The sequence below is a fragment of the Ornithorhynchus anatinus genome, chromosome 19 (assembly GCF_004115215.2).
Source record: "Ornithorhynchus anatinus isolate Pmale09 chromosome 19, mOrnAna1.pri.v4, whole genome shotgun sequence".
In the NCBI taxonomy this organism is placed as follows: Eukaryota; Metazoa; Chordata; class Mammalia; order Monotremata; family Ornithorhynchidae; genus Ornithorhynchus; species Ornithorhynchus anatinus.
Window position 1 is genome coordinate 24,246,351 of NC_041746.1, and position 121,896 is coordinate 24,368,246.

The 121,896-nt window shown below is 50.6% G+C and overlaps 2 protein-coding genes across 3 annotated transcripts; one reads left to right on the plus strand and one right to left on the minus strand.

Annotated features, from left to right (window-relative positions):
* Positions 1 to 41,172: 41,172 nt before the first annotated feature.
* ELOVL4 (ELOVL fatty acid elongase 4) lies at positions 41,173 to 79,425 on the minus strand. Its single transcript, XM_029047102.2, has 6 exons — positions 79,270 to 79,425; positions 56,654 to 56,841; positions 54,132 to 54,212; positions 48,597 to 48,768; positions 46,800 to 46,927; positions 41,173 to 43,690 (listed from the first exon to the last, which is right to left on the minus strand). The coding sequence occupies exons 1-6, from the start codon at positions 79,385 to 79,387 to the stop codon at positions 43,412 to 43,414; spliced, it is 966 nt and encodes a 321-aa protein (XP_028902935.1). The 5' UTR covers positions 79,388 to 79,425; the 3' UTR covers positions 41,173 to 43,411.
* A 15,033-nt stretch (positions 79,426 to 94,458) lies between these two features.
* On the plus strand, positions 94,459 to 121,555 carry TTK (TTK protein kinase). Of its 2 annotated transcripts, none has more exons than XM_029047099.2 (22): positions 94,459 to 94,477; positions 96,735 to 96,875; positions 97,577 to 97,799; positions 98,797 to 98,903; positions 99,581 to 99,724; positions 101,738 to 101,855; positions 101,971 to 102,049; positions 102,157 to 102,251; positions 105,180 to 105,267; positions 106,644 to 106,734; positions 107,685 to 107,881; positions 109,291 to 109,430; positions 109,711 to 109,828; positions 111,437 to 111,529; positions 112,596 to 112,753; positions 113,147 to 113,298; positions 114,859 to 114,983; positions 115,827 to 115,907; positions 118,266 to 118,442; positions 118,659 to 118,749; positions 119,551 to 119,648; positions 121,164 to 121,555. In XM_029047099.2, exons 2-22 carry the CDS (start codon positions 96,737 to 96,739, stop codon positions 121,248 to 121,250), a joined length of 2,601 nt encoding a protein of 866 aa, XP_028902932.1. In that variant the 5' UTR covers positions 94,459 to 94,477; positions 96,735 to 96,736; the 3' UTR covers positions 121,251 to 121,555. The 2 variants fall into 2 exon arrangements, with proteins under 2 accessions (XP_028902932.1, XP_007668913.1); XM_007670723.4 differs by lacking the exon at positions 94,459 to 94,477 and adding an exon at positions 96,262 to 96,344.
* The last annotated feature ends 341 nt before the right edge of the window (positions 121,556 to 121,896 follow it).

A 121,896-nucleotide genomic window follows, 5' to 3' on the forward strand; every position in this document is an offset into this window, starting at 1 on the left:
TCCCAAGCATTTAGTGCTTTGCGCACAGTAAGCGCTCCATAAATAAGATTTACTACATGAATGTTGCTTCCCAGAGCCAATGATTAACGAGGTTTTTTATGGTATTTGCAAAGTGCTTACTGTGTGCTAGGCACTATTCATTCATTCATTCATTCAATAGTATTTATCGAGCGCTTACTTTGTGCAGAGCACTGTACTAAGCGCTTGGGATGAACAAGTCGGCAACAGATAGAGACGGTCCCTGCCGTTTGACGGGCTTACGGTCTGATCGGGGGAGACGGACAGACGAGAACGATGGCGATAAACAGAGTCGAGGGGAAGAACATCTCGTAAGAACAATGGCAACTAAATAGAATCGAGGCGATGTACAATTCATTAACAAAATAAATAGGGTAACGAAGGTATATACAGTTGAGCGGACGAGTACAGTGCCGTGGGGATGGGAAGGGAGAGGTGGAGGAGCAGAGGGAAAAGGGGAAAATGAGGCTTTAGCTGCGGAGAGGTAAAGGGGGGATGGTAGAGGGAGTAGAGGGAGAAGAGGAGCTCAGTCTGGGAACGCCTCTATCACTACTATACATTCATAATAATAAATAATGATGACATTTCTTAAGCGCCTACTATGTGTAAAGCACTGTTCTATTCATTCAGAATTATTGCTCACTTACAGCATGTGGAGCACCGAACTAAGCGCTTGAGAGAGGACGATACAACAATAAACAGACACAATCCCTGCCCGCAGTGAGCTTACCATCTAGAGGGAGAGACAGACATGAATATGAATAAATAAATGACAGATATGTACATATATGCTATAGGGCTGGGAAGGATGAATAATGAAACTACTACTACTATTATTATTTATTCATTCAATTGTATTTCATTCATTCGAATTTATTAAGTGCTCACGGTGTACAGAGCAATATATTAAGTACTAGGGAAAGTACAATACAACAACAAAGAGTTACAGTCCCTGCCCACAGTGAGCCCCCAAGTAGATTGGCCCAACGGAAAGAGCGCGGGCCTGAGAGTCAGAGGACTTGGGTTCTAATCCCAGCTCTACCACCTACCTGCTGCGTGACCTTGGACAAGTCACTTAGCTTCTCTGTGTCTCTGTTTCCTTTTCTGTTCTCCTTTGTATTTAGTCTCTGAGCCCCAGGTGGGTCCTGACTATCTTGTACCTACTCAAGTGCTTAGTAGTAATAATGTTGGTATTTGTTAAGCGCTTACTATGTGCAGAGCACTGTTCTAAGCGCTGGGGTAGACACAAGGGAATCAAGTTGTCCCACGTGGGGCTCACAGTCTTAGTCCCCATTTCACAGATGAGGTAACTGAGGCACAGAGAAGTTAAGAGACTTGCCCACAGTCACACAGCTGACAAGTGGCAGAGCAGGGATTCGAGCCCATGACCTCTGACTCCCAAGCCCGTGCTGTTTCCACTGAGCCACGCTGTTTCTCTAATTATAGTTATTATCTAATTATAATTATATTTAATTATCTATTTATTATATCTAATCATCTAGTATAATTGACACTTAGTGAGCCCTTAGTCAATTGTATCTATTGAAGGCTTTCAGCGTGCAGAGCACTGTACTAAGTGCTTGGGAGAGCACCATATAACAGCGTTGGTAGACACATTTGCTACCCTCAACAAGTTTGCAGTCTAGAAGGGGAGACGGGCATCGATATAAATAAAACAATGATGTATACGTTCATAAGTGCTGAGGGAGGGCTGAACAATAATAATAATAATGATATTTGTTAAGCACTTACTGTGTGCCAAGCACTGTTCTAAGTGCTGGAGTAAAGACAAGGTAATCAGATTATCTCAAGTGGGGCTTACACTCTTAATCCTCATTTTACAGATGAGGTAACTGAGGCAAAGAGAAGCTAAGTGACTTGCTCAAAGACACACAGTTGATAAGTGGCAGAGCCAGGATTAGAACCCACGACCTCTGACTCCCAAGCCCGGGCTCTTTCCACTAAGCCAGGCTGCTTTTTGAAGGGAGCACATACAAGGAAGACCCAGAAGAGAGTGGAAGAAGAGGAAATGAGGGTTTAGCTGGGGAAGGCCTTCTGGAGATGTGTTTTTCATAATGCTTCGAAATTTCAGAGGGTGTTGATTCAGTTGTGTTTATCGAGTGCTTACTGTGTGCAGACCACTGTGCTAAGCTCTTGGAAAGTACAATTTGTCAGCAGAGCCAATCCCTACCCAACAACGGGCTCACAGTCTAGAAGGGGGAGACAGACAAGAAAACAAATAGGCAGGAACAGCAGACGGTTCATCTGTCAGTTATGAAGGAAGAGGGAGTTCCAGGCCACTGGAACTAATATTACTCTTACTACTACTACCAAAGAGGCAATTTGGCACAGGGCAACAAGCTCTGAAATATAACTAGATGTACTCCGATATTTGATGTGGATCTGGCTCAGTCGCTTGAATTTAGAAAATCGAGATGTGTTTGGAGAAATCTTTAAGTCAGTGAAAATGGTGCGTATGTCAACTGTAAGTTTCCTAAGAACATCGTTGTTGTTTTTAAAGGCTCTGAGGTTTCGCAAATTTATTCCGCTCTCCTAGACCCGCAAGTGATTTCTTGTCAAAACTGAAATTAAAATCAGTTTCAGGTTCAGAGGAAAAACTTAGCAATTTTCCATCCTTCTGTTTTTCAAAAGCTTCATTTCCTCTTGGAGATATTAAGTATGATTTGGGTTTTGCAAGGATTTGGCATGACGGAAGCCTAGTGGAATTAAGAGTAAATGAAAATACGATACTATACGCAGAGCATTTCGGCAGCAAACTCTTGGAATAAACAGGAGTCTGGAGAGCGGAGATGCCCTCTTCCTCCGTTATGGCTTAACTCCATTTTTTTTTTTTAGTATGCCATCCACTTACACTGCGTTTACACCCAGAACTCTTCTGCCTAGCTCACTGTGCCAACTTCCTGAGTCAACAGGGACAGCGCGAGCTCGTTACGGGCTGGAAACTCGTCTGCAACTCGTATGGTAGCCGGTCAGTCAATCCTATTTATTCAGCACTTACTGCGTGCGGGGCACTGTACTAAGCGATTGGGAAAATACAGTGCAACAGTAAACAGATGCAATCCCTGCCCATAATGAGCTTACACTCTAGAGATGAGCTGTACTTTCCCAAGTGTTTAGTACAGTGCTCGTCACGTAGTAAATGCTCAATAAATACCATTGATTGATTGACTGATTGATTGGGAAAGGGGTGATGTAGGGGCAGAAGACCTTAGTAGCTTCTGATGTTGTTTGCTTGCTTGTCTTTGGAGATTTGGAAGTAGGAGGGAGAACAGGTATTGAATCCCCATTTTACAGTTGAGGAAACTGAGGTGCAGAGAAGTTAAGTAACTCGCCCAAGGCTATGCAGCCAGTAATTGGCAGAGCCAGGATTAGAACCCAGGTCCTCTGACTTCCAGGCCCCTGCTCTTTCCACTAGGCCATGCTGCTTCCCATTATATAGGGCAAGAATGAGGCCGTGGAAATCAGTGGATCAATCGATCGTATTTACTGAGCGCTTACCGTGTGCAGAGCACTGAACTAAGCATCTGGGAGAGTACCATACAACAGAATTAGCAGACGCATTCTCTGCCCATAATGAGGTAACAGTCTGGAGGGGGTAATAAGTCCTAAATATCAGTCGATCAATCAATGGTATTTATTTTTTAAATGGTATTTGTTAATCACTTACTATGTGCCAGGGATTACATTAAGCACTGAGTAGATACAAGTCAATCCAGTCCACGTCCCACATGGAGCTCACAATCTTATTTCCTCTTTTACACTGCTGAGCACTTCAGCGTGCAGAATACTGACCTAAACACTTGGGAGAGTACAATACAAGAGTTGGTAGACACGTTCCCCGCCCGCAAGGAGCTCACAGCTACCTGTGGTATCAAACTACAATATCTAGTTTAATACCAAACAGAACACAGGCAATAACTTTCTCAAGCTAAAACCCCCAAGGATAGTCATCTGAATTGAAACATTACTTGGATAGAAATGTGTTTTTGGTGACCCGTTTCACAAAAGATCCAATTTCAGGAATGTTTTTTGGCTATTTTGCATGAAGAAACAACAACCTGACTCTCAGCTTCAGTTGGGAATATCTGAGCCTGCTACTAGTTGGAGTTCCTCACTGGAAGACTTCAAATTTAAAATGTATTTCCATGCTCTACTATTTCAGCGACCGCTTTTCCAAAAAGCATTCTTTCCTTCTTCCTCCTGTCTTCTCCATTAGGTTGTAGCTCCTTCAGGGTAGGGATCATTTCTATCAACTTCAATATATAGGACTCTTCCAAGCGCTTAGTACAGTAGTCTGCAAATAACAAGCAGTCAAAAAATACCACTTATGGATCGGTTGGTAGGGACCAAGTTTTTTTTTTTTTTTTGATGTACTTTCCCAAGTTTTCACTGCAGTGCTCTGTACACCGTAAGTACTTATAAAATGCTATTAACCGAAGTTTGCCACTTTGGATGCGCATTAATCTGGTTATGGTTCCCATTTCCTTTACTTAATCTTTCCTCGTGAGTGCTAAGGGCTTCAGGGTTTTGACCTCAAATTTATTTCCTTTGTTTACGTGCTTCGATTCTAATTCCTTTGATCAGTTTCTCCCCAAACCTCAGTATAAACACATGGCAATGGAATTTCACTTCCCTCAGCTTGGGAAAGTCAGGCGTCATCGTTATTCTATTATCATCCCATCGACAACGGTATTTACTGAGTGCTCTCCATCTGCAGATCACTGAATTGGAGAAACCCGGGAGCACACGATAGATTAAAAACCACAATTCCTGCCCTTGAGGGGCTTAGAATTGAATAGAGGAGGTAAACAGATAGAGCAAGAACAAAGATTCAGATGAGAAAGACTATGATTTTTAAAAAATAAATCTATAAATGAATGGAAACATCTATATGCACGTTAATTAGTCATTCAATAGTATTTATCAAGTGCTCACTTTGTGCAGAAGACTGTCCTAGGACTTTGGAGAGTACAACAGAGAAAGTAAAGATAATCCCTGGCATCAAAGAGTTCGCGTTATAAATTAGAGGGAGGGGAAGCAACCGAGGATAAAAATTTGTTCCTCCAGACAGTAAATTCATTGTAGGTAGGGAACGTTGTACTCTCTCAGGCGCTTAGTACAGTGCTCTCTGCATGCAGTAAGTGCTCAACAAATATGATTGAGGGATTGAAAAGTGTTGGGATGGATGGGAGTGGTGGGGTTTGATGAGTAGCTAAGCGCTTAGTGGATGAGGATTCAAATGCATAGATGATGCGGCAGGAAGGGAAAATAGGGTGGTGAAATGAGAGATTAGTTAGGGAAGGCTTCCTGGAGGAGATGCGACTTTAACAGGGCTTTGAAGATAGCACGAGTGGTGGAGGGAGAGATATAAAGCGGGAGGGAGTTCCAGACAGGAGGGAGGATGTGAACATTAGGTCGACGGGGAGAGGACCAAGAGAGCTACATAAATAACTATATAATTAAATAATAAAGAAATAAACAACTAGATTCTCAAGTGTTAAAGTTACTGGTCAAGTTGTTTGGAGGACGTGACTCCCATAATTACTTAGTAAACAATAGCACAGAGAAACACAGCACAGAAAAAGAAATAGCCTACAAAGCAGTGGGCTTAAATGGACACTAAGGACAGTTGAATTTATGAGAGCCCAGTTTTACAGAGGCATTTATTGATTTGTAGGAGACAGCTCTGACAGAGCGAAAGATATTTAGCCCAACATGGTTTCCTCTCGAAGCCCTTCAATTTTCTGTTCACTCCCCCCCACCCCTTCTCCACACTTAACCCTCCCCTGATTCTGTGTTTACACAAGCCTCTAGAAATCAGCACGGCAAGAAAACTGGCCTCTGTGACAGGAGGAAAATGAACTCGAAATTAATACAAAATGAAGCCACGCGAGGTTTGTCTCGATTCCAGTGTGATATTTCACATTCCATACTTGGTAGCATAAGAGAAAACAGATGATATAGTCTAGAATACAGGGATAATAGTAAAATGAAATTGCTCAGACTTACAGGAAACCCCATAGAGAGAGGCATATGTGGATTTTATTTGATCCAGCCTTGCTATTTCTCTACTTTCTTAGGCTGGGATTGTATTACTCCAGTCAGTTTTTCTTTATTCAATTTAGACCGTAGCAAGAAAAAAGGCCTGTGTTGTAATAATAGTATGCATCAATCATCCTTGCTGGGTTCCAGACACTGGCGAAAATGAAAAATCCTTCGCTTGGTGAGGCAGAACTGGGAATATAAAGTCTCGCTGGGTCAGAGACCCCAGCTCATAAACGGTTGGGAAAGGCCAGTTTGAGGAGGGTGGAAGGATGGAGGAAGACAGGTAGCAACAGGTGAGGAGTGAAGTGTAAGGTAGGGAGAAGAGCGAGGCGGAGAATCGTGGGTGGAGCTGGAAGCCGACAGGAAAGGTCAGGCTGATGGAATCCAAGGCCCAGAGCAGAGCCATAAAGAGTAGAGCCATCTCACATCCCCAGCCCCGAGCCCCGATTCTCCCCCTGGGGCAGATGGATGCTTCGGCCTGATTCCAGGGGAGAATCCCGGCTCTGACAGGAAAGCTGCACACTGCTCCTGCCCTCCACGGTCAGTCAACTGGCCTGAGGCTTTGGACTTGTGCAGAGAAGGCGCGGAGGGGAAGCAAAGCCACGGTGGCCGCCCTCACATGAGGAAATTAGACCGGTCGCAGGCTGCTACACGAGTCTCCTCAGAGACAGGATGGGGCTCCTCCCTCCTCCCCACCCGCACATCCCCACCGGCCTTCTTCCTCCACCAGGATTTTGTTTTTATGAGGAGTGTAATGTACTCTGAAGCTGTTCCTTCTCGAGGCCAGGAAAGCCTTCAGCTTCTTGTCGGATTGGGAGGGCTACTAGAGAAGGAAAACAGACCGCACGAAGAGAGTCGGGCTACCGTGGGCTCGCGGGCCAGGGGCGAAGGGTCTGGCTCCCAAACTCCTCCTGATGAAAGATGCTTTGTGCCAAATGGCTGAATTGGGCCTGATAGACGGTGAGGATCGGCATCACCATAGCTGTGCATGATCCGGGGGGAGAGGGAGTGCTCTGCTGGGGGAGGTGAGATGAGAGCCAAAGTCTCCCACAATCTGAGATCAGACCGAGAAACATCCACACCCTCAGCTGGGCTTGAATCCAGCAAGCAACTCTGTTTTTATTATTAATGGTATCTGTTAAGCGCTTACTATATGTCAGGCAGTGTACTAAGCACAAGCTGATAAGGTTAGGCACAATTCCTGTCCCACATGGGGCTCACAGTCTTAATCCCCAGTTTATAGATGAGGGAACTGAGACCCAGAGAGGTGAAGTGACTTACCCAAGGTCACACAATAAGTGGCCTAGCCGGGATTAGAACCCAGCTCTTCGTGGAGGAGTCTCATGAGCCTTTGCTCCTGGGTGTCCTGACTAAGGGCCGGCAGGTAGACCAGTCTGCCCCGCAGTGCACTGTAGGTATCCTGAGCCTAGATCCTCTGCTTTAAAACCTCAGTGCCATCACCTGCCTTCAAAAGCAGCTGGTCTGGGTGCGAGCATACCCCAGGACACCCAGAACCCTACCCTTTACACTCAATCATCTTTTTTATTGAGTGTTTGCTATGTGCAGAGCTCTGTACTGAGCGCTTGGGAGTGCGCTACAACAGAATTAGCAGACGTGGTCTCTGCCCACAACAAGCTCACAGTCCAAAGGGAGAGACAGATATTAATATGAATAATCTATCGAGTTGGTTGATTAGCCCTTTCCCTACACACCTTTGAAGGGAAAGGAATACACAAACGCACACACACGCACAGTATCCGAGACCCCGTCCTTACCCCCTCACTCCCCTTACAAAATTCCCAAACACCAATTCAATCCTCAGATGGGCATGTTTTCAAATCTATCTTGCTGCAAATGTGAAACACGGTCTAGTGGGAAATAGCCCAGCCCTTGGGGTCTCGGGACCTGGGTTCTAATCCCAGCTCCACTGATTGTCTGCTGGGTGACCTTGGTCAAGTCGAGTAATTTCTCTGTGCTCAGTTTCTTCATGTGCATAATGGGGATTAAATCCCTGTTCTTCCCTCCCTCTTAGACTGGAATGCCATGTGGGACAGAGACTCGGTCCAATCTGACTGGATTGTATCTACTACAGTGCTTGGCATGGAGTAAATGCTTAAATCTTACTTAACTTCTCTGTGCCTCAGTTCCCTATCTGCAAAATGGGGATTAAGACTGCGAGCCCCATGTGGGACAGGGACTGTGTTCAAACTGATTAGTGTGTATTTCCATCAGCACTTAGTACAGTGGCTGGCACGCAGTAGGTGCTTAACAACTACCTTACCAAAAAAAATTATTAGAACTTCAGATTACTTGTTCTCCCTCCCTCACCCTGGGAGAGAAGGGATCGATTCTGATCTGATTATCTTGTTTCTACTCCAGTTGTTGGCCCATATTCAGCACTTAATGAACTCCATTGTTATTACTAACCCCCAGTGCTCCCCATCTCCCCCCTCCCAGTGGCTGGGTAACTTATTGGGCCTGATTGAGTAAGCACTCAATAAATATCTTCGGTTGATCGACTGATATCACCTTTATGGAGTAAAGCCTTCCAAATCCGGGTCACTAAATAAAGGATAAAGGATAGAGGTATATTGAAGACACCATTGTGTTGCTTTCGGATTGAATCAAAATCTGTCAAAAGGCCGCAGAAATGCTACCGAGAGTTTTTCCAAGGGAACGTGGTGATCTTAATGCACATTATTCTGAGTCAGAAGCAAAGAGAGATGTACGGTGTCTCATTCATAAGAAGGCCCACTCGATACTACACTCTACCGCTAGCCCGCCGGTCAAATTTAACTCTGACTCATAATTATTTCTTCAAGATGCCCCCTTCTATTCATCCTTGAGCACTGAAAGGCACTGGGTGTTTTAGCTCTGGCTAAAGGCTACATTACTCAACTTCTTCTATTTATAGCTCTGGAGAAATGACTTGGTTTTCTAGTCAAAATGGTATAGGATGTATGGATTCGGTTTAGGCAGACAGCATGGCCTAGCGGATAAATCATGGGCCCGGGAGCCAGAGAACCCGGAGTTTAATCCCAGATCTGCCATTTGTTTCCTGTGTGACCTCGGGCAAGACATTTAACTTCTCTGTGCCTCAGTTTCCTCAACTGCAAAATGGGAATTCGATACCTGTTCTCCCGCCTACTTAGGCAGAGAGCCTCATATGGGACAGGGACTGTGTCTGACCTGATTAACTTGTATTTACCCCAGCGAATAGTGCTCGATAGTAAGTGCTTAACGAACGCCTTAAAAAATAGAAAGAGAAGTTGTTGCCCATCGGAAAACCCCGTCATAAACTAAAGGGTTTGTCTAACATTAAGGCTTGGCCACATAGCGTTAGAAATTCACGATACAGAGCGTGGTGCTCCGTGCAAAGTGAGCGTTAAATAAACGCGGGTGATTTCTCGATCGAAGTTATGTGCTAGTTGCCACAGATTTCCATTCCGTAGAGGCCATCGTAAAATACGTCACCTAAGTTATTGTGCTATCTGTTAAACACTATGTACCAAGCCCTGAGGCAGCACGGTCTAGTGGATAGAGCACGGGCCTGGGAATCAGAAGGACCTGGGTTCTATTCCCAGCACCGCCACTCGTTGCTGTGTGGCCTTGGGGAAATCACATCACTTCTCTGGACCTCAATTCCCTCATCTGTAAGACAGGGATTAAGATTGTAAGCCCCATGTGGGACATGGACCCTGTCCATCCTGATTAGCTTGTATCCACCCCAGCGCTTAGTACAGTTAGAACAGTGCTTTGTAAGTGATCACCAAATACCATTAAAAAAAACCAAACATGGCCATGAATTTAACATGTTCAATATGCCAACAGATCATTCAATCAAGAGTATCTATTGAGTGTTTACTATGTGCAGAACACTGTACTAAGTGCTTGAGAAAGCGCAATAGAACGGAGTCGACGGATGTAATCTCTGTCTACGAGGATCTAGCCTCTTTTTGGCTAGAACTCCGCAGTTTGCCAAGGGCGAGGAAGGTATCTCATTCATCAGTTTCTCGGTTCTCAGCCATCGCCTGATGGGTGTGGAAGTCAACTGAAGAGGTTCTGAGAACAGGCTGGGAAAAGAATACCGAGAGTAGAGTTGACTGCAGGCTGGAGTCATCAGGGTCTGTTTCCTCTGAGAGGTCGAGGAGCATTCTGATGATCGATTGAACCCACAGTTGAAATGCTGGATTTGGAATACTTCACGTTTTAAGCAGTTCGGTCCAGTTTTGCTGAATTGTGGTCCATCTGGGAGCTGATAAGTCGTGGAGAGAATGACATTTCATTTTATGATCCAGAGTGGCCTAGTCGATAGAGCACGGGTCTGGAAGTCAGAGGACTTGGCTTCTGACTCCACCACCTGTCTGATATGTGCCCTTGGGCAGATCTCTTCACTTTTCTGTGCTTCAGTTGCCTCATCTGTGAAATGGGGATGAAGACCCCGAGCCCCATGTGGAACAAGCATTGTGTCCATCCCGATTTGCTTGTATCTACCTCAACATTACGGTGTCTGACACGTAGTAAGCGCTTAACAGATGGAACAGTTATCACACGAAGGGAGATGGTCAGAGGTCCAAACGTGAAACGTCCATCAGTCAAATCAACTGAAGAACGTCTAGCCACCCAGTAGCCACACTCCTCTTCGAATTTCCTTTTCGTTCCCTTTCTCCCCTCTTCTTTCTTTCCTCTCTTTTAGTCTCAGAGCTACCTCTGGGCCTCCCAAGCCTCAGTTGCTTCTGAATTTGCTTTGAAGGGCACTGGGCGGGGGGAGGCAGGGGGTTCTATGAAGCCCTCAATCAGCTGCCGGGAAGGGCTACCTCTCTTCTAACTATTTAGAGCTATATTTTATTTATCGTATTGATATCCGTCTCCCCTTCTAGACTGTAAGCTCATTATGGGCAGGGAACGTTAGCTGCTCATTCTGTTGCATCGCTTTCTCCCGAGCACCCAGTTCTCCGCACGTAGTAAGTAGTCAATAAATGCCACTGATTGATCGATCGATCGTCTGGTCCCGGGAATTTAAAGCCAGCAGGCGAATGCTTGGAGAGGTAACATTTTTAGCAGCTCCTGAAGAGCTGGACAGCTCCTGACTCTTCCACATTTTTTGAAACTTTGGGTGGGTTTTGATGCCCAGTTGCTTGGCATTTGCTTCTAGCCCCGAAATGGTCTTCCCACAGATCTTCTAGGGCATCTACGGGCAGCCCCAGACCCAAAGGAAGCGCAGAAGCAGCCACACTGGGGAGTAGTATTAAGACTCAGAGGGGGAGGGGAGGCACGGCGTTGGATCAGACATTCAGGGGTATTTATTGCGCTCTGAATATTTGCGGAGTACTGTACGAAGAACTCGAGCACTGTACTGGGCGCTTGGGTGAGAGGAAATACCACAGGGCCACTGAACTCGGTGAGGAGGAAGATGGCTCTTCAGAATGCTACAGGGGAAGCGTGGGTCTCGAAGGAACCCAACAAACAGGGTGGTCTAGTGGATAGAGCATGGGCCTAGGAATCAGAAGAACCTGGGTTCTAATCCCCGGTTCTGCCTCTCGTCTGCTGTGTGTCCTTGGGCAAGTCAGTTCACTTCTCTGTGCCTCAGTTCCCTGGAAGATGGAGATCAGTGGCTGGATTGGGATTGAAACCCAGGTCCTCCGACTCCTAGGCCTGTGCTCTTTCCACTTGTCCGCACTGCTTCTCATGTTTTAATGATGTCTCTCCCGAAGAATCTCTCACAAATGGGGCTGTGTGACGGGAGGTCTGATGGGTGACAATTTCTCCTAATCCTTCTGCTTCGAAGCTCAGAAACTGTTCTCCCTCCTATTAGACCGTGAGCCCCACGTGGGACAGGGACCGTGTCCCCCCTGATTAACCTGTGTCTGTCCCAGAGCTTGGAACAGCGTTTGACACATAACGAACTTATGCACTTAACAAACACAATGGTAATAATAATGAAACATAGTAAGCACTCGACATAATAATAATCATCATCTACCGCTTATCAATCAATCACTGGAACTTACTGAGCACTTACTGTGTGTAGAGCACTGTACTAAGTGATTTAGGAGAGTACAATACAACGGAGTACAATATAATCCAATCGTATCTGTTGAGCGCTTACTTTGTGCAGAGCACCGTACTGAGTGCTTACATGTTCCCTGCCCCCAGGGACCTCACAGATTAGAAGACTAAAGATGGATCGATCAGACAGTCCGTCGTATTTACTGAATGCTTACTGTGCGCAGAGCGCTAAAGTACTGAAGGCTTGTACTGAAGGCTCGAGAGGGTAATATAATAATAATAATGTTGGTATTTGTTAAGCGCTTACTACGTGCAGAGCACTGTTCTAAGCGCTGGGGTAGATACAGGGTAATCAGCTTGTCCCACGTGAGGCTCACAGTTAATCCCCGTTTTACAGATGAGGTCACTGAGGCCCGGAGAAGTGAAGTGACTCGCCCACGGTCACACAGCCGACGAGGGGCAGAGCGGGGAGTCGAACTCATGACCTCTGACTCCGAAGCCCAGGCTCTTTCCACTGAGCCACGCTGCTTCCCAATATACAATACGATATACAATATATACAATATACAGTACAATATAACAGAGGCGGTAGACACGATCCCTGCCCGCAGGGAGCTTACAGTCTAGTGGGAGGCTAGGGAAGCTGCATTCAATTGCACAGGGGAAGAAGTAGGGAGTGAGACAGGGTAGGGAGATGGAAGACTCTTCGGGGAAAAAAACCATCATTTATATGCACCGGCCAGCTCTGTCGTATTGCAGTCTCCCAAGCGCTTAGTACAGTGCTCTGCACACGGTAAGCAACGTGGCCTCGGGGATAGAGTACATGCCTGGGAGTCAGAAAGATTTGGGTTCTATTCTCTGCACCGTCACTTGTCGCTGAGTGATCTTGGGCATGTCACTTCATTTCTCTGGGCCTCAGTTATCTCATCAGTCAAGTGGGGACAGGGATTATGTCCTATCTGATTAACTTGTATCTACTTTAGCACTTGGTAGAGTGCCTAGAAAATAGTAAGCACTTAACAAATACCGTTAAAAAAGTAAGTGCTCAGTAAATACCACTGACGATGATAATGTCAAAATGATTCACTGGGGACATAAAAAGACATGCATGATTTGCATTGTGTGTCCTATTCTGCTGTTCATATTTGCATCGGAGGGACAGCAACAATTCCTTACTCCCCTTCTAGCATTAATAAAATCTGCAGAAAGAATGAGCGAGCTAAACTACCATTTTCTCTAGAAATGCTAAGCTCTGACAGACATAATAAAATGAAGAATCGGACATTTCGCAACAGCCGTAAATGTTAGAAGAACAGAGGCATTTTGCAAGGTATTTCTAAACCCGGTTCTGGGGGAGAGACCTTTATGCTCCCTACACTCCAAATCGATGGCTCCCGTGGCATTTCCGGAACAAGAGGGATAAATGTTTCAATTTCCATCTGGACCCAATTCTGAGATATGTCACTGACAACACAGACCAGACCTTGATGCCGATGGGATTAGCAAAGAGGAATGCCTATAATCACACACACAAGCCTCTGAAGCAACCGGGGATGTATAATTATGCTGACGGTATTGATTTTGTTGAAAACTGGAAGCACTCTCCACCTTCCCCTAACCTCTCGGTGGCCTTGAGGATCGGGGGTGGGAGGGAAATGAAGTGTGGATTTAAATTCAGTACTTCTGACTTGTGGAACGTCTGCGCTAAGAGCCCCTGTATGCCATGGGGCATTCGGTGCGGAATAAGCGCGGAGCACTGCATTAAGCACTTGGGAGAATACAGTCCAACAAAATCAGCAGCCACAGTCCTGGCCCATGACGAGGTTACGGTCTAGAGGGGGAGACAGACATCTATATGAATAAGTAATTTGGAATATATAATTTAAAGGTCTGTACATAAGCGCCGAGGGGTCAGTGTAGGGTCGGGGGAATATCAAATGCCCAAAGGCCACAGATTGAGGACACAGATTGAGGTGCATAGATGACACAGAAGAGAGAGGAGTCAGGAAAAAAAGAGGCTTCATCAAGTGAAAGCCACTGATCTACCCGACCAGGCAAACCAGCTGCTGAGTTCAGTTTGGAACCAAGAAAAAGCCCTCATGTGAGGGGATGATGATGTTGATCCTTTCCTCAGGGATCACTCCTAATCAGTAGCTGCCACAGAGAAGTGAACCAAATTTATAGTCATCACAATGTAATTTCCCTGGTGGTAGGGAATATGTAATATGCTTCCATTGCACTTTCTCAAGCGCTTTAGTGTAGAACATTACACTCAGTGGGGAAAGAGCAATTTCCTTTATTACTATTACTGCTACCAGTAGCCAATGACCACAGCTTTCTCCGCACTTCGGAGCGAAATAGGAAGCATTCCTATCAGAGCCCAAGGCATCCCCTCGCACACCCCAAACCTATTTAAAGATGTGACATTAGAAGCCCCGGTAAAAGCTGGCCAGATCCCAAGAGGAACTTAGGTCAACCAGAAACAAGCAACCCTTGAAGAAAATATCAGTCTTCCTCCCTAATCTGTAACCCTGAGAGTAGGAATCGTATTTCAATTCAATTGTACTGTACTGTCCCAAATGCTTAGTACAGTGCTCTGCACACGGTAGGTGCTCAATGAATACCATTCGTTGACTGATTGATTTTTGAATATGCTAACCGTGGAAATTTGGCTAGGGAATGAATGGACCATTTGATGACTGAGGGATAAAAATTTCGGTTCAAGGTTGATAAGGAGATGACAGGATTCGATGAATTTATTTTGTTCCATCTTTATTGAGAAAGAGAATAAGAAAGTGTGACCATCTTTTTCTAATTAGACTACTCTCACCCCTAGAGATGGGGGGGGGGGGCGGGAATTAGAATAATGATGATGATGATATAATGATCGTGATGACTGTGGTATTTGTCAAACACTAAGCATTGGATTAAAGATAATCTAATCAAACAGACTGCCTCACGGTCTAAGGGAGAAAGAGAACAAAAGTTTTCATTCAGTCGTATTTATTGATCCCTTTCTGGGTTCAAGGCACTGAACTAAGTGCTTAGGAGAGTGCAATATAACAACAAATTTTTGATCTTCTTTTTGGACAGCTGTGGTAGCTGAGACATAACGAAGTGAAGTGACTTGTCCGAGGTCACCTGTGGGTGAATGGTAGAGCAGGGATTAGAACCCAGATCTCCTGTCTCCCAGTCCCATGATCTTTCTACTTGGGGGAGCAGGAAGTCACTCGCTCCTGAGGACGCTCTCCCAAAGGGGAAAGTCATCGACCGTAAGGTGTCACTCCTTTATCTGATGGTACCATCTGGAATGTAGCAATTCCAAGAAGAGATAAGGGTAATAATAATAATGTGGGTATTTGTTAAGCGCTTACCAGGTGCAGAGCACTGTTCTAAGCGCTGGGGTAGATACAGGGTAATCGGGTTGTCCCACATGAGGTTCCAGTCTTAATCCCCATTTTACAGATGAGGGAACGGAGGCCCAGAGAAGTGAAGTGACTCGCCCACAGTCACACAGCTGACAAGCGGCAGAGCTGGGATTCGAACCCATGACCTCTGACTCCCAAGCCCGGGCTCGTTCCACTGAGCCATGCTGCTTCTCCTAAAGGCTAAAGAGGAGAGGGCTAGATAGTTGGAGAAAGAAGCCCCTGGCCACCAAAGATTAGCTGGGACTGAGGGCTCCTTGTGACAAGATGCAGACAAAGGCATCTGCCACTCGTGACCTTGGGCAAGTCATTTAACTTCTTATTGCCTCAGTTCCCTCAGTGTCAAAATGGGGATTAAATACCTGTCCTCCCTCCTATTTAGACTGTGAATCCAGTAAGGCACGAGGGCTATATCAAACCTAATTGCCTTGTACCTGCCGCAGCGCTTAGTACAATGCTTGGCATAAAGTAAGTGCTAAACAGATACTTTTAATAAAATGTGTCTGATCTGATTATCTCCTATTCATTGTCACATTTACTGAGCATTTACTGTGTGCGGAGCACTGTACGAAGCACTTGGAAAGTACAGTTCAGCAACAAATAGAGACGATCTCTAACCAACAATGGGCTCAGTCTAGAAGACGGGCTAGTCTCATATCTACTCCCATTGCTTACTACAGTGCTTGGCACAGAGTAAGTAAGTGCTTAACAAACAGTAGCAATAATAATAATAATATTCTCCATTTTGGGTCCCGAGAGTTGGGACACCAGGGAGCAAGTGTTCTTTAGCGGAGTTGGGGTTTTTTTAACCGGGAAAGGAAAGAGCGTATATGCGACATCTGATTTTAAAAAACGGCATGACTTGAAATCTACTGCCTGTGGGGGACAAATGAGAGAGAGGAGGCGAAGATGACGCTGCAGCAGTCTCTTTTCCACGTCTGCCTTTTTCCAAGCTCATTTTCTCATTTCCAGGAATTCCGTTCCCTCTAGTCAGCCGCTGCCACAAATGTCCGTGGGCTTTTTCCAGCTTCCACAAAAGGTCCTCACTTACACCTATTAAGGGTCCATAGCATTCCGCAGCACGCGTACCTCGGAAGCTCACAAATATTACTGACTGGATCGAATCCTAAAACAATTAGGAATTCTCCTCACCGGGAACCAGGACTACTGGGCAGGAAAAAAATCTCTCGTCAAATACGAATAGGCTCTCTGCTCACCGTTCCTTGTTTCTCATCTTTCTTCTACCCCTGGCTGTTTCCTTTAAGCCACGAGGTTCTGATGAAGGTTCACTTTTTCTTCAACATGTCTGCAACTGACAGACTTTGTGCTCATAGTAAGGGCTCAATGGATACGATTGATTGATTGAATCCCAGTTCCGTTCCTCATTCCCCCACCGCTGCTTCGGTCATGGGTTCTTCACGGTTTCTGCGTCACTCTAAATGTTACGCCACCCTTTAGCAGCTCCGGTTGGTGTGCGATGGGGGAAGAGAGAAGGTTCTAGGCCTGACTGTTAGCACTTGTCCCTTGTGACCCTCTTCTCCCGGTGGATAGGATCTGTGACTCAGAGTTCTCTGGGGAGTCTGTGAGATTCACTAATGCATTTTTGACAGGAGATTAGGCTAGTAGGGGTCATCCTGACTGTTGTTTGGGTTAGTAGGAGTTGGGAGACTTGGCTTCAGCCTGTCTGCTGCTCAGATGGGAGGGTGGGAGTAGATTGGCTTCAGTCCGTCTGCTGCTCATGTAGTAATAGCAGTCATCATAATAATCATAACAGTGTTCGTATTTGTTAGGCACTCACTATGGGCCGAGCACCGTTCTGACTGCTGGGGTAGATACAAGGTAATCGGGGTGGACGCAGTCCATGTCCCACGTGGGGTTCGCAGCCTTCGTCCCCACTTGACGGATGAGGTAACTGCGGCCCAGAGAAGTGAAGTGACTTTCCAAAGGTCGCACAGCAGGGGGACGAGTTGCCTTCAGCCTGTCTGCTGCTCAAGTGGGCGTGTGTTTGGGTCTATTGGTGGGGGGGGCGGTTAGCTTCAGCCTGTCCGCTGCTCGGGTTGTTTTGGGTGGGGGAGGTAGGGAGAGGGCAGGGGGCGGTTAGCTTCAGCCCGTCTGCTGCTCGAGTTGGAATTGGGGGCAGGGGGAGTAGAGGAAGCGCTTCTCTCGGCTCCTCGGGAGACTCTGGGCTCCGTGACCCCAGGCAACTTGGCTGGACTTCATTTGAAGCCCAATCCTTTATCGCTGGCAAAATGGTGAAACCTTTAATCGAACCGGTTTTATTACATGAACCCATAACAACGGGGGCACATCCAGTTCTCCAGTTACCCGGGAGTCTCTTTCTCACAGAACCCCGCATCCTGGAAAACTCACGCCAGCCTACCCACCTCACATCCGATACACGCTCCGGGCCCCCATCTCTGCACCTCTGCCTCCAGACGCTCAGACGGATGGTCCCTAATTCCACCAACGTATTCTAGCCAACGGAACTTATCTCGGTCCAGGCTCCGGCTTTCTCAGTCCTCGACGTTTCTGTAATAGGCTCTCTCGGCCGAAACGCTGAAAATCTGAAAGATGTCGTCGTCCAAGTGGCCCCGAATGATCGTTCGCTGGATAAGGGACGGAACCAATCAGGTCAAAGCCAACCGCCACCGTGTGGCATCGGAAGCGTTCCTAGCGAGATGCGTGGAAGAGAGTTGGTACCTTTTTTACTGAAGGTTTTTCCATGTGAAAACCACGAGTCCCCTCCACCTGGATCCTGGAATTAAGTCCCGAGAAACTCGGCCGTGAACTTCTCTCCCTTTCCCGGTCCTCCAAAAAAAAACAACAAAAAACCCCCAGGGGATGATGAGAGGAACGAACAAACTGCAGTAGCCCCAGGCTCTTGATAGCAAAGCTAAGAAATGACATTCCCACCCGCTTTTCATTTTCCAAACACACAGTCATCCAAGAAAATCTGATGTGATAATCCCAGCAGATTCAGTCTCCAAAAGGGAAGAGAAAGAAATTTTAAAAAAACTTTCCAGACCAGAAGACAGAAGCCACCCTAAACATGGGGATTCTTTGACTACACATCATCCTTTTGTAATGTTCTTAATTAGTTCTGAGGAAAAGGAAGAAAGCAAAAATGACTTGAGCAAATTGCATGTCCACTAAAAATGAATGAAATCTCCGAGAGGTTAACCATTAGATTTTAATGAATGTAAACTCCTTGCGGTCAGGAATCTGGTCTACCAGCCGAATTGTGCTCCCCCAGCGTGCGGTTCAGTGCTCTGCACACAATAAGTGTTCAGTAAGTACCATTGATTGGTTGATTGATTAATGATGTATATCCACATTCAACTACACAATGGAGCAGAAAACTGAGTTACGCTTGTGGTAAATATGACCTGGGTGTCACTGGCAATCGAAGAGCGAATCTACTGAGCTCTTACTGTGTGTAGAGCACTGTGCTAAGCACCTGGGATAGTATAATATAACAATAAACAGACACATACCCTGCTCACAGCAAGCTGACAGTCTGGAGGGGAGCATACAGTCTAGAGGAGAGCTTATAATGAATTGTAAGAGTAGCGAACAGAATTAACACTGAGTGGAGGATGTTACACAATAATAACTATGGTATTTGTTAAGCATTTTCTATGTGCCAAGCCCTAGAATAGATTCAAGTTAGACTGGACACAGTCCCTGTCCCACATGGGGATCCCAGTTTAAGTAGGAGGGAGAACGAGCATCAAAGTCCCATTCTACAGGTGAAGAAACTGAAACACAGGGAAGTGAAGTGACTTGCCCAAGGTCACACAGAGCCAGGATTAGAACACAGGTCCTCAGACTCACAAGCCCGTGCTCTTTAGCCACACTGCTTGCTGCCTATCTTCCTAAATTCTTTTTGTAGAACATTACAATGCCTTCTGCTATTTCCTGTCTGTGGACATGCCGTGAACTTTTGCTTCGCCGGGTCTGAGCCGATTATCTTGTGTTTACCCCAGTGCTCAGCGCAGCGTTTGGCATATAGTAAGCAACCATCTGCGAGGTTGAGCCACCGAGATTTTGTAATTGATGATCTTATCCAAGTTCTTTCTCAAGAATAATCTCTGTTGCATAAGCCAGGCATGAAGTCATCAGTCACCCAAGACACTTCAGAAGTCACATTATTATCCAGTCCATCAGGGAGTCCATCGTATTTATTAATAATAATGATGGTATTTTTTAAGCGTTTACTGTGTGCCAAGCACTGTTCTAAGCACTGGACTAGATACAGGGTAATCAAGTTGTCTCACCTGGGGCTCACAGCCCTAATCCCCATTTTACAGATGAGGTAACTGAGGCCCAGAGAAGTTAAGTGACTTGCCCACTTTCTGTGTGCGGAGCACCATACTGAACTCTTGGGAGAATACAACAATAAACAGACGCATTCCCTGCCCGCAACGAATCTGTAAACACTCACAGCAGGAGTGTAATAAACCGTGTCAAATACGGATTTTTTGAAAAAAAGATGACCCATTCCTCTTTGCTCCTTCGGATGGAGTAACAGAGACATCCAGTGGATAAGCGTATAAATCTGTGGAAAGATTCACGAACAAGAACCCCAGAACTCCAAGAGTCAATAATAATGATAATGATAGTATTTTTTAAGTGCCTACTAGGTGCCAAGCACTGCTCTAAGCGCTGGGGTAGATACAAAGTCATCAGGTCGTCCCGCATGGGGCTCACATTCTTAATCCCCATTTTACAGATGCGGTAACTGAGGCACAGAGAAGTTAAGTGACTTGCCCAAAGTCACACAGCTAGGCGGCGGTGCCGGGATTAGAACCCACGCCCTCTGACTCCCAAGCCTGGGCTCTTTCCATTAAGCCACGCTGCTTCTCTAGAAAGAAAGAAAAGAAAAAAAAACTGGGGCCAGAGTTTTACAGGGTTAGCGATCCTGCCCCGGACCCTCAGTTTCCTAGGGATGGAGGATCAAGAAGGAAAGATAAGAGAGGAGGGGGGCTGGGTGGGTGGGGGGAAGAGGGAAGAGTCCACAAGCAGATGGCTAGCCATGTGGAAGGGGCCTATGCCTTGATAATCCTCGGTGCCTAGATGGGTAGCTTTTGTTTTATTTTTATTTTTTATGGTACGTGTTATGCGTTTACTATGTACCGGGCACTGTACTAAGCTGGGATAGATACAAGATAATCAGGTCGGACACGGCCCCCGTCCCACATGGGTGCTCACAGTCTAAGTGGGAGGAGATAGGATTCGATCCCCGTTTTAGAGACGACATAACTGAGGCGGAGAAGTGACTTGCCCGAGGGCACACAGCAGGCAAGTAGCAAAGCCGGGATTAGAATCCAGGACCTCTTGGTCCAAGGCTCGTGCCCTTTCCACTAGTCCACACTGCTCCCGGTTCTGATGCTCCCCAGTGGAGTTAGGAAACGGGGCTACGCTCCCGAAGACCTTGAGGACTGGTATTGTGTTGACAAGCTTCCTTCAAAAATATCCCTCCGCACTTCCATGCGGATGGGTCATTCGGATCAGTCAGTCCATCGCTCGATCAATCAATCAGTCGTATTTATCGAGTATCTACCGTACTTTAGACTAGAAGCTCGTTGTGGGCAGAGAATGTGTCTGATTATTATGTTGTACTCTCTCAAGGGCTTAGTACAGTGCTCTGCACATGGTCAGCACTCAATAAATACGACTGACTGACTGCTTAGCGTGGCTCAGTGGAAAGAGCCCGGGCTTGGGAGTCAGAGGTCATGGGTTCGAATCCCGGCTCTGCCGCTTGTCAGCCGGGTGACCGTAGGCAAGTCACCTAACTTCTCTGTGCCTCAGTGACCTCATCTGTAAAATGGGGATGAAGACTGTGAGCCTCACGTGGGACAACCTGATTACTCTGTATCTCCCCCAGCGCTTAGAACGGTGCTGTGCACAGAGTAAGCACTTAACAAATACCAACATTGTGATTATTACTATCACACTGAGCTTAGGCTGCATGGTCTATAAGATGGGGATTAAGACCATCTTTTCTTGCCCCGTGCGGGACAGAGATTGGGTCCGATATGATTATTTTTTTGGTATTTGTTAAGCATTTACTGTGTGTCCAACACTGTTCTAAGCACTGGGGTAGATAAAAATCAATTAGGTCGCCGTCCCTGTCCTTCACGGGGATCACAGACTAAGTAGGAGGGAGAACAGGTATTGAATTCCCATTTTACAGTTGAGGAGACCAAGGCACAGAGAAGACTTGCCCAGGGTCACAGAGCAAGCAATTGGCGGAGCTGGGAATAGAACCCAGGTCCTCTGACTCCGAGGCCCGTGTTCTATCTACTAGTCCACGGTGCTTCTGGACCCCTCCAAAGCACTTCTGAACAGATCTTTCCCTCTTTTATGATTTCTTTGAGGGTGTCCCCCGCTAGATTGGAAGGCCCTTCCGCTAGAGACCACGTCTTCAACCTCTATTGCACTCCGACAGATTTATTACCATGTTCTGCACGGAGTAGGAGCTTACTATGGGCCAAGCCCTGCACTAGACGCACCCGATGATCTTGTCTTATGCCGTGGAGTCGTTTCCGACCCACAGAGACACCACGTACACATCTCTCCCAGAACGCCCCGCTCTCCAACTGCAGTCGTTCTGGTAGTGGATCCATAGTTTTCTTGGTCCAAATCCGGAAGTTGTTTACCACTGCCGCCTTCCACGCAGTAAACTCGAGTCTCCGCCCTCGACTCTGTCCCGTGTCGCTGCTGCCCAGCACGGGGGGGGGGGGGGGGTTTGACTTGTAGCAGATATTGCCTTCCACTCGCCAGCCGCCGCCCAAGCCGGGAATGGAACGGGCGGGCCTCCGCTCGACTCTCCCTCCCGTAGCCGAGACCGGTGGAGGACTGGAAACTCTCCAGGTGCGACCCTGAGAGGCGGACCCGATTATCGGGTCCGACATAATCCCCGTCCCATATGGGACTCACAGTCTAAGGGAGAGAGAGAGAACGGGTATCGAATCCCCATTTTACAGATGAGGAAATTGAGGCGAAAAGAAACGAAGCGATCTGTCCAAGCGGGCAGGTGAAACTCGGGACCTCTGACTTGCGAGCCCGTGCTCGATCCATCGGGCCAAGCTGTTTCTCACTTGGATTTATCTGAGAGAGGCCTCTGTCTTAATATTTTACGTGAGGAAGAAACGGGAGAATAAGTGCAGGGAGGAAGTTACGTGATGAGGTGGAATGAAGGAATGCTGTGGTTTTGCCCATGGCTCTAAAGAAGCAACCCAAGGTTTATTCCACATAGCTTTGTGGTCAGGGCCATTTTTAAAGGCCTGGGTTAAAACAATCATCCTTTGATTCAATCATCTAATGAGCACATGCAGATAAACCAGGCCGTTTCTAAATAAGAACCTCCAGCACCCACACGTGCGAAAGACAGGGGAGCGGGAGAGACCGACAAGGGGTAAGAAGCGATGGTCTCCTCGGCCCGGGAGACCGTGAAAGACACCACCGACGGGTGAAATTATCAGTTCAATCCGGGCCGGGATTTTGTCTCCGCTTAAAATCACCAAGGGGAGACCTCCGCTTAGGTTCCTCTCATCCACTGCCTATGCAAAGGAAGAACGAGACTGAATTTTGAGAAACGACGGGGACTAGTGACTAGAACCCAGGGCTAGGAGTCAGAAGGACCTGAGTTCTAATGTGGATCCGCCACTTGACTGCTGGGTGACCTTTGGCAAGTCACTTCGCTTCTCTGCGCCTCAGTTCCCTCATCTCTAAAATGGGGTTTAAGACTGTGGGCTCCGTGTAGGACAGGGACTTTGTCTAACCTGATTATACTGTACCTACCCCAGTGTTTAGTACAGTACCTGGCACACTCTAAGTACTTAATAAATGCCATTACCAAAAAAAAAAAGTCTTCAGGGCCCAACTCCTGGTGGACAGGGATTATGTCTACCATCTCCGTTGTATCGTGCTCTCCCATGTGTTCTGCTCACAGTAAGTGCTCAGTAAATATCACTGTTTGACCGATTGACCCTGAAGGTCACCCCCTCCCTGACAACATCAGCCGATCAATCGTATCGATTGAGCACCTACTATCTCTTGCCGAATCGTGCATTCCGAGCGCTTAGTACAGTACTCTGCACAGAGTAAGCGCTCAATAAATGCGATCGAATGAATGAATGAATGAACTGAGCACTTGGGAGAGTACAGTAGAACAATAAACAGACACGTTCCCTGCCCACAACGAGCACCAGAGCAGAGCCCGAGTCAGTCACTGAGTTCTTAGTGCAGTGTCTGGCACCCAGTAAGCACTTACCAAATACCACGTATTAAAAGAAACCCTAAAAAAGACTCTATTTTTGGTCGGCAGAGTCAGCAGAGTGGTGATACGTTGGCTTCCGGGTGAAACCCTAGAAACATGAGTGGGTTGGTGTGGGCTGGGGTAGGAGGCACACTTAGTGTTCTACAAATAGCCAGGCATTTTCCACCGCCCCAAGCTTAGAGTGGCTTGGCCCTCGTGGCGGTGACGGACTTGAACGGGCATTTCATAAAGGAGAAAAACCAAGACTTCCGGCGAGACGGCGTCAGCCCTCTGAGACCAGCCCTCCTTTCTCCTTCTCCCACTCCCTTCTGCACCGCCTTGACTCGCTCCCTTCATTCATCCTCCCCTCCCAGCCCCACACCACTTACGTCCAGATCTGTCATTTATTTATTCCCATTCACGTCTGTCTCCCCCTCTAGTCTGTAAGCTTGCTGTGGTCAGGGAACGTGTCCGTTATATCGTCGCGTTGTGCTCTCCCAAGCGCTTAGTACAGTGTCCCGCACGCGGCAAGAGCTCAGTAAATAGAACTGACTGACTCACTGATGGACTAGCCTTCACCAGGAAGCCTCCCACTCTTGTCAGACGTTCCGTCAGCCGACCCATCGGTCATATTATCTGGCTCTGAGGGGAATGGATAGTACGCTTTTTTGAATCTGTTAAGCGCTTACAATGTGGCATACGTTGTTCTAAGTGCTGGGGTCTTACGGTGTTTGTTAAGTGCTTACTATGTTTCCAAAACTGTTCTGAGCCCCGGGGTAGGAAGTTATTTAGGTCAGGCACAGTCCCTGTCCCGCTCACAGAATAAATAGGAGGGACTACCGATATTCAAACCCCATCTTACAGTTGCGGAAACCGAGGCACAGAGAAATGAAGTGACCCTTAAGGTCAGCCAGCAAGCAGTCGGCAGAGCAGGGATTAGAACCCAAGTCTCTCGACTCCCAGACCTGTACTCTTTCCACTAGGCCACACCGCTAGCCTGTCAGCTCTTTGAGGGCGGGGAACGTGCCTGCTAAATCTGTTGTACTCTCCCAGGTGCTCAGTACAGTGCTCTGCCCAGAGTAAATGTTCAGTGAATGCCCCTGATTAATTGACTGAGTGTCTACTGCATGCAGAGCACTCTTGTAAATGCTTGGGAGACTGCAGTAGAACTAGGAGACTCAATCCTTGCACTCAAGGACCAAAAGACCTAGCAGAGGAGAGAGACGTTAAAATAGGGAGCAGGTAGGCCGAAGCTATAGGGTGCGCGGCTACGTACGTAAGTGCTTCGGGGGTGGGAGCTGTGAATACATCAATTCTTTCGTGAGGCAGAAGTGCTGAAATAGCGTTTAGCAGGGATCTGAGGAGGGAGATGAGACATTAATCGGGGAAGACCTCCCTTGAGTCATTGGTATTTACTGAGCACTTACCACGTGTAGAGAACTAAACTGTTTGGGAGAGTACAATACAACAGAGTCTAGAGGGGGAGACACATTAATCTAAACGAATAATTTATAGATACGTACATAAGAGCTGTGGGGCTGAGGGTGGGGCGAATACAAAATGCCCAGAGGTCACAGATCCAAGTATAGATGATGCAGAAGGGAGAGGGAGCCGGGGAAAAGAGAGATTAATCACAGAAGCCTTCTTGGAGGAGATGTGACCTTAATGAGGTTTCGAAGGGACGGGGGGTGGGAGGTCTGGCATATATGGAGTGGGAGGGGGGTCCCGGGCCAGAATGAAGATGATGAGGATGGAGTCTGTCGCGTATGAAGGAGAAGGAAGTTCCAGACATAAGGGAGGGTGTGAGTAAGAGGTCAGCCGCGTGAGAGATTAAAACAAGACACAGCGAACAGGTTAATTTAAACGTGTATCATAATAATAGTATCTGTTAAGCGCTTACTATGTGCCAAGAACTCTACTAAGCACTGAGGGAGATATAAAATAATCAGTTCAGACGTAATACCCGCCTTTCCCCCCGCGCCCCCAAAACCAGGGGCCTCACAGTCCAAGTAGGAGGAAGAACAGGTATCGAATCAGCGTTCTACAGATGAGGACACAGAGGCACAGAGAAGTGAAACGACTTGCCCAAGGTCACTCAGCAGGCGAGTGGCGGAACTGGAATCAGAACCCAGATCTCCTGCCCCTCGGGTCCGTGCTTTCCCCACCGGGCCACGGTGGTCTGAGGAGAATTCCCTGGGCCGTTCCGGCCCGGAGAGGAAAGCGCCATTCGGAGGGAAGTGGAAGAAAGCAGTGGCGGCTCTCGTTGGGACTTGGCAGGAGGACGAGGCTGACGGAGAGGGAGTTATAAGCACATTACTTTCCCTCTCCGGACAGGGATGGGATAAGTAGGTCGTAGACCCCGCAGGTTCCAGTTTGGGAAGTTTCAAATGACGTGGTCTGAATATTTTTAAGAGTGAGTAACCGTGCAGGGTTTTATGGTGATAAATGACAAGGCGACTGAGCTGGTGGCAGTGAGTTGTTTGGGACCGGATACGTTCTTTACCGCTCGGGATGGCGAAGGGCCAGGAGAACATTTCTCCGGTGATGGGTCAGACGCTCTCCGTTTCCTATTTCTGATGGGTCAGACCCTTTTAAGGATTTTTTTTTAATGGCATCGGTTAATCCCGTACTATATTCCAGGCACCATTCTAAGTGCTTCAGTAGACACAAGCTGATCGGGTAGGAAACGATCCACGTACCACATGGGGATCACGGTCTTAATCGCCATTTTACAGATGAGGTAACTGAGGCACAGAAAAGTTAAGGGGCTTGCCCAAGGCCACACAGCAGACAAGTGGCGGAGCTGGGGTTAGAACCCGGGGCCTTGGGATTCCCAGGCTCGTGCTCTTTGCGCTAGGCCACGCTCCAATCAAGGAAAGAGAGAAAGGCTATTGTGTTCGGTGGGGTTGTTAAAGCTGGACGGTTGGAGGGGGACGGGGAAGGGGAGAGTGTTTTTTGACCTTGGGAGTTGGGGGAGGAGAGCTTTCTGGGGCAGTGTGGGGGAAAGGCAGGGAGTATGGAGGAGGAATCATAGGAGTCCCCTCTCTTTTTCTCTCATTCTCTCTTCCTCCTTGCCTCCTCTCCTTTCTCCCTCTTTCTCTCTCTTTCTCTCATTCTCTCTCTCTCTTGTTCTCTCTCATTTCCTCTTTCACTCCTCTCTCATTTCCTCTCTCATATTCTCTCTCTCTCATTCTCTCTCTCATTTCCTCTCTCATTTTCTCTCATTCTCTCTCATCTCCTCTCTCACTTTCATTCTCTCTCATTTCCTTTCTCTCATTCCTCTCATTCTCTCTCTCTCTCTCACTTTCCCGTCCCCTGACTCCCCAGAAAAGGCCTAGTAAAAGTATCACATAGTAAGCAGCGTGGCTCGGTGGAAAGAGCACGGGCTTTGAAGTCGGAGGTCATGGGTTCGAATCCCGGCCCTGCCGCTTGTCAGCTGTGTGACCGTGGGCGAGTCACTTCACTTCTCTGGGCCTCGGTTACCTCATCTGGAAAATGGGGATTAAGACTGTGAGCCCCACGTGGGACAACCTGATTCCCCTGTGTCTACCCCAGCGCTTGGAACAGCGCTCTGCACGTAGTAAGCGCTTAACAAATACCAACATTATTATTATTATTATTATTATTATTAATAACAAAGCTGGCCCCTGCCTCCTATGTATCTTTCCTATCCGCTACACCTACCAGTAGATCAATGGTATCTGTTGAGTGCTTATTAGGTGCAGAGCACTGTTCTAAGTGCTTGGCAGAGCACAGTTTTATTTAATAGGATGAATGTCTGTCTCCCCCTCTCCACTCTAAGCTCATTGTGGGCAGGGAATTTGTCTGTTTTACACTGTTATTCTGTAATCTCCCAAGTGCTTAGTACAGTGCTCTGCACACAGTAAGTTCTCGATAAATATCATCGATGGATCGGTTACAATACAACAGAGTTGGGTCGATCTGTCCCCTGCCCACAAGGAGTTTACAGTCTTCACAGACTGTAAGCACTTAACAAGAACTATTATTAGTACAGTATTAATATTACCCGTTGTGGACAGGGATCGAGCCTCCCGACTCTGTTGTATTGTTATTTTGCCCTCCTATTTAAACCGTGAGCCCCGTGTGGAACCTGATTATCCTCTATCTACCCCAGTACTCGGAGTGCTTGGTACACAGTAAGCACTTAACAAAACACACTATTGATACGATTATCACTAGAGTCAGACAGTCGTACTTATTAACCACTTGCCGTGTACAGAATACCGTACTAAGTGCTTGGGAGAGTACAATAAAACAATACAACAGACAAATTACCTGCACATGATGAACTTACTATTATTATTATTATTGTTATTACTCACTGTGGGCAAGGAACATACCTACCGACTTTGTTATACTGTCCTATTATACTCTCCCAAGTCCTTAGAGTGCTCTGCACACAGTAAGCTCCCAATGCAGATGACGGATCGATCGGTTATTATTAAGACTCCAAACAGCTGCAAGGGAGACCATGGAGGTAGATCCTAATTCCAGGGGTCTTCTGCCACTTTCACACTCACCTCCACCGTCCTGGACCCCCTCTCATTCATTCATTCATTCAGTCGTATTCATGGAGCATTTGTGCGGAGCACTGTACCGAATGCTTAGAGTACAACAATGAACAAGCGTGTCTCCTGCCTACAACGAGCTCGCGGTCTAGAGGGGCTTACAGTCTAAATCCACCCCTCCCCCCTTATTGTTCGGGGCCTTTTGCATTCATGTCACCCACGGGCTGTGGAGGATTTCATTTTCTTCATTCCTTCCTTGGTATTTTTTGAGCGCTTACTGTGTGCAGAGCACCGTACCAAACACTAGCGCCCGCTACCCTGATGGATCCTTTCCCTCCTCACTGAGCCCTCCTTTCCCCCTCTCCCATTCCCTTCTGCATCACTCTGACTTGCTCCCCTTATTCAGCCCCTGTTACCGATTTGTCCATTCCGAGCGCCTAGTACAGTGCTCTGCACATAGTAAGCGCTCAATAAATACTGCTGAATGAATGAATGAGTGAATGAATCCCCCATTAGGCCCACAGCACTTACGTCCCTATCTGTCATTTATTTTTTATTAAGGTCTGTCTCCCCCTTCCCCTCCTAGACGGGAAGCGCGTTGTGGACAGGAATTGTGACTGTCCTATTGTTCTCTCGTACTCTCCCAAGTGCTCAGTACAGTGCTCTGCCCACACACAGTAAGCGCTCAGTAAATACATTTGACTGTAACCTTCTCCTTAGTGTTCCAGGTCGATTAAGTTCGGCCTCTGGGCCCCCTCTAGTGATTGCTCGGGGATATGCCTCGCTCCTCACAGCAAAATGTGGGGAAAAAATGTTCTTTTTTCATGACTTCTGTTGATCGATCAGTAGTATTTACTGAGCGCTTACTGTGGGCAGAGTATTGCTCTGCAGGGAGGCCTAGCGGAAAGGGCGCGGGCCCGGATAGTCGAGAGATCTGGGTTCTAATCCCTGCCCTGCCCCTTGCCCGCTCTGGAAAGTCGGGTGAATCCTTCCTTTGAATCCTCTGAGCCGCCCATTCCTCTTCGGTAAAATGAGGATAAAATATCCCAGCTCTGCCACTCGTCAGCTGTGTGACTGTGGGCAAGTCACTTAGACTTCTCGGTGCCTCAGTGCCCTCATCTGTAAAATGGGGATTCACTGTGAGCCTCACGTGGGACGACCTGATTACCTTGTATCTACCCCGGCGCTTAGAACAGTGCTCGGCACATAGTAAGCGCTTAACAGATACCCACGTTATTATATCCGCTCTCCCTCCTCTTAGGCCGTGAGGAAACTTGAGGGACAGAGGCTGTGGCCAATGTGCTCGTCCCAGTGCTTTCCCAAGCACTTAGTACAGTGCTCTGCACCTAGTAAGCGCTTAAAAAAAAGGAATGAATGGCGAGTGCTTAACACGTGCCAGTCGGTCGTATTTACTGAGCACTTACTGTGTGCAGAGCACTGATCTAAGCACTTGGGAGAGTCCAGTAGAACAACGGAACAGTCCCGTTTCCTGCCCGCGATGAGCTCGCAGTCCAGAGGAGGAGACGGACATTGTTACGAATAAATAAATCCCAGGTATGTACACATTTGCCTTGGGGTTGGGAGGGGACGGTGAATAAGGGAGCGAGTCAGGGTGGCGCAGAAGGGAGCCGGAGAAAAAGAAGAGAGGGCTTAGTCAGAGAAGGCCTCTTGGAGGAGATGGGGCTTCACTGAAGCTCGGAAGAGGGAGAGAGTAATCGTCTGTTGAATAAGAGGAGGGAGGATGCTCCAGGCCAGAGGCAGGAGGTGGGTGAGAGGTCGGTGGTGAAAGAGATGAGATCAAGATAGAGTGAGTAGGTTGGCATTAGAGGAGTGAAGTGCGCGGGCTGGTTTGTAGCAGGAGACTAGCCAGGCGACGTAGGAGGGGACAGGCCGAGTGACTGCTCCAAGGCCGATGGTGAGGAGTTTCTGTTTGACGCAGAGGTGGATGGGCAACCCCTGGAGTTTCTTCAGGAGCGGGGAAACACGGACTCGGTGTTTTCGGAGAAAAATGATGCGGGCGGCAGAGTAAAGTATGGCCTGGAGCCGGGAGAGACAGAAGGCTAGGTAGGAGGTCAGCGAGGAGGCTGATCCAGTAATCAAGGCGGGGACAGTCGAGTCTCTCCAGGGAGGAGTGCGTTTTCTCTAGTGTATCTGGGAGCCCGACGTGGCTACAGAAGGTGGTGCTGCGCACACAGTAAGCGCTCCATCAGTTTGATTGATTGAGCGGTGGGGCGTCCACCAGTCATGCCCCAAAAGTAGACCCAGCACTGCCAGGCAGGAGGGTGTCCGGTCGGGGCTTCTTTCCTTCCTTCAGTCGTATTTATTGAGTGCTTACTGTGCGCAGAGCACTCTACTAAGCACTTGGGAGAGCAGAATAGAACAGCAAACGGACGTAATGCTGCCCACCATGAGCTCACAGTCTAGAGGGGGGAAGACCTGTGTTTGCGAGTGTGTGTGTGGGTGTGGGGGTGCGTGTGGTGCGGGTATCCTCACAATTCCAGCAGGGACCGGACTTCGGCGTGGCCACACCGTAGCTTCCGCCCGCCCAGGGCCCACGGGACCTTCAGGCTGGCCGGCCCTGGCCGCCGCCCAGGTTTTTCTGACCTCTCTTCCACCGACGACAGCCCCTCTCCCCCCAGGCCCGGTCCGCTGCTGCTCGGAGGCCTGAGCTCTCTCCCTGTGGCACGATCCCCAAGGAGCTTGAAGGACTCCCCTTTGAGACAGCGGCTGGATGCCACATTCCTTTCCCTCCATTCGGGGAGGAGCGGGAAAACAACCCGCGCCCTTCTCGGGTTGGCGGGGCCCGGTGGAAAAAGCTCTGGGAAGATCCCCTCCTGCGCGGAACGCGGCCGAGATGGGAAGAGAGGCGGGGAGCGGGATGGCCGAGTGGCCGGGGAGTCAGAAGGATCTGGGTTCGCTGGGTTTTGTATTGCACTATACAAAGTCACACTGATTACGAGTCCGTTTGAAAAGCACCAGATAATATGGCAACACGTGAAAATACTAGCAAACATCATCAGCGGAACCACTGGGATCGTTTTTATTTTATTTTTAAAAATCAACGTCAAATCGTCCTCCAAGTAATAGTGCATTTGGAAAATTAGAATTCCTGTTATTCAGTGAACAGGTGGACTCCGGTGAAGTAGAATCTTGCGGTGATGGTAGAGTTGGTTGTACTTTATGATTGCTAATCTTTCTGGAGGAAGGTAGGCTTTCAAAGCTGCGGATGCTTTGACGGTGTGAAATATGTCCTTTACGATCATCATCGTGGCATTTGTTAAGCACTTACTATTTGCCAAGCACTGTCCTAAGCGCCGGGATAGATACAGGATGATCGAGTCCCATGTGGGGCTTACAGTCTAAGTAGGAGGGAGAACAGGTGTAGAATCCCTCAGATGAGGGAACTGAGGCACAGAGAAGTGAAATGACTTACCCAAAGTCACACAGTGGAACCTGGGTCCTCTGACTCTCTGGCCCCGGCCATTTTCACTAGGCCACATTTAATCATAATAATAATAGCGAAACTTATGAAGTTCCTACCCTGTGCTAAATCCTGGGGTAGATACAAGGGCAGTCAGATCGGAAACGGTCCCTATTCCACTTGAGCTAACTATCCATTTGATTCCCATTCCCCCAAAATCATGACCGATACCTCGGATTTTCTAGTTTCACATCGCACTTTTATCGAGGGGAAGTCTAAAGGTAAAACACATGTTTTGAGATGAATTCAAGTTAAGCGGTGTACAAAATATTCCATCTTTTATATACAGTATGACCCAGCTTTTGTCTGAAGCAGTCAAAATCCATGCTTCCAGAGCATCGGATACAGCAGCACGAAGGAGAACAGTTGCATGAATGGGCTGTGGAAGGAACTGACGGTCACCCAGCCTCTTCGACCTCACGCACAATCGCAGCAAAAACTCCAGTCCTGAGAAGCGGTGACTCTCAATTATCAAAAAACCCCACAGAGCCAGCAGTCTGGGTTACAGGTTTCCCAAGACCTGTATCTCTCCAGGTCTTATAAAAAGGCCTCGGCAAAGCCAAAAGACAAACACTGAGTCCAAATCGCCCTTGCCTAAAGTGATTTCTTAGTCGTCTTTGGCTCTGAAAAGGGCTATTGGAGGCATTGAATTCCCCTTCTAGACTGGATGCTCATTCTGGGCAGGGACCATATCTGCCAGCTCTATTACACTGTATCCTCCCAAGCGCTCAGAACAGTGCTCAGCACATAATAAGCGCTCGATAGATACCGTTGATGACGACGATGACGACGCTCAAGTGTACAACGTAGGCTCCCTGGGGGATTGGGAATTAACAATCCTCCCAAAGTGTCTATCAGGGAGTAATTCCAGCCACGGAAAACCATCGATCCCTTCAGATCTCCCAGTTCCCGTAATGAGGCTACGTGACACCGTTCTCTTCAGCAGCTCAATTTCATTTTGACTGTTCGTTATTACACTCGCTTTGGAGGAAATACCCTTTGGAAGTGTTCTTTGGGGTATTTTTGCTCTCTTATTCAGACGTTAACTTTTATATACAGAAGCCCAAATAAGGTCCCTCCTGAATCAAATCTATTTTTCCCTAAAAGCATTAGATTACAGCGACGCCATAGATGAATGTCGTTAAAAGCACAGAGTACACTGATATTCTTTGAATTCTCCCTTCTAGTTGCAATGAGTCAGGTGTGATTACTGCAAAAGCAAGCATTATAACAACTTCCTTAAAAGAGATGGTTAGCGGATGCTCCGTTTTTGTATTTAAGCAGAATCAAAACCAAAATGACCTTAATTTGGCCCATAACGGTAATAATAAATAATGAAAACGGTGGTAATATCAACAATGATTATATTTGTTATGCGCTTACTACATTACAGAGACTGAACTAAGCACTCATTCATTCATTCGATCGTAGTTATTGAGTGCTTACTGTGGGCAGAGCACTGTACTAAGCACTGGGGTAGATACGAGATAATCAAGTTGGTCACGGCCCCTGTCCCGTATGAGGCTCACATTCTAAGTAGGAGGTTGGAAGATTTAATCTCCATTTTACAGATGAGGTAACTGAGGCACAGAGAAGTGAAGCGACTTGCCCGAGGTCACACAGCAGGCACGCGGCAGAGCCGGGATTAGAACCCAGATCCCGATTCTTTTCACGAGGCCGTGCTACTTCCCTTGTTTTCGGCAAGAAGCTGAGAAGAAATTTCCCCTCCTTTAGAAACTAAAAAAAGCAAACCAGATACAGCAACAGAGACACTGTGTACTAAGTGGGAACTCAACAGTTATCAGTAGTCAGAGCAATATTTAAAGGTTGCTTATACAACAAACTCCCATTTTAAAAATCCCTGGAAATCTAGAATTGCGTTTGGTAATTGAAAATGCCTGTTTAGGATCCTAGATAGACAACTATTTTTACGTCCTTTAACACATCACCGTTTGGCTTCCTAAGGTCTGTTTAAACAAGAGTATAAGGCAGAACCATCTCTAAATACATTTCCAAAGCTAAGGGATTTTGTAAAAATCAAGTTTGTTTTCTCCCTTTGATTTTGTTTTGATTTTGGACGTGAGCAGTGGAACTAAAATTGCTCCGTTTGTTTTCGTGCCTTAGTGCAAAGAATAGGGCTGGGAATTGTAATTCCCCTGAAGGAGAGTGGGTTTAGTAAAAAATATCACCATCCATGGAAAAACCCAGAAAGCACCATTCCATAGTGGATGATTTCATGGAATTCCACTCTAACAGACAAGTTTGCATAAAGCTATCCACATACCTCAGGTTTACCTGGGTGGGATTTTGAACCAGCAGGAAGAGTTTCTCCCAGAAAGAGGGAAGAGGGGAATTGGGGTATTTATGAAGTGTTTACTATTTATCAAGCACTGTACAAAGAGCAGGGGTAGATTCAAGATAATCAGGTCCCATTGGGGCTCGCAGTCTAAAGAAGAGGGAGAACAGGTATTGAACCCCTATTTTGCAGGTGAGGGAACTGAGGGACAGAGAAGCGAAGTGACTTTCCCAAGGTCCCCCAACAGAGTCGGGATTAGAACCCAGGTCCTGTGACTCCCAGGTCTGTGCTCTGTCCACCAGGCCAGGCTGCTTCTCAGGCAGGAATGATCAAGGTGGGCTTCCAAACCCCTCCAAAACCCCTTGCCCAGCCCCCTGCAGCCCCCACAAGGAGAGACCGCTTTTTAGGGGCGCCCAGGAGAGGAAGGGTAGGAGAGGTGAGATTTGTTTTTATGGTATTTGTCAAGCGATTATAATGTGCCAGGTACTGTACTAAAGCACTGGGGTAGATGCGACAGACTCGTACACTGGACTTGTTAGACACACACAATCCCTGCCCCCAAGGAGCTTGCGATCCTACTGGAGCTTACCAACTCGTGGGGTGTTATTGAGCGCTTACTGTGTGCAGAGCACTGTACTAGGTGCTTGGGATAGATACTTTGGTTCAATTCAGAGCTGGATTCAAAGTGGACAAGCAGCTCCTTTAACGTGCCATAGGATAGAATTAGCTAGAGATCGTTGCAGTGACCTAACAACACCCTAAATCCTGAAAGACAACACATTTTCTAAATTTTTTTTGGGGGGGGGGGTTCATATTTTTATGGTATTGGTTAAATGCTTACTATGTGCCAGGCACATTACTAAGTTCTGGGGTACATACAAGCTAATAGGGTGGAACACAGCCCCTGTCCCACAATGGGCTCACAATCTTAATCCCCATTTTACAGATGAGATAACTGAGGCACAGAGAAGTTAAGTGATTTGCCCCAAGTCACACAGCAGACAAAGTTGCTGAATATCACCACGAAGAAGTCAACACACCGGAACCACCTGATTCAGTGAATGCCAAAATCAGTTCAAAATTGGCATTTAAACAACACTCAGATAAGATCAACGGTACAGATTGCACATTCAGGAAAATGATGCTCAGAAAAGGCAAATTAAACTCAGAATATACCTAACAACTCAGATATCGGAGGAATAGGACTGGTGGTTTTTCAGTCTTTAAAAATCACCAGTGGGCTTGCATTTGAACCCCCGAGAATGCGTCACCGGGAACCAGCTTGGAATTAATATTAGCATTCCTTATCCCGGCGGGGATATCAATGACTGGCCTCTCTGGATTTTGGAGTCATTAAAATCTATTATTGTCTCAGTGCCTATTTATGAGCTCTTAATCTGCTGATTATCTTGCTTTATCGTAGCTACCCCCTGTTACTTGACTACATCTCATGTCATTGAAAATTATTTTCTAATGTCGAGGAGGGGATGCGAATCATTTAATCCGGTTATACTAAAAGTCTTGCTGGACTTTTATTCTGATCGTAATTCATGCTCTAAAAGCTCTAAATCCACACGATCGCCGCAGGGCTCTCAGAAAATTTCAGTGGGTTCTAGAGCCGTTAAAAAGTACCGCAAGTGGTGATCCACACCCAAGTGAGACGGCGGAAAAAGTAAACTAAAAACAACGACATGAAGACTGTCGTTCTCCGGACTGCAGGCTCATTGTGGAAAGTGAATGGGTCTGCCAATTCTGCTGTATTGTACGCTCCCAAACATGACTATGTGCCAGGCACTGTCCTAAACACTGGGGTGGACACAAGCTAATCAGGTTGACGCAGTCCGTGTCCCAGATGGGACTCATAGTCTTGACCTCCATTTTACAGATGAGGTAACAGGTACAAAGAAGAGAAGTGACTTGCCCAAGGTAACGCAATAGACGAGTGGAGGAGTCAGGATTCATTATGATGGTATTTGTTAAGCGCTCACTATGTGCCAAGCACTCTTCTACCGCTGGGGTAGATACAAGCTAATCAGGTTGTCCGACGTGGGCCTCACAGTCCTGATCCCCATTTTAATAATAATAATAATCATGTTGGTATTTGTTAAGCGCTTACTACGTGCAGAGCACTGTTCTAAGCGCTGAAAGAGATACAGGGTCATCAGGTTGTCCCACGTGAGGCTCACAGTCTTCATCCCCATTTTACAGATGAGGTAACTGAGGCCTAGAGAAGTAAAGTGACTTGCCCGCAGTCACCAGCTGACAAATGGCAGAGCCGGAAATCAAACCCATGACCTCTGACCCCCAAGCCCGTGTTCTTTCCACCCGAGCCTACAGATGAGAGGACTGAGGCACAGAGAAGTTAAGTGACTTGCCCAAAGTCACACAGCCGATAAGTGGCGGAGCTGGGAGTAGAACCCATGACTTCTGACTCCCAAGCCTGCGTCCTTTCTATTAAGCCGCGCTGCTTCCGCCTCCCAAGCCACGCTCCGTCCACTAGGCCCTGATGCCCCCTTCACCCTTTAGACTGTGAACTCACTGTGGGGAGGGAATTGTATCTGTTCTACTGTTGTAGTAGTAGTCGTATTTAGTATTTATTGAGCACTTACTATGTGCAGAGCACTGTAGTAAGCGCTTGGAATGTACAAATCGGTAACAGATCGAGACGGTCCCGGCCCTTTGACGGGCTCACGGTCTAATCGGGGGAGACGGACAAGAACAATAGCAATAACCAAGCACTCAGTTCAGTGCTCTGCACACAGTAAGTGCTCAATAAATACGATTGACTGACTGATCGACATCCAGTAGATCACCGCTCTCCCCTCTCTCTTCAAAGCCCTTCTGAGATCACATCTCTTCCCTGAGGCCTTCCCTGATTAACCTCTCATCTCTCCACTTTATCCCATCCCGCCCCTGACCCACTGCCACGCCGCCATTTCTGCAACATCTGAGTACTTGGGTAATCACCTCCCAACTCTGCCAGCTGCTTGCTGTATGACCCGGGGCAAGTCACTTAACTTATCTGTTCCTCAGTTTCCTCATGAGTAAAATGGGGATTCAGTGACTGTTCTCCCTCCTACTTACACAGTGAGCCCCGTGCGGGACAGGGACTGTGTATCCAACCATTGACTTGGTATCTACCCGAGTGCTTAGAACGGCGTTTGGTACATAGTAACTGCTTCACAAATATGAAAATAATAATAGTAATAAACACCTATTCTCAGCTGAGTTTCCACTCATTCATTCCCTCCTCCTCCCACCATTCCCCACTCCTGCCATTTTTCCATGAACAGTCCCATAAGAGAACCAGAGGAAGAGCTTTTCCAAAAACTCCAATCAATCAAGCGAGCAATGCTTTCTATCGAGAGCTTATTGTGCGCGGAAAACCACAATGTTCCCTGCCCACAATAAGCTGACAATCGAGAGAAACTATTCTAAGCAATCCTCCTAGCCACCGTTGGGCACAAGCAGCAGCTGTCGACTTTCTGAGGCAACACTGAAGTTTTGTTTTCCCTTTGTGATGAGAGCCAACATCCGAAAATTGTCTGCGCGGTCCAACGGGAGAGCGACAGATGGTTCCTCGCCACCCGATTCCATTTACGTGTAAGTTTTGTGTTTGTCTCTCTTAGAAACTGTTTTCCTCAATCTCCGTCTCACTCCCGGAGAGAGGCTCCTCCGAAGAGTCTGAGAACCTGTTTCGGTCTAAGGCACGGAGGTTCATCCCGACAGAAGGGTGCCTCCCTTCTCATTCCCGAAGGGCTTAGGTCATCGTTTCTCTGGACGGACTGGTTCACGTTACACCTCACCTCCATAGGGAGGGGAAAGGCAGCTTAAACAAAAAAGTCGGCATCCCAGCTGACGGAGCGGTATGGAATTCTAAGTGGATTGTTTTCCCCTTTCCCTAGGGGAAATTGCCAAAACGATTTTCCGATTGAACCGAGTGACAGAGTAGCAGGCTTCTCTGAAACTTGAGACCCTTTCGGAGCAGACAGAAGGATGCCGCAACCCCTGAGCTAGTACCCGAGGATCAGGCCGAAGGAACCATTCCGTGAATGAGTTTTCAGGGGACGCGGGGAACCCAAGCGTGCCTTTTCTCTCTAGTTACACCGCCTTCGTCGCTAACGCTTGACTACCTAGATTAATGAAGAGGAGTGGCGCAGATAAAAGAAAACAAGGAAGACAGGATTGGCAGGATTTGGGCAAGGGGAAGGGTCATGGAGAGAGAGGAGCTTTTGGCTCAGTGGAGACTGTGGGAGTCATTGTGAGGAAGAAGCAAGGCTCCTGGGTGTGGAAAGCACAGAAATCTACTCTAGAGAATCCACGGAGTGGACATTCTATTTATGGATGATCTAAAATTGACTCTGCGTGGCGTTTCTGATAACTCGGGAGGGGGACTAAGCTGAGAAAAGCCCTACTGGGGAGTCTGTGCCAAGTTTTGGTTCCTTTTTTCGTGTAGCTCTTCAAATAGGATGTGACTTGTTACTTAGCACCCAGGTGCAGCTATTAAATCACCCTCGAGGACCAGACCCTAAGCTCATTGTGAGTAGGGAATATGTCTGATGCAGAGATGCAAAATGAATGGGGAAAATCAACTGAAATTCTGGTGGTTTGTAAAATGAGAAGGAAATATATTTGTTCAGAGTCTCCCCGAGAAACGCAGCACCTATGTCCATATCTTTAAATACAAATGATAAATTATTTATTTATTCCTATTAATCCTGTCTCCCCCTCTAGACCGTAAGCTCATTATGGGTAGGGGATGTGTCTGTTCTATTGTACTCTCCCAAGCGCTTAGTACAGTGCTCTGCACGTAGGAAGAGCTCAATAAATACAACTGATTGATTGATAGCTGAAAGTGACTTAGATCCATCATCCACACTACTCCTCTCACTCCAGGGAGATGTTGCTTTAAAATCTCAGAAAATTTTCCACCAGATCTTTTGGAAATGAATCCCAGTGCCTAATAATTCGTGCTGTCCGAAAAACTTCCTTAAGTATCCCAATTCCCTCGTGCTGCAATTGAAATCAGTTTCCTTTCCATCTGTCTTGGGAAAGAGAAGAGCACTTATGTACATATCTTTAAATTAAGCATTGCAAATTGTTTATTCATATTGATGACTGTCTCCCCCTCTAGGCTGTCAGCTCCTTGAAGGCAGGGAGCCTGTCTTCGAACTCTGTTGTAGTGTACTCTCCCAAGCGCTCAGTACAGTGCTCTTCACATAGTAAAGCACTTAACAAATACCAATAGAAAAAAATCAGTTTAGAAAAACCACTAAAAATTGGCATCCTATAGTACAGAATGGCTTAGCCTGTGAACTCCTTGTGGAGCAGGACCTGGGTCTGAATTTGATCACCTTGTATTTGACCCTCTAGGGTTTAGCGGAGTGCCTCTCCCTAAATTACCTTCTTACTAAAATTGACCTTTAACAGCAGTTTCCCAGAAACCTGCAGGAAGAAATTTTGGCTCAGTTCACTGACACATTCTCGGTTCTTCATGGCTCCCGATGCCATTTAAGCTTTAATTAAATTGCTTGGTTTGAAAGGTGTGCAAACCTGATGAGCTGGTTAAAGGGAGTGTAGGAGAGTTCATTTACTAAGGGAGGATAGAAAACAAGTCTTGCGATATGTAGCAGTCAGACTACCCAACTCACTGTAGATGAACCAACGGGTGGAGAGGAGACGATTCAAACTGAGTAGTGAAAGGGACTTTGAAGCTGGGTGGTGGAAACTTTGCTCCCCAAAATTCAATGCATTCAGCTGATACTGCTAACTAAAAAAAAATGGAACATCAAACCCCCTTTTAAAGCGGGACATTATGGTAAAGGAAACGAATCAGATTTGCGGTGAGATGTTTTTAAGTACATCCTTTGGGAAAGAACATGTGTCAAATTCAAACTAGAAATCGCCCTTCCATTCAAGGACAGGGAAATTCCTCAAAACATAACCTAAAGACTTATGTACGTATCTATAAATTATATATTGTAAATTAGTTCTACTAACACCTGTCTCCACCCTAGACTTTAAGCTCCCTTTGGGAAGGGGAAGTGCCAGCCAACTCTTGTAGTGTACTCTTCTGAGTGCTTAGGACAGTGCTTTGCACAAAGAAAGTGCTCAATAAATACCACTCTTGATGATGATGCAGAGGTGTGGCTTCTGGCCACGAAACAGGAGTACTGAATGTCACAGAAGATGTTCCCTGATCTCCTAAAGTAGAGAGGAGTTGTAACCTACTTAGCCAGGAAAGAATGCTTGGTAAAACAAATATCTTCAGTCATTCAGGAATTGCTAAATAATGGAAAATGTTTTTCTACTTACAGTTAACAAATACCTTTTTTTTTTTAAAAAAAAAAAAAAAAGAGGCATATGCTGGTATTTGTAAGTGAGCATTTTGAGCAGAATAATTGCTTCCTAAAGAAATTCCACAAAAATTCACCAAGGAGAGAGTATCCTTCCCTCTTAGGGTTGACAATGGATCGATCGATCACTCAATGAATGGGTGTTCTTGAGCGATAACTGTGTGGTGCAGAATATCATACTGAGCGCTTGGGAGAGTAAAATACAATAGACTTGGTAGACGTGATCCCAGCCCACGAGAAGCTCGCCGTCTAGAGGGGAACCACACTCCTCAGTCCCTAGTCTGGGATAAGAGATGCAGCCAGAAAAAGAAGAATTTCAGCTCAGGCCCCATCAAGAGGCTTCTTGGCAGCACAGGGGTTTCCAACGTGGAGGTTTCCAATTAGGTGGCCATCCTATCCTACACATTAAACTCCAATGAGGTACCAAAAAGCAGCATTTATTTGAGAGTGACGCTGCCAAGTGTAAGGACAATTCCACATAAATTGTGCGTGATTGGACCCTTAACACTGCCTCTCTTATTTCCAAAAACTAAAAAAATCAGGGTTGCGAAATATATGCAACCAGACAAGGCATGCTTTGGACCACAAAATCAGCTGTGGCTTCTTCTTCACCTTTCCGTCAGAAATCTGAAACCAGTCCCACAAAAGGATTACCATTCCCAATCAATCTGCATTACAGTAAACTGATTAGCCCCCCCCAAAAAAAATGTTTATATCCACTGCCGCAGAGTAGGGACATACTGTGTTTATTGTGCATAATTCAAAAGGCAAGGAATGAAGGGCAGGGAACCGATACAGAATGTTTACAGAGATTACAGGTCCATGGTCGTCACAGAACAAAGAAGCGAAACCAAAATAAAGTGAATCGTTTGAGACTATATAACCTGATACGGTCATCAGCGCAAAATAAGGGGATAGTCTTTCAGTGTCCTTGTGCGATCAAGACTGTCAATCTCCCATCAGCCTTTTCAGTCACCTCCTTGGGTAAATTGCACTATCATTAGCATCCTCATAGACTAGGAAGGACAACTACAGACAGATTGCTATAACCTGATGAACCCCGGTAGCAAATTCCTTACAAACCCATCAGCTGAAGAGCTGTGTGGGGAAAAAAAAACACCAAAAAACCAGACGCCTCATTTTGACACACAATAATTTACTGTTTACGAAACACTGATGAAATCTGCTTACCCGCCACAGTCACGGAGAGTACATCCCTCATGTAGTTTTTATAAGTGAATAGGGTTTTTAGGATATTATTCATGCTTGAATGTGTCAAGTGGGGTGCATTTCCACTTGGATGGTACTAATTAATCATCTCTGACCCGAAACCTCCAAATGGAATCATTTCTCTAGCAACCAGCGATATACATAAGAAAGCAGCTAGAGCTTAAACTCTCTTCCCCTGTGAATTTTTGGCTTCCCACTCGTTAGGCTACACTATCACCGCCTTAGCAGGAGCCAAACTTAGTTTTACCATTCTCACTACCCTCACCTTAACTTTATTAAGTGTACGGAGTGTCATAACAGTAATACCTTACAGCAGGTATTGTGAGTTTAACGCAATCCAGCACCGAGGAGTCACAATATTGCACCAGAAGAGGCTTGGACTTCACATCACATTAATAAATACGATTTCTCTACTTTGTCACAGTAAAAACATGCCCAAATTAAATTTCTTTTGAGGGGAGAAAAGGGTCATTTAAAAAAAAATACATGTAATGGGTACTATTCATAAAAACAAAGTGGGTGATTGATTTTTAATTCATAGAAATTGACATTTTATATTGGAGGCTTCCTTGCTTTGTAAATTATCATTTAATGTTAAATGTTCTTGTCAATAGAAGAGGTAGGTAGATGTCCACATAAAATCCGTAACAGAGACTTAAATCAAAACAAGGCAAGCCTGATTAAAAAAAAAAAAATCAGCCTACTCTGTTAAATAGCAAATAAACGTAACTGTAGCTCACGATGCAGGTAATACAACCAAGGGAATTTTATTGTAAACGGAACTCCATCTCACGATGTAACTAGTGAAGACAAGAGACGGTTCCTGTTCTGATTGGACAATTGTAATTTTTCATAACCTACTTCTGACCAAAAAAGGATTCAAGGCTACTTTTTCCCCTCATAAAGATGTTTTTAACCAAACAATCATTTGCGCCACTGGCTATACAAACCTCCAGACTGCTAAAACGTGATATTCTCTTGTAATCTTCTCGGACCCTCGCCGACGCCCGCTGTCCAAGCGTTTGGAGAGATCACTAAATTGTTCATTCCTAATTAAATGAGAAAGGGGAGTGTTCGGTCTAGCTAAGGGAAACCTCAACCAGGTAGGTAGATCTGCACACGAACAGCTCTCTGGTCCGTTTTCACAGCTTCAACCGGAAAGTTGCAAGTGAATTGGCCAGAACAAATAAGTGGTAATTTGCCGGAATAAAGAGTGGTTCATGAGGATGACAATCCAGCCAAAATGTCAGATTAACACACACACACAGACACACACACACACACACTCACACAAAACAACACCTCTGAAAGGAATTTCACATGCGCAAATGAGCACTGGTGAAAATTCTCTGAAAATCGCCACTGTTCCAGTATGAACAGTCTTGGGTCTGAGCTAATCTTCCAAATAATAGGACAACTGCCTTAAGTGCTTCGTACAGTTCCCTGCACATAGCCAGCGCTCAATAAATACCATCGACCGATTATTTAACCCAGACAAAGCCAAAGTTAATTGGACGTTTTCTTGTTCAAAATGATTTTCATAAATAAGTGAAAGCATCTGGGTGGCCTAAGTAATACTTCAGTTAATCTACAGGTTAACTGTTGCAGAGAAAATATTTGTCTTTTCTCCCCCCCCAAAACCATATTTCTTTATTTGTTTCCCTGATTTTTTTTTTTTTTTTTTTTTTACCAAATGGGAGTTTCCTCACTGCCACCAACAGTTAAGGCCCGGATTGAGTTACTCTCCTTTTGCTTTGCCGTTTTTCTTCTTTTTTCCATTCTCCACCACTGACTGACTCTCCGACTTGCTTACGCCATTAGTGGTAATGCCGTTCACTGCGGTTTTCCCAGTCTTTGCTGATCTTTTGGGCTGATTGTAGGTCTGATAGTAGAAGTTGAGGAAGAGGAAAATGAAGCTGATGGCATAGACGATGAGTGCCCAGTGCATCCATCTTGGGAAGGGACAATTAGTATAGAGGGACATGGCGGTGTGTCCAATGGTTACGTGGAACTGAACCTGAAAGAGAAAATAAGAGCGTGACTCGAACGAAATAAGACAGGCAACTGATCAACACCAGATTTGCAGATGGATTTAGAAAAAAAAAAGCCTGTAAAAACTGGCTCCGATGTGAATTTTTAACCATATTAAAGTCTGCATCAGCGGCACAGTGAAAATTGTTTTCAGAGTCTAAGAAGATATTTGCTTTTGATTTTTACTGAAATCAGAGACCCAGGACCTCTGTCACTCGACAGAGATGGTAAATAGACGTGGGATATATAGAGTTACGGGTTTTTCTAATCAATGACCCACAGCTGACACAAAATAAAATGAAGATCTTTCACTATCCTTTTATTGGACAATAAACATATACAGCTCAAGATCTTATTTCCCGAAAACTGCAGCAGCATACTGCAGGAACTGAGAGGGGAAAAAAGCAATAATTAAGTTATAATGCCACCGAGACAGGACGTTTTGTACTCAGAGAATTCTCTCTCTGAAAATGAAACGGTAAAAATATACTGGGCATATTCAATAGGAGAATAAAGAGTGCCAATGTACGATCTTCTTATAAAAGTCCGCCCTCCTAAATTAGAGAGATCCTTAAACCGACTGTAAAACCTTTGACTTTTAAGGCTGATGGGACTATCCCAGACCTAAAACCCAGGACCTTGTCATGCAGATAGGATCCAGGCCCATTTAATCTATTTATCAATCAATAGTATTTACTGAGCACTTACTATACGGTACTAAGTGCTTGGGAGACTACGATACAACAGAATTAGCAGACACGTTGACTGCCCAATAATGAGCTGATTTCACTTCCCATTTTCTTTCCTTTGTCTTACCCTCTTTTGCCTCCAATTTACCAAAACTGTGTTTTCTCCTACACAAATCATGAAAATGAAAAAGACGAACATTGAATGATTTGAAATCTGGCCCGGGCTAAAAATCTACACTTGGAATTTCTTCATTCAGTGCCACAATATTCTCGGATCCCACACGACTAGGGTGTGCTCGTCGTGGGCAGGGAATGTGTCAGTTTATTGCCGTATTGTAATCTCCCCAGTGCTTAGTTCAGTGCTCTGCACCAGGTAAGCACTCAATAAATACCACTGAATGAATGAATGAATGAAGGGAGCACAAATACAGCTAGAAGCCTACTGAAGTCACATCTCCTCCAAGAGACCTTCCGTGACTAAGTCCCCCTTTCCTCTTCTCCCACTCCCTTCTGTGTAGCCCTGATTTGCTCCCTTTGTTCATCCCCCCCCATCCCAGCCTCACAGCATTTATGTCCCTATCTGTCATTTTTTTATTTCTATTCGTATCTCTCTCCCTCGCTCTAGACTCTCAGCTCACTGTGGGCAGGGAATTTGTCTGTATATTGTTGTACCGTCCTCTCCCAAGCGCTTAGTACAGTGCTCGGTACACAGTAAGCGCTCAATAAACACGACTGAATGAAATACACATTCACAGGCCGACAGCAGAATAAGCCCCCAGAACCCACACAGTCCTTTCCTCTTTTGTGGAAGTTTTCTGCCTTTTCTTCCCTTACCTACCAGGACCTCCACGCTGATTCCAGGAAAACTGATTTCCCAAACAATCTAGGCAGCTGCTCCATCACCAGAGCCATTAGTGACAAACAGTTTCACACCCCACATTTCTAAGAGGTTGTATTTCCTGTTTGTCATCATTGCTGCTCGGCCACTCCCGAGGGAGAAGGCTGATCTTCTCTACTGTGATTCCACTGATAAAAATCACACAAACATGCTATGATTAAAACGAAGAACATGGGACTCACGGTCTTAATCCCCATTTTACAGAAGAGGGAACTGAGGCACAGAGAAGTTAGGACACTTGTCCGGGGACACAGAGTATAGAAATAGAGCGAGGATTAAAACCCATGTCCTTCTGAGTTCCAGGCCCTTCCTCTACCCACTAGGCAACACTGCTTCTGCACTATTACCTTCTCCCCCAGGTTTCTGAGTGTCTCCTTCCATGCTGTTAAACAGTCTGCCCAGTCAAGGATAGAAGGAATTAGAGAGGGGCAGTCGGTGAAGAGAAAAGATACGAGACTATCTCAGGAATAAAATGCAGCCTAGAAATCTCTTTGTATTGAAGAGACAAAAATCAGAGCACAGAGACTTGCAGAAAATGAATTAAGTGACATTTAGTGCCGCCAGCCCAGCATTGTATTGAGCAGTGGGGAATAACGAAGGTAAAAATAAGATATGATCTCCCTCCTCGGGATATAAGCAGCATGGTCTGGTGGAGAGAGCCCGGGCCTGGGAGTCAGGAGGACTGCGTTCTAATACTTGCTCTGCCACCTGTCTGCTGTGTGACCTTGGGCAAGTCATCTAACTTCTCTGTGCCTCAGTTACCTCATCTGTAAAATGGGGAGTAAGACTGTGAGCCGCACGTGGGACAGGGAGCGTGTTCAACCTGGTTAGCTTGTATCTACTCCAGCACTTAGAACAAGCACCCAGTAAATGCCTAACAAGTACCATTATCATTATTATTACTATACCGTAAAACTAATGATAGTAATAATAAAGGAAATGGGCAGATCATTTCTACAAAGCAAAGCAACTGTGTATAATTAAATAGTAGTTTAGCCCATTGACTAGGGTTCTTTCTGGGGGGAAGAATGGAAAATTTAGAAGCCTTTCAAACAAGGAAAGGAACTACTTTTTCCTCCAAGCAGGATGTCAACACGGAAGTTGTGCAGATCAAAAATACCAGCCCGCTCAAGAGAAACGGAGACGTTCACGGATGAGCCGTCTATAAAAGGTGATCGGAGGGATCATTAGAGATGAATTGGGAAAATTAAGAATGCTAAATGGAGTAACCCTAAACATTAGTAGGACTTCCCAAGAAGGGACCATTCTTTCATTCAATCAGTCGTATTGATCGAGCACTTACTCTGTGCTGAACACTGAACTAAGCGCTTGGGAGAGTACAACAGAACAATAAACACATTCCCTGCCCACAGAGGGCTTACAGTCTCATCCTATGCCTTTAAGCATCTATGGCCACTGATAGAAATGGAATCCAGGTCTGGATGGACCAGGAGGCAGACCTGGAAATGACATTTTTCTACGTATTCTTAGGAAGATGTTCAACTCACCAGCTGCAACATGGTCAAGTAACGCTTCCACCACAGATACTTCTGAATCTGTGGTCCCAGGGCAGCTAGTGCGTAATAAGAATACATGATCACGTGGATAAAGGAATTCAACTGAGCGCCGAAGAATGCTGTAAGGAAACATAAGCGGTAAATCGTCAGTATATTTCTCACTGCTTCTTCCTCAGTGGTGTACAGTTAGAAAAATATGTATTTCGTATTACTCTCTTTCCACCCTTCAAAGCCTTATTGAAGGCAAATCTCCTCCAAGAGGCCTCCTCTGACTAAGCGCCCCCTCTTTCCTCTTCTCCCACTCCCATCTGCATCGTCCTGACTTGCTCCCTTTATTCATCCCCCCTCCCGGCCCCTCGGCACTTACGCACATATCTGTCATTTATTTATTTCTATTAATGCCGGTCTCCCCGCTCCCCAGACATAAACTCATTGTGGGCAGGAAATGTGTCTGTTAATTGTTACAGTGCACTCTCCCAAGCGCTTAGTATCGTGCTCAATAAGTGTGACTGAATGAATAAGTATTTTAGTCGCGCTCTATCTGCGGCAGCATATATTCCCTCCTAGTGCACAGGGGATGTGTCTACTGACTCCCTTGGACTGTACTCTCCTGAACGCTGAGCACAGTGCTCTGCAAATGCGAAATGCTCCAGAAATTCCACTGACTGATTAATTGGAACCATCAAGCTGTTAGGACCAATCAGGATATTCAGGGCATAGGGATCCGACAATGTTCTTGGGTTTTGTTACCAAACAAGTCAATCATTCGGTGCTTAGAACGGCGTCGGCACATGGTATTTAACAAATATCCTAATTGTTATTATTCATGGCGAACTTTACTGATTCCGGTCCCCAGGGGTGGCAATTAGAGCCCACGAGGCCTAATCCCCGCTCTGCCACTCTTCTGCCGTGTGAGTCTGGGCAAGTCATGCAGCCTCTCTGTGCCTCCACTTCCTCAACTGAAAAACGGGGATAAAATAACTGTCCTTTCTCCCACTTGGACTGTGAGCCCCACAAGGGACAGGGGTCGTGTCCAAGTTGATCGTACCGCATCTTCCCCAGTGCTGAGTGGCAAACAGCCTCCTCGAGGTTGGCCGATTTGGGAGCGGCTAACCCGGCCTGGCTTCGGATTGAAGCGGATTTCTTTACCTGTCTCACCGCTCATCTGCAGTCCAAAGTTCACTCTCAGAAGGAGCAGAGCTAGTAGGTATGGGAAAGGCACACAGTGTGTTTGCAGGCTAGTTTCTTATCTTGTTGCCAGACCTCTGTTTTATTTTAGCAAAGACGACCTATCTGTTCTCTTTTCCTGCAACACCCTACTGCTCTCTCTTTTATCCCTTCCCAGAAAAATTTACCGCTCTGCCTTCCTCTAAGTTCTCCTTCCTCTTTATGAGCCCTGTCCTCGAGAAGTTTACACTCTCGTCACGGGCAGACACGGCAAGTTACAACATCATCAACGGAGGCATTTATCGAGCCCTTACTGTGTGCAGAGCACTGTTCCAAGCGCTTGGGAGAGTACGATACGACAGAGTTGATAGATGCATCCCCTGCCCACAGTGAGGAAGAAGTTAAAGCGGATACGTACGTGTGTGCTTAAGCAACAGGGTGTGTGATATATGTACCTGTGATAAGGTTGTGATAACTTAAGCGATCGGGTGGTATGGAAGCACTAAAGTGGCAACTGACGATTATTACCTGAAGAAACCGATTCACGCCTTTTGACTGTATCCTCTCAACATACACGCCCTTGGAAAAATATTCAACCGAAAATAATATACGATGGCTCACCTTGTCCCCCTGCCACCCACTTAATACCAATCCACCACAATGTAAACATGGTGCAGTGGTGGTACACATGGAGGAAAGAGACCTGGTTGTTTTTCTTTCTCAGGATGAAGAAGACCGTGTCGAAATATTCAATTCCTTTAGACACGAAGTACCACCAGAGAGCAGCGGCTATCTGTAAAACAAGAAGGCAATCACGCTTAGGAGGGAGATGCTAACCAGCGACCTAGAATCAAGGCGTCCTGGGGTTGGGAAGAGTCTGTGAGCGGCCATGTGGTCCAGCCTCCTGCCTCCGTGCAGGTGAGTGAACAACACATCACCCCAGCCTGCCTGCCGGTTGTCTCGTCTTTCCTCCGGGAATTGTCCCAACATCCCCTGGGAGTCATGATGCTCCGCCCAGTTTCCAACTCAGATCTTCTCTGCTTTAACGTAAGCCCGTTTCAGCATCATACTGATAGTAGTGATAACAATAATAGTACTTGTTAGACACTGTGTGCCAAGCACTAGTCTAAGCCCTGGGGTAGATACAGGTTGATCAGGTTGGATACCGTCCCGGTCCCACATGGGGCTCATACTCTTAATCCCCGTTTTACAGATGAGGTAACTGAGGTCCAGAGTAGTGAAGTGACTTGCCTGAAGTCACACAGCAGACATGTGGGAGAGCCAGGATTAGAACCCAGTTCCTTCCGACTCCCTGTTCTTAATCAGGAAAATATTGCAGTCACAAAGAAGAATTTCTGACTTCCTCATTTGCCAGTGATTCAGAGAGCAAATCTTAGTTCAACTGTTTGAATACAAGATTCAGTATTCATGACCCTCGTCACGCTATCGGGGCTTTGCTTGTAAAAAGTTGATATAAAATGCATCATCTCAAACTCGCTGTAGTTTGAACTCTCAGTAATAATAGTTTTCCTGAAATTGTTGTGGAACCTGAAAGACAATATACTTCAACCGGACAAGCGACGGAGCCGTGGCATATAAATACAGTATTTCCTAAGGTAAGGATGTAATCCTTCTTATATCGATAGCAGTCTTTTTCCCGGCCTGCTACTTAAAACCTATTAAGACACCAGATGGTACTGAAAGATTACATTACACTCTAAGACGAAGGGCTAGCGTGAGGTGACCTCCACGTAGTACAAGCTCGGTTATAAAAGGTACTTTAAGATCCGTGAACGTACCAAACCTACTGTTTCGCATTAAGAGCTTGAGTTCTTCATGTGAAAGCTTTGTAAAGTCAGGGAAGAATGCCAAAAGATAGATTTAATTTTTTTTTTTTTTAATACAGAAATCATTTTCTCTCTGTCCAAAATACAAACGATTTCTTTCCCCTCAGGCTCTTCGACTAGCTCTTCAATGTCCTTACTGTAATAATTAAAAATCTGTACTTTATTCTCTACTCATTAAAAACCAACAGAATATAACTCGAGAAAAATGCACTCCAACTCCTGGTTCAGGTTCATTTACTGCCGTTGAGGCTCACTTCTGAACGTTGTCGACAAGGAGTTTGTTAAACTATTTTAATTATTCCTTAGACTATAGCTATATTCTTCTCAATCCGATCTATTCTCCTCTGGGAAAATAATGAAAGCCCTTTCTGAACCTGCTCTCACCAAACCTCTAGCAAACTCCTCTTCTGACATATTCTGGGATTTATGTTCCCCTTGTCTAATGAGTAGACACATAAATCATCTCCCCTCATTAGAGGCAGCGAATCGGGCTGCCTCTCACTGCTGACTGGTGAGTCCAATTTTATTAATGTTATTATTAATGATAATGGTATATAATAATATATGATATAATGCAGTCGTTATATTTAAGTGCTTGTTATAGGCCTAGCATTGTGCTAAGTGCTGGGGTAAATACAAGATTGTCCCTATCCTACAGCCTAAGGGGGAGGAAGAACAGGGATTCAATCCTCCTTTACAGATGAAGAAATGAGGCAGGGAGAAGTTAATTGACTTGACCAAGGTCTCTCAGCAGGCTCGTAGTAGTGAAGCGGGAGATCAGAACTCAGGCCAACTGATTCCCCGTCTTTTGGTCTTTCCACTGGGCCTTTACTATTGTGCAGTAAATGTTCTAAGTGGGTAAAGTCCAGGAATAGTAGTAGACCTATCCTTCTCTCTACAACTACCTTGTGCCAATTCATCTGTGTAAGGATGAACTTCTAAGGCTTCTTTGTATATCGCTTTGGGATTTTTCTTTGAAGGAACTAAGTGCAAAATAATATTGTATCACAGGGCACAGCTGCGCGGATGATACACAGAGTCACTTCTCTGAGTCAAAGATCTGATATTGAAGCTAGTAAATGAGACATAATTATGCCAAAATAACCCACTCCACATGTTGCAACTGAATTATTCATGACAATTTATCGGAACGATCTCACTGTAATGCTTTTAGTGTTAAAGCACTTTGAGTAATTTGGGAGTACTAGTGCTTTTACTGGGACATTTATGGGTGACAATGTGTTCATCTGACACAGCTTGAATGTAAGTCACACACCTGAACCATCGCATTGAAACTGGGAGAGTAGTCAGCCATTTTAAGCTATATTTCCAGGTACGTTTGTCCCTAACGAACATCAGTCGATGAGTGGCATTTACGGAGCGTTTACTGTGTGCAGGACACTGTACCAGGCGCTTGGGAGAGAACGGTAAAAGAGAGTTGGGAGACACATTTCCCACTCACAATCAATTTGGCAGAAGAACTGGCTTTGAACACCCCTTAGACCTACCAAAGCAAAATTTGTTTATAAACGTTCATAAACGTTAAAAAATGACACAAAAAGAAATAAATTCCACTAAAAAAATTAAAACCTCATTCTCTGCAAGGCATTATTATCCCTCAATCAATCGATATTATTTATTGGGTGCTTACTCTGCGCAGAGGACTGTAGTAAAACGCTTGGAGATTACAATAGAGTTAGTGTACCAAATCCCTTCCTTCAGCAAATTTACAGTTTTACAGGGAAGACAGAGAGTAAAGATAAATAACAAGGAATAAATTGAGAATAAAGGTATGTACATTAGCTCCAGTGGATCACTATAGCTATCCACTTAAATTGGCATATTCACTTGTCCAATGCAGCTTTTAGATTTTGTTTTATTTTCTGTTTTGCTTTTTATGGAATTTGTTAAATGCTTACTACGCCACACACTGAACAAAGCGCTGGGGTGGATACAAAGTAATCAGGTTGGACAGAGTCATCTGTGTTAGAGATGAGGTAATAAGGCACAGAGAAGTTAAGAGATCTCCCCCAGGTCACACGGCAGGCAAGTGGTGGAATGAAGATTCGAACCCAGGTTGAAAGAGACTGAGCCCCCCGGTCTGTTGGCTTAGCTCATTATGGTCCGATCATTAGGGGAAACCAACAGATTTTATCGACGAGGAAAGGTCTCCCCACCCTCAGCAAGTTTCCGAAGGGGTCAGAAGGCGAACATTTCTTGCTTTCAAGTTTGACAGTGAGGCCTAGTGGAGACAGCACGGGTCTGGGGGTCACAACCACCTGGGGCCTAATCGTGACGCCACCACAAACCTGCTATGTGACCTTGGGTAAGTCACTTTACTCCTCTGCCCCTCAGTTTCCTCCTCTGCAAAAGGAGGATTGACTCTCTGCTCTCTCTGTCTTATTTAGATCGGGAGACCTGCTTGGGACGTGATTATCTTGCATCTACCCCAGTGGGTTCAATTCCTCTCTTGTGTGATCTGTTTCGAAGGGGTTGGGAAGGAAGGCCTCCTGTGGTCTCACAACGTTCATAACATCTTACTAACGATCATGCTAATACCTTATATTTATATTTATAAACAAAGGCTCTGGCAAACTATTACATTAATCTTCCTGATGTCCATAAGCAATGGATCAGGAAGTCCCACCCAAGATTTTCCAGGTGAATACAAACCAAATTCAACCAGCTAATTACCAATCTCCCTTTATTGAGCTGAAAGTCAGGTAGCAACACAGTTGCAGCTGATTGGCTTCCTGATTAGCACGGAGCCATTATAAAGCAAGAGGTAGCTGCTTCCCTGTTTGGGCAAAATACCCCAGTTTGCTTACGATGAACAGGACAGAAACATCGTGTTAGAAGTAAAAATAGGGTTGTTCTTTTCATTGCCTCCCCGGAGCTGTGTTGCCCAAACAAACTGTATTTCAAAAATATTTAGTCTTGTGTTTGTTGGGCTTGTGAGAAGCTGACAAACTTTTCTTCAGGTAAATAATAATCCAATTGCCTAGCCAAGCAAATCACAAATTTGGGAGAAAGGACAGTCAGTTCTGGACCACAGGGACCACGTGAGGAGAATTTCAAGCTACAAGAAAGGAGGTAAGGTACAAGAAGGAAGCAAGCAAGCAATCCGGCAGAGTAAACACCTTCTCCACATTGGACTACCAGCCTCCGAGTCAGGTACGCTTTATTCAATGTTGGGGATTTTCTCTATTAAATACCTTTTATTTAATCTGGTTGTCTTGAAAGGGTCTGGCATCAGAGTCAGGGATATTTCCTTTCTGACTCAGCATCTAGCTCTGTGATGCTGGGGTTCTGGCTAAGGGCCCCCACTATTAATGGATGTCAACCACCTGTTTCGTCAGGTTGTTTTTCAGCACGTTGCTGACGTTTCTCAGTGAGTCAGTGATACAGTGAGTGAGTATCTCACTGACTGAAGTTCCTAGAGTACGGAATACCTGTGTTGGATGCTCTGGGCTGATCTCCGGCCCATCTGTAGGTGTAATTTTGGTTGTGAATCTAAATTAAAACGACTGAGGGGAGTATCTGGCAAATAAAATGCAAAATCCTAATTAATCTTCAGCAAACAATGGCCTGTGCAAAAATCTTACGCAAGAGGAAAAGGTTAAAATGAAGAAATGGGAGTCCTTTAATTTATACAGGCACAGTTTTGAGACTAAAACCATATGTAATCGTGATGACGTGGGTGTGACACTACATTCATTCCACAAGATAGTAAGCTGTTATGACAGCAGGGATCATGTCACCTAACTCTATCAGGTTCTCTCGAGGACTCAGTACAGAGTTCTGCACACAGTAAGTAATCAAGACCATTAATTGATTCCTCACCTTCAAAGAAAGGGAGATTATATATGAACGTATGTGGGTTGCATTGACTCCCAAAGAAGTTCACGCACATATATTAAAAGACTTTGAAGATATGTACTGGGATTTCCTCTCACTTCGCTCCAATGCCACAGCGGATTTCCATTTCCCCCAAGGACCAGATCTGGAAACGGAGTGATATCCTAGCCGTGAGTAGGTGTGGCCGAAAATATAATTCTTCTCCCTGACAGTGCTCAAACTAGACTTCCTATTTTTTGACTGGGTACACCAATGCACCAGGAAAGTCTTTTGAATAGAGAAAACAAAAAGACGAGCAGTGAAAATGGAACTCAACACCTTGCCACCGCTCTGGATTGGTGACGAAACCTTCTGGTAGAACCCCAGTCTATTAAAACATGTTCCACGAGGATAAGTGACCACAAATGAAAGCCTTTTGGTATGGAACAATAGTACTTTAAAAGATACCTACCCTGACTTCGTGAACGTTATTTGAATAATCCACGCTCTGACAAATGTAACTGTATCCTGCAGCATATGATCCTAGGAATAGCTGTAAAAATGAAAAGCAGAGGATTAGAGGAAATGTGTGACAGAGATAAACGAGCAGCCTTTGAAAAGTAGTATTTATATGCGTATTTACTCTCCTATTAATATTTAGGTGTTATGGTAAAAAGCAAAGCCTCAATCGTATTTATTGAGCGCCTACTGCGTGCAGAGCACTTTACTAAGCACTTGGGAGAGCACAACAATAAACAAACACATTTCCTGCCCAAAATGAGCTTACGGTCTAGAGGGGGAGATAGACATTAATACAGCTACCAACATCCTAAATCACAGAAGAAGGACCCTTCTATACCCCTGTGATCTGTTTATTAGTTACAGAATCCTGTTGCCACCACTGTTTATTAGGGACATTTAGTCTTTATACACTTTAACTTGTATAATCATGAAATGATATCTACTGTCTTTCACATGAGCCTCTCCAAGGCAGTGGTGGCTTCATTCTTCTTCTGAAGTTTCCTCAAGAGCCTCATCTAGGGCTCTATTCACAGAAGATGCTTTAACAAATATGATTTTTTTCCTTTTTTCTTTTCATTTTTTTTCTTTTTAGGGTATTGGTTAAGTGCTTATTATGTGCCAAACACTGTTCTAAGTTCCGTATCTACAGATCTAGCACGTATCTACCCCAGCGCTTAGTATAGTGCCTGTCACAGAGTAAGCACTTAACAGATGCCATAAAAAATGAGGAGGAAAATGGATAACTAGTTTACATTTGGATCAAATTAAATGACAGGTTAAGACCGCAGAATACAAAACTTTGTCCGATTAGCCAAGTGCAATCTTTCGACAGACAATTACTCTCCCCCCACTTCAGAACCTTATTTTAGTCAAATCCCCTCCAAGAGGCCTTCCCAAAGCCCCACCGTCCTCTCTTCTCCCACTGCCTTCTGCATCACCCCGACTTGCTCCCTTTATTCATCCCCCCCTCCCAGCCCCACAGCACTTATGTACCTATCTGTCTTTTATTTATATCGATATTTGTCTCCCTCTCTAAACTGTAAACTCATTGTGGGCAGGGAATGCGCCTTTATATTGTCATAGTGTACTTTCCCAAGCACTTAGTACAGTGTTCTGCACACAGTAAGCGCTCAATAAATATGACAATGATTGAATTGAAGGGTGCCCAGTTGTTTGGAATTTCAAGATCTAATTTCCGGGATCAGGTCCGCAATTTTATCTTTTGGTCCATGGTAGCGGCGGCTCGTCCTGCACTGCTTTCGGGTTATGGGGTACGGATCTGGGGAAGTTTCAGGGCTCCATCCGTTTTAAGACAACAGCTCCTTCGCTAGCTTGCCTCCCTCTCTGTCATTTTGTTTCCTGCCTAAAATGCGATATCGTAATTGCTACCGTGTGATTCTGGGATGATCAGCATCCCTTAAAAGTGACTTACACTGAACAACTTTCATTTAACTGTTTGGATAGGGTGTTTTTACTTTTTGTACTGTAAAATTCCAAAAGGTAATAGCGATACAATAATGTTTTTAAGGGCTATTTTCGCTCCCACCAGTGCCCTATGGAAAACTCAGAAAAGCGAAGAAACACCTCCACCTCTAAATCACTTCGTCTGACCTAAAAAAAATTCACGTATTAGTCCAGTGTTAAAGCAACTTCTCACTCTCTTATGCAAGATGTAGAAAAGCCTAGTAAAAAAAAGCACAGACCTGGAGTCAGAGGCCATGGCTAATCCTGGCTCTGCCACTTAGCAGCTGTGTGACCTTGGGCAAATCACATAACTTCTCTTTGCCTCTGTTCCCTCATCGGTCAGTCAGATGTATTTATTGAGTACTCACTGTGGGCAGAGCACTGTACTAAGTGCTCGGGAGAATACAATATAAAATAGACACATTCCCTGCCCACAGGGAGGTTATAAATGGGAATCTATCATATGTTCTCCCTCCTACTTACTGTGAGCCCCATGTGGGACCTGATTATGCTGAATCTAACCCAGCCCTCAGCATGATGCTTTGGCAAACAGTAAGCACTCAATAAATAACACAGTTGTTATTACTGTTATTAAATAGAGACTAGACATCAGTAACAGTGGTTTTTCATTACCCAGGGGATTATTGGGGATGGGGTGGGGGGGTGGTCAGAAGAAAGGTTGTATCGCTCCTGCTCCTCCCCACCCCAAGGCTCTTGCAACCTCAGAAGAGGTGGAGACGGCCGAGGAAAAGGTGTGAAGGGCGAAGAGGCCAGGGGAGAAAGGGGTTTCCTATAGCTTGGCAGAGGCTGGGATCCAGACGAGAAAGTCAAGAATTTGGAACAGTGCTCTGCACGTAACGAGCCCTCGACACATCCCATTGACTGATGGACTTGAAAAGAGCTGAGAGAGTTGGAATTGGGGGTGACGATACGGTCGGACGGACTTTGATTTGACGGGTGAAAATTTTCTGTTCATTAGGGGGCTTGTGGAGGCTTCAAAAGACTCACCTCTTTGAAAATAAAAAGGTTAAGCAAAACCATGCCAAAATTGTATAAAATCAGCACCAATCGCATCTGGAAAGGTTCTTTATTCTTCATCCATTTTGGACCGAGCCAAACGAAGAGGAGATAGAGGGTGCTTATCGTGAGGGTAGGGAGCGGAGACTGCATCAGAGGCCAATTCTCAACACGCTTGTCTGGGGAAAGAACAGAACAAGAAGCGGGTTACTTATAAAAAGCTTAAAAACCTTTAACTTCGAGGAGTTAAATGAATCGTTAGGCCCTTGAGCTATTAAGCTCATTAGACGGTTTAGTAGGTAGCTTTCATATAGTCCACTTGCTTCAGTGATAAATCAAGCAAACTAGTTTAACTTTAGAAATAGATCTTTTTATGATGGCTTAAGCTTCCGGTCTCTGCAATTGAAGTACATAAGGGAAAGGTTAGGAAATAGGCCCTCTGTGGGAAGGTTATAAGTTTGAGGGAGTCAGAGTTTGCTGACAGTAAGGCCCAATGGATAGAGCCCAGGCCTGGGAGTCGGAAAGACCCGGGTTCTAATTCCTCCTCCGCCACTTGTCCGCTGGGTGGCCCTGGGCAAGTCACTTCACTTCTCTGGGCCTCAGTTACCTCATCTGTGAAATGGGGATTACGACTGTGAGCCTCATGCTGAACAGGGACTCTGTCCATCCTGACAACCTCGTACCTAACCCATTGCTTAGTACAGTGCCCGGTACATAGTAAGCGCTTAAACACCATTTAATAAATAAATAAATAAGCAACTCTAAAGAGGGACACCCCTGCCTCTCCCTGGTGCTCTTAAAAATAGGAGAATCAGTTCTGAATCGATTTTCATGAGAGCATTTGGCCTCAGAGTGAACATTACAGCTGAGAGAATTTTAAACTACGGAGAAAAAAGGGTCAAAGCCATTATATACCATTACCAGTATTTAACACCTACCGAGTGCACGGCACTGAACTAGTTTCTTGGGAAACAAAGAAAAAAAGTAAAAGACTGATCCTTGCCTTTGAGACACTTATAATTTCATAGATCTCCAAATGAATGGGAAGACATCCTGTGGGTGCTTTTTTGGTGGCCATTTCCTGACACTTTTCAGCTAAATTTTGGCATTTGTCATATTAGCCTGACATTTAAAGAAAAAAAAAATCTCCCATCTCTGGACTTAACATTCTAATTAATCCCAAAGTTCATTGCAAATATATTTTTTTCCTTAAAGGATCTAACAAAGCTGTCCATATTTTCCTCATTCAATGTGCATAGAAAATGAAGTGCAGAAGCACAGGGGATGTGTTAGTTTTCAGCAATACAAGAAATTAGTTTCCACAGCAACTTTTTTTTACAAACAGGAAGACTCTAGGAGAAGGACAAAGATACCCAGTGGAAGAATAGCTCAAAGAGGTAAGACACGAGAAAAATAAAATATTAAGGGAAGGCTCAAGTCAATGATCAAACTATTCATGGAAACAAGGACCAAGTGGAGAATCCCATTCATTTTTTTTTTAATGGTATTTGTTAAGCGCTTGTGTCAGGCACCGTTCTAAACGCTGGGGTAGACACAAGCTAATCAGGTTGGACACAGTCCCTGTCCCACGCGGGGCTCACAGTCTTCATCCCCATTTTACAGTTGAGGTTACTGAGGCACAGAGAAGTTAAAAGACTTGCCCAAGGCCACTCAGCAGACAAGAGTAGCCAGGATTAGAGCCCAGGTCCTGCTGGCTCCCAGGCCCGTGCTGTTTCCATTTACAACATCATTATGCAGTACAATCTTATATATGGCACAATTTCAACAAAGGTTGGGTGACAGACACTCCGATCCTTCCCTGTCTCCCTTCCTGAGAAATCCCTTAACAAATTTAAATTTCGAATTGCCCATATGGCCTCCAAAGGGTAACAGCTTTTGACCTTAAGAAAGTAGGTGTTACGAATGTGGTTAACAAAGCTCTAGTTCACTGTGAGTTATCCCTGCTGCACAAAGTGGCAAAGGAACAGCTTACCAAGAGACACATTTAGGGGGAAGAAGACAGAAAGCGTGGGGATTGTTTCTATCTGTTGCCCAATTGTACTTTCCAAGCTCTTAATACAATTCTCGGCACACAGTAAGCACTCAAAAAATACGACTGAATGAACGGTCACAAGTAAATGGACAAAGAGTAGGAGAGATGACATTCTCACACAAACACACACACACACCACACACACCAACACCCACACACAAGTAAGAAAATCTATAGATTCAGGAACACCTGTCAGTGTTTTTTAAGAATTCAACTCTGGTTTTTTTTTTATGGCATTTGTTAAAACGCTTACTATATGTCAGGAACTGTACTAACCACTGGAGGAGACAGAGGATGATCGGGTTGGACCTACTCCACGTCTCACATGGGGCTCTGGGGACTTTCATGACCAAATTCCACCACTGCAATAATTTCTATCATGAACATTCTTGATTCGATTTCCCCGGTTGGATTGAATACAGGTCACACAAGACGGCCCCATTAAGTATATTTCTGTCGGGGAAAATATCACTGAAAATTACACTGTGGGCATTCCACTCGGAGCGTTCACTTACATAGCTGCTTGCATTTTGTCGTTTCATAGAAAATATCAAGGTGCAAAAATGTAAATGTGGGCTTTTTACCGCTGATAAATGATGGTTTGGGTGGCATTTTGTTCTCCCCAAGGAGGGTGCGACTGTTCCATATTCAGCAAATCCCTGTTGCCAACAAACGTGGGCTCTGTTAGGAAGGGTTGCCATGGCTGTTTCCCTTCTAGGCGGTAAGCTCCTTGTGGGCAGGGATCGTGTCTACCACCTCCGTACTGTACACTCCCAAGCGCTTAGTACAGTGTTCTGCACGGTTTGATCGACTGCCTCGCCTAAAAGTTGGACCTGAGCTTGTCACTTCCACATCATATATAGGTTTCAAGAAGGAGTCATCTTAATTTCAACCGGGCACGCTAGCAACATTTCCACATTGATATAATCTAGGAACGTAATACATTGTTCCTGCTGCCGGTGGTAAAAGAAGTGGCTCATTAACTTAAAATTCATTCACAAAGTATGCTGTCATAAATGTAGTTTGACAGGTATATCCTGGTCTACTCTGCATCTGAAAGAATGCTTATCCGACATATCTTAGTTTCTGACCTGCATTTTAAATCTAAACTCTAAAACTCTAATCCTTAACTTGAAGCAAATTCTTTTCAGTACATATGAAAGGGAAGAGAAGAGACTTCATGTCTGGAAGACTCCTCCTCCTGACCCTAAGCTCGTGGAGGGTAGGGCTGTGCGTCTACCAATACTGATGATGATAATTGTAATAATAATACTAGCCGTGACAATAATTGTGATATTTGTTAAATGCTTACTACGTGCTAAGCACCGGGGTAGATACAAGATGATCAGGTTCCACACGGGATTCACACTCTGGGTAGGAGGGAGTTGAGGTTTCGAATCACCCATTTTGCAGATGAGGGAGCAGAGGCCCAGAGAAGTCAAGTGACTTGCCCTAGATCACACAGCAGACGAGTGGCAGAGGCAGATATTAGAATCCACGTCCTCTGACTCCCAGGCCCGTGAGCTTTCCATCGAGCCACACTGCTTCTCTGTTGTACTGTCCTCTCCCAAGTACTGAATACAGTGCTCTGTCCACAGTAAGCGCTCAATAAATACCACTGGTGGATTGATGTGAACTCCTTCCAAGCCAACATAACCATTAGCACTACGGAAGAACATGTGCGAGTGAGGAATCTGCCGACAAAAATCCCATACGGTACACATAAGACCCGATTAATGCCACAGCCATCAACTGATGGTGCGTACTGAGGGCTTACTGTATGCAGAGCACAGTACTAAGACCTTGGAGAAGAACAATACAACAGATTTGCTAGATGTCATCCTTGCCCACAGGGGCTTTTGGACTACAGGGGGAGACAGATGAAAATAGATGAGGGACAGGGGGGAAAAAACAGAGTTAGAAAAATATTTACTTAGAAAAGCCGCGAGGCCTAATGGGTAAAGCACGGGCCCGGGAAACAGAGGTTCTAATCCTAGTTCCGCCACTTGTCTGCTGGGTCACCGTGGGCGAGTCACGTCGCTTCTCTATTCCTCACTTCCCTCACCTGTAAAACGGGGATTAAGACCGTGAGCCCCACGTGGGACGGGGTCTGTGTCCAACCCGATTTGCTCGTACCCACACCGGCGCTCAGAACGGTGCCTGGCACATAGTAAGTGCTTACCAAATGCCACAGTGATGATTATTAGGAATCGTTCTCCTTATTAATAACAACAATAATGGTATTTTTAAGAGATTACTATGTGTCGAGCACTGTGCTAAGCAGCGGGGTAGATACAAATGAATCACGTTGGACATAGTCCCCGTCCCCCATGGGGCTCACAGCCTGAGTAGGAGGGGAGAACAGGTTGTTGTGGACCTTGGGGGAGCGTCAAACTATTTCGTGGTACACAGCCAACTGCATTCACCGACCGAGGGGAGAGAGGTAGGGGAGGGGAAGCGAAAGGCTTAGTCTGGGAAGGCCTCTTGGAGGAAATGTGATTTTAGGAGCATTAATAATAACAATTATGAGCATTCTTAAGGTGGGGACCACGGTGGACCATCAGATATGGAGAGGGAGGGAATTTATCACTTGTTTCGTTATGCTGTTTAATGAAAAATGAGACAGCTTTTGTTCTGTTTCTGTAATGCCGAGCCTTATAGAGTACAGTATAAAGAGTTTTCTGTTCGTGTCACGCAGCAATAAATTTACCAACTTCACTGACAAAAGTGCCTCCGAGCTAAATAGCAGCGTTGCCAGAGAAATATGAAAAAAAAGAGTTACCTGAAATCCCCTTATCTTAGATTCAACCGCTTCGCTTTGCACTTCAGAGAAACCTATCTTAAGGCGAGACAACACTTCAACTAATGGGTTGAGTTCAACCAGTCCAACAATAGGATTTACTGAGCGCCTATGGGCAGTGTGCTGTGATAAGCGCTTGGTAGAGTACCTTAGAATTAGTAGACGCGATATCTTCCCTAAGAGTTTACGACACAGTGGAGAGACAGCCGCTGAAATACATTATGGCCAATCAGTCGATCGTATTTATTGTGCGCTTACCCTGTGCAGAGTACTGTATTAAACGCTTGGGAGAGTAAAATATACAGAGCCCTGCCCACAGTGAGTTTACGGTCTAGAGTTAGGGTTTCTGTGATCTTTCCTTCCAGTCTCCTCCTCCAGATTGCAAGCTCCTTGTGAGCAGGCAATGTGCCTACCAACCGGTGCTTAGTACAGTGCTCTGCACACAGTAACCACTCAAATGCCACTGCTTGAAGCTATCTTGAGAAGATTTCAACATTCCAATACTAGGATTATTGTTGTTGATTATAGAAAAGGGGCATGACACCAAGATTTCTTTCCCCCACGTCCTAATAAGTTAAATGTACCTCTGGCATGGTTCTTTTATAAGCACTGAGTGGTATGTGTCAAATCTGCGTAGTAAGGCTTTTAATTTTAGTTTTCCCAACTGGTCCATTTTGATTAGCCACTTCAGTTAACGACTGGATTTCTAAGCATCAAATGAGGAATTACAGAATAATACAATGGGGAAATTAGAGGGGTATTAAGACAAAAAACAAAGACGGTCCATAGCCTCTCACTGAGGAGAGTGGGTCCAATTACATAATGATGATGATGATGATAATTGTTAAGAGCTTAGTATGGGTCAAGCACTATTGTAAGAGCTGGGGAAGATACAATAATCAGGACCGACACAGACGCTGTCCCACACAGCTCAGTAGGAGCTCAGTCTAAGGAGGAGGAAGAACAGGTATTAAGTCCCAGTTTTACGGATGAGGTAACTGAGGCAGAGAAGTTCACTCATTTGATCATATTTATTGAGCACTTACTGTGTGCAGAGCCCTGTACTAAGTGCTGAGGAGAGCACAATACGGCAATAAACAGACATATTCCCTGCCCACAATGAGCTTACAGTCTGGAAGTGATTCTACTCTACAGTCTAGAAGTGAATCGCCCAAGGTCACACAGCAGGCTCGTGGCGGAGGCAGAATTAGAACCCAGGTCTTCTGACTCCCAGGACTGTGGCCTTCCACCGGACCCTACTGCTCTTCTTCCCTATGGCACCAGACCTTAAAAAAGCTACTTTACTCTTTTGAGTCCCTGATTACAAACTCCCTCTTGTCCTTCCACTCGATATAACACTATCTTATATTGGATTATTTTAGTTTTCTTATGCCAGGGATGACAAATGTACTATCCTTTAAAAAGAGGAGAGATGTTTTTTTCCCCTCAATCTATTCCAGCTCCCTTTATTTTGACAGAGCTGCTGCTTCTGTTCAAGATCTAACCCTTAGGATAAAGCCCTGCAATTAAAATTATCAGCAGTTCTAATTAGGTCAAACTCTTAGCAGTGACTCTTCACACTTCTGGGATTTTAAACTTCCTTCTTCGACATACAGAGTTTATCATCATCATCAAACTAAAGTCATCGATTATCAACTCCAAGGTATAGGATTTACCGTCCCCACCAAACTAAAGCTATCGATCATCAACTTCAAGATACAGGATTGATCATCATCAATCAAACTAAAGCTATCGCTTATCAACTTCAGGAAATACGATTTACCATTTTCATCAAACTAAAGCTATCGAAGCAGCGTGGCTCAGTAGAAAGAGCCCACTCTGCCACTCGTCAGCTGTGTGACTGTGGGCGAGTCACTTCACTTCCTCTGTGCCTCCAGTTCCCTCATCTGGAAAATGGGGATTAACTGCGAGCCTCACGTGGGACGACCTGATTACCCCGTATCTCCCCCAGCGCTTAGAACGGTGCTCTGCACATAGTAAGCCCTTAACAAATACCAATATTATTATTATTATTATTATTATCAATTTCCAGGGATAGAATTAAGCGCCAAAATCAAACTAAGGTTACTGTTTATCACAAGACATAAGATTTACCATCACCATCAAACTAAAGCTATCGATTATCAAGTTCGAGATATAGGATTTACCATCATCATCATCAAAGAGAAGCTATTATATAGCATTGAGGTGGTTTCTACACTTCAGGTGCACAGCACTGTAGAAGCGGTTGGGAGAGTACAATACAACCAAATTAGCTTTAAAGAGCTTTACAGTCTCCAGAATCACCTTTTCATTCACAAAGAAATTGAGGTTATCTACCCCAGCCTTATCCCGAGTTGCCCTCCGGTAATGGCTGACAGGGAACAAAATGGCTGCTTCCCCAAAGAAAAGCTAGCCGGAATTTTCCTCGGGCTCCTGCTTTCTAGTTCATAATTATGGTATTCCTTGATATTTAAGCCTCCACTTTTTATCACAAATAATAACGTTGGTGTTTAAGTGCTTACTATGTGCAGAGCACTGTTCTAAGCGCTGGGGTAGACACAGGGGAATCAGGTTGTCCCACGTGAGGCTCACAGTTAATCCCCATTTTACAGATTAGGGAACTGAGGCCCAGAGAAGTTGTGACTTGCCCACAGTCACACAGCTGACAAGTGGCAGAGCTGGGATTCGAACCCGTGAACTCTGCCTCCCAAGCCCGGACTCTTTCCTTTGAGCCACGCTGCTTCTCTAATGCTAAGGTTACTTCTCAAAGCAGCTGCCCTTGCAGCATATAAAATGTCAGATGAAGGACTCTAAGAGTCTTTCAGAGCCCTGGAATTTTTATTATCCCTCTGCATCCCAAACAATTTTGCCCAAACGTTAATATTTATTAAAATATGACAGGCATAAGCCTCACAAATCCATGTTCTGTTATCATACTGTGACCGCTCAAGTTGCTGGTGTACATTGAGGAAATGCCTGTAACAAATATTTTAAAAGTAAACAGTGCTGGCAAATTTATATCTAAATCTGATCTAATCTAATCGCTAATCTCTTCCCTTTTTGACTTTACCTAGTTAGCCATTTTGTTCCTTCCATTCACTGCCAAATTAAATATATAATCAACTCCTGCCCTCCGACTTCACACGTATTTTTAAGGGACGATCCCAGGTCTGCTGTTTGTCTGCTGCGTGACCTGGGGCGCGTCACTTCACTTCTCCCTGCCTCAGCAACCTCTTCTGTAAAATGGGGTTTAAGACTGTGAGCCTGATGTGGGACGCGGTCTAGGTTCAACCTGATTAGCTTGTCCCTACTCCAACGCTTTGTACACTGCCTGGCAGACAGTAAGCACTTAAAAAAAAATACCATTAAAAAAATACAGAAGACTAATTTTTTTGCTTACTCTGACTTGTAATATCACATTCCCATCCAGCCTCATCCTCCTAAGTGATAGAGATTATCTGGACCAGTTAATATGGAGAAAACATTTCCTACTGACTTCCTTCAGTAGGCGGCAATCTCCCTCCTGCTTCGATGGTGGCACTTGTTAGACTGTATCCAACCTGATTAACTGGACTCCATCCCAGCTCGTCCCACAGTAAGCGCTTAATACAAATATAACAATAATAATAATACACACTATCCGATCTAATATTTTTTTCCGCTCATTTTCTCGTGTTCTGATTCGTTTAAAATGCTTGTCCTTTCCCTTTTTCCTTCCCTCCCGAAAGACTAAAAAACCCCCTTCTACGTCAGGTTCATTTAAATCCGTGTCCATGTCTATGGTTCCCAGTGCTTAGACCAGCGCTTCCCACACTGTCTTTTTCTTCAAGTGCCGTCGAGTCATCTCCCGCCCCGTAGCGACTCGGTGGACACGCCCTCCTCGGAAGGTACCATCTTCTGCCACGAAGTCTTTCCGGTACGCGCATTCATTCAGTCGTATTTATCGAGCGCTTACTGTGTGCAGACCACTGTACTAAGCGCTCGGAACGTACAATTTGGCGACAGATAGAGAAAATCCCTCCCGGACAACGGGCTCCATGGGGTTTTCTCGGTCAAGATCCGGAAGTGGTTGACCGTGGCCTCCTCCCGTGCAAGCAACAACTCGAGTCTCTGCCGTTGTCTTTGCTCAAGGTTTTGATCACTTGATCGGAACCGCCCAGGATTCTTTCCCCTGCCGCTCCTGCCCGGCACAGATGAATCAGACTCTGACGGTTCGGCTTTGACCGGAGAGCCCTATGTGGCCTAGCTCTAAGCTTCACCACCGTACGCAGACTCTCCTGCCACGATAAGGTGTCGACTGATACCCACGCTGTAGGAATTTAAGCGACGTTATTGACGGGACGGCGCTAAGACGGCTCTCGATCACACTGCTACCCGCAGACGCTCGCGGAGGTTCCTAACTGGTCGGCTTAATAATAACTCTAGTATTTTCTAAGCCCTATGTGCCAAGCGCTGTACTGAGAGCTGGGGTAGGCACGAGATCATCAAGTCAAACATAGGGCCTGTCCCATCCAGGACTCAGAGGTGTCGACTACCCATTTCACGGACGAGGAAACTGAGCCACAGAGAAGTGAAGTGACTCGCCTGCCGCAAGACTCTGGGCAAGAGATGGATGGGGGATTAGAACCCCGGGCCTCTGACTCGCGGGCCCGTGTTCTGTCAACTAGGCCAAGCTGCTCCATGCTTACGCAGGGCACTTCCTAAACCTGTAAAACTAATCAAAAAAAGCTCAATTCGGGCGGTGGTGAATTGGTGCTTTGACAACTTCCACCTGTTCCGTGAGTCACAGCTGGCAAAGCAGTGCTAAGTAGGTAGTTTCCACCTGTGGACTAGGTTAAAAAAAAAAAAAAACACCTGAGAAAGGAATAGGGAAGGATTCCAACCATTTCACTCCCCAAGACTTTTTATAATTAGGCCTCGCTTGACTCCAAATCCATTACAGCGCAAATTCCTTGAGGGCAGGGATCCTGTCTTTTCCTGCTGTTGTACTGTCCTAAATACAGCACTGGGAGAGATCGAATTGACTGAACTGATTGGATTAAATTGAAATTTAAGACCGAAATGGGGAAACAAAGGGGCTTGGTGGCACTTGGAGAAAATGGGTTTTATTTACTTGGCAAAAACAGAGATTAGGATGAAATTATTTCAGAATTATGAATATTATTATCATTATTATTTTCCTCATGGCATTTAAGCGCTTACTATGTGCCAGGCACTGTACTAAGCACTGGGATAGATCCAAGACATTCGGGTTGAACCCAGTCTCTGTCCCGTGTGGGGCTCTCAGATAAATAGGTAACATAATCGTAGTTGGATTCTGGAGCTATTTCACTTTCTGACAGATTTTGAGGTGGCCGAAGGAGGATGAAAAATGTATTTTAATTACATTCTTAGGAACTGCAATGTTGTCTACTAGGAATGAAATTCTAAATCGTTTCCCTTTAAATAACCAGAAATACAGTGGAACAGTTGGTTCCTTTCACATTCTCTAGGTCTAAAGTCACCAGTGCCCTCTCTTATTAGATTTGACAGAGAGGGACTAAATCATTCAGTGGATTAATGCCCTTTTTTTTTTTTTTAATCCCAAGACCTAGATTTCCGCTGAATGTTGATCAAAATAAAATGAATTCAAATAGAAAGGCTCGAGTTTACCTCTTTGGAGGGGCTACAGGGGCTAAGCTTCTATTTAAATCAACAAAGGATTCAATTTACTGTAAATACAAAGCGTCGGTGTGAAAATTCAGGGTTGCCAAATTTGACAAAAATCTGAAAGACTATCATAAATTACATTTGAGAGAGATTTCTTATTAAACACTCAAAATATTGTATATAAATTTGATAAGAAATTGACGTTTTGGGGGGGCGCATATGCAGAGGAGAAATTCCCTCATTAATTTCAATAACCAAACCTGGGTTGCATTTTCATATTTAAAAAAGAAATACTTAAGGATCAAAATAAGGCCGATTGTGGACAAGTCCTCAGTTCTATGTTCCGAAAGGCACGTTGAAGAATTAATTAAAGGTTAAATTTTTAAAGAGAGAGAGAGAAATGTACAATCCTGAGAAATTTCAATCTCCAAACAAATGGATTTTCTATCTAGGTTAAGGATAGGAACGCTTCAATTACAAATCGTTTCAATCTGCTAATTCTCCTTTTTTTAAAATGACTAACGTTAGGGTAAAGGCGCAAGAAAAGGGGAAAACATTTTCTATAGAGAGCAGGTATGTTCGATGTTCTGTATTTCATTTGAGGCGATAAATTTTTGCCTCTGATCATACACCTCATTTTTCATTGTTGTAGGCAGGGAACGTGTCCGTTTTACTGTTGTACGGTACCGTCCGAAGCGCTAAGCAGAGTGCTCTGCATGCTGTGAGGCGCTCAATAAATACGACTGACTGACTTGACCGATCTATTTACCTGGGAAGTCGCTCGAGGTATTAATGGCTCTGGCTACTAGTCTTAGCAAAGGTATTTATAGTGCCCATCCGGAGCATTCTTCTATCTAATTACCATTGGCCGAGAGGTTTCGATTACATTTCAAGGAGTGAAAAGGCCTGAAAGTACAACTCCAAGGAGGAATATCTCTGTCCTCTGAATTTCCCTAACATTCAACTCTAGATTATTCTTCTAAGAACGAATCATCAATCCAGAGCAAATGGCTCACCTGGAACGTTAACCAGATCTCCTCCGTTTCCACGGCCTTTTAGCCATCTCATCTTGAAAATACCACCTCCGTCAGTGGACGGGGGGGGGAAGGAGGGGGTGGGGAAATTCAAAACAGCCGATGCCCTAACTGACAAAAAGGTTCGATAGGGGAGACCGAAACTATCGGATTACCAGAAATGGCTTTTTAGGTTACCGGTGAATGTTAATGATTAGATCCCCCTAAACCCAAAGGAGAGTCGATAGGAGAAGGTATGATAATCTGCGTCTTTGGAAAGCTGAAACGACCTCGATGATCCTGAATCATCTAGCCCCTGCACTCGGCTCTTATTTGAATGGTATTATTTTCGCGTCCTCAGTTTCATTCTGTGGCTTGACTCCCCTTACTTCATCCACTTTCTTCTCTTCCTTCTTAAAAAAAAAAAAAAAAAAAAAAAATCCCCATGGGAAAATAAAACACACTAACGTTCTTTAAATAGGTGAAAATTCAAACAATAAAAGCAAGAGTTTCGTGGACCTAAAAAAAAGTGACTGGCTCTTGCAGGGGTGAATAATAAAAAAAAAAAAGCAGCAAACTGGAATCTGATAATAGATTGAAGGCGCGACACTAAAGCCGTTCTGCTCCTTCTGTACTTGCCAACGGATCACGAGATCATCAGGTTGGACGCGGTTCCTGTCCCAGGGTCACGGTCTCAGAGCTGAGAAGCAGCGTGGCCTAGTGGCCGGAGCCTCGGCCTGGGTGTCGGAGGGTCACGGGTTCTAGTCCCGTCTCCGCCACTTGTCTGCTTTGTGACTTTAGGCAAGTCACTTCACTTCTCTGGGCCTCAGTTACCTCATCTGTAGAGTGGGGATTGAGAGCGTGAGCCCCAGGTCGGACAGGGACTGTGTCCAACCCGACGGGCTTGTATCCACCCCGGCGCTTTGTACAGCGCCTGGCCCACACTGAGCGCTTAACAAATACCACGATTATTACGATTATCGTTGTTATCATCTTGAGCTTCTGTGCCACACCACCTCAGCCACCTCCGAGGACGGGCCCGTGTCCGACCTCATCCTCTCCGGACACCTTTCCGTCACCATCCTCTCCCACTCCGTCCATCCACTACCTCCTACCCTGTCGCCCCACCCCTAAATACCATGAGCCCCCCCCCCTCACCAACACACCCACGACCAACCTCGCCTGTATCCTAGATGCTAAAGTCCTGGTCATTTGAAATTTACTCTGACCCGCTAGAAAATTCAGCCCTTTCTTCTGCCCAGGAATCCTTCTATTTCTCACTGACCGACTCCCAGGCCGGCAATTATTTCAAACCTTTAACGCTCTCCCGAAGCTCCCAATACGCCCACTCTCCATCCTCAACCCCAAACTCAAAGGCTTCATCGATCAAATAGAATCTTCCTTTTCCCGTTCGGACCGAATCGTCCGCCTCAGCGCTCCACCACGATCCCCTTCTCTGAGATAACTAACGGCCTACTCAGAATCCAATGGGCCCTATTCCTTCCTAACCTCCTCTGACCGCTCAACCGCCTTCGACGCTGTTCCCGACGCCGACAGCGCCGTCGGTCCTCGTTTTCATCGGCGAGTCCCCGCCTGACCCCTCTTGGGTTCCATCCATCGATCAGTGGTGTTGACTGATGGACAGATCAATCGGGGAAGCGGCGTGGCTTAATGGAAAGAGCCACCGACGCTGCCGAGCTCACCTCCTGACCGCACCTCGCCCTCGACACTCCCGCCTCCAACCCCTTGCTCGTGGCAATTCTCCTGCCCGCGACTTCCCTCCCTCCCCGGATCCTCCAAGCCACAGCTCTCCCCGTCGTCAGAGCCCTTGTGGCAGCCCGCCTACTCCAGAAAGCCTTCCGCGATTAGCTTCCAGGCTCCTAAATCACATCGAGCCAAGGGCTGCCCACAGCGCTTATGTATTTATATCCTTATCCTTGGGGAAGCAGCGAGGCCTAGCAGAAAGGGTAGGGACTGAAGAGGACCTGGCTCCTAATCCCGGCTCCGCCGCCTATCTGCCGCGTGACCCCGGGCAAGTCACTTGGCTTCTCGGTTCCCTCTTCCCTCATTCGAAACCCGTTCCCCCGCCTACTTAGAATGTGAGCCTCACGCGGGACCTGACGATCTGGTATCTACCCCAGCCCTCTGTACGGTTCTTGGCACATAGTAAATGCTTACCAAATACCCTCATCATTATTATTGTTCCTCAGCACTTGTGTTCATACGCAGAGTGGATGGAGTTCTTCATTGACTTCACTCTGAGGGGTGCTACATCCTTGTTTTTTTCTCTGGCCGGGTCCCCGTCTTGCTTATTTCATTAAAATCTCTCTGTGGGTGGGTCCTGCTTTTTGCCCCCGGTGTAGACGCTAATGGGCTCTCTACACAGGAACTCTTCTAAGCTCCAAGTGGGCCGGGAACGTGCCTGCCGTCTCCGTCGCATCGTGCTCCCCCGAGCGTTTAGTACCGTGCTCTCCACCCGGGAAGTGTTCAGTAAATACCACCGTTCGATTGAAATAGATACCATTTTTTACGGTATCGGTTCAGTGCTCACTGTGTGCCAGGCGGTGTCTTAAGCGCCGGGGTGGATTCGAGGTCGTCAGGTCGGGCCGCGGTCCCTGTCCCGCCTGGGGCTCACGGTCTCAATCCCCATTTGACAGATGAGGAAACTAACCCTCGCTGGGTTGAAGCTGACTTAAACCGCGAAGGGCAATCAGGGTCGGTGACGGGGCGGGTCACGGGAAACTCAACGAGAAGACGGGGACCGTGTCCGACCTCTCTTCTCCCGTCTACCCCGGCGCTCGGGACAGGGCGTGACACGTAGCGAGCGCTTCAAAAATATCATTTTAAAAAAAAAAAACCACTCAGCAGTGACAAGAAAAACTACTACTGCTGTAATGATCACACCTCCTACACAAGGCCCCAGTTGAAATCACCTGACTTGCACTGAAAACTTAGGTCTGTCATCATTTTTCATTGCCCAATCAAGTGCCTTTGCTACAGCAATTAATTTTTGTTTTTGTTTTACCCTAATCACCTAAGAGCCGGTAGTTAAGTGGACACTTCCCTTTTATTTAACCTTTTCATGATCATGTCGGTATTTGGTAAGCGCTTACTATGTGCAGAGCACTGTTCAGATTTCTTAAAGAATAGTGTAGAGAGAGTTGGGGTTCAAGAAGAGAATCGGTCCAAGTATAATACGTGTTCACATCTTATTTCCACATGGTAGATTTTGCAGCTGCTTCCCACAAAGGCCCGGGAAAAGCCACACTTTGGGCCACGGAGTTTGGGACAAAGATTAGTCCAGTGTGAGCCTAAGAACTGTTCGGTCTAGACTAACCAAAGACATCACGTCTAATAATAATAATAATAATGTTGGTATTTGTTAAGCACTTACTATGTGCCGAGCACTGTTTTAAGCGCTGGGGTGGACATAGGGGAATCAGGTTGTCCCACGTGGGGCTCACAGTCTTAATCCCCCTTTTACAGGTGAGGGAACTGAGGCCCAGAGAAGTGAAGTGACTTGCCCACAGTCACACAGCCGACAAGTGGCAGAGCTGGGATTCGAACTCATGAGCCCTGACTCCAAAGCCTGTGCTCTTTCCACTGAGCCACGCTGCTTCTCTACACCGCTTTTGGCGCGCGGGGCAAAAATGGGGCAAAGGGTAGATTCAGATATACTGTGGGAAGTGATTCTTCATCTGACAGTCAATCAGCGGTATTTACTGAGCGCTCACTCTACGCGGAACACTGTTCCAGGGGCTTGGAGAATACAGCAGAATTGGCAGGCGTGTTTCCCTGCCCATCACGAGCGTCCTATTCAACTGATGAGAAGTCCTGAGAAGCAGGGCGGCCTAGCGGATAGAGCACAGGCCTGGGAATCAGAGGGACCTGGGTTCTAATCTGGCCTCGGCCACTTGTCCGCCGCGTGACCTCAGGCAAGTCACTTTTCTGTGCCTCGGTCACCTCATCTGCAAAATGGGGATTACGACCGAGAGCCCCATGTGGGACAGGGGCCGCGTCCAACCTGAGTAACTTGTATCTGCCCCAGCGTTTACTACACTGCCTGGCACACAGTAGCGTTTAACAAATGGCATAAAAAAAAAAAGGGGGGGGAACGATGAGAATGAAAACACAGATAACTTGCTCCCGTAACAACTTTTAAATGGCCCGAAAGCTTGGCTAGATCCTCTGGATTTTCCTGACAGAATTATCACTCGTTCCACCACCCTTATTTCTTAAGAGCTTCTTTCTTTCACCTCCACCCACATTTGATTTCCCTTTCTTCTTATCAACCTCCCGACTCGCCAACTTCTTCAGCCCATATTGGACAAAATGTCATCTTTCCTCTGACTTCTCTGACAGCCGGTCGAGAGACTTTCTCGAAAGGTTAGGCCGGAACAACTTTTTCCGGGAATGGGAGAGGAGCTTGCCGAGCGAAGGTTAAAGAGTGAGAAGTCGACATTAGGGAACCGGCGACCTTTTCTTTTTTTAAATGGTATGTATTTACCCACCGAGTCCTGGGTTTTCAAGTGCTTTTTGAACTACAACTGGGAAGGCATCTTTCGGCCCAGCCGGCCAGAAAGAAATCTGTGGAAATGCCACCCTATCTGAGAAATTTTAACTCATTACCACAGTGGAGAGAGACCCAGAAGTCGTTTCAAGTCACACGGATAGAGCCCCTGCGACCACTCGAACAACGGGACAAAACAAGGCAAGAGCTCCTCCACTTTGCCAAGGCTAAGGAGAATTTCCATCTGGCTTTTCCTTCGTTCCAGCGGCAGATCGAAACGCGGCGAGAATTAGCGCTTCTTTCCTTTTCCCTTTTTACAATAACGGTATTTAGCGCTTACTACGGGCCGGGCACTCTACTATGCGCCGGGGTGGATACAGGCAAATCGGGTTGGACACGGTCCCCGTCCCACGTGGGGCTCACGGACTCAAATCCCCATTTTACAGATGAGGTCACTGAGGCCCAGAGAAGTGAAGCGACCTGCCCAAGGCCGCGGAGCAGACAAGCGGCGGAGCCAGAATTAGAACCCATGACCTTCCGACCCCCCAGGCCCGTGCTCTGTCCACCATTTAATACGTACAGGTACACGGTGTACGCGTGGTGCCATCGAGGCTATTGTATAGCCTCGTTTTTTGTTTTTTGTGTTGTTTTTCCCTCCACCAGCCTGGCTCTTAGCTATAGAGAAGATTAAGTGACCCTATCCATCCATCGGTCACTATCAAGGGCATTTCTTGAGCGCTTATTTTGCGCAGAGCCCTGCCGCGTTTGAAAACAACGGATGCTCCGCCTAACAGGCAAACGGACTGCAGTCCATCCAGGCACGGAGTTCAGATGACTTTCTGGAGGTTAAGCGTTGACCGATCTTTCGAAGAAATCGACAGTGAAAGGAAATGAAGGGAATGAAGAACAAGGCATTCCCTCCGACCTGTTATAATAATCGAGGATAATAATAATATTGGTACTAAGCGCATACTATGGGCCGAGCACCGTTCTAAGCACTGGATCTACCGTTTAAGATCCTGAAAGGGGCTAGATGGGATTCTGGTGAACTCTGTCACGCCGGAATTCAGAATTCGGAAAACCCAGGAGTGTCCGGGACGCCCTCCCTCTTGGTAACTGGCAGGCGACCGCTCTCCCCACCTTCAGAGGCTTATCGGAGGCCCGTCTCCTCCGAGAGGCCTTCCCTGACTGAGCCCTCGTTTCTTCTTCTCCCACTCCTTTCTGTGCGGCCCTCGCCCTGCGATTCGCTCCCTTCACTGTCCCGTCTCTCAGCCCCACGACACCCGTGTCCCTATCGTAATTCGTTCGTATTTCCCTCGGCTCGTTGCGGGGAGGGAACGCGTCCGTTCACGGCTATATGGTCCTCCCCCAAGCGCCGCGGACGGAGCTCTGCGCGGCTCAGAGCGCTCAATAAATACAACCGGGTGAACCGCACTCTCCCAAGCGCTCAGCACAGCGCTCCGCACCCTGGAAGCGCCTGACCAGTATGACGGACGGATCGAAAAGCGCGACACCTGTGAAAAGGGATGTGCACTTGTTCTGATGGCGGCAAAGCTTGCAGGGACAGGAGCACGGATCCCTGACTACACGTCGGTCAGCAACAGCTCCCGCTTGAGCCCGAGGCTACCAGAGCCTCGAGGCCGGGGCGACCGCGTTTCTCGGGCCTTAAATCGGGACGGTGCTCGTGGGGGTGGGACGGTGGGCCGCAGGCCCCCTCTGCGGCCTGTCCGTCCGCCAGCCCCCGCCCCGCCTCGAGCCTCTACGGCGTCGATTCGACCCGCCGCCCGAGCTCGGCGGGTCACGGCCTGCCTCCGGTTCTCTCCGCTGAAGGTCTCCCGATCGGGCGGTGTCAGCGGAGCGCTTACCGCGTGCAGAGCGCTGTACTAAGTGCCCGGGAGAGGACGAGAGGGCGGGGTCGGCAGGCACATCCTCCGGGCGCCTACGAGCGAGCCGTGAGTTAGCTCCATCGGGCCCGGCTCTGCCGGACATCGCTGCTTCTCAATCATCTCCGGTCCAGAACCTCTGGTTTGGTCTGCTCCCTGTTTGAGCCTACACACGAACACACGCACACTTTGTGCCAGCCTACACACAAACACACCCACACACACACACACACACACACACACACCACACCCCCGCCAGGAGGAGGGAAATCGTTGAGTTTGGGGATACCCCAGTGATCCCCGACCTCAACCCTCCGCTTCCAGGGCCTTTCCAAAATGGCGACGATCAGAGAAACAGGCGTTTCAGACGGAGAAGCTGTTTAAATCGGAGATTTTTAAATCGTATCTGTGAAGCGCCCGCTACGGGCCGGGCGCCGTCCTAAGCGCCGGGGCGGACGGAAGACGATCTGGTTCCGGAGGCAGGCCGTCTCCCACCTGGGGCTCCCGGGCTCCACCTCCATTTTCCGGATGAGATCACTGAGGCCCAGTGAAGCGGCTCGTCGGAGCGCAAGCGGGCAAGCGGAGGATCCGGGACTAGAACCCGGGTCCCGCTGACCGCCAGCCCCGTGCTCTATTAATAATAACAGCAATAATCGTGGTATCCGTTAAGAGCTTACGAGGTGCCAGGCACTGTTCTAAGTGCCGGGGCGGATAGAGGAAGACGGGTCGGACGCAGTCCCCGTCCCGCAATGGGGCTCCCGGCCTCGTCGTCGCCATTTTAGAGATGAGGCAACCGAGGCGCAGAGAAGCCAAGCGACCATCCAGCAGGCCGTGCCGCTTTGGGCGATCCTGGGGCTTTGGGGGTCGAGAAGCTGGACCCGTATCCTTTCTCCCGCCTTGCCAGAACTTCCTCGCGAGGTACCCACCACGCAGGAACGCCGGTGGGACGCGGAGAGAAACCCTCTCACGCGGACCGGTCCCGGCCCGTGTCCTCGAACCGGGGGCCACGACCGGCGGGCGGGCTCAAGTCGCGCAGGTTCGCCTGCGGATTAAGCGCCGCCCAGCGCCCGATGGACCGACCTGACGGCTTTCGTAATGGACCGACGACAGAGGCGTGGAGGTCCGCGCCCTCGGGTTCCTCCACGGAGATTAAGGCTCCGACCCTCCCTCCCGACTTTCATTCAAAATGGAACAGAGAGGGAGGAGGGGCGGAAGAGGCGGGGGACGACCGTCGGAGGTCTCGATCGCTCTTTCTAAACGTCGGAGAGAGACAGACGCTCGGAGACGGGTGTCTAACCACCGTTGGATTTCGTCTCGCGGCGTGTTACGGAATATTTAAACACGGGATGCTTACTGCCCTGTACGCGTCACCCCACCCAGAATAATACTGGCATACCTTCACCGAAATGCGAGGGAACAGAGTGATACCGTCTGACGTTAGTGAGCCGCAGAACAGTCGTATAAACGAGAGAAAACAAACCCCTAAAACGTTAAGCTTTCCCTCTGAAACTGGACCTCTTTTTTTTTTTTTGGAAAAAAAAAAGGGAGGAGTATTTGGCTCCTGCATTTCAATTCCTTTATGCAATTCACGGCATAAAATGGCGTAAAGCCCTCTACCCGGGTTTATTTTATTTCCGAGGACTCAACGTCGAGCCCCGGGCGGCCAGGCAGCGGAGCCCGCCGGCCTCGGGAAAGCTGGGCCTTTGCCAGCGGGCGGATTTCTCTCCGGCACGATTCCCTCTCCCTCCTTGACTCCGCGCTGCTGCCGCTCACCCGACGCCGCAGTGCGCCAAGCACCGAGCCCCACGCGACGTGGGCGCCCCGGCTGCCGGCGAGGCCCGGGGAAACCACCTTCCTCCGGCCCGTCGGGAGCCAAAGGGCAGCGACGTGGGGTGGGGGGGGGGCGGCCCCCTTCCCCGTCCACCTTCTCTCTTTCCCCATCTCCCCTTCGGGGAGACGGTTTTTCTCCCTCTTTTTTTTTTTTTTAACGGCCCATTAATCCCGCGCACAGCCCGCAGAGCTGCCGGGAGATGAGATCGGGAGCTTTGGGAGCGGAGGGCGGGGCGGCTCCTTGACCCGAGCTCCCCGGACCCGTGATTCTAGGGGACACCGCACGGGCTCCGCTCCGTCTCGGGGAGCCGGCGGGCGAGCGGGGTGGAGGGAAGGGAGAAGGAGCCCCCCCAGAAGGGCCAGAGCTGGCCGGCGCAGCGCGGGGGGGAGCGGGGAAAGGGAAGCCGCGGCCCAGGCTCTGAAGCGGCGTCGGGGCCGAGGAGGAGGGAAGGGACGTGGGCAGGGAGACGTGTCCCCGATCCGCCCGGGCGTGCTCTCCCGAGCGCTCGGCACGCAGCAAGCGCTCGAGCGATCCCGCCGACGGACGGATCCGGCCGGGAACGCGTCCATCGCCACGCTGGACCCTCCCGGGCGCTCAGTGCAGTTCTCTGCCCACGGCGAGCGCCCGCGTCGACTGGGTCGGCGGGGGACGGCGTCTGTCGTGACATGGGACGCGTCCAAGCGCTCGGGACGGCGCTCCCGCACGCGGTAAGCGCTCGACGCGTACGGCCGACGGACGGATCCGGCCGGAGACGCGTCCGTCGTTATACCGGGCTCTCCCGGGCGCTCGGGACAGAGTCCCGTCCACGGTAAGCGCTCGGTCGATACCACCGATGGATGGATCCGGCCGGGCACGGGTCCGTCGTTACAGCGGACCCTCCCGAGCGCTCAGGACGGTGTTCCGCACGCAGTGAGCGCTCAGTCGGTAGCACCGATCGATCGGTTTGTGGGGGGGGGGGGGAGGGGCGGGGCCGGCTGCCATGGAAACGGGAGAGGGGAGAAGAGCGGCGCGGTTGCAGCGGTTGCCGTGGCAGCGGGAGGGGCGCGAAGAGGGGGCGCGGCCGCCATGGAAACGGGAAGGGGGAGAGAAGAGCGGCTGCCATGGCAACCGGGGTGGGGGGCAGCGCAGGCGCCTGCGCACACGGCCTCCGGCCGGAGCCGGGGCCTCTGGGGGTGGGGGGGGAGATCTCGAGGGCCAGGGAGAGATGTGGGGGGTGAGGGAGAGATCTCTGGAGGCGAGGGAGACATCTCTGGGGCGAGGGGGCGATGTAGGGGCGAGGGAGAGATCTGGGGAGCGAGGGAGGGATCTCTGGGGTGAGGGGGAGCTGTGGGGGCGAGGGAGAGATCGCGATGGCGAGGGAGAGGTCTCGGGGATGGGGGAAGAGATCTCTGGGGGTGAGGGAGAGATCTCTGGGGTGAAGGAGAGATGGGGGACGAGGGAGGGATGTGGGGGGTGCGGGGGGGGGATCTCTGGGGTGAAGGAGAGATGGGGGGCGAGGGAGAGATCGCGATGGCGAGGGAGAGGTCTCGGGGATGGGGGAAGAGATCTCTGGGGGTGAGGGAGAGATCTCTGGGGTGAAGGAGAGATGGGGGACGAGGGAGGGATGTGGGGGGTGCGGGGGGGGGGATCTCTGGGGGTGAAGGAGAGATGGGGGGCGAGGGAGGGATGTGGGGGTGCGGGGGGGGGGATCTCTGGGGGTGAAGGAGAGATGGGGGGCGAGGGAGAGATGTGGGGGGCGAAGGAGGCATCTCTGAGGCGAGGGAGAGACCTGGGGGATGGGAGAGAGATCTCTTGGCGAGGGAGAGATGTGGGGGGGCGAGGGGGAGACCTGGGGGGGGAGGTGTAGGGGTGAGGGAGACATCTGGGGGGTGAGGGAGAGATGTGAGGGGGTGAAGGAGAGATCGGGGGGCGGGGGAGACATCTCTAGGGTGAGAGGGAGAGATGGGGGGGTGAGGGGGAGATCTCTGAGGCGAGGGAGAGATGTGGGGGGAGATGGAGGGGTGAGGGAGACATCTGGGGGACGAAGGAGAGATGGGGGGGGCCAGGGAGACATCTCGGGGCGAGGGAGACATCTGGGGGGGAGAGGGAGAGCCGTGGGGGGGTGAGGGGGACATCTGTGAGGTGAGGGGGAGATGTGAGGAGGTGAAAGAGAGATCTCCGAGGTGAGGGAGAGCCGAGGGGGGGAGAGGGGGAGATGTGGGGGGGGGGTGAGGGAGCCATCTCTGAGATGAGGGGGAGCTGTGGGGGGTGAGGGAGAGATCTCTGGGGTGAAGGAGAGATGGGGGGCGAGGGAGAGAGGTGAGGGGGTGAAGGAGAGATCTCTGAGGGCAGGGGGAGATGTAGGGGTGAGGGAGACATCCGGGGGATGAAGGAGAGATGGGGGGGGGGGTGAGGGAGAGATCTCTGAGGTGAGGGAGAGGTCTCTGGGGGGAGGGGGAGATGTGGGGGGGGGGGCGAGGGAGACATCCGGGGGATGAAGGAGAGATGGGGGGGGGGTGAAGGAGAGATCTCTGAGGTGAGGGAGGGGGAGATGGGCGAGGGAGACATCTCTGGTATGAGGGAGACGTCTGGGGGATGAAGGAGAGATCTCTGAGGTGAGGGAGAGATCTCTGAGGTGAGGGAGAGATCTCTGGGGTGAGGGAGAGGTCTCTGGGGGGAGGGAGAGATGGGGGGCGAGGGAGACATCTCTGGGGTTGAGGGGGAAGATGGAGGGTTGAGGGAGACATCGGGGGGAGATGAAGGCGAGACGGGGGGGGGGGGCCGAGGGAGAGATCTGAGGGGGTGAAGGAGACATGGGGGGCCGAGGGGGGGCTGTGTGAGGTGAGGGGGTCGTTGGGGAGGGGGGAGGGGGGGGTCGCTGGGTACCTGCGATGGTCCAGGTCCAGCGGTAGAAGCGGAGGCTGCCGTTGAGCGCGGAGGAGACGGCGTCCAGGGCGCCCAGGGCGTCGAGGGCCGCCGGCCGCGCTGCTCCCGGGGCCTCCATGGCGGCGGGCGGGACGGACGGACGGACGGAGGGACGGAGGGACGGAGGGACGGAGGGACGGAGGGACGGAGGGAGGCGGGCGGGCCGGGCTTGTGGCGGCCCCGCCGGCCTCCGGGAGCCCCAACCTCCGCCGCCCCGATCACCTGACCCCCGCCCCGCCCCCCGACCCTCCTCCTCCCCCCACTCCTCCTTCTCCTCCCGCTCCTCCTCCTCCCGCTCCTCCTCCTTCTCCTCCTCCCGCTCCTCCTCCTCCCACTCCTCCTCCTTCTCCTCCTCCCTCTCCTGCTTCTCCTCCTCCCGCTCCTCCTCCTCCCACTCCTCCTTCTCCTCCAGCTCCTCCTCCTCCCGCTCCTCCTCCTCCTCCTCCTCCCTCTCCTGCTTCTCCTCCTCCCACTCCTCCTTCTCCTCCCGCTCCTCCTCCTCCCACTCCTCCTTCTCCTCCCGCTCCTCCTCCTCCCGCTCCTCCTCCTTCTCCTCCCTCTCCTGCTCCTCCTCCTCCTCCTTCCACTCTCCCTCCTCCTCCCGCTCTCCCTCCTCCTCCCGCTCTCCTGCCTCCTCCTCCTCCCCCTCCTGCCCCTCCTGCTCCTCCCACCCCTCCTCCTCCCCCTCCTCCCACTCCTCCTCCTCCTCCTCCCACTCCTCCTCCTCCTCCTCCCCCTCCTCCTCCTCCTCCTCCTCCCACTCCTCCTCCTCCTCCTGCTCCTCCTCCCACTCCTCCCGCTCCTCCTCCTCCCGCTCTTCCTCCTCCCGCTCCTCCCGCTCCTCCTCCTCCTCCTCCTCCGAGCTCCGCGGCCAGGACCGGTCACCCACGGGGACGCTCCCCGGCCTGCACCACGGAACCGAACCGAACCGACGGGCCCCCGGAGCGGCGCGGATAGATAGATGGGATCAGAGATGGGCCGCCCGGCGTTCGGGCGATCTCTACGGGGCGCCGAGCGCCGTCCCGAGCGCCGCGGGAAGGCCCGATGGGCCACGGGGGGACACGGTCCCCGCCCGACGCGGCCTACGAGAGGGGAGGCGGACGGTGAGACGGAAGCGACGGGCCTCCGGGGCGGCGGAGACGGATCGCTCGGATTAGAGATCGGTGCCCGGCGTTCGGGCGATCCCCGCGGGGCGCCGGGCGCCGCGGGAAGGACCGGTCGGCCGCGGGGACGATCCGGCCCGACGCGGTCTAGAAGGGGGAGGCGGAAGACCGAACGGGTAGACGGGCCGCCGGGGCGTCGGAGATGGATGGATGGGATGAGAGATCGACGCGTGGCGTTCGGTCGCTCTCCGTGGGGCGCCGGGCGCCGCGGGGTGGATGATTCGGCCACGGGGGGACACGGTCCCCGCCCGACGCGGCCTACGAGAGGGGAGGCGGACGATGAGATGGAGGCGACGGGCCCCCGGGGCGGCGGAGATAGATAGATGGGATTAGAGATGGGTGCCCGGCGTCCGGTCGGTCTCTGCGGGGCGCCGGGCGCCGTCCCGAGCGCCGCGGGGAGGACCGTTCGGCCGCGGCGACACACGGTCCCCGCCCGACGCGGCCTTCGAGGCGCGATAAGGTGGAAGCGACGGGCCTCCGGAGCGGCGAAAGTAGATAGATCGGATTAGAGATCGACGCCCGGCACTCGGTCGTCTTTATCGAGCGACGACCGTGTGCGGAGCGCCGTCCTGAACGTCCTGAACGCACGCGCCCGCCCCCGCCCCCCGACCCCGTCCCCTCCCGTCCCCGCCCGGCAGACCCGGGTCGTTCGACGTTTACCGGGCGCCTGCGCCGTGCCCGGCGCTCGGGAGACGGACGATGATGATACGGTGATGACGGTCGTCTTCCTCGAGCGCTTACCGCGTGCGGAGCGCCGTTCCGAGCGCCGGGGGAGACGCGGGGTCGTCGGGTCGTCCCACGGGAGGCTCCCGCTCTCCGTCCCCGTTTTACGGACGAGGTCGCCGAGGCACAGGAGAGGCGAGGCGGCTCGCCCACGGTCCCGCAGCCGCCAAGTGGGCGGGCCGGGATTCGGACCCGTGAGGTAGATAGATACGGGGTCGTGGGGGTTGTCCCGGCGTGGGGCTCCCGGCCCTCCTCCCCGTTTTACAGGTGAGGTCGCTGAGGTCCCGAGAAGCGAAATGACTCGCACGGGGTCCCGGAGCCGACGGGCGGCGCGGTGGGGATTCGAACCCACGACCTCCGACTCCCTCGCCCCCGAGCCGCGGCGCCCGGCGACCGTCGGCCGGTCGCGGGCGGGGAGAGCGTCGGTTCACTCTCCCGTCGCGCGAGAAGCCCTCGAGAGACCCGGACGCGCGGACGGCCGCCGGCCCGCCCGGGGCCGGGGTCCCGATCCCGACTCCGTCCCTCGCCCGCCGCGCGACCTCGGGCCGGTCGCTTCGCTTCTCCGGGCCTCGGTTTCCTCGTCTGTGAAAGGAGCCCGAGGACCGCGAGCCCCGGGTGGGACGGGGACCGCGTCCGACCCGATCGGCTGATCGCGACCCCGGCGCTCGGGACGGCGTCTGGCCCGCGGTAAACGCTCAACGAAAACCACGGTCGTTATCGCCGTGGCCCGTCCGGTGGCCCCTCGGGACGCCTCGAGCGGTCGACCGCGCTTCGCTTCTCTGCGCGTTTATCGGCCTACCGCAGAGAGGACGATGACCGTCGTCGTCGTCGTCGTCATTCACTCATTCGGTCGTGTGTATCGAGCGCTTACCGTGCGCGGGGCACCGCGCCGAGCGCTTGGGAAGCACAATCGCACATTGCCGGCGCTCGATCCCGTCCGCCTCTGCCCCCCCCGGACGTTGTCAGGCGTGGCCTGGCGGCAAGAGCCCGGGCTGGGGCGTCCGAGGTCCCGGGTTCCAATCCCGACCCCGCCGCCCGTCCGCCGGGTGACCTCGGGCGAGCCGCCTCGCCTCTCCGGGCCTCGGTCGCCTCGTCTGGGAAATGGGGATGGAGACCGTGAGCCCCACGGGGGACGGCCCGACGGCCTCGTATCTACCTCGGCGCTCAGAGCGGTGCCTGGCCCCGAGTGAGCGCTTCACGGATACCGTCGTTTTTAATTATTATCCATTAGCGAATATCCTTCCCCCAGCCCCGGAACCTCTATCCGCGTATCCGTCCGGAATGTGGGTATTCTAGGACGTGCGCGCATCTAGTCTGTAGGCTCCTTGCGGGCAGGGATCGCCTATACCTTCTTTTTCGTATCGTCCTCTCCCGAGCGCTCAGTACGGTGCTCTGCGTCGATCGGTCGATCTCCCCGTGCCTCGGTTCGCCTTATCTGGAAAACGGGGATTAAGGCTGCGAGCCCCGAGTTGGGACCACCCGATCATCTCGTGTCCACCCCGGCTCTGGGAACGGTGCTTGGCACGTAGTTAGGGCTTAACGGATACCGTCATTATCGATCGATCGATCGATCGATCGATGGATCGGCCCCGGTCAAAATGCGTTCACTCGGTTTTAGCCGGGTGGACCGTCTCCTCTGGACCGTAAGCTCCCTGTGGGCGGGGAATGTGTCCGTTGTATCGCCCTCTCCCGAGCGCTCGGGACAGTGCCCCGCGCACCGTAGGCGTTCGGTAGATACGAACGAATGGAAGAATGACTTTAAATACGGTCTCTGGGCAATAATAGTAATAATAATAATAATAATTCTGGTATCTGTCAGGTGCCGGGCACCGTGCCGGGCGCTGGACTGGCGGTTCCTACGGTTCGGGAAGCGTGTTTAGCTTCCTTTGCCCCGTAGCCGGCTTTACCCTGGGCACAGACGGGTGCTTTGCCACGCTTCTGGTGATGAGATGAAGAATAAAGAGGGAGCCCCGTAACCCCGCCCCAAATTGCCGGGTACTCGGAGTGAAAAAGAGAGTAATTAAAGATAATTGACCCTCCTTTCCGAAAGTAGCTTTTATGGTTTACGAATGACGTTTAATAAAACCCGGCCTATAAACTCCGGGATTTGATCTTTACGGCGGAGGACCGCGCGTTCCCCTGGCCCGGAAAGCCCTCCCTCCTCCCGGCGGACGGACGATTGCTCTCCCCCGACCGCGAAGCCCTACCGAGGGCCCGTCGCCTCCAAGAAGCCTTCCCTGACTAAGCCACCCCTCTTTCCTCTTCTCCCGCTCCCTTCGGCGCCGTCCTTCCCTGCCCCTTGCTCCGTTGGGTCATTCGATCGCATTCATCGAGCGCTCGCCAGGTGCGGAGCGTCGGACCGAGCCCTCGGGACGTTGGTTTCGGCAAGAGACGCAGACGATCCCCGCCCGTCGGCGGGCTCACGGCCTCCTCCCGGCCCCCACGGCTTAGAAATCTGTAATTTATTCGTGTATCCGTTCAAGCGCGTCTATCGAGCGCCGTACCGAGCGCTCGGGAGGTTCGATTCGGCGACGGACACGGACGATCCCCGCCCGTCGGCGGGCTCACGGTCTCCTCCCGGCCCCCCGGCGTGTAAATCTGTAATTTATTTACGTATCCGTCCGGTCGTATTTACTGAGCGCTTACCGCGCGCGGCGCTCGGAGAGTACGATCCGGCACCGGATAGAGACGGTCCCCGCCCGACGACGGGCCCGCGGCGATTCATTTCTTCATTCGTATTAACGTCCGCCTCCCCCTCTAGACGGCGAGCTCTCTGTGGGCGGGGAACGTGCGTGTTTTGTCGTTCCAGCGTTCTCTCCCAAGCGCTCGGTGAGCGCCCGATGAACGCTGTCGGCCGAATGGGCGCAAATGCGGCCGAACGATCGAGACCCATTGGCTGCTCCGTCCCGTCGGATTTATTGAGCGCCCAACGCGTGCGGAGCCCTGTGCCGGGCGCTCGGAAAGTCCGATACGGCAACGGAGACGGTCCCGGCCCACGTCTGGCGATCGGCCGAGGAGCCGGCGCCGGGTTGAGCCGCCGCCGTCCCGGTCGCCCGGTGAGGCCGCGATCGAGACGTCTCTCCCGGCCGCGCCGCTCTCCGTCGCGGGGACGCCTCTCCTCGCCATCCGGGGTCTCCCGGGCCGCCGGCCGGATTCGGTCGCCCGCACCCCTGAGGGGGTGGCGTCGCGTCCGGCCGTCGCCCGGCCCGCGCCGTCCTCCGCCGGCGAGCCGGGCCGGCGGTTCGCGGTCCCGGAGGGGAAAGAGAGGAGCTGAGAATATAATATCGTTGTGACATCGCCATGATAATCCGCGGCGATAATAACGACCGCGGTTTCTCTTTAGCGTGTCCGGCACCGCGCCGAGCGGCGGGGTGGGTACGGGCCGGTCGGGTCGGACAGCGGTCCCCGTCCCGCGTGGGGCTCACGGTCTCCTTCCGCGGGTCGGGTCGCCGAGGCCCCGAGAACACTACCGAGGATGACCGCGGTGTCCGTTAAGCGCTCACCCTGTGCCGGGCGCCGTGCCGAGCTGCGGGGCGGACCCCGGTCCCGCGTGGACGCGGATTCCGTTCCCCACGGATACCGTTGACGGCGACCTCCGGCGTGCGAGCCGCCGTCGGGCGGGGAGATGAGCTTCTCCAACCCTGGGATGGATAACCGCCGTCGGCCCGCTCCCGGCGGACCCCCCCCCGCCCCGTTCGTTCGATGGTGTTTATCGAGCGCTTACGGTGTGCTGGGGAAGCTCCCCCGGGTCCTCGACCTGTTCTTCGTCCAATCCACGCTCCTCCTCCCCGTCGTCGATTATAACGGAATGATATACTGCGATACGGCGCATCGCACCCGGCGGGCGCTCGATCGGCACCGTTATGCAGAGAGGCGGCGCGGCTCGGCGGAAGGAGCCCGGGCTCGGGAGGCGGAGGTCACGGGTTCGCATCCCGGCCCCGCCGCTCGTCAGTGGGCGAGTCACTTCCCTGCGCCCCGGTTCCCTCACCTGTCAAACGGGGACGAGGACTGGGAGCCTCACGTGGGCCGACCCGATGACCCCGTATCTAGCCCCGCGCCTAGGACGGCGCTCCGCGCGTGGCGAGCGCTTGACAGCGCACGTGGCGGGCGGCGGCGGCGCGCGGCCGGCACGGCGGGTCGACCTCGGGCCCGGAAGCGGGAGGGTCACGGGTCCCGGTCCCGGCTCCGCCGCGGGTCGCTGGGCTTCTCCGGGCCTCGTCCACCTCGCCCGCGCAACGGGGATCGAGGCCGTGAGCGCTCGGTCCGAACACGACGGTCGTTGTCGGTAATAGGCCGGGAGCACTTGCCAAAAGTCCTCGAGACCGGGAGAGGGCGATTCTGAATTCTGAATTGCTTTTCGGAATCTGGAGAGGTGGCGTGTCAATAGGGTGAGATGGGTCGCGTCATCCGTGGGAGGGCCTTTGGCTCGCCCCGTCGGCTTGCCCGAGGCCGGGCCCCGGCTCGCTTTCGTGACGCGGACTGGGAGGCGAGGGCCCCGGGCCTCTTTGGACGACCTCGTCGGACACCCTTGACCTCCTCCGCGACCCCTCGGGCCCCTCCCTCTGATCGGCCCGACTCTGCCTTGCCGGCACCCCCTCCCCCCTCCGCCCCCCCTCCCCCGTCTCCCTCCGTCCAACTTCCGCCTACCTCCCTTTTTAAAAGAATGCTATCCGACGGGCGCCTGCTACGGGCCGGGCGCCGTACCGGGCGCCGGACGCCGCCCCGCCCCCCCGTCCCTCTTTCCCTCCCTCGGAAGCCCACGGCGTCCGCCCTCCCCACCCGCTCCGGTTGCTGGTCGCCGCCGGGTCCCACCTCCGACCTTTCGAGCCGTTTGGATCCCTCTGCGGTGCCGTTGGCGTCCGTTGGGCGCCCCCTCTGCGCCGGGGGAGATACGGGGTCATCGGGTCGTCCCACCTGAGGCTCACGGTCGATCCCCGTCTCGCAGACGGGGTCACCGAGGCCCGGAGAAGCGAAGCGACTCGCCCACGGTCACCCGGCCGACGAGCGGCAGAGCCGGGAGTCGGACCCGTGACCTCCGGACTCCCAAGCCCGGGCTCTTGCCGCTGCGCCACGCTGCTTCCCCAGGTCAGACTGGGAGCCCGTCGTTGGGCGGGGCCGGTCTCTATCTGTTGCCGAAGTGTCCGTTCCAAGCGCTCAGCGCGGCGCTCCGCGCACGGTAAGCGCTCAGTAGATACTACCGAACGAACGAACGAAGGACAGGGTCGTGGAGAAATATCCATTCGTCGTTTACGTTGGTGCTCGCCGGCTAGGTTCCTTGCCCTGAGAGCGCCGCTGCCGTGTCGCTCTGGAGCCACGGAGCTCTCGGGGAAGCAGCGTGGCCCGGTGGAAAGAGCCCGGGCTTAGGGGGCCGGAGGTCGTGGGTTCGAATCCCGGCCCTGCCGCTCGTCGGCTGGGTGGCCGTGGGCGAGCCGCTTCGCTCCCCTGGGCCTCGGTGACCTCGTCTGGGAAACGGGGATCAAGAGCGTGAGCGTCACGTGGGACGACCCCGTATCGACCCCAGCGCTTAGAACGGTGCTCTGCGCGTAGTGAGCGCCCAACGGATACCAACGTTATTATTGTCGTTATTATCGAAGAAGGGCCTTCATTTTCCCAAAGTCTAAATCCAAGCCCCGCGGGTGATCTGACAGCATCTCTCTGGTCGGACGCGGTTCCTGTCCCACGTGGGGCTCGCGGTCTTAATCCCCATTTTCCGGATGAGGGGACCGAGGCCCGGAGGAGCGCAGAGGTCACTCGCCCGAGGCGGCTCGACTTGGGGCGACCGGCGGATCCGGGTCGGGGACCCTCTGACTCCGAGCCCGTTCCCTCCATCAGACCGCACCGCATCTCCGAAGCAATAATGACGACGACGGTGTCCGTTGAGCGCTTACCGTCTGCCGAGCGCCGTTCTGAGCAGGTCGCCCCGTCGAAGTGACTCCGGAGGGGATCAGACGGCCGAGCTCTTCGCTCGATCCCAGCTACGGGTGCCGAGAGCCGTGCACTCCCCACGTCCCTCTCCCGCGGGACGATAGAACCGAAGAGATGTCGCCGTTTAGGCCGTGGGTTCATCTGGAATCTCCTCGTTCATTCATTCGATCGCTCACCGTGCTAAGCGCTTGGAATGTCGGGTAGGCGGACGACGGGAATTACATCCCGACGTTTGGCCGACCCCCCCCCCTCGTAAGAAGAGGACGTTGCCGTTGGTTTCATCGATCCCGGGTGGGTCGGCGATCTCGTCCCACGTTCAGACGCCGGCGTCGAATTCTTCCGCGACGATCCGTCCGTCGGCCCCCGGTCCGTCCGGGGGGTGGGGGGCGGGGTACGTCTAACGGAGCGGTTGTCGAGGCGTCCCGTTCCCTCCTCCCGGTTTGTCGTCGTCGATGGTAGTGATGATTTAAAAATGATGGTGCTTGCTGAGTGCTTACCGGGTGTCGAGCACCGGCCTAAGCCCTGGGGCTTCATCGGGTTGGACACGGTCCCCGTTTTACAGGTGAGGCGACCGAGGCCCAGGACTTCGCCCCGGGTCTCCCGGCAGACTCGTGGCAGAGCGGGGATTAGAACCCAGATCCTTCCGACTCCCGGATCCGTGCTCTAGCCGCTGAGCCGCGTTCGACCTGCGGGTTGATGACGGCGCTCGGTCCGGCGCTCTGCACGTACCGAGCGCTCGGTAAATACCACCGAACGAACGACAGGGTTTCCGAAGAGGGCCCAGAGGTCGCGCTAGACCCTAAGCTCGCTGTGGGCGGGGAATGCGTCTTTTACTTGTCATACTGTACTTTCCCAAGCGCTCAGTGAAGACCGTCGATGGATTGATCGGCGGTCAATAACGGCGCCATCTGCCAAGCGCTCACTTTACGCCGAGCGCTGTACGGGGCGGTGGGATGCATACGGGATGATCGGGGTCCCACGCGGGGCCGACGCCCCGAGTAGGAGAGAGAAGAGGTGCCGGATCCCCGTTCTGCAGACGAGAGAACTGAGGCCCGGAGAAGCGGAGGGTCACGCCGCGGGCCAGCCGCCGAGCCGGAGTTGGAACCCGGCTCCTCCGACCCCCACGCCCGTGTTCTTGCCGCTAGGCTACGCTGCTTCTCACGCTGCGTATTTACTCGTGCCTCTGGCTGTATTTGGAAAACGTAGGACCGGTGACTTGCGTCTGGCAAATGATAACGTTGGTATTTGTTAGGCGCTTACTCTGTGCAGAGCGCCGTTCTGAGCGCCGGGGGAGATCCGGGGTCACCGGGTCGTCCCACGGGAGGCCTCCCGGTCGATCCCCGTCTTCCAGATGAGGGAACCGAGGCCCAGGGAAGCGAAGCGACTCGCCCACGGTCACGCAGCCGACGAGGGGCAGAGCCGGGATCGGAACCCACGATCTCTGACTCCCCAGCCCGGGCTCTTTCCACCGAGCCACGCTAATGCGTCCTCTCTGAGGACATACGTCACCCCCGAAAGAGGTTCTTTGCTTTCCGGGACCCGTCCGTCGAGAAGTCTCGTTTCGCTCAGTCCTCTGACGTCAGGCGCTCCATCCCCCGTGGAACGAGCTCACCTCCCCTTCCCGGGCAACGATTGCTTCTCCTCGTCGGGTATCCCGAGGATCCGGTTATTTTCTTTCCGTCTCTTATTTCCCGAGCCTCCCACGGAGCCGCGAATGGGTTCGACCTCGATCGACGGCTCGACCGCAGCCGCGTCTGGCTCGGCTTCGGGAGCGGTTCCGTCGGGGACGCGCGCGCGCGCCCGGAAACGTACACCCACTTCGCGGCAAATGGCGAGACAGGACGGGCGAGGCAGTCGACTCGCCGACCCGGAGGCGGTCTTTGACGGGTCGTGCTTTCCCCGGGGAGGAATCGCGGGAGGAGGATGAATACCCACAGGATACCCGAGCGAATCCGGAACGGGCCCCCCCCCCCCCCCGCCCCCCTTTCCGGCCCCGGGGGTCTGCGGAGGACAGAAACCCGATCCAGAGTCTCTCCTACGAACGGACGTCTTACCGTGGCAGGAGTCGGCACACGCCGACGAAGCCGAAAGCCACGCCGTAGAGGGCTCCCCGTAACGGAGAGGTCAGAGCCGGAGCGTCACAGTCGACTCACCCGAGCCGGGCAGCGGAGGAGAGAGTCGGTGGCGGACGACCGAGCGGTCGAATCGTCGACGGAAGGCCGCGGTAAACCGTTTCCGTATCTTTACCGTGAACGCCGTACGGACGCGCCCACCGGAGCGACTCGGCGACGGAAGATGGGATGTTCCGAAGACGACGCGGCCGGGGAGTCGCCGTGGGTCGGGAGCGGCTCGACGCCATTTGAAGGAGGAGAACGCTAAAGCGGCAGAATCGCGAGCTGCCCCGCCCTCCGGCAGAACTGCGGTCGGAAGAGCCGGGTCCGGATCCCGGCTCCGCCACCCGACTGCCGTGTGACCTTGAGCCCTTAATAGTAATAATAATGATGACGACGATGGTACTGGTTAAGCGCCTCCTATCTGCCGAGCACCGTTCTCAGCGCCCGGGGCAGATACGGGGTCATCAGGCTGTCCCACGTGGGGCTCACGGTCCTCATCCTCATTTTACAGATGAGGGAACTGAGGCACGGAGAAGGTAAGTGACTCGGCCGACGAGCGACGGAGCCGGGATGAGACCCCGCGACCCCCGACTCCCAAGCCCGGCCTCCTCCCACTGAGCCACGCTGCCGCTCTGAGCCCCGGTCCCCCCGTCTGCGAAACGGGCCTCCGATCCCTGTCCTCCCTCCTTCCTAGACCGCCCGTCCCGAGTGAGAGCTGGCGATCCTGTGTCCGATCCAGCGCTTAGTACAGCGCTCGGCTCACGGCGCTTAACGAACGCCACGATCGTTATCGTTTAGTGGTATTACCCGCGGGCAACGGGTATGGCCGTAGACGACGGTCTCCAAGGGGGCCCGGGTGCGAAGGAGCATCAGAGCTTCAGGAGCAGTCTGGGGAGACTCACACCCGCACCCCCCCCCCCCCCGGGAACACACGCCCACTTCCCGTCAGCCGGCGAGACGGGATCGATCGTCGGTGGTCGGCCGCCGATCTTCCCGCCACGCGAGCCGACCGGCCCTCCGTCCCACGCGGGCCTCGCCGTCCGAGGAGGGGGCGGGCGGGAGTTTCATCCCCGCTTTACGGAAGGGGGGACCGAGGCACCGGGGAGGTGAAAAGACTTGCCCGGGTCCACCCTGCGGGGCCAGCGGCGGGGCTGGGATTAGAACCCGGGTCTCCCGAGTCCCAGCCCCGCGCCCTTCCCGCCGACGACGACGTCGGTGTCCGTTAAGCGCCCGCTACGTGCGGGGCGCCGTCCCGGGCGCCGGGGCGGACACGGGGGAGTCGGGTCGTCCCCCGCGGGGCTCCCGGTCTTCATCCCCGTTTTCCGGAGGAGGTCGCCGAGGCCCCGGCGGGGGGGGGGGGCGGGGCGAGGCGGCCGACGAGCGGCGGGGCCGGGATTCGAAGCCCTGACCTCCGACTCCCGAGCCCGGGCCCTTGCCAGCGGGCCGCGCCGCTTCTCGAGCGCTTCCCACCGGCCCTCGCCGCCTCACCGGGAAGGGGACGGCGTCCGTCCGTTACCGTGTCGGACTCTCCCGAGCGCTCAGGACGGCGCTCGGCAGCTACGATCGACCGAGGGAGCGCCGGCCCCCGACGGGGAGCGGGACGGGTTCGGGTCCTCCGGCGATGAGGCGAGCTGGCAGCCCCTCTCTTCCTGACCCTCCTCCCGATCCTCCGGGTCACCGGGCAGGACTAGAGAGACGGCGCGGCCCGGCGGAGAGGGCTGGGGCCCGGGAGTCTCACGGGGCCCCGGGTTCTAATCCCGGCCCGCCGTCGGCCTGCCGTGCGGGACCTCGAGCCAGCCCCTTCACTTCCCCCGGGCCTCGGTCACCTCGTCTGTAAAATGAAGACGGAGACCGTGAGCCCCACGCGGGCCGGGGGCCGCGTCCAACCTCCCTCCGTTCGGGGGTGTCTGCCGGACGCTCACTACGTGCAGAGCGCCGGACTGAGCGCTTGGAACGGACAGATGGGCCACAGGTGCGGTCCCCGCCCACTGACGGGTCCACGGTCCCGTCGGGGGGGGGGGGGGGGGGATCAGCTTGCATTCGTCCCCGCGCCCAGGACGGCGCTCGCCGCAGAGCGGGGGCTCGACGGAAAACACCCCGGGGCGACGGAGATTCAACGCGGGGCGCGGAATTAAGCCACGGAGCGTTGACGAGAAGAACGGTAATGACGTCGGTATCCGTTGAGCGCTCACTTAGGCGCCGAGCGCCGTCCCAAGCGCCGGGGGGAGACGCGGGGGAATCGGGTCGTCCCGCGCGGGGCCCGCGGTCCGCGTCCCCCTTTTCCGGACGAGGCCGCCGAGGCCCCGGGAGGTGAAGCGACTCGCCCACGGTCAGCTGACGCGCGGCGGGGCCGGGATTCGAACTCACGACCTCTGACTCCAAAGCCCGTGCTCTTTCCCCTGAGCCACGCTGCTCCTCTGATACGGCGCAGGTATTTTCCGGGGGGCAAAACTGGGCGTTCCTCCTCTCGGGACGGCGCCCGGAGAGCCTCCGGTCCTCCACCGGCCTCGGCTGCGGGAGGGAGAGTCGGGCAGGGGCCCGTCCGGTCCTTTGGCCGGCGGCTGGCGGGCGGCCAGGCGACGTCTGCTCCGAGTGGAAACGCGCCCGTGCCGGAGGTCAGAGGTCGTGAGTGCGGATCCCGGCCCCGCCACTCGTCAGCTGGGGGACCGTGGGCGAGTCGCTTCGCTTCTCTGGGCCTCGGTTGCCTCGTCTGGAAAAGGGGGCCGAAGACCGCGAGCCCCGCGCGGGACGACCCGATTCCCCCCGTGTCTCCCCCGGCGCTTGGGACGGCGCTCGGCGCGCAGCGAGCGCTTGACGGAGACCGACGTCGTCGTCGTCGTCGTCGTCATCTTTCCTTTCCCTCCTCTACCGTCCCTTTCCCATCTTTCCTTCTCCTCCGCGCCGGGCGGGAAATGTGTCCGCGAACCCCAACCCTTTATGGCGTCTCGCAGCGGAAAGAGCAGGGGTTTGGGAGTCGGGGCTCGCGGGTTCGGATCCCGGCCCGGCCCCACGTCGGCCGCGCGACCGCGGGCGAGTCGCTTCACTTCTCTGGGCCTCGGTTCCCTCCTCTGGAAAACGGGGAGGAAGACCGGGAGCCCCACGTGGGACCGCCCGATTCCCCCGCGTCTCCCCCGGCGCTCGGCACCTAATGATGATGATGATGATGACGACGTCGGTATCCGTTAAGCGCTCACTATGTGCCGAGCGTCGGGGGGAGACGCGGGGGAATCGGGCGGTCTGCCTCCCCGTTTTACAGAGGAGGTCGCTGAGGCACCGAGAAGCGAAGCGACCCGCCCAGAGTCACACGGCTGACAAGTGGCCGAGCCGGCGTTCGAACCCATGATCTCTGACTCCAAAGCCCGGGATCTTTCCGCTGAGCCACGAACCAATACCAGTGTTATTATTTGTTAAGCGCCTCCCACGTGCCGGGCCCAAGGAGCGGGGTGGCTATCGTTTGTGGTGGGCGGGGAAGGGGCCCGTTTCTCGAAAAGCGGCGGGAAGAGCCCCGGCTTGGGAGTCGGAGGTCCTGGGTTCTAATCCCGACCTCGCCGCCTGTCCGCCGGGTGACCGTGGGCGAGTCACTTCGCTCGTCTGGGCCTCGGTGACCTCCTCTGGAAAACGGGGACGAAGCCTGGGCAGCCTCCCGTGGGCCGACCCGATGACCCCGTCTCTCCCCCAGCGCTGAGAACGGCGCTCGGCACGTAGTGAGCGCTTCCACAAATGCCACGGGAAGCCAGCGTGGCTCAGGGGAAAGAGCCCGGGCTCGGGAGTCGGAGGTCGTGGGTTCGACTCCCGGCTCTGCCGCTCGTCAGCTGTGGGACCGGGGGCGAGTCGCTTCCCTGCTCTGGGCCTCAGTTCCCTCGTCTGGAAAATGGGGCTGAAGACCGGGAGCCTCACGTGGGCTCGTGGCCTTGAGAAGCAGCGTGGCGCAGTGGAAGGAGCACGGGCTTTGGAGTCGGGGCTCATGAGTTCGAGTCCCAGCTCTGCCCCTCGTCGGCTGTGTGACCGTGGGCGAGTCACTTCACTTCTCTGGGCGCCTCAGTTCCCTCATCCGTAAAATGGGGATGAAGACTGTGAGCCCCACGGGGGACGACCTGATTCCCCCGTGTCTCCCCCAGCGCTTAGAACGGCGCCCTGCACATAGTAAGCGCTTAACAGATACCAACATTATTATTACGTGGGACCACCCGATGACCCTGGATCTCCCCCAGCGCTTAGAACGGTGCTCGGCCCCTAGGGAGCGCTTCGCAAATGCCGACATTATGATGATGATCATTATTATCACACTAAGAATAGTAATGATCATCATCATAACGATGTTGGTATTATTACACTATGACACTAAGAATGATAATGATCATCATAATAACGATGTTGGTATTATTACACTATCACACTAAGAATAGTAATGATCATCATAATAATGATGTTGGTATTATTACACTATTAATAATAATAATGATCATCATCATAACGTTGGCATTTGCGAAGCGCTTGCTAGGTTCATTCAAGCCACGCCCCCAGCCAATCAGAGACCGTCCTTCGTCTTCCCGACCCCGGCTCCTGTCCAATCGGAGCCCGTCCCTCCCTCTCTCGCTTCCGACGAAGCCACGCCCTAGCCAATCAGAGCCCACCTTCGTCTTCTCGACCCCCCCGCCCCCTGGCCAATCAGATCCCGCCCCTCGACCCTGCCGCCCGCTCCCCAGCCGATGAGATTCCCTCCCCTCGGCCTCTCGACTCCGCCGCCGGTTCGGCCGCGCCCCTTAGCCAATCGGAGCCCGCCCCTCGCTCGCCTCCGACTCCGCCACGCCCTAGCCAATCAGAGCCTTCCTCCGTCTTCTCGATTCCCGCCCCCTGGCCAATCAGATCCCGCCCCTCGACCCTGCCGCCCGCTCCCTAGCCGATGAGATCCCGCCCCTCCGCCTCAGCCGCGCCCCCTAGCCAATCAGAGCCCGTCCTTCCCTCGCCCCCCCGCGTAGCCACGCCCCCCGTCCAATCAGAGCCCCCCTTCGTCTTCTCGACCCCCCCCGCCCACCGGCCAATCAGGTCCGCCCCCGCCTCCGCCGCGCCCCTCCCGACCGATCAGAACCCGGCGGCGCGAGGGAAGGGGCGGAGCCTCGCGGCGCGTCTCGGCCAATAGGAGCCGCGCGTCCCGGGAACGGGCCAATGGGAGGGCTCGGCGGGGGCCGGCGGGGAAATTCAAACGGAGCGGGGCCGGGAGCGGGGCCGGGGCGTCGGGCGGCGGTGAGTCGGGGGCCGTTGGGGGGTCCGGGGTCCCCCGGGGGGTGGGTGGGGGGAAGGGAACGGCCCGTTGCCTTGGCGACGGTCCGTTGCCTTGGCAACGGTCCTGGTCCCCTCCCTCCAGTGATGCTTATAATAATTATGACGATAATGATAATGCTGGTATTCGTTAATGATAACAAGGTCGGTATCTGTTAAGCCCCGACTGGGTGCCGAGCGCCGTCCCAAGCGCTGGGGGAGATCCGGGGTCATCGGGTCGCCCCACGGGAGCCTCCCGGTCCTCATCCCCATTTTCCAGATGAGGTCACTGAGGCCCAGAGAAGAATGATCCTGACGTTGGTATTCGTTAAGCGCCGACGGTGCGCAGAGCACCGTGCTGAGCGCTGCGGTCGATACCGGGTGATCGGGTGGGCCCACGGGAGGCTCCCCGTCTTCACCCCCCCCCCCCCATTTTCCAGATGAGGTCACTGAGGCCCAGAGAAGTGACTTTTCATTCATTCATTCATTCATTCATTCAATGGTATTTATTGAGCGCTTACTATGTGCAGAGCACCGGACTAAGCGCTCGGAATGAACAAGTCGGTAACAGACAGAGACGGTCCCCGCCCTTTGAAGGGCTTACGGTCTGATCGGGGGAGACGGGCGGCCGAGAACGATGGCACCCAGCTGACCAGTGCAGAGTCGGGATTCGAACCCATGACCCCTGGTGTTTGTTAATAGTAATGATACTGTCGGCATTTGTTAAGCGCCGACCGCGGGCGCAGCACCGTTGTAAGCGCTGGGGGAGAGCCGGGGTCGTCGGGCGGGCCCACGGGAGGCCCCCGGTCTCGGCCCCCGTTTTCCAGACGCGGTCACCGAGGCCCAGAGAAGCGACTTGCCCACGGTCACCCAGCTGACCGGTGCGGAGTCGGGATTCGAACCCATGACCTCTGGTATCTGTTAATAATAATGTCGGTATCCGCTAAGCGCTTACTACGGGCAGAGCGCCGTTCTAAGCGCCGGGTAGACAGAGGGCGATCGGGTTGTCCCACGTGGGGTTCACGGTCTTAATCCCCATTTTCCAGATGCGGTGACGGAGGCCCAGAGGAGTTAAGTGACGACGTCGGTATCGGTTAAGCGCTCACCGCGGTGCGCCGAGCACCGTTCTGAGCGCCGGGGGAGAGAGAGTCCCCCGTGTCTCCCCCGGCGCTTGGCACGGTGCTCGGCGCACAGGGAGCGCTTAACCGATACCGACGTTATCGCCGTTAGACGTTCCCTCTGTTCGCCCCATCTCGTCCATCCGTGAGGCCGCGCTCGGTACGGTGCCCCGCACCTAGTAAGCGCTCGATAAATACTACGGGATGGATGAAATGGGGGCGAATAGAGGGGGCCTGGAATAATGAAGATGTCGGTATTAGTTAAGCGCTCACTACGTGCGGGGCGCCGTACCGAGCGCGGCCTCGCGGCGCGGCCCCGTCCGGGATCCGTTCGTTCCTATAAATGTCCGTCTCCCCTTCTGGACCGTCGGCTCGGAGCGGGCGGGTAACGTGTCTCTTATGCTTTAATAATTTAGTCTCCCGAGATCTCAGTCCAGTTCTCCGCACAGAATGAGCGCTCGATAAATACCCCCGCTCGACCGATTCGTTTAGCGAGACTAGGAGAAGCTTCTGGGGGGGGGGGGGGGGGTCCTGACGGTAAGCCCGTTATCGGCGGGGAAGGTGTCGGCCGAATTCCGTTGCACTCGGTCCGGCGCTCCGCGGACGGTGAGCGCTCAGCACGCAGCCGTCGTCCCATCCGGATGCGGCGGGCCACGGAATAATCCGAAGGAGGATCCACGGAGCTCGAGCTCACCTGCCCGGGTCGCGGGATCCCGCCGTCCGTTTCGGGTCGGGTAGGCGACGCCCCCGAAGAGGGCTGGTTCTTCCAGCGGGTCGGCCGGTCGTACCTAATGAGCGCTTACCCCGTGCCGAGCACCGTGCCGCCAAGAGCCCGGGACGGCGCGACGCCTCAGTGAAGCGACACGGGTCCCGCCCACGGCGAGCTTACGGTCTAGAGGGTGTGAGTGGCGGCAAGGTAGAGACGGGGAAGGCGCAAAAGAACCGAGTCGACGACTCCTCGAAGTCGTCTCCGTTGCCGAACTGTCCGTCCCGAGCGCTTAGGGCGGTGCTCTGCGCATAGCGAGCGCTCAGTAGATACAACCGAATGAAGTTGATCCCGAAGGAGATTCGGAATCGGGCAGCCTCGACGTGGTTTTTTTCTCCCCCCTTTCCCTCGGGCGTAGAAATGGAGGTCGAGGATCCGAATGGCGGCGGACTGACGATCACATCTATCATGAACAAAGTGAGGGATCTCAAAAACAAGTTTAAAAACGAAGACCTCACCGACGAGCTCAATTCGACTAAAATCTCGACCGATACCACAGGTAGGAGTTTTTCATTTCCCTAAATGCATTCGCGCTCCGCCGTACGAGGACCGTTGGGATTTCTTTCACTTTAATAATACTGACCGCGGTCAAATTGTTTCGGTAGCCTATTGGTGTATAATGCAGTGTGGCTCAGTGGAAAGAGCACGGGCTTTGGAGTCAGGGCTCATGAGTTCGAATCCCAGCTCTGCCCCTTGTCGGCTGTGTGACTGTGGGCAAGTCACTTAACTTCTCTGTGCCTCAGTTCCCTCATCTGTAAAATGGGGATTAAGACTGTGAGCCCCACGTGGGACGACCTGATTCCCCTATGTCTACCCCAGCGCTTAGAACAGTGCTCGGCACATAGTAAGCGCTTAACAAATACCAACATTAATGTGCGTCCCTCCGCGGTTCATTGCCGCCTTTCCCTCTCCTCCCTCTTAAAAAGGTGATTTCAGATCTGGGTGGGGGGGGGGGCCTTATTTTTTTTCACGTGTGTAAATTCAGAATTAGTGAAACTAAATATGTGTATTATCCGAAAGTGCATTTCGAGAGCATAACTACCGGGAGACTGTTTGCGCTATGGTTCGTGTAGCGTGTTAACACAGACCGCCTGCAATCGGGAATACGGCTTCCGGGATCGAGTGAGACGTCCAGTCTTTTTTTGTCCCCTTAAAAGGTCGGTCGCAGATTTAGCCCTGAGTATCTTTCTTTCTACTCAGATAATTCGGGGACTGTTAACCAAATTATGATGACTGCCAACAACCCAGAGGACTGGTTAAATTTCTTGCTCAGAGTGGAGAAAAACGGGGTCCTTCAGAATGACGGTTTGCTCAATAAACTGATTGGCCGTTACAGTCAAGCGATCGGAGCGCTTCCTCCAGAGAAATATGGTCAGAATGAGAGTTTTGCCCGTATTCAAGTGAGATTCGCTGAGCTGAAAGCGTAAGTATAAGAATTCCCAGAGCGGGAGCCCATTATATGATACCTGGGAGGCGTGCTGTCCGTGAGAATTATATTTTTTAAGAGGGAAAGGTTGACAGACCCCATTTCCCACGTGCTGATGAAAGGGGCTAGGGACTTATTTTGTCATTTTGGGAGGGGAGTGGGAAGGGAATCCCTCCTCCCTAGGTTCCCAAGTTGACCTCTTGGACAGCGTGGGACAGCCCAGGTAGAGTCTTGGTTTCTGGTTGAATTGGGAGTCTGTGTGTCGACAGCTCCGATTCCTAGCCTGGTGTTCCCTTCCCCTTCCCCTTCCCCTTCCCCTTCCCCTTCCCTTCCCTTCCCCTTCCCCTTCCCCTTCCCCTTCCCCTTCCCCTTCCCCTTCCCCACTGTACTTAAAATTAGGAGATTGTGTAATAACTATGGGATAAATTGTATGAAGCCACCCAGCGTTTAGCTATATTCGTTTGGGCGGAATAGTCTCGCTGGTACTGGGAAATAATGTAGCCTTCCCATTTTGCTGAAGACCTGTGTAGTCGTATATATAGACTTGGTTGAGGAAAGAGATTCAAGGAAGATGTAAATAGAAGAATAAGGTGTCCCTAAGCCCCTTCTAAACAAAAATCCTCGTTTCAGTAATTTGTTTGAGTGACCGTTTATGATTGTTCACCGAAAATAAAAGCCTCAAAAATGGAACGAATATCTTTTCTCTTACTTCCCCTGTCTCCCCCAGTGTCCGTCACGAAAGTGGTCCTTGACATTTGGTATTTTGGGTTTCTATACTACCGCTCTCTCTTATGGGCTGAGATCGAAACGTGGTCGAAAATTGCGTATTTGAAAGGATTGGGAACCTAGGATATGCGCGTGAGGAACCGGCATTTGACAGAGCGTGGAGAGGGGAGGATTCCAGGGATTTTTAGGCCGATCGCTATAGGATTCGTGGTTTCAGTTTCCTCTAATGACGACACCTTCTCTTGTTCACCGTTACGCCGCCGTACAGAATTCAAGAGCCAGATGACGCCCGTGACCACTTTCAGATGGCCAAAGCAAACTGCAAGAAGTTTGCTTTCGTACACATCTCTTTTGCACAGTTCGAACTCTCTCAAGGTGAGAAGGAAACGGCGTTCTTCAGTGTCTGCCACGCGTCGGTCAGGGAGAATCTGCGTCGGCAGACGATTCGATATGAAACCCCATCTAATGCGAACTGAATTTGAGGCAGGAGAGAGAAACCAGCTGTAGTTTTGCCCCCTCTTATCGAGTTAGGCCTTCGGGTTCGGACTGTGCTTCGAGAAGCGGCTTGTCTCTCCTACTGGACTCTATTTGTCGAGTACAGTGTTTTATTTTAGCGTCCCGTCTCCGCCTTCAGACTGTAAGCTCCCTGTGGGCAGGGCTCGAGTCCGTCGACTGTCGTACTTTACCGAGCACGTGGTTCAACTCTCTGCGCAGGGTAAGGACTCGGATAAATTGATTCTTCACATCGCAGAAGCTCGGCGAATGAATGAGTATAATGTGCTTTTTCGTTAAAACGAGTACTACTGATTCTCAGCAAGTGCCTCTTGGGTAAACCGGGATTTGGACCGGGTAGCAGTCGTCGGGTTTAGCACAGTTAGCATCCAGTTAGTGGTGTTTATTGAGCACTTACTATGTGCAGAGCACCATTCTAAGTGCTCGGGGGAGTACAATATAACAGAATTGGCAGATACATTCCCTGCCCATAACGAGCTTACAGTTGAGAGGGGGAAACGGACATTAATCCTTTCTAAGTGATATAAATTGCCTCGTAGGAAATTTCAAAAAAAGCAAACAGCTTCTTCAGAAAGCGATGGAGTGTGGGGCCGTCCCCCAAGAGATGTTGGAAATGGCCATGCAGAATCTGAAGTTGGGCAAACGGCAGTTGCTCTCTGAGGAGGAAAAGGAGAATTTTTCTGGTGAGTCTGTCAAAAAGCTTAAAAACCGTGCTCTCCCCCTTGCCTGGGATGTGACAGAGTAGGGGTTTAGGAGAGAGTGGGATAAGAAGGCTAAATTTTGTTGTTCATGCGTGACTTGGATAGCGCGATTCTACCACTGACCCCTTCGATGTTCCGATGGGATTTTCTTCAGTGCTTTTCAAGAGCGTATCGTGTGCGTGTTATCGGTGTCGCGTAAAAGCAAATCGAAGCAAGAAGCGCTTTTCAGCTCCGTTTCGATTTTTAGGTCGGATAATTGGTACCGTTCTCTGAGGGAGACGAGAACTTCTCGCTTGGAGGGTAACTTCTCTGTAGCCCATCACTTAGAGCGGGGCTTGACACATGGACAGATACCACCATTTATGGCTTTTCAGAAAATCAATCGATGGCATTTCTTCGACGCTTCGATCAGTGGTCTATACTGAGCGCTTACAATGTGCAGACCACTGTACTAAGTGCTTGGGAGAGTACACTCCGACCGAATTAGCAGACACATTCCCAGCCTACAATAAGCTTACTGTCTAGAAAAATCCCTGCAGGTCTCATTCTTGGATCGTTAGTCGGCTCGGGGGTGGAGCGTCGGAGAAAATCCTCTGGATGACTTCGATTCTATAATTCCTAGGTATTCTAATGATTCTCACATACTGGGGGGGGGGGGGGTCACAAAATCATCTCGGAAGCCCCTCTAGAAGGTTCTTAAGGAGTTCCTCCATCTTGGGTCCTAGAATGGACTTCAGAAGAACCTTGGAAAAGACTTCATTTGGGGAAGCAAGGCTCTGTTAGCTGGGAACGTTATCTCAGAAGCAACTTCTTCAGCCAAGTCTTTTCTTTTGGGTGATTAAATCTGGACTGGACCGCGTTTCTATCCGTGATTGGCTTGGAAGGGAACCGGAGATAGTGACTCGGAGAGGATATTCTCGAAGGAGGAATTTTAGAGGATTCACGGCGGGTTTGGGGGCGGCTTAATCTTTTTGTTTTATGTCCCCTTGGGGAGGAATCTTGTGGCTCGTGTCTGCGAAGTCCAGTGAGGTTGGGTTTAGGGCATCAAGGCGACTTCAGTTTTGCTAAGTAAAACACCAAGAATGAATGGGAAGGAGCGTGGCCTAGTGGAAAGAGCACGGGCCTGGGAATCAGAGGCCCCGGGTTCTCCTCCTGGCTCTACCACTTGTCTGCTGTGTGACCGTGGGGAAGTCGCTTCACTTCTCTGGGCCTCAGTTGTCTCGTCTGTAAAATGAGGGTGAAGATTATAGTCTCCATGTGGGGTAGGGACCGTACCCGACCCGATTTACTCGTATCCGCCTCGGCGCTTAGTGCAGAGCCTGGCACGTCGTAAGCGCTTAACAGATACCGCGGTAATTATTCCCTTCCTATCGAAACTCGATGGTGCCGCCTGAGCCACCGGCTCTACCGATACCGCGATCCTTTCCTCTTCCTCTTCTTCAAACGCCGAGTCGTTCCCGACCCCTAGCGACCCCGGGGGCATCCCCTCTTCAGAACGTCCCATCTTCTGACATAAAGTCGTTCTGCTATGCGTATCCGTGGAGTTTTCTTGGCGAGGATACGGAATTAGTCGACCACGGCCTTCTTCCACGCAGTGAGACCGTGGGTCTCTGCCGTTGTCTCTGCTGAACGTTTTGGTCCCTCGATCATCCACCTTTGACTCTTTCTCATGCTGCTGCTGCTGCTGCCCAGCACGGGTGAATCGAAAACTTTACCCGCAAACGTTTCCTGTCCCCAGATAAGTTGTGTTTTCTGCCCTCGTGTCTACCGTTCCTATTCCTCCCACTCTAACGATAAACAGACACATTCCCTGCCCGCAACGAGCTTCCGGTCCAGAGGGTGAACGGAAACAGTTTCCTGACAAAAAGCTCTTCACGGTGACGATATTCGCAGTTAACCGGCCGTGATGGAGATACCCAGAAATCGTTTTCAGGCAGCGTTCCTTTGGCGGTCAGTCCTTTAATAATGCCCACTCAAATTTTCCATTCTCCTCAGTCTCTTCCACTATGCCCTCCCAAGACTCATTTCCAAACCCACTCGGACAGTTACAGAGCAGGAGCATAAGTCGCGATTCTGGAGGACTCTCCACAAATGGAGCCAGATTTCTGAACGGGTAAGAAAACCGATTAAAAATCCAAATCTGTCAAAAAAAAAAAAACCCCACAAAAAAACGACCCAACCTGGAGAGGAATTTTGAAATGTTCAATATCTTCCTTCCTTCTGCTTAGGGAGAACATATCTCCTCAAGATATCGATAAAGCGTTGAGTAATCAAAATCCCTTGAAGCCATTCAGCAAGCCTAAACTGGTACGATTTAGAAAAAATCCGTCTGTTGGGGCAAACGATGCGGGGGATGTGAGGAATGGGGGTTCGTTGGTTTAATTTCTCACTTGGGTTTTTACAATAACCTCTAGGCATGTCCGTTCGGAAGGGTCCCAGTTAAACTGTTAAACAGCCCAAATGACACAGTGAGAACGGACGGTCCGGTGGCTCCAAGTTTTACAAAGAGGTACGTCATTTTCTTTTTTGGTCTACCGTGTTTTTCTCTCAGGAGATGGCGGCCCTGAATTAAAATGGCCTTCGAAACGCGCTTATGGGATCAGCGCGGTCACCACTGCGGAATTCTAATAGGACACCCACGTTCATTTAGACCCTGGGCCCGCGCTGCCCAAACCAAGCAGCGTGGCCTAGTGGATAGAGCGCGGACCTGGGGGGGTCAGAAGGACCTGGGTTCTAATCACGGCTCCGTCGCTTGTCTGCTGTGTGACCTCAGGCAGGTCACTTCTCTGGGCCTCAGTTACCTCATGTGGAAAATGGGGATTGAGACTGTGAGTCCCTGTCCAACCCGCTGTGGCTTGTATTCGCCCCTGCATTTAGTACAGTGCCTGGCACATAGTAAGCACTTAACTACCACAGTTCCTGTTATGATGATTAGCATCGTCGTTATTATTATAAAAAGAAATATCATCAACAGCGACCTACTTGTAGCAGGTCGCTGGTCTACGAGCTTGGGCGTGTACACCAGAAGCAAGTGATAAATTCCCTGTGGGTGGGGAACATATCTACCTACTCTGTTGTAGTAGACACTACGAGCGCTCGGTACAGTGCTCTGCATTCATTCATTCATTCAATAGTATTTATGGAGCGCTTACTATGTGCAGAGCACTGTACTAAGCGCTTGGAATGAACGAGTCGGCAACAGATAGAGACGGTCCCTGCCGTTCGACGGGCTTACGGTCTAATCGGGGGAGACGGACAGACGAGAACAATGGCAATAAACAGGGTCGAGGGGAAGAACATCTCGTAAAGACAATGGCGACTAAATAGAATCAAGGCGATGTACAATTCATTAACAAAATAAATAGGGTAATGGAAAGATATACAGTCGAGCGGACGAGCTGAGGGGATGGGGAAGGGAGAGGGGGAGGAGCGGAGGGAAAGGGGGAAAAGAGGGTTTAGCTGCGGAGAGGTGATGCTCGATAAATACCAGCGATGGATTGACAGGGTGAAAAAAGAAAGGCCGGGTGGGTATTTCGGCCGAAACGACACGTTGCTTAATTAAAACCGTCCCCTCCCTTTGCCCTGTGGATGTAGGTTCGGTTTGTTTACCGTCTAGGACAAAATCCTTTCCCCTGTTGTACGTAATCCTCATGGCACCTTGACACAGTGGAATTCACTGTGGGTGTGGGCGTGTGCAAATCAACCCGGGGCTCAGAAGTCCCAGCGTGGATCTTTCTCAACCACCGCATGTAGGTCAGCCGGGTGGTTTGCCTTTAATGGCCAGTTCAGGGAAACAGAGCTCTGAATATTCCAGTGCCGGGTAGCTTGTGCCAGGATCCTGGATCCCGTAGCCGTGGAAGGAGTGTTATTTATTAAGCGCTTACCGTGAGCAAGGCATTTTTGCAAACTCTGGAAGAAAACAGGGCCGTGGCGTGGCCAGAAGACCGGGGTTCTCATCCCGGGTCCGGGCAGGGAACGTGCCCGTTGAATCGTTACATCGTACCCTCTTAGCCGCTCAGTGAGGTGCTCTGCACGCCCTAAGCGCTTGATGAGTACCATTAATTGATGAACTTTGCCTCCACTCTCGCCGGGGTGGCGCGGATCCTGGCAGTAATCAGTCTGTTGAGGGGGTGCAGCTTCAACCCTGGAGATAGAGGCAAGCGAACCTTGCAGATATCATTGCAACAGTGTTCTAAAAGGTTATTGCAACTGCAACTTTTGAAACTGAATGGCTTTTGCAATGAAGTGGGAAGAAGAAGTGGTCATCCGACTGGAAGAGAAATAATTAAGGGACGTATAAGTCTCCCCCGGGCTGTCAGCTCCCTGTGGACGGGGATCGCGTCTGGTAACTCCGAGACGTTGTACTTTCCCGAGCGCTCAGTTCAGTGCTGCGCTCACGGCGGGAGCTTAACAAATACCATCGACCGATTTGATCGGAAGCAACGTAATGAAAAGTTCTGCGGCCTCGGTTCCGGAGCTGGGAGCGGCAAGGTCCGAGATGACTTTGCCCTTGATGTAAAACTGAGTATTTATGATTATAAACTCCTTGGGGTCAGGGGGTCTTGTGTCTTGTTACTGCTCCAGTCGCCCAAGGACTTAGTACGGTGTCTAGCACTCAGTAGGTGCTCAGCTCAGTAAATGCAGTTGGGGTGGTATTAATTTGACTTGGATGGGAAGCAACGTGGCCCAGTGGAAAGAGCCCAGGCCTGGGAGTCAGAGGACCTGGATTCTAATCCTGGCTCTGCAACTGCTCTGGCAGATTAACTTGTATTTACCCCAGCGTTTAAAACAGCGCGCGACCCGTGGGAAGTGCTTAATAAGTACCATGATTATTAGTTACAATATGTGAGTTGTGGGAGGTTTGGCCTTACACCACTGAGTTCTTGACTGAGACTATTTTTTACATAACCATCAAAAATTATAACCGTGGTAATTTAAGTGTTTGTCCTGGGCCAGACGCCGGGGTCGATCCGATGCAATCGGATTATGGGGCTGCTCGTCTAAGGAGAAGGGCAAACGGGTAAGTGACTTACCCACAGAGCAGATAAATGGCAGTCGGGAATAGAACCCAGGTCTCGTGACTCCCGGCCCTCCCACTTCTGTGCTGTTTCCACTAGGCTGTGCTACTTTTCAAATTATTTGCAAGTGACTTCTTTTCGAGTCACCCTAACTCTGAAGATTTTTATTTTTACACTGTGAGAACGTAGCAGATTTCTCTTAAAGCGCTTTCCACCAGGCCCTGCTATTTTTCAAGTTATTTTCCGGTTACTTCTGTTTGAGTCTCCCTAACGCTGAAGCTTTTTTTTTTGAAGATTTCTTTCGCCGTAAGACCTAAGAGTTCTTTTAAAGCAATGCCGCAGAAATGTCGGCCTCGACATTAGTGAGATGTCTCAGTGCTCCGTGAGATGTCGACCCTGTCCCCTTTCTTTGGTAATAGGCCAACGACTGGAGCAGAATGTTCGAACGCAGCCTCCCGCGAACCCAAACCAAGCGGTGTGGATTCTTACGAACTGAGAAATTTGAAGGTAATTCTGTTCTCCTTCCTCAACTGGACTCTTTGGAGACCTGAGGCTTGGTGGGATTGTTTTTGCTCAGCCAGACCCTAGAAAGAACACTAAGATAAGAGGTTAGGGCATTTCATAGGTATAAGTAAGGTTCTCTCTACTCTCTGCATTTAATCGAGCCGGTAAGATTCTTCTCCCCACCCTAGACTGTGAGTTCATTGTGGGCAGGAAATGGGTCTGTTTATAGAGAAGCAGCGTGGCTCAGTGGAAAGAGCATGGGCTTTGGAGTCAGAGGTCATGAGTTCGAATCCCAGCTCTGCCACTTGTCAGCTGTGTGACCGTGGGCGAGTCGCTTCACTTCTCTGGGCCTCAGTTCCCTCATCTGTAAAATGGGGATGAAGACTGTGAGCCCCACGTGGGACGACCTGATTCCCGTGTCCACCCCAGCGCTTAGAACAGCGCTCTGCACATAGTAAGCGCTTAACAAATACCAACATTACTATTCTTCTTCTTATTATTATTGTCGTTCTCTCTCAAGTGCCCGGTAGGGTGCTCTGCACACAGTAAGCGCTCGATAGATACGACTGAATCCTCTCCTTCTTCTGTCCCCTTGGAAATTTCGGTGGGGTTGGGGAAATACGGTCCCTTCTCCCCTCATCAGTCCTTTCTCCCACTGTTATAATCGACGTCTTCTTTTCCACCCCGTTTATTATCATCGTTTTCATTATAAGAAGGATCCTGTTTTTCCAGCTCGGTCAGGGAGGTCTCGTGAGGCTAAAGAGTCAGCTCCGTGACGGCTTCGGTTCTAGCCCCTTCGGTCGCCAGCCACCTGACTTATTGGGTCGCCGTTAGCCCTCCGTGGACCAAACCTTTCTGTAGCCCCAGTTTTAAGAGCTCCGGCTTGGGGTTATTTGGTTTAATCTCCGGACACAACCCTCCGACGTCACCCTGTCTAGTTAGAGCAATGGTTTTCGGTAGAGAAATGACCCACAGGGGAAGAAGATCCTAAGAATGACTCGTGAAAGTTTTCCAGTGTCGTGAGTCACAAAGCATTAAAAGCTAAACTCCTTCCATTCCTTACTGCTGATGGGTTAGCGGTTGACTAATGTCCCGGTGAAAGCCGTCGACCTAATTGACGTGGTGTTAATTTCACAGAGCTAGTTTTCCTTTGCTGAACTTCATACACACCTCAGTGGATCCGTGGGGGGTGACAGCCTCTAATCACTCTATTAATCAAAGCTATTCTTTTGGTTGGGGGGAAAATAGCGTGAAAGTAAAAATAATCGACACAACTGACCAGACTACTGGAAATGTACTTTGGTTTGCATTTTAAGGGTTTCGATGACATTTTCTTCTTCATTTGGTCGGTTCAAAACATCGACTCTATTACCTTTTAGGTATCGGATGAAAAGAGTTTGGAAACTACCGATGACTCAACTTTAACACTAAAAAATAAAATCGAAGCACGTCTTCCAGTTAATAAAAGAGGTAAGAAGTCCGGCGTGTTGTTCGGAAAATGAGAGGAAGCTAATGGATTTTAAAGTGAGAGCCTGGTCTCTGAAAAGTTGTAACCAACCTTCCTCTGAAGACTTAATGTCAAATGTTCTTATTTTGGGGGTTGTTTTTTTTTTAACCTTTAAAAAATGCAGACAAACCTTCAAGACTCCAAAAGGAATGGATTAGCATGGAAAATTTTGGCGGTTTCCCCGAGGAAAACCATCATCCGATTAGGATGACGACGATGGGTTGAGCAGTTTTGTTTTTTTATAGTATTTGTTAAGTACTTACTGTGTGTTAGCTTCTCCCGGAACCTGATCTGCTTCTCGGGAAAGGAGCGAATCAACCGGCTCCAGAAACGCTGAAGGAACAAGCGTGTAGTACAGTGCTCTGCACAGCAGCCGGGGGCCTGTTACCTCTTCTCTCAAAGAGGGATTAAGGCCGAGCACCCCATGTGGGACAGGGACGGTGTCCAACCCGACTCGCTCGTCTCGACCCCGGCGCTCAGTACAGGGCCGGCCATATAATGAGCGCTTAACAAATACTACCATTGTTAATAAGGTCTTTGAGAGAGAATCCAGGTTTTTCTTAGTATCATCTTTACGTTTGGGTCTGTATTTGAAACGAATAAATAAAAGCGCACCAAAAAGGAAACTGATATTCTATGGCATGACTCGGGAAGTCCGAAAAGAGAGAAATGGGCCCGCGTATTAACTCTCCGAGAAGGGCGCCAATTTTCAGGCTTGTCAACTGAAAGTTTTGGAGAACTTTCTGGAACAGAATTCATAAGGGTGGTCAACGAGAGAGTGCCCTGTTGAAGAGCAAGTCGGGAACTCCTCGAACGATGCTACAGCCTTCTCTTTCAGAGATGGAGGTAGTTAACTGTGGTTGCGTCCCCTCGATGTTATAAGTTGAACTAAAATCGGTGTCGGAATCCACAGATCTGTGTCTCGCAAAAAATCCGACCGCAGAAACGAAAACTCCGCAGCCTGAACAAAAGCCGGCCGAAAGCAACCGGAAGCAGAGGCAGCCGGATTTCCCTGGGAGTAGTCGAAAATCCGAGTCGTCGAACCCAAACCCTATCGCGTTTCCAAATATGTGGCGCGTCCCGGAAGTGCCCCTGAAGAGCGGCCTAGAGGTAACTTTCCGGTGGATGTAAATATCCGTGTTTTGGACCAGCTGGGTGAGTTTGGGTTTGTTTTGGCAAGGAAATGCGTTGGGAAAGGGCTACTGTCTCACGTGCTCCCTTCTGCTTAACTTAGACCCTTGGATCTGTACCCTCAAATCTGACAGAGAATGACTACCCACCGCCCTTCAAAGCCTCACTCCTCCAAGAGGCCTTCCCTGACTAAGCCCTCCTTTCCTCTGCTCCCACTCCCTTCTGCATCGCCCTGACTTGCTCCCTTTATTCATCCCCACCTTCCCAGCCCCACAGCACTTAGATACATTTCTGTCATTTATCTGTATGAAAGTCTCTCTCCCCCACTGGACTGTAAGCTCACCGTGGGCAGAGGACGTTTCTGTTCTACTGTACTCTCCCAAGCATTTAGTACAGTGCTCTCTGCACAGTAAGTGCTCAGTAAATACGACTGACTGCCCGACTGACTCCCCGGTGAATGTCAGGCAGGCCCTTCGAGGACTTAGCTGGCAAACCTAGCTGACACCCCACCTCTCCGTGACACTGAAACACATTGGGATTTACGGTCTCCAAACTGCAGAGCTACAATCCGTCAACTGTACAGAGCCCTGTACCAAGCACTTGGGAGAGGACGATATATCGGAGTTGGCAGGAACGTCCCCTGCCCACGAGCTCGCAGTGTAGCGCGGGAAGGCAGGCGTCAATAGAAATAAATTACGGGCGTGAATAGAAGTGCCGTGGGGCTGAGGGACGGGGAGAATAAAGGGAGCAGATCCAAGTGCAAGGATGACGCAGAAGGGAGTGGGAGAAGAAGAAAGGAGGACTTGGGGAAGGCCTCTTGGAGGAGGTGGGCCTTCGGTACTTTGAACGTGAGGGGAGAAGCCGTCTGTTGGATATGAAGAGGGAGGGCGTTGCGGGCCAGGGGCGGCAGGACGCGGGTGAGAGGCTGGCGGCGGGTCAGACGAGATCGAGACACAGGGAACAGGTTGCCGTTAGAGGAACGAAGCGTGCAGGCCGGCTTATAGTGGAACAGTGAGGTGAGGTAGGAGGGGGCCGGGTGATGAGTGCTTTAAGGCCAACGGTGAGGAGTTTCTGTCGGATGTGGCGGCGGATGGACGACCACTGTGCTGCGCTGATCACCAAGTGGCATTTGGTGAGCTCTTACTGTGTGCAGAGCACTGTACTAAGGACTTGGGAGAGGACAATATAACGATCAACACATTCCCTGCCCACAACGAGCCAAAGCCAGTGCTCTGAAATCTGAGGTTCGGCAAGACGTCCAAGTAGGGAGTGTCCCCCCATTCCCCATTCTTACCTCTCCGTCCCCGTCCCCTTGACCCTACTCAGTAAGGTGTTATAAAATATCGAACGCGGAGGTTTTCCGATTCCATTTTCGTTTCCGAATTCAGCACAGGTGTCCCAGTTTCGAACCTCCTGGCGGGTCTATTTCAAAACAGTCACCACCCTCCGAAGCGGTTCCATCGAAGCCGGAGTCCAAGCTCACTTGCGGCACGCCGAGTAGTCGAACGGTGGATGACTATATGGCCTGGTAATGTCTTGCGTTGAATTTAGATTTTCACGTCCACCTCGGTAATTGACCTGAATAGTTTGTTCACTTTCCTGAATGGAAAATGATGAAAACACAGAGAGAGAGAGAGTGTGTGTTTGGGTGTGTGTGTGTGTGTGTGTGAGTGTAAGCACGTTTCAGCTCCACAATTCCGAGTTTTCTGGCCCCGGTATAACCTAACCTCTTTGTAAATTTTTAAACTTCAAAACCCTCGGAGTCGTACAGGCTTCTTTTTCAAATCGCATCATCGTTTCTCTTCCAGTTTTCGAACTCCTGTGGTGAAGAGCGTCTTCCCTTCGGGGGGCCCGATTTCCACCCCTTTCAAGCAGCCTTCCCTCCTCCAGACCCAGACCCCGGCGACTCCGTTCCAGAGTTTTCAGGTATGAACGCGTCTGCCAACTCTGTCGTGTTGTCCTCTCCCAAGCTCTTAGCACAGTGCTCCGTACACAGTAAGCGCTCAAAAAATACGATTGAATGAATGATTTATTATTAGACCATGAACAACTGTGCAATAATGTTTTCGTGGAGCCCCTGAATGCGTGGAAAATGAGCATCAGCAGCCCTGCCTAGTAGAAAGAGCAGGGGCCTGGGAGTCCGGAGACCTGGATTCTAGTCCCGCGTCTGCCGCGTGACCTTGGGCAAGTCACTTAACTTCTCTGTGCCTTAGTTTCCTCATCTGTCAAATGAAGATTAACCACCTGTTTTATCACCCTCTTGAACTCTGAGCCCTGAGTGTGAAAGAGACCGTCCACTCTACCTATATTGTATATTCCACGCTTAGTACAGTTTAGACTATAAGCTCCTTGTGGGCAGGGAATGTGTCTACTAACCTTGTTGAAATGTACTCTCCCAAGTGTTTAGTACAGTACACTAAGTGCTCGACAAATCCCAGTGATTGACTGGCACATAGTAAGCTCTTATCGAATCCCTTGATGTTATTATTATCGATAACCTGATTATCTCCGATTGCTTCACGGCTAAAATTTCCCATTTTAAAATTTAGATGAATGGATCGAAGCCTGCACTTCATCTCCTTCATTCACTGCCTCCCTACTCTCTACTTCTTTTGGTGTTTTGCTTTTGGAATCCCATTCAGTTGCTACTCAACTCTTTCCAGTACCACCACCTGAATAATAATAATAATAATAATAATAATAATAATATTTGTTAAGTGCTTACTAGTGCCAAGCACTGTTCTAAGTTCTGGGATAGATACAAGGTAATCAGGTTGTCCCAAGTGGGGCTCCCAGTCTTGATCCCCATTTTACAGCTGAGGGAACTGAGGTACAGAGAAGGGAAGTGACTTGCCCAAAGTCACACAGCTGACACATGGCTGAGTTTGGATTAGAACCCGCTACTTCTGACTCCCAAGCCCGTGCTCTTTCACTAAGCCACGCTGCTTTTCGTGCTTCTCCCAACTCCATGTGGGACAGGGATGGAGTTCCCTGCTGTCCCTCTGCGGAGCAATTGAAGGGAGAAACAGCTGAGAAGTTCAGAATGGAGAATGAAGATTACACGTCATTCACTTGATAAAGGAGGCTTTTCCCTGAAAAAATGTAAGCAAGCAACCACTCATCGTTCACTCTCATCCTTCCTTAAGAAAGCTTCAGCCAAAGAGCTTGGGTCCAAGGGTGCGATGAGAAGGCGTAAAATTTCCTTTTACCTATCAGGATTTTCTGCCGTAATTGACGCACCCGGTTCGTTTTCTCTTTGTTGGGAGAGACCCAGTTCCTTTTCATCCCTCAGATGTGTTTGGCTTGCTATGAAGAAAAAATCAATCTGGTTAAAAACAACTAGCCTTTAAAATCAAAGCCTATTTCTTCGTCTGAAGCATGGAGCATTCATTCTTTCATGTTGGTTGGGGAAGGACTGAGAGTTCACTGTTCAAATGTGAATCTGTTGTTTCCTCATTATAAAAAATAGTGAATAAAAATGGTACATTTACTTGGAAAAGATACCATCTCATCATTTTTGTTGTTGTTGTTCAGGTTCCACCATCATTTTCATCAAATGAATGCATTACAGTGAAAGGAAGAATGTATTCGATATTGAAACAGATAGGAAGCGGAGGTTCAAGTAAGGTAAATTACTTTGTGAAATGCACTGATTTCAAACCAGAGGAAGCGACTTGAGCTCGTTGTTCAGCTGTGTTCTTTGTCATGTAGTCATTCTGGATTGCTTTTGGTTTTTAACGCTGATAAATGGACGTTATCTCTGTTTCCATCCAACCTGACTGTGGTAACTCCCAACCAGCTGCCGAAAAATCTGTCTTCTATCCGTTCTCCGCAGCGTCCTTGTCGGTCGTTAACAACAAGTCTGAGGCTTTTGCCTTGAGCCCTCATTGGCTCCTACCTAAAGATATTGTAAATTGGCCGTAGGTATTAGGTTTGACAGAACAAGGTGATGGGTAACAGCTTATAATTCTATGACTGCACCGGTTCCATTTTAGTCCAGGATCATCTTTATAATCAGCCCAAGAAGCAGACTTTGCACTGCTATAAAACAAGCTTCTCCTTGAACTCTGCTTCAGGAATCCTGTTTTCCTAAATTTTCTTGGCTCATGATGTGTCGCTCTCCAGTTCCTCCCCGCACTTCCTCGACTTGATTGTGAACCCCCGAGGGACAGGGTCTTTGTCCAGTTCCCACCCGTGGCCTTTCTTTTTCTTTTTTAATGCCGTTTTTTAAGCGCTTATTATGTGCCAGGCACTGTACTAAGCACCGGGGGAGATACCGATTAATCAGGTTGGACGTAGTCCCCGTCCCACATCGGGCTCGCGTTCTTAATCCCCATTTTACCGACGAGGTAAAACGATGAGGCAGAGAGAAGTTAAGTGACTCGTCCGAGTTAAGTGGTGGAGCTGGAATTAGAACCCAGGTCCTTCAGACTCCCAGACCCCTTGCTCCGTCCACCGGGCCGTGCCGCCTTCTCGAGGTGCGAAAAAAGTTCTTCAAAACGTCACTAAAGTAGCGGGGAGTGGAACTGGGTTTTACCTGCCTTCTTTCTCCCGTGCTTCAATCCAGATTACCTCATGCAGGGTTGCCATTTTGGGGAGGGGATGGGTAGGATTTGGCTTTTTTTTTTAAAGAGTGGGGGGATAAGATTTTGGGGGTGAAAGTACTTCAAGGTCGGCGACTCTTCCGTCGCAGGTGTTTCAAGTCTTGAATGACAAGAAGCAGATATACGCCATCAAGCACGTGAACTTAGAAGAAGCAGACCATCAAACAATCGAGAGCTATCAGAATGAAATTGCTCACTTGAAGAAACTACAACCCCATAGCGATAAGATCATCCGCCTTTATGACTTGTAAGAGCATCTTTTTAAAGTTCCTTCGATGCCTAATTTAATAATAATTACGGTATTCGTTAAGCACTCACTATTACTTAAGCACTTACCGTTCTAAGCGCTGGGGTAGATACAAGGTAATCAGGTTGTCCCACGTGGGGCTCACGGTCTTCATCCCCATTTTACAGATGCGGTAACTGAGGCACAGACAAGTTGAGTGGCTCGCCCCCGGTCACCCAGCAGACAAGTGGCGGAACGGGGATCAGAACCCACGTCTTCTGACTCCCAGGCCTGCGCTCTTTCCACTAAACCACGTCGCCTCTCATTTAACTTAATCATTTTTCCGTGAAGGAATGCTCGCTCTATTTCAAGATAACGTTCTACTGCAACTTTTTTTTTTTCTTTTAATTCCAGTGAAATCACTGACCAACATATCTACATGGTAATGGAATGTGGAAATATTGACCTGAATAGTTGGCTCAGAAAGAAAAAGACAATCAACACCTGGGAACGGAAGAGCTACTGGGAAAATATGTTGGAAGCTGTTCATACGATCCACCAGCACGGTATCGCCCACGTGTATTTGTATGCAGACAAATCTGGGGGCTTGGGAGAGTCCGATACCATAGAATTGATGGACACGATCCCTGCCCTCCAAGAGTTTACAATTCTTTCCTTGTTTTTCTTTCAGGAGTCCCGTCTATACTTCCCTTCATTCATTCAGTTGTATTTATTGAGCGCTCACTGTGTGCGGAGCACTGTACTAAGCGCTTGGGAGAGGACAACAATAAACAGACACATTGCCTGACCACATTGCGAATGCTTTGACCCTGTCCGCTAAACTGAGCAGCAGTGGAAGTCTCCCTCTGTTTGAGAGACTGTGACTAGTTAAATAATATTCCTTCTCAGCCTTTTGACCCTTTGATAGAGTGATTCATTCAATAGTATTTATTGAGCGCTTACTCTGTGCAGAGCACTGTACTAAGCGCTTGGAACGGACAAATCGGTAACAGATAGAGACGGTCCCTGCCCTCGGACGGGCTGATGTGGGGGAGGGGGTGTGGGGGGGGGGGGTTCCTTTCTTTTTTTTCTTTTTTAATGGAATTTGGTAAGCACTTGCTACATGCCAGGCACTGTACCGCTGGGGTAGATAGGAGTGACTCAGGTTAGACTCAGTCCCTGCCCTATGTGGGGGCTCACCGTCTTAATCCCCGTTTTACAGATGAGGGGACTGAGGCCCAGAGAAGTGAAGCGACTTTCCCAAGGTCACAAAGCAGACAAGCTGTGGAGTCGGAATTAGAAAGCGGATCCTTCTGACTCCCCAACCCGGGCTCCATCTACCACGCCGTGATGCTTCCCATGCGTTAGCTACTTATCCCCTTCTCTTCTCCCGCTGCGGCCCAGTTCCCCGTCTCTGTTCTTGCCCAACTAACCGACTCACGGTGCCTCGTTCTCGTCTCTCCCACCACCTACCTCTTGCTTGTTCTCTGCCCCCACCCGGAGATCCCTCCCGCTTCCGATCCGACGGACCGCAGACGTCCCCGTGTTCAAAGCCCCGGTCTCCTCCTGGAAGCCTTGCCTGACCGATCTCTCATCTCCCCCCGCCCCCCCCCCCCCCCCGATTTACCTCGGTACTCCGTTTCGGCCCCGTCGCGCCACCCGAGCACTGGAATTCCCACGATCCCTGCAGCGCTTATGGACGTATTTTAATCCCGACTCTGCCACTTGCCTGCGGTGCCGCTTTGGCCAAGTCGCTTCAGCGGTCTGTGGCCTGTCCTCATTTGGAAAATGAGGATCCCATGCCTGTTCTCCCTGCTGATTCTTAGACCACCCGTGGGGGACAGAGACTGTGTCTGACCCGATGAATTCGTATCTCCCCCCCATGGTTGGAACGGCGCTTGGCTCGTAGTTATGTGCTTACCAAAATACCATAATTACTATCATTATAATTGCCCTCTCAATCCTCCTAGTTATAATTTATAATCTAGTTTACTAGACTGTAAGCTCCTCAGGGTCAAGAACTGTGTCTTCTAACAAGCTCTTCCAAGCTCTCAACAGAGTGTTGTGAGCGCTATAGGTGTGCGGTAAATGCTATGGGTCGATCCCGTTCAATTCTCATTTTGAAGGTATCGTACACAGCGATCTGAAGCCGGCTAACTTCCTGATAGTCGATGGAATGTTAAAGCTCATCGATTTTGGCATCGCAAACCAAATGCAGCCAGATGTGACTAGCATCGTCAAAGATTCCCAGGTAAGAGAAAAAAAAAATCTGTGCAGCGCATGTGATCGTCTCCTGAGCCAAAAAGTTAAAAGTAGAATCATCGTAATAATGGCATTGGCTAAGCGCTTTCACCGTGTCGAGCACTCTTCTAAGCGCTGGGATAGGTACGCGTTCATCTGGTCGGCTGCAGTTCCCGTCCCACACGGGCCACCCCGTCTAAGCGGGAGGGAGAACAGATATTTCCCATTTTAAACACGTGGAATCCGAGGTGCAGAGAAGCGGAATGACTTGCTCGAGGCCACACAGCAGGGGAGCGGTAGGCCCAGAATTAGAACCCAGGTCTCTGCTCTTTCCACTAGGCCACAAGTCTTCTCATTCGCAAGCGTAGCCAGTGTAGTAAATGATAGACGATCGACCGCAGCGAAGATGAGTGTGCGAGACACTCGATGTGGTTAAAACAAGAAGATAATACCGGGGTGTATCATACGGGAGGCAGCTCGAGTGAACGAAGATGGCCGTTAGGTGGTAACCTCCGATAAACGTGCGGCTCAGGCCGTGCGGGGCGAATCTGTGAAATCGTTTACCTCTGACACCGGGACGCTGGGTAAAGTGAATTCTTTCTGTTGAAGTGAGCTCGTGCATTTTACCCGAACGTCTCCTGTGACACCTCGGTGACGGAGGCTGTCACCCCCGGGTCTCTTCTGGGTGTCACAGATGTGGGCTGTCGCCAGAGTGCTTGTTTTCAAAACGTACAAAGGCGATGGTAGTCGCCGATCTGTAACTGCAGATTTCTCGGCATCTGAAGCGGAGAGACGAAAGACTGGGGGGAAAACGCCGTAACCTCTTCCTTTCCGTGTCTTCTTCGGCCAACAGGTCGGCACTGTGAATTACATGCCTCCGGAGGCGATCAAAGATATGTCTTCCTCCCGGGAGGCTGGGAAATCCAAATCGAAGGTAGCGTCGGATTTATTTAAAAAGAATCGTTCTTTCGTAGCTCTGCCGATTCGGTCCCGTGGCTTCTGGTGGACCAGAGCTGTAGCCAGGACTCAAAGAACACACGGGGGTGTTCCGAACAAAAGGGCTTGCGTGGAGGGGAATTTGGCAGTCCTCTGTTTAAAACGGCATTTGTTTATTCGGTCATTTTTTGAGTGCTTACTGTGTGCGGAGCACCGTTCTAAGCACCTGGGAGAGGACAAGTAGAATACAACAGTAAATGACACTTTCTGCGCCCACAACGAGTTTACAGTCCAGAGGGGGAGACGGACGTTAATGTGAATAAATAAATTACAGGTAAATACCCAAGTGCGGTGGGGATGGGAGGAGGGACGGATCGAGGGAGCAAGTGGGTGTGACGCAGAAGGGAGTTATTAAGTGTTTACTTGGTGCCGAGCACTGTGCTGAGCACTGGGATAGGTACAAACTAATGAGGTTGGGCACGGTCCCTGTCCCACAAGACATACGACTCGGATGATGATCACACCGTGCCACGGGGATGGGTCGAAACGGGCTTTGAACACGACGACCGACAGACGAAATGTCGTAATCGGAGACTTCTCGACCGTCGTCTCCGGAGCGGTTCGTCGTTCAAGTTACCGTAAAACCCTTCCCCCTTAGACACCTGAGAGCAGGGGATCATGTCTTCCGGTCTCCCGGGGACGTTTAGTACAGGGCTCTGCACAGAGTGAGCGTGCGATCGATGTTGTCGACCGACTGCCCGCCGGAGCTCACTGTTCGGTCTACGTTCGGCCGTTGCCTTGCAGCTTGGGTTTGTTGGACTGAGTGGGATTTCTTTGTATAATAATAATAATAATAATAATGAGGATGGTATCTGCTAAGCACTGGGGTAGATACGAGGTTATCAGGTTGTCCCACGTGGTGCTCACAGTTTTAATCCCCATTTTACAGATGAGGGAACTGAGGCACAGGGAAGTTAAGTGACTTGCCCAGATTCATACAGCAGACCGGTGGCGGAGTCAGGATTAGAACCCATGACCTCTGACCCCCCCCCAAGCCCGTGCCCTCGCCGCTAAGCCACGCCGCTTCTCATCCTTCCGGATGACTCTTCGGCCTAAATTTTCGTGGCCCTGAATAATATCAACGGCGGCAGTCACGCGTTCACTACGTGCCGAGCAGTGTACCGAGCACCGAACGGAGGTCCGCGTATCCAAAGCATCTTCGCCTTCGGATCGCGGCCGTCGGGTACACGGTTTATGCGACGTCGGACGTCGCTCCCTTAAGGAGGCGGTCATTTCCGGACGGAAGTACGAAAGGGTTCCTAAATGGGTTTCACACGGGGCCTTCGTTTAGAGAGGGGCTACCGGGGCAGTCTGGTACTTTCTTCGGAGTTGGTTGACGCACGCCCGCTGCCCGAATTTTGTTCCAGTGGGAATCAGAGGAACAGACCGTAGGCCCCTCCACCGAACTCCCTACCATATACGTCCATGCGAGAGGTCAATGCCCCATTCTCCTGCATTGCTTTTATAGGAGTATTGTATTGTAAAACCACCTCGCTGTTCTCCTACTGCAATCCAGCCCACACACTTCACTCCTCTAATGCCAACCTACTGACTGTAGCTCGGTGTCATCTGCCTCGCCGCCGACCTCTCGCCCGCATCCCTCCTCCGGCCCGGAACGCCCTCTCCCTCTTCATATCCCACAGACAACCACCTTCGAAGCGTCGTCGAAGGCACGTCTCCGGCAGGCCTTCCCCGACCGGGCCCTCATTCCCTCTTCTCCCTTCGGCCCTTGCGTTTGGATTTGGTCCCTTTCTTCACCTCTTCCTCGGCCCCGCTCGCACACAGATCCACAGTTAGTTTGTATTCATGTCTATCCCCCCCCCCCCCGGCCCCAGCCCGTAAACTCACCGTGGGCGTGGAATGTGTCTACCGACACTGTTATATTGCGCTCTCCCGGGCCCTTGGTACGACGCCCTGCCCGCGGTAAGCGCTCGATCGAGCGATATCTGGGAGACGTTCGACTCGTAGTCGCACGACAGGGGATCCGTGAAGAGAAACCCAATTTGTCTCGAGGGAGAGATCGTTAACTATTGGACGGCGGTTTGGCCTCCGGCTTGGGGAAGGGTCTAGTCCCCGTCAGCGAAATGAATACGTCGCTTTTGTGTACGAATTAAGGAAGCGGACTCTGCCGAGGGCGGGTTAAAGCTTGTCAGTCTGGGGAGGTTCTTCCCCGGCGCTTCCGTCTTTGTTTTGGAACTTGCCGCCCTACTGGAAGATTTAGAAAAGATGGGTAAAACTCAACCCGATCGAATAGCATCAGACGGTGCCAATGAAATCTTCTTCCTCCGTCACGTAGATCAGCCCCAAGAGTGACGTCTGGTCGCTGGGGTGCATTCTCTACTGTATGACCTACGGGAAGACTCCGTTTCAGCATATAACCAATCAGATCACGAAATTGCACGCTATCATCGATCCCAGTTACGAAATAGAATTTCCCGATATTGCAGAAAAAGATCTGCAGGATGTACTAAAGGTAATTTTTAAGGTTCCTTGTGTTTGTCTGGGGCCGGGGAGGGATACGCGCATGCGTGTGTGTGTGTGTAAACTTGTATGTAACTCACGGTGGGATCTAGAGGATGCGTCTCTGCCCGTAAAAGTTGGAAAAGGAGGATGGGAGATATGGCGTGGGGACAGATTAATCGATGCTTATTTAAATGCAACTCTGTTTCTCTTTTTTTCTTTTTGGTAGCGTTGTTTGATTAGGAATCCTAAAGACCGAATATCAATTCCTGAACTCCTGACCCATCCTTATGTTCACATTCAAACGCAGGCCCAGCCAGGTAAAGCGAAAGTTTGTTTCGGGGTGTTTGGTGACGACGGCCTCGTAAATAAATTAGGAATGTACCACCCAACCCAACTTTTTTCCCCACTCGACTCCACGTGAAATAAGACTGGAAAAGGAATAGAATCTTTCTTTCCTCCTTGGGCAGCGACGATTCCCCCTTGCTTTAGGCCGGAGGGCGAGAGGCTATTTTAGTCTCTCCGCCGATCGTGTCTCTTAGATACGCGCTGTGCTAAGCGCCTGGATGAGCACGGTAGCGTTAGTAACGTTATCCCTGCCCTCGAGAACCTTACGCTGCAGCGGAATAGACGGAAGTAGAATAATTTACGGACGGGAAGGGGACTGCGTTTTCCATGCCAAGACTGTGTTTGGGAATCTACGCGGTTGCTGTGTCGATGAGCAAAGGCCAGTGATATCTGTGGGCTCGAGGCCTCTTTTGTTCATCGCAAACAGCATTTACTCAGTGTCCGCTATTTGCGAAGCACTCTTCTAGGTGACCGAGAATTGTTGTAGGGCTTGCCGATCGATCGATCGATCGTATTCATCGATCGCCTACTGCGCGCGGGGCGCTGTGCTAAGCTCTTGGGAGAGCGCGCTGCGAGCGAGCCCTCGACGAGCTCGCCGTCTAGGGTCCCGCCGCGGTCTAGCTACCGCTAATGCCGACGGCGTTCGGAAACTTGGCTCGTTCGTTCAACCTCACGCACTGAGCGCTTAGGGTGTGTGCAGAGCACCGCGCTAAGCGCCTGGAAAGTACGATTCCAAGTTCGAAACGTTGGCCGCGCTTTCTCGTCCACCGTAGACGGTCACATCTCTCAGGAGACGTCCGAGGAAATGAAACGGGTCCTGGGCCAGCTCGTCGGTCTGAATTCTCCTAACTCCGTTTTAAGAGCGGCCAAGGTGAGTGTGTCTGTCGTGTCTTTGCAACCCGAGGTGGATTGCAGCGCCTGGAGATTGCTCAGCTCACCGCCGCTCTGTCTCTTTCAATCGGGCCCACACCCTGCGTTGGACGTCGCTTACGTGGGCGCTTTCCCAAGCCTGGCCCTGCCAGGGCCCAAGGAGAGAAGGGCAAGGGGAAAAACCCTTTCCATAGATTCCTCCTGGACGGTTGCCCGGTCTTTGATTTAGAGCACCGCCATCTTTGATTTCAGAGAAGTAGCACGGCCTAGTGGGAAGGGCCTGGGACTCAGAGGACCTGGGTTCTCATCCTTCTGCCCGTTTTGCGACGTTGGGGGGGGGGGGCCTCAGTTTCCTCATCCGTCAAACGGGAATGGGATGCCTGTTCTCCCTCCCCCTTCCCTTAGATCGCCGGGTCCCATGTTGGGAGAGGGCACGCGTCCTGCCTGATTATCTTTGCAAACCTGTCCTGGTGCTTAGAACGGTGCCCGAGAGGTAGTCGCAGCTTAACGGATGCCGTGAGTCGGGGCAGTTAGCGGATTTCCACAGCGCGGTGGGGAGGAGAACCACCGAAACGGTGGCTTTCTCAGAGGTCACCTCCCCATCGGGAAACTCCAGGGTCTCGTCCGAGACGCGGGGTGGGCGAGAACGCCAGGTGGCTGCCGTTCCCTTCCTCGTCCCCGTGGCGTGATCCCCCACGCCCCCCGAACCGGGATGCGCAAGCGGCGTCGGTCCGACGGTCCGGAGATCCACGTCGCCTGTGGGTTGGGAGATGACGATCTGTTTTAGGATTAGAAGGCTCGGGTGGGAGAGAACGAGTAAGGGACCGGGGCTAAACGGAGGAACCTGAGCGTGACGGGGAGAATGGCGAGAGAGAAGGCGTCCGAGAGGTGGTAATAATTGGTATTCAGTAAGCGCTCGTTAGGCACCGTTCTAAGCGCTGGGGTGGATATAAGCAAATCAGGAAGGACAGAGTCCCTGTCCCACCTAACGGTCTTAATCCCCATTTCACAGATGAGGGAACCGAGGCCCAGAGAAGTGAAGTGACTCGCCGAGGGTCACGCGGCAGATGGGTGACGGAGGCAGGATTCGAGCCCAGGTCCCCCTGTCTCCCAGGCCCGGGCCCTAGCCACTTTCCGTAAGGAGACACCTTAATGATGATAATAACGTTGGTATTGGTTAAGCGCTCACTGGGTGCAGAGCACCGTTCTAAGCGCTGGGGCAGGTACGGGGTCATCAGGTCGTCCCACCTGAGGCTCACAGTCTTCATCCCCGTTTTCCAGATGAGGGAACTGAGGCCCAGGGAAGTGAAGCGACTCGCCCACGGTCACACGGCTGACGGGTGGCGGAGCGGGGATTCGAACCCGTGACCCCCGGCTCCCAAGCCCGGGCTCTTTCCGCCGCGCCGCTTCCCTAGCCACGCGCCCCCCCGCCCGCCCCAGCTCCCGGCGCGTCGGCCAGACGCGTCCCCCGAGCTACTCGCGCTGACGTCCGAAGGCCCATCCGTTTTCATTTCAGACTTTATACGAGCAGTGCAATCGCAGGGAAAGCCGCGATGTATCTTCACCGGCGAGACGCTCGGATCGGAAGTGGAAAAACAAGTGAAGCGCAACTCCCGGTGGCCTGGAACTGGCAAAACATTGCGGTAAATGTGCATCGTGTCCACCCGATCGTCCCTGGAGGAACCTGCACAAAATCCACCCTTCGAGAGCAACCGCTAAGGTCGCCGTGTGTCATCGAGTTGTCCAGTCGTTGCTATCCCCGGGTTTGGGGCTTTCGTAAACGGCCCCGCGCTCTTATTTGAAACTCGGAGAGTTTACGTAGTGGGCAGCGTAATGAATATCTGTTAAAATCACGGGGCCCCGGGGGGCGGGGGGGAGATGTAAATAAAACTTTGCTGTATAAAAAAATCTCCGAGTTTTCAAAGTTTTACTGACTTTCTTCCCCCTTCCTGCCCCTCCTGCCAAAACCCCCCACGTTTTTAGGCTGATAAATTTAGAAATCGGTGTAAGTCGAGCCTGAGAAGGGGAAAGCGGTGTCTTTTAAAGCTTAAATTTAAGTAGAGATACACGTAAACTGGCTGGAAGGAACAGTCACGGGCTGAGCGGATCTGAAACGGTGGCTCAGGAGTACGGGAGGGGCCCCGAGCGTTGGACGGCCGCACACGCGAGCTCTCTCTCAACGCAAGGAAGCGGCCCGGCTCAGTGGAAAGAGCCCCGGGGCCGTGGGTTCGAATCCCGGCTCTGCCGCT

What these genes read in the sequence shown, in the direction of transcription:
- ELOVL4 (XM_029047102.2), bottom strand. Translation starts at nt 79,387, where the DNA reads ATGGAGGCCCCGGGAGCAGCGCGGCCGGCGGCCCTCGACGCCCTGGGC. An exon ending in CTGGACCTGGACCATCGCAG is followed by an intron (nt 56,842 to 79,269) that starts GTACCCAGCGAC and finishes TTCTTTCCCCAG; the next exon opens with ACAAGCGTGTTGAGAATTGG. An exon ending in GTGGGTGGCAGGGGGACAAG is followed by an intron (nt 46,928 to 48,596) that starts GTGAGCCATCGT and finishes GTTTCCTTACAG; the next exon opens with CATTCTTCGGCGCTCAGTTG.
- TTK (XM_029047099.2), top strand. Translation starts at nt 96,737, where the DNA reads ATGGAGGTCGAGGATCCGAATGGCGGCGGACTGACGATCACATCTATC. An exon ending in GCTCCAAGTTTTACAAAGAG is followed by an intron (nt 102,252 to 105,179) that starts GTACGTCATTTT and finishes CTTTGGTAATAG; the next exon opens with GCCAACGACTGGAGCAGAAT. An exon ending in GAAGCGGAGGTTCAAGTAAG is followed by an intron (nt 111,530 to 112,595) that starts GTAAATTACTTT and finishes CTTCCGTCGCAG; the next exon opens with GTGTTTCAAGTCTTGAATGA.